Source organism: Cetorhinus maximus, chromosome 20, assembly GCF_964194155.1.
Source record: "Cetorhinus maximus chromosome 20, sCetMax3.hap1.1, whole genome shotgun sequence".
Taxonomy (NCBI): Eukaryota; Metazoa; Chordata; class Chondrichthyes; order Lamniformes; family Cetorhinidae; genus Cetorhinus; species Cetorhinus maximus.
In genome coordinates, this window is record NC_135898.1 from 25,404,632 (window position 1) to 25,536,403 (window position 131,772).

Sequence of the window (131,772 nt, forward strand, 5' to 3'; positions counted from 1 at the left end):
AGAGAGGGAGGGAGAGAGAGGGAGGGGGAGAGAGGGAAGGGGGAGATGGAGGGAGAGAGAGGGAGGGAGCGAGAGGGAAAGGGGGGAGGGAGAGAGAGGGGGAGGGAGAGAGGGAAAGGGGGGTAGGAGAGAGAGGGAAGGGGGAGGGAGAGAGAGGGGAGAGGGAGGGAGAGAGGGGAGGGTGGGAAAGGGATAGAGAGAGAGGGGAGGGGGAGGAAGAGTGAGGAGGGGGAGGGAGAGAAGGAGGGAGGGGGAGGAGGGGTGAGGGTGGGAGAGAGGGGGGGGCAGAGGGCGCTAGAGAGAGGAGAGGGTGGGAGAGAGAGAGGGGTGGGGGAGAGGGGAGGGGAGATGGTGGGGAGGGGGGAGGGGAGAGAGAGAGAGGGGGGCGATGGGAGGAGGGGGAGAGAGAGGGAGGGAGGAGGGAGAGAGAGAGGTAACGGGGGAGAGGGAGGTCGGGGGGTGGGAGAGTTGGGGAGGGCGGTGGAGAGGGATGGGGGAGGGGAGAGAGAGTGGAGGGGGAGAGAGGAGGGAGGGGAGGGGAAGGTGAGCAGGGGAGGGGGAGTGGAGGGGAGGGGGAGGGGAGGGGAGGGGGGAGATAGGGAGGAGGGAGGGAAGGAGAAGGGGAGGGCAGGGGAGAGAGAGCAGGGAAGGGGAGAGAGAGGAGGGAAGGGCGAGGGAGGGAAGGAAGTGGGGTGGGAAGGAAGCGGAGAGGGAGGGAGGGCGGGAAGGGGAGAGAGGGGGAGGGGGTAGAGGAGTGGGGAGGGCTGAGAGGGAGGGGAAGAGTGGGGGGGAGGAAGGGGGAGTGAGTGAGAGGCGGGGGGGGTTGTGGGGAGGAGGATGGGGGAGGGCTGAGAGGGAGGGGGGAGGGCTGAGAGGGAGGGGGAGTGAGATGGGGAGGGGGAGAGTGGGTGGGAGAGAGAGGGGGTAAGGGGAGAGAGGGAGGGGGGATGGAGAGACGGGGGGGGAGGGGGAGCGAGAGGTGAGGGGCGGGAGGGAGGGTGAAGGAGGTGGGAGAGGGAGGGAAGGAGGGGGGAGAGAAGGAGGGGAGGAGAGGGAGGGGGGAGGAAAGGGGGGAGAGGGGGAGGAAGGAGGAGAGAGAGAGGCGGGGGGAGTGTGGGGAGGAGGAGGGAGGGCTGAGGTGGAGAGTGGGTGGGAGAGAGATGGGGAGGGGGAGAGGGGGGGAAGGGGAGAGAGGGAGGGGAGGAAAAGAGGGGGAGGGAGGGAAGGTGAGAGAGGGGAGAGAGAGACTGGAGAAGAGGGAGCAAGGGTGGTGCAATGGGGGAGAGAGAGAGGGAAAAGGGAGAGAGGAGGGAGGGAGAAAGGGGAGATGGGGTGATGAGAAAGAGGGGGAAGGTGGGAGAGTGAGGGAAAGGAAGAGAGAACGGAAGTGGGGTTAGGAGGAGGAGGGATTGAGGGGGGCAAGGGAAGAGAGTGGGAGGGGAAGGGGAGAGAATGGGAGGGGAAGGGGAGAGAATGGGAGGGGGAGTGCGTGTGAACAAGAGCATCAGGTAGAGTGTGTGAGTGAGCGTGAAGGGGAAGGAGAGAGTGTGTGAGTGAGCGCGAAGGAGAGAGTGTGGGAGCGAGAGCGAAGGAGAGAGTATGGGAGCAAGAGCGAAGGAGAGAGTGTGGGAGCGAGCGCGAAGGAGAGAGTGTGGGAGCGAGCGCGAAGGAGAGAGTGTGGGAGCGAGCGCGAAGGAGAGAGTGTGGGAGCGAGCGCGAAGGAGAGAATGTGGGAGCGAGCGCGAAGGAGAGAGTGTGGGAGCGAGCGCGAAGGAGAGAGTGTGGGAGCGAGCGCGAAGGAGAGAGTGTGGGAGCGAGCGCGAAGGAGAGAGTGTGGGAGCGAGCGCGAAGGAGAGAGTGTGGGAGCGAGCGCGAAGGAGAGAGTGTGGGAGCGAGCGCGAAGGAGAGTGTGTGGGAGCGAGCGCGAAGGAGAGAGTGTGGGAGCGAGCGCGAAGGAGAGAGTTGGGCTAGGATAGGGTGGGGGTAGAAAGTGTGGGGCAAGGATAGAGGGGGAAGGAGATAGTGGGGAGGGTAGAGAGAGGGGCAAGGAGGCTGGTGGAGAGAGAGAAAAGGGGAGAGAGTGGGTGGAGGAGAGAGATATTTTACTGCAGTCACTTTGATCAGTGTTCCTAAACTGTCTCAGTTGCAGTAATGTAAGTGGATTGTAGATTGCTGTGAGTGTTAGACAATATTGCCTCTCCTCATTCTCCCCATTCTGCCACGCTCAGTTCCAGGCTGCCTGCTCCTGCAATGGTGTCATGGATTTCTGCGCAAGCGCGGTCTAGTGCACATGCTCGGTGGGGTATCGGCGGCCATCTTCTGTGGCCATATTGCGTTGGCGGGAAACATAGTGAAGTTTGCTTGCAATGCTACCACAATTTAATCATTGTTGCTCAGATTTTATTTCAATGAAAATGATGGAGGAGGCTTTCAAAAAAAAAAGTGTAAGTGACAATGTGGATCCAAAATAGGTTCAAGCAGGAAGCAATGGTCAATGGGTGTCTTTGTGACTGGAAGGCTGTTTCCAGTAGGGTTCTGCAGGACTCAGTTCCTTGCTTTTTGTGATATATTTGGATTTAAATGTAGGAGGCATGATTTGCAGATGGTATGAAAGTTGGCCGTGCGGTTGATAGCGAGGAAGAAAGCAGTAGACTGCAGAAAGATATCAATGGACAGGTCAGGTGGGTGGAAAATGGAGTCAAAACTAGGGAATTGTGAGGTTACGCATTTGGGGAAGGCTAACAAGGCAAGAAAATACACAATGAAACAAGAACACAAGAAATAGGAGCAGGAGTGGACCATACGGGCCTGTTCTGCCATCGAATATGATCGTGGCTGATCTTGGGCTTCAACTCCATTTTCCTGCCCATTCCCCATATCCCTATATCCCTTAATTCCCTAAGAGACCAAAAATCTGTCTATCCCAGCCTTAAATGTGTTCAACAATGGAATATCCACAACCCTCTGAGGTAGAGAATCCTAAAGATTCACAGCCCTCTAAGTGAAGAAATTTCACGTCGCCTCAGTCCTAAATGATCGGCCCCTTATCCCGAGACTGTGCTCCCGTGTTTTAGATTTCCTGACCAGCAGAAACAATCTCAGTGTCTACCGTATCAAGCCCCCTCAGAATTTTGTAGGTTTTCAAGGAGATCGCCTCTCACTCTTCTAAACTCCAGAGCCCAATTTACTCAACCTCTCATCATAGGACAAGTGCCCCATACCAATCGCAGGGGCCAATTTAGTGAACCTCTGCTGTACCGCCTCTAGTGTAAGTAAATCCATTCTTAGATGTGGAGACCAAAACTCCACACACTACTCCAGATGTGGTCTCCCCAAAACCTTGTACAAGTGTAGCAAGACTTCTTTATTCTTGTTTTGCAATAAAGACCAACTTGCCATTTTCTTTCCTAATTGCTCGCTGTATTTGCATGTTAATTTTGTGTTCCTTGTGCAAGCACAGAGCCTTTACAGTGCAGAAGGAGGCCATTCAGCCCATCCACTCTGCACTGGCTCTCTGAAAGAGCATTCCACTTAGTCCCACTCCCCTGCCTTGTCCCCGTAACCTTGCACATTCATTATTTTCAGACAGCAATCCAATTCACCTTTGAATACCTCGGTTGAACCTGCTTCCACCACCCTTTCAGGAAGTTCATTCCAGACTCCAACCACCCTCTGGGTGAAAAATCTTTTCCTCACATCAGGAGTTTACTCCTTTTGCCCATTATTTTGAAACCTGTGCCCTCTAGTTCTTGATGCTCTCTTAGTGGGAACAGTTTCTCACTATTTACCCTGTCCATACCCCTCAGGATCTTGAACCCCTCTATTAATTCTCCTCTTAGCCACCTTTTCTCAAGGAAAAGAGTCCCAACCTCTCAAACCTATCCTCATAGCTACAATCCTTTATCTCTGGAATCATTCTTCTGAATCTCCTCTGTACTGTCTCCAATGCCTTTGCATCCTTCCTCAAGTGTGGTACCCAGAACTGGACGCAGTACTCCAGATGAGGCCTATCTAGTGTCTTATACAAGTTTAACATGACCTCCTTACTCTTGTACTCAATGCCCCTATTAATAAAGCTTAGGATACCATATACTTTATTAACTGCTCTCTCAACATGCCCTGCTGTCTTCAATGGCCTATGTATGTGTACACTGAGGTCCCTCTGTTCCTGCACCTCCTTTAGAGTCTCTCCCTTTATTTTATACTGTCTCACCATATTCTTGCTGCCAAAATGGATCACCTCATACTTCTCTGCATTGAACTTCATCTGCCACTTGCCTGCCCAAGTCTCTCTCAATACCAACATTTACAAGTTTCACACCTTTTAGAAAATATTCTGCCTTTCTATTTGACCAAAGTGAATGCCTTCACACCTCCCTGCGTTATATCTGCCATCTTGTTTCCCACTCACTTAACCTGTTTTTATTTCTTTACAACCCCACAGCTTACCTCCCCACCCAGCTTGGTGCCATCAGCAAACTTTGATACATTACTCTCCATCTCTTCATCTAAGTCATTAATATAAATTGTAAGAACCTGAGGCCCTAATATAAAGGAGTGTAGAGGACCTTGGAGTGCATGTCCACAGATCCCTGAAAGTAGCAGGACCGGTAGATAGGGTAATTAAGAAGTCCTCTGCAATACGTAGCAATACAAAGTAAAATTTTAAAATTTGCCCAAACCTAGAGATATGGCAAACAGTGAGGATGATACCAGTCGACTGCAACAAGGCATAGATAGGCTAGCAGAATGGACAACATGTGGCAGATGGAATTTAATATGTAGAAGTGTGAGGTGATACATTTTGGCAGAAGGGATACACGAGCCAATATAGACTTAATGGCCCAGTTCTAAAGAGTGTACAGAGATGGAAGGATTAGGAGGTTCATCTGCATTAGTCTTTGAAGGTGTTGGGACATATTGAGAGTGTGGCTAGCAAAGCATATGGGATCTTGCGCTTCATAAATAGAGGCATTGAATACAAAAGCAGGGAAGTTATGCTGAGCCTTTATAAAACTCTGGTGAGGCCACAACTAGAGGATTGTGTCTAGTTCTGGTCATCCCACCTTAGGAAGGATGTGAGGGTCTTTGAGAGGGTGCGGAGGAGATTTACCAGAATGGTTCCAGGGATATGGGGTTTTAGCTACAAGGTTGGGTTGGAGAAGCTGGGGTTGTTCTACTTGGAGCAAAGGAGATTTAGGGGAGATTTGATAGAGGTGTACAAGATTCTGACAGGTTAAGATAAGGTAGACAAAAGCTGTTTTCCATTAGCAGATTGTACAAGGACTAGGGGGACATGGTTAAGATTTTGAGCAGGAGATATGGGGTGGATGTTGTGAGGAAGAACTTTTTTACATAGCGAGTGGCAATGAGCTGGAACTTACTGGGATGTGAGCATTGCTGGAAAGTGCAGAATTTATTGCCCATCCCTAATTGCCCTTGAGAAGGTGGTGGTGAACCACCTTCTTGAACAGCTGCAGCCCATGTGGGTGTAGGAACCCCCACAGTGCTGTATTCGTAAGGTGAAAATGCTTTGCCTGGTGTCTGGTTAAGTCTATAGGTTATTGTTGCCTTAGTGGAGAGTAATTTGGGAATTTGTTAAAAGTTATGATAGTAGTAATTTGTAGCCGTGTGTATATGTTTAATTTGTTGTAAATTAATAACTACCTTGTTTAGTTTGATATAAAAACCTCTCGAGAGCTGGTAGTCTTATTCCTGAATTTAGAGCTGCAACTCAAAACATACCAATTGAAAATATAGGTTATGACAGTTGTTTAAAGTTTCCCTCTGGGATTTTAAATAACTCAGCTTTACCAACTGCTGTGTCATAACACTGAGGTGCAGTTCCATGGGTCACCACTGATTTTTTTGCCTGACCAAATTGGAATTTCTTGGCTTGTACCCATGAGGTCAGAGGAGGTGTTACTGGCAAACCCGACTGTTGACCTTTGACCTGCCCGTCTTGGGTTGAACGGGCCACAAGTGGCCCTCAGGCTCAGTTCCATTTCCACCCATGCATTTGCAGACTGAGTTCAGGAATCTTTTTATCAAATCCAACCATTTAAAAAAGATTAATAAAGTTTCAATGGCTTTTTCTTGACCTTTTTGTTAAACACTTGTTTAACCAAGTCAGTCCTGGTGGTGTTATGGGGAGCACTTACCTGAGGAATTATCGATTCCAACTGAGTAATTGTCTCAACATCTACCCAGGTTGTTTGTTCCAGAAACTTGGCATTGTTCAGTGTCATTCGTTATTAATCATAATTTACTTCCTGTCTGCCAAGGGCTCATCATTTCCACTCCTGAATCTCTGCCAAAGGTCACACCAACATTCATTCTTTCCAGTAGGCTGAAACAGCCCAGGCACAGCAGTAGCACGGAATTCTTTTAAACTGGTTGATCATTACAATGAATACTTTTTGGTGAGTTGTGTTTAGCAAGGCTTTCGAGGGTGAGGATGTCTATATTTTGGATAGCAAGTGGTCCAGGAGTAACTGAAGGTGAACCACTCCTGTTTACTGTACGTTTAGCTTAAGGCAGAGCCAGGGGTCTGTGCACAGAATTAGGAACATAGGAAATAGGAGCAGGAGTAGGCCATTTGGCCCCTCGAGCATTCAACTGGATCATGGCTGATCTACCTCAACACTCTTGTCCCGGACTAAGCCCATAATCCCTTAATGTCTTTAATATCTAGAAACCTATCGAGCTCTGCTTTGAACATACTCGGTAACTGAGCCTGCACAGCCTTCTGGGGTAGAGAATTCCAAAGATTCGCCACACTCCGAGTGACAAAATCCCTCCTCATCTCAGTCCTAAATGGCCTGCCCCTTACTGAGGCTGGGACTCCTGGCCCTAGACCTGGAGCCAGGGGGGAACATCCTTCCTGCATCCACCCTGTCGAACTGCTTCCCCACAAGTTTAATTTGAAGGTGGAAGTGTTTACTGGATAAGGGAAGCAATTTAATCTGAAAAGAGTAACTCTTGCCCAGGTGCTGTGTAGGGCTCAACATAAATCTACATTGTGTTGTTGGGTTGGAGTAGTTTCAAGGATATCCCGGAGACTGTGAGCGATAAGCACTCTAACTCCGATTTTAACATACTTACAGATTATGGAGAACACCCTGACAAGCTTTGGATTATGTTTGCTTTCCTCTTACTTTCACTTTAGACTGTCCCAGATTCTCACGTGAGTGTACGTCACTCTCTTCTGTGGCATCACTGGCTGTTACAGTTAGGGGTTTACAGCTTGGAAGCAAAGACTCAGTTGTTGGACATGGGAATTCTGGCTTTGCCCTCAGGTTACAGAGTGCTGCACAAGTGCCCTCCTGGCTCAGTGCCATTCTCCCTTTCGTTCGCACAGTCAACCTGTTCTACCTGAGCTTCTCTTGGGTTCATTTCTTGCTGCGGTGCACTGTTGGTCCGGTCACTTCTACTCTAAGCAACAGCATTTTTGGGGCTGAGTTTCACTGCTGACCTTTGGATGATACCTGGTAAGGTCTAAATCTTTTCCGTGGTACCCTTCATGCCCTGGAGGCATCACACATCTTGCTGGTAGGTCGCCTTCAGAGCCATTGGCCTCCTGCGAGGATCATCTGCCTCTTCCATCATTCTAGACTTCATGCACTAAGAGGGGGTGACTTCCCCTGCCAACACCAGACAAAACTGATGGTGCCCTCAGCTTATCAGCTGAGGCGAGGTGCTAGGGCGTGCCCGCAGGTGTCCATTACCAGCTGCTTGGAGGCATAAATGAGAGCCCTGTGGGATGCCAATGAGCTTTGCTCACATTCAACACCAGCTGGCAAATGACCCTGAGGTGCCAGTCCCATCACAGAAATGCCCTGTTCGCCTACTCCAAGTTGTAAAGTAATGTCGCTGAAGTGTTGTTGCTATAATGTTAGCGGTGGCGACGCTTCCAAAGTACTTCATTGGCTGTAGAGAGCTCTGGGATGTTGTAAAAGGCGCTAGATAAATGCAACATTGATTTCCCTTTCCAGTAATTCATCTGAAAGCCTCTGTGTGCCGAGCTGGACCTTGGATGGTGCTGTTCAGTGATGCAACAGCAGATGTCCTCAGTGAGCTGCTGTTCATCGAACCACAAACCCGAAGAACTGAGCAAGAAAGGAGTTGTCACTGCAGATCCAGGGGAGCAAATACTTTGGGGGCAGCTTCTGTCAGGAGTTTAAAACAACCTTCACTTTCTTGCCATCTTATTGCTAATTAACAGGCAGTCTCAACAAGCAAGCAGATGAAATAATGAAGGTGCATTTTTAAAGTGTTTTGTGGGCAAGCGGAGGGGTAGGAGCCAAAGGGGTTACCCAGAAGGAAAAAAACTGTTTGAACCAGTATTCTTATTTCCCAGTTTTACTGGTGCTCCATTTTAAGGTGTATGAGACCAGTTTGGACCAGTACTCTTATTTCCCAGTTTTACTGGTGCTCCATTTTAAGGTGTACAAGACCAGTTCGGACCAGTACTCTTACTTCCCAGTTTTTGCTATTTTGTCCTTCTGTGTATTTTTTTGTGTGCTGGTTGCAGGCAAGGGGAAGGGTGCTGCCGGCCATAAAAAGCAGGACTTAACTTCTCTTTTAGAGACAGACAGAAACCCAGTAAAATTGTCTTACTCAAGCAGGAGCCCAGTTTAACATCTCAATGCACAACATCACAGTTTTGGCACTGCAGCAGCCTTGATAACACACTCGCATCCTGAATTGGGGCCTTGGACCTGCGGCCTGTTGCCTGAGATAAGAATACTCCAAATTCAGCCCAATCAACACTATGCAAGAAAACTGTAGTCACTGTTATAATGTAGGAAAACGCAGCAGCCAACTTGTGCATAGCAAGCTCCCACAAACAGCAATGTGATAATGACCAGACAAATTTTATTTTTGTGTGATGCTGATTTAGGGATGAATGTTGGCCAGGATGCCGGGGAGAACTCCCCTGCTTTTCTTCAAAATGGTACCATGGGATCTCTTACGTCCACCAAGCAGGCAAGTGCCTCATCTGAAAGATGGCACCTCTGACAATGCAGCACTCTGTCACGACCACAGAAAAGACGTTTCCTCAAAGTGATCCATGAGCTGAGAATTTGTGCGTGTGTGTATGTAGCCCCCTTTTAATTTGCGCGTTATTCAATTTAAAAATAACCCAGCAGTCAATTTTTATTCTTAAACAGGATAAAGGTTAGTTTATTATAAAACTACTGCTGAAAGTTGCTTAAGTAAAAGTGATGAAATGATTAACTGAAATACAGACACAAATATTAAAATGCAGATGAAGGAAAATAAGATACATAAAGATGAGATTTCAAATCGGTCTCTGAGATATTGTTGCAGGCCCATTGCTTGACTTCCTTCTTTCCAAAGTGAAGGAGTTAAAACTTTAAGGTTTGGTTTAGCAGCTGCAATGGCTTATGAAGTTAAATAGTTGGAGTGTCGCTTCTTAGGTAGACTCGATAGGTAGACCAGATGCTGGAAGAGAGTATAGACGCCTTTCCTTACTGGGGTCTGCAGGTACCGACACTTGAAGATTGCCCAGTTTCTTAGCAGCTCAGATATAATTTTCCTGGACATTTTACACTGTAACTTCCGATGGCAGGGCACCCCCAGCTCTCCCATGTGATTCACGTGTTTGTAGTGGGGTTCCCCTAGGGTTGTTATTGGGACCCTTGCTTTTCCTGATGTATATCAATGATCTGGATATTGCTGTGCAAGGGAAACTTACAAAGCCTGCGATGATAACGAAAGCTGGAAGCATTGTAAGCTGTGAGGAAGGCGGTGTAGAACTTCAAAAGGGCATGGACAAGTTGGTGGAACGGGCAGATAGGTGGCAGATGAAGTTCAATGCGGAGGCGTGTGAGGTGATGCATTTTGGTAGGAGGAACATGGAGAAACAATATAAAATAAGGGGTACAATTCTTAAGGGGGTGCAGGAGCAGCAGCACCTGGGTGTATATGTGCACAGAACGTTAAAGGTGGCAGGACAGCTGGAGAGAGCAGTTAATAAAGCATACAGTATCCTGGGTTTTATTAATAGGGACAGAGAGTACAAGAGCAAGGAGATTATGTTGAGCTTATATAAGACACTAGTTAGATCTCAGCTGGAGTGTTGTGTACAGTTCTGGGCACCACACTATAGGAAGGATGTGAACGCATTGGAGAGAGTTCAGAAGAGGTTTACGAGAATGGTTCTAGGGATGAGAAACTTCAGTTGTGAAGATAGATTGGAAAGGTTAGGACTGTTCTCCTTGAAGAGGAGAAGGTTAAGAGAAGATTTGATAGAGGTGTTCAAAATCATGAGGTGGCTGGATAGAGTAGATAGGGAGAAGCTGTTCCCACTCGTAAAAGGATCAAGAGCGAGAGGGCACAGATTTAAAGTGATTTGCAAAAGAAACAAATGCAATGTCAGAAAAAACTTTTTCACACAGCGAGTGGTTCAGGTCTGGAATGCACTGCCTAGAAGTGTGGTGGAGGCAGGTTCAATCGAGGCATTCAAGAAGGCATTAGATGATTATTTGAATAGAAACAAAGTGCAAGGGTATGGGGGAAAAAGGCAGGGCAATGGCACTAGGTCATAATGCTCATTTAGAGAGCCGGTGCAGACACGATGGGTCAAATGGCCTCCTTCTGCGCCACCATTACAATTCTGTGATTCATGGCTGCTTCAGCTGAGTGATTTGTGATGTTTTGTCCCTCACACTGCCATGCAAAATGGCTTCTTACAACCTCCTTTATACAGTTCAAGCACACAAAATGGCCATTATCCCAAACGGTCAAATCATGCTTCCATATTAGGCATTGGGTTAGTCCCTGTCTGGGGGGCATATTCCCAGCCGATGTCTTTTTAGCCGAGGTAATTAACTTTTTAAATGCCTCAGCCACTAACTTGACTGGTTCCCACTTTCTCAGCTTTGGAGCGATAGGAAAGAGCTATTCACCCTTCCAGGGGAGCCATTGTCAATGAGTTTCTGTTTACCCTTGTGGAAATGCACACTGATTTTCAAAAGTCTTCATGTGGCTGAATATGCATACATACAAACATATGAACATACAAACAAATGAGCATACAAACATATGAACAAGGAGCAGGAGTAGGCCATTTGGCCCCTCGAGCTTGCTCTGCCATTTAGTAAGATCATGGCTGATCTGATAGTAGCCTGAAATCTGCACCCTTCCTACCCCCGATAACCTTTCACCCCCTCGCTTACCAAGAATCTATCCATCTCTGCCTTAAAAATATTCAAAGACTCTGCTTCCACCACCTTTTCAGGAAGAGAGTTCCAAAGACTCATGACCCTCTGAGAGACAAAATTTGGCCTCATCTCTGTTTTAAATGGGTGACCCCTAGTTCTAGATGTCGCCCACAACAGGAAACATCTTTTCCACATCCACCCTGTCAAAATCCCTCAAGATCTTATATGTTTCAATCAAGTCACTTCTTACTTTTCTAAACTCCAGTGGATACAAGCCTAACCTGTCCAACCTTTCCTCATAAGACAACCTGCCCATTCTTGGTATTAACCTGGTAAACCTTTTCTGAACTGCTTCCAACGCATTTACATCCTTCCGTAAATAAGGTGACCAACGCTGCATGCTTGCAATCCACTTGGAACCTTCTAGAAGCTTGGCCCATTGCAGTTGTAAAAGGCCAGGGGACTTTTGGCAGCCATTTTTACAGCTTCTTGTGTCTATTTAAAAGGAAGATTAGCTTTTGTTACAAAATGGATAATATCACAACTGCATGCTAATGACAACTCTCTCAGCACTGAATTGGAGAGTCAACCTTGAATCCCGTGCCCAATTCCTGGTGTGGGGCCTTGTGAGTTAGAGGGTCGAAAGTTACCCATCAAGTCACAGCCAACGTTTCACTATCAATGGTGACAGAGCCTATCCAAACAGTGGACTCAGTTCAAAGCAGCCAGCTCAATTAGCACCCCATTCACAAACATTCACTCGCTCCACAGCCGACGCACAGTGGCAGCAGTGTGTATCATCTACAAGATGCACTAGAGGAATTCACCAAGGCTCCTTCGATAGCACCTTGAAAATCCACGACCACTACCACCTAGAAGGACAAGGGCAGCAGATAAATGGGAACACCACCACCTGCAAGTTCCCCTTCAAGCCACTCACCATCCTGACTTGGAAATATAGACCATAAGACGATAAGATGTAGGAGCAGAAATTAGGCCATTCAGCCCATCGAGTCTGCTCCGCCATTCAATCATGGCTGATAAGTTTCTCAACCCCATTCTCCCACCTTCTCCCCATAACCTTTGATCCCCTTACCAATCAAGAACCTATCTATCTCGGTCTTAAATACACTCAATGACCTGGCCTCCACAGCCTTCTGTGGCAATGAATTCCATAGATTCACCATTCTCTGGCTAAAGAAGTTTCTCCTCATCTCTGTACTAAAAGGTCTTCCCTTTATTCTGAGGCTGTGCCCTCGGGTCCTAGTCTCTCCTACTAATGGAAACATCTTCCCCACATCCACTGCTGCTTTGTTTCCCATTAGTCATACTTCTTGGAGTTTTACCCTTCCCTCCCCCCCCATTTTCTAGTTTAAAGTCCTGTTGACCACCCTATTTACCCTTTTTGCTAGAACATTGGTCCCAGATCGGTTCAGGTGGAGACCGTCCCAAAGGTACAGATCCCTTCTGTTCCAATACTGATGCCAGTGCCCCATGAAATGGAACCCCTCTTTCCCGCACTACTCCTTTAGCCACATGTTTACTTCCCTTTTTCTCGCATCCCTATGCCAATTTGCACGTGGCTCTGGTAGTAATCTGGAGATTATAACCCTTGAGGACCTATATCACCGTGCCTTCACTGTCGCTGGGTCACAATTCTGGAACGCTCTCCCTAATAGCACTGTGGGTGTACCTACACCACATGGACTGCAGCGGTTCAAGAAGGCGGCTCACCACCACCTTCACAAGGGAAATTAGGACTGGGCTATAAATGCTGGCCTGGCCAGTGACACCCACATCCCATAAATGAATAATAAAATAAACAGACTAACAGGTCTGGCATGACACATTAGAAACAGAAAGAATCACCCCACTGTTAAAGTTACAATAGTTGTTTAGAAATGAAGCTCGAAATCAAGACAGAGCTTATCATAAACTCTCCACTGACAGAACTGACCTCAGCTGTTATCACATTATTTAACAAATTAGTTTGTTAAATAATTAACAATTGAACTTCTTGAACTGGTTCCTCCCTTAACACCCACTGTAATAGATAGTATTAATATCATTATGCTTGTGTGACTCAGTGGTTAGCACTCTTGCCTGAGTCACAGAATTTAGGGTTCAAACTCTCCTCCAGGACTTGAACACAAAAGTCAAGACTTCATGCTCCAGTGCAGTACTGAGGGAGAGCCACACTGTCAGAGGTGCTGTCTTTTGGATGAGACGTTAAACTGAGGTTCTATCTGCTAGGTCAGATTCCATGCACTATCTTGAATATTAGGAACGAAGTTATTCCTGGTGTCCTGAATACTCCTTATCCCTCAGTTAGCATCACAGCAGTTTATTTAGTGATGATCATATTGCTGTTTGTGGGAGCTTGCTGTGTGAATATTGACTGTTGCATTGACTGCACTTCAAATGTATATCATTGGCCGTAAAATGCTTTGAGAGATCTTTCAGTCCTATAAAAATGCATGTCTTTCTTCAGGCTAGTAAATGGTGTGGCAGTGTGGACGTAGAGATGACATTTACCCTACAAGTCATAAATTAACCCAAGAGGAAATTCAGGAGAAACCTCTTTCACTATCATAGGAAGTGGCGTGGATGTTTTTAAGAGAAAGCTAGATGAACTGATGAGGGAGAAATGAACAGGTAGGTATGATGGTGGGGTGGCTGGAAGCTCGTGTGGAGCATGAACACCAGTACAGACCAGTTGGACTGAATGGCCTGTTTCTCTGCTGTACATTATATGTAACATTTGTAGGCAAAGCTAAGTTGGATTTTTCTGGGTCAAGATGGTATTGCCAGAATCCATGACTCCAATTTATTTTTGATGAAAAGGACGAACCACCCGTGGTTAAGAAAGGTGGTCAAGGAGAGCATCCAATCGCAAACTAAGGCATACAAAGCGGCAAGAACTAGTGGTAGACCAGAGGATGGGGATGATTTTAGGAGCCAGCAGCGGATGACAAAAAAGCTAATAAAGAGGGAGAAAATTGGTTATGAAAGTAAATTGGCAAGAAATATAAAAACAAACAACAAGAGCTTCTATGGGTATATAAAAAGAGAGTAGCTAAAGTAAGAATGGACCCTTGGAGGGTGCGACTGGAGAATTAATAAAGGGGACCTTTTAAGGCACAAGGGAATAACGCAAGGCTGGATTGTATCTATTTTAACACGAGAAGTCTTACAAGTAAGATAGATGAATGGAGGGCTTTAATTAACATGTGGGAATATGATATCATTGCTATCACAAAGACATGGTTGAGGGAAGGGCAGGACTGGCAGCTCAATATCCCAGGGTATAGAATCTTCAGGCATGACAAGTTGGGATGGGGGGAGGTGTAAATGAGGAGGTGGTATTGCACTACTGCATTAAGGAGGGATGGTATCTTAGAAGGTTCCTCAAATGAGGCCATATGGGTGGAACTTAAAAACAAAAAGGGGACAATCACTTTGCTGGGAGCATACTATAGTCCTCCAAACAGTCAGCAGGAGATAGAGGAGCAGATGTGTAGGCAAGTCTCCGAGAAGTGTAAAACTAATAGGCTTATAATAAGTAGGGGATTTCGACTTCCCCAATATTAACTGTGATAGTCTTAATGTGAAAGGCTTAGAGGGAGCAGAATTCTTAAAGTGCATCCAGAAGAGCTTTTTGAGCCAGCACCTAGAAAGTCCTACAAGAGAAGGGGCGGTACTGGACCTAATCTTAGGGAATGAAGCCAGGTAAGTGGTAGAAGTGTCAGTGGGGGAGCATTTTGGGGATGTTGACCATAACTCTAAGATTTAAGGTAGTTATGGAAAAGGACAAATATGTACCAGAAATAAAGGCCCTGAATTGAGGGAAGGGCGTTTTCAATATGATAAGGCAGGATCTGGTCAAAGTGGGCTGGGAACAGCTACTTGTCGGAAAGTCTACATCAGACCAGTAGAAGTCATAGATTTCAGGGCCAGCATGTTCCTGTAAAGGTGAAGGGTAGGACCAACAAGTCCAGGGAACCCTGGATGTCAAGGGATATTGAGGATTGCATAAGGAAAACAAAAGAAGGCTTATAGCAGGTACAGTGGGCTGAAAACAGCGGAAGCCCTAGAAAAGTATAGAAAGTGTAGGGGGGTTCTTAAAAAAGTCATTAGGAGAGCAAAGAGGGGGCATGAAAAAACACTGGTAAGCAAGATGAAGGAAAATCCCAAGGCATTTAATAAATATATTAAGGGCAAAATTGTTTTGGATTGGGGGAGAACGGATTTTAGTAAAATTAGGCAGGATCTGGCCAAGGTAGATTGGGACCATCTACTTGTGGGGAAATCTGCAGAACAGCAGTGGGGGGGCATTCAAAAAGGAAATGGGGAGGAAAAAGGCTCAAAATGTTCCCTCTAGGGTGATAGGAAGGAGTAACAAGCCTAGAGAACCATGGATGACCAGAGATATTCAGGATACGATGAGAAGGAAAAGAGGCTTTTAGCAGGTACAAGGGAAGCAAATCAGTGGAGGCATTAGTGGAGTACAAAAAGTGCAGGGTGGAGCTTAAGAAAGCAATTAGGAGAGCAAAGAGGGGACATGAGAACGCTCTGGCTGGTAAAAGTAGGGAAAATCCCAAGATATTCTATAAGTATATCAATAGGAAGAGGATAACCAGGGAAAGAGTAGGGCCCATTAGGGACCAAGGGGGCAATCTATGGGTGGAGCCAGAGGACATCTGTAGAGTGTTAAATGAATACTTCACATCCATCTTCACCCAAGAGAATGAGGATGAAGGTATGGAACTCGGGGAGAGAGACTGTGAGGTTCTTGAGCAAATTGATATAGGGAGTGACAAGGTATTGGAGGTGTTGGCAGGCTTAAAAGTGGACAAATCTCCAGGTCCGGATGATTTGTGTCCCAGACTGCTGAGGGAGGCAAGGGAGGAGATCGCAGGGGCTCTGACCCAAATTTTTAATTCCTCTCTGGCCACGGGGGAGGTGCAGAGGACTGGAGAACAGCTAATGTGGTTCCACTATTTAAGAAGGGTTGTAGAGATTAGCCAGGGCACTATAGGCCAGTGAGTCTCACATCAGTGATAAGGAAACTATAGGAGAAAATTCTGAAGGAGGGAATCTATCTCCACTTGGAGAGGCAAGGTTTGATCAGGGATAGTCAGCATGGCTTTGTCAGAGGGAGGTCATGCCTAGCAAATTTGATTGAATTTTTTGAGGAGGTGACCAGGTGTGTGGATGAGGGTAGTGCAGCTGATGTAGTTTATATGGATTTCAGCAAAGTCTTTGACAAGTCTCCCACATGGGAGACTTATAAAGAAGGCAAATGCACATGGGATACAGGATAATTTGATAAGGTGGAAATTTAAATTGGCTTAGTTGTAGGAGACAGAGGGTGATGACAGAAGGCTGCTTTAGGGACTGGAAACCAGTGTCCAGTGGCGTACCACAGGGATCTGTGCTGGGTCCTCTATTATTTATCATTTATATAAATGACATAGATGACTATGTGGGTGTTGGATTAGTAAGTTTGCGGATGACACAAAGATTGGCCGGGTGGTTAACAGTGAGGTTGAGTGTCTTGGGCTACAGGAAGATATAGACGGGATGGTCAAATGGGCAGATAAGTGCCAGATGGAATTTAACCCTGAAAAGTGAGAGGTGATACACTTTGGAAGGAGTAATTTGACAAGGAAGTATTCAATGAACGGCATGACACTAGGAAGTTCTGAGGAACAAAGGGACCTTGGTGTGTGTGTCCATAGATCTCTGAAGGCGGAGGGGCATGTTAGTGGGGTGGTGAAAAAAGCATATGGGACACTTGCCTTTATCAATCGAGGCATAGATTACAAAAGTAGGGAGGTCATGTTGGAGTTGTATCGAACCTTGGTGAGGCCACAGCTGGAGTACTGTGTGCAGTTCTGGTCACCACATTATAGGAAGGATGTGATTGCACTGGAGAGGGTGCAGAGGAGATTCACCAGGATGTTGCCTGGGATGAAACATTTAAGTTCTGAAGAGAGGTTGGATAGACTTGGGTTGTTTTCGTTGGAGCAGAGATGACTGAGGGGTGACCTGATCGAGGTGTACAAGATTATGAGGGGCATGGACAGGGTGGATAGGGAGCAGCTGTTCCCCTTAGTTGAAGGGTCAGTCACGAGGGGACACAAATTGAAGGTGAGGAGCAGGTAGTTTAGGAGGGGATGTGAGGAAAAACTTTTTTTACCCAGAGGGTGGTGATGGTCTGGAATGCACTGCCTGGGAGGGTGGTGGAAGTGGATTGCCTCACATCCTTTAAAAAGTACCTGGATGAGCACTTGGCACGTCATAACATTCAAGGCTATGGGCCAAGTGCTGGTAAATGGGATTAGGTAGGTAGGTCAGGTGTTTCTCACGTGTCGGTGCAGACTCAGTGGGCTGAAGGGCCTCTTCTGCACTGAGAGATTCTGTGATTCTATGGTAACCAGGAAAAGAGTTGGGGCAATTGGGGACCAAAGTGGCAATCTGTGTGTGGAGCTGGAGGACGTAGGTGAGGTTTTAAATGATTACTTTTTATCTGTGCTCACTATGGAGAAGGACGATGTAACTGTAGAGATCAGAGAGGGGACTGTGATATACTTAAACAAATTAGCATTAAAAAGGAGGTATTCGTGGTTTTAGAGGGCTTAAAAGTGGATAAATCCCCAGGCCCAGATGAGATGTATCCCAGGCTGGTATGTGTGGCAAGGAAGGAGATTGCAGGGGCTCTGAGGCTAATTTTCAAATCCTCTCTGGCCACAGGAGGGGTGCCAGAGGACTGGAGGACAGTGAATGTGGTACCATTATTCAAGAAGGGTAGTAGGGATAAACCAGGTAATTACAGGCCAGTTAGTCTAACATCAGTGGTAGGGAAACTATGGGAAAAAATTCTGAGGGACAGGATTAATCTCCACTTGGAGAGGCAGGGATTAATCAGGGATAGTCAGCATGGCTTTGTCAGGGGAAGATCATGTCCAACAAATCTGAATTTTTCGAGGAATTGACTAGTTGTGTAAATGAGGGTAGTCTAGTTGATGTAGTCTACATGGACTTCAGTAAGGCTTTTGACAAGGTCTCACATGGGAGAATGGTCAAGAAGGTAGGAGCCCATGGGATCCAGGGCAATTTGGCAAATTGGATCCAAAATTTGCTTAGTGGCAGGAGGCAGAGGGTGATAGTCGAAGGTTGTTTTTGCAATTGGAAGCCTGTGACGAGTGGTGTACCACAGGGATCGGTGCTGGGACCCTTGATGTTTGTAGTGTACATTAATGATTCAGACGTGAATATAGGGAGTATGATCAGTAAGTTCACAGGTGACACGAAAATTGGTATTGTCGTAAATAGTGAGGAGGAAAGCCTTAGATTACAGGACGATATAGATGGGCTGGTAAGATGGGCAGAGTAGTGGCAAATGGAATTTAATCCTGAGAAGTGTGAGGTGATGCATTTTGGGAGGACTAATATGGCAGGGGAATACACAATGAATGGTAGGACCCTGGGAAGTACAGAGGATCATTGGTATACATGTCCATAGATCCCTGAAGGCAGCAGCACAGGTAGAGAAGGCATATGGGATACTTGCCTTTATTAGCCGAAGCATAGAATATAAGAGCAGAGAGGTTATGTTGGAGCTGTATAAAACACTAGTTGGGCCACAGCTGGAGTACTGTGTGCAGTTCTGGTCGCCACACTACAGGAAGCATGTGATTGCACTGGAGAGGGTGCAGAGGAGATTCACCAGGATGTTGCCTGGGCTGGAGCGTTTCAGCTAAGAACACAGGCTGGATTGGCTAGGGCTATTTTCCTTAGAGCAGAAAAGGCTGAGGGGGGACCTGATAGAGGTATCCAAAATTATGAGGGGCATAAATAGGGTAGATAGGAAGAAACTTTTCCCCTTAGTGGAGGTGTCAATAGGGCATTGATTTAGGGTAAGGGGCAGGAGGTTTACAAGGGATTTGACGAAAAAAAATTTCACCCAGAGGGTGGTTGGAATCTGGAACACACTCTCTGAGGGGGTGGTAGTAGCTGAGTAATGGATATTGTAGAGGATAGCCATAATCTCCAAAACGATATAGATGTGTTGGTGGAGTGGGCGGTAAAGTGGCATATGGATTTTAACATAGAGAAGTGTGAGATCATACATTTAGGGAGGTCAAACAGTTACAGGGATTACACAATAAATGGGAATATAAGAGGTAGAGGTAAGAGGTAAGAGAGATAGATGAAGTGAGAGATCTTAGTGTACAAGTACAGAGGTCCCTGAAGGCAGCAGTTCAAGTAGACAAGGTTGTAAAGAAGGCATATGGAATGCTGTCCTTCACTGGCAGAGGTATAGAATATAAAAGTAAGGATATAATGTTGGAATTGTGTAAAACACTGGTGAGGCCAAAATTGGAGTATTGTGTGCAGCTCTGGTCACCACATTACAGGAAGGACATAATAGCTCTGGAGGGAGTGTAGAGGAGGTTTACAAGAATATTGCCAGGGTTAGAAAAGTGTAGCTACGAGGAGAGATTGGATAGGTTGGAGTTATTTTCCTTAGAACAAAAAAGGCTGAGAGGTGACTTGATTGAGGTGTACAAAATTATGAGGGGAATAGATAGAGTGGACATGGATAAAATTGTTTCCCTTGGTGGAGAATTCTAGAACCAGGGGACATAGATTCAAGATAAGTGGCAGAAGGTGTAGGGGGTACATGAGGAAGAACCTTTTTACGCAGAGGGTAGTGGGTGACTGGAATTCACTGCGCAAGTTGGTGGTAGAGGCAGAAACTCTAAACTCTTTTAAAAAGTACCTGGATCTGCACCTTAAGTGCTGTAAGCTGCAGGGCTATGGGCCAGGTGCAGGAAGGTGGGATTAGAAAGGGCACCTGGGTTCCTTGGGCTGGCATGGACAAAATGGGCCAAATGGCCTCCTTCTGTGCTGTAACTTTTCTATGGTTCTATGGTAGAGGCAGGAATGCTTACAACATTTAAGAAGAATTTAGATGAGCACTTGAAACGCCATAGCATACAGGGCTACGGGCTAAGAAAATGGGATTAGAATAGATAGGGGCTTGATGGCTGGCATGGAGACGATAGGCCAAAGGGCCTGTTTCTGCGCTGTATAACTCTATGACTGTATAACTCTATGAACAGGTAAATGGCAGATAATTTAAACCAATATTTTCCATTGGTCTTCATGGTGGAGGACACTATAAACATTCCAAAGATATCAGATAAGCAAGGAACTAATGGGAGGAAAGATCATGTAACAGTCTCTCTCACGAGGGACAGATATTTGACAAACTAATTGGACTAAAGGCAGACAAGTTGCCAGGACCTGATGGCCTGCATCCAAGGGTTTTAAAGGATGTGGCTGCAGAGATAATGGAGGCATTGGCTGAAAAATTCCAGAACTCACTGGATTCCGGGAGGGTCCCAGCTGATTGGAAAACCATTAATGTGACGCCCCTGATCATGAAGGGAGGGAGAGAAAAAGCAGGAAATTTTAGGCCAGCCAGCCAAAGATCTGTTGTTGGGAAAATGCTAGAGTCCATTATTAAGGAAGAAATAGCAGGACATTTAGAAAAGCTTAACGCAATCAGACAGAGTCAACATGGTTTTGTGAAAGGGAAATCATGTTTGACAAATTTGCTAGACTTCTTTGAGGATACAACAAGCAGAGCTGATAAAGGGGAACCGGTAGATGTAGTGTATTTTGTTTTCCAGAAGGTATTCGATAAGGTGCCACATCAAAGATTATTGCACAAGATAGGAGCTCACAGTATTGGGGGTAATGTATTAGCATGGATTGAGGATTGGTTAATACACAAAATACAGAGCATCGGGATTAATGTGTCTTTTTCAGGTTAGAAAGACGTAAGTGGTGGAGTGCCACAAGGATCAGTCCTAGGGCCTCAATTATTTACTATCTATATTAATGACTTGGAAGAGGGGGCAGAGTGTAAGGTATCCAAATTTGTTGATGATACAAAAATAGGTGGGAGGGCATGTTGTGATGAGGATATAAAGAATCTGCAAGGGGATATAGATAGGTTGAGTGAGTGGGCAAAAACTTGGCAGCTGGAGTTTAATATAGCAAAGTGTGAGGTCATGCACTTTGGTAGGAAAAAAATCAAAAGGCAGGCTATTATTTAAATGGAAAGAAACTCCAAAAAAGTGCAGCACAGAGGGATCTGGGTGTTCTTGTGCATGAAACACAAAAAGTTAGCATGCAGGTGCAGCAAGTAATTAAGAAGGCAAATGGGATTTTGGCCTGTATTGCTCGGGGGTTGGAGTTTAAAAATAGGGAAGTCTTGTTGCAACTGTACAGGGTGTTGGTGAGGCCTCTCCTGGAGTACTGTGTCCAATTTTGGTCCCTGTATTTAAGAAAGGATATACTGGCATTGGAGGCAGTTCAAAAGAGATTCACTAGGCTGATTCCTGGGATGAAGGGGTTGACTTATCAAGAATGGCTAAACAGGTTAGGCCTTTATTCATTAGAGTTTAGAAGAATGAGGGGCGATCTTATTGAAACATACAAGATTCTGAGGGGGCTTGACAGGGTAGACGTTAAGAAGATGTTTCCACTAGTGGGGGAATCTCAAACTAGGGGACATAGTTACAGAATAAGGGGGCACTCATTTAAGACTGAGATGCAAAGGAATTTCTCCTCTCAGAAGGTAGTGAATGTCTGGCATTCTCTACCTCAGAGAGTTGTGGAGGCTAGGTCACTGAAAGTATTTAAAGAGGAGGTAGATAGATTTTTGAAATATCGGGGAGTTGAGGGCTATGAGGAGCTGGCACGAAAGAGGAGTTGAGGCCTGGGGCAGATCAGCCATGATCTTATTGAATGGCGGGGCAGGTTTGAGGGGCCGAATGGTCTACTCCTGCACCTATTTCTTATGCCTTATGTTCTTTCTAGCTGGCAGAGGTTTGTTGGTGAATCCTAAAGATGAATCATTGGACAGTTCACTGCTTTATAATGAGCTGCTTGGAATCTCTCTGCAGTTGGCAATCCTCCCTGTTGCCGAGGCTACATATACTCCCCAGGTGAAGCAAGTGAGGTCATTGGAAGAGGTGTGCAGATGTGGTACCGATGTAATTTGAGTCCCCATTTTGCAGTCACTCATTTGACCTCTGGTGATATTGCTATTACATTGCTATGTTCCCGCTTCAATTCAGAGCTGCCTCTGTAAATTGATCACATTATAATTACAGTCTCCAACCAGTGGAAAATAATTGGAAGGAGCTTCATGGAAATTCTAATACATTCCATACATGGTAATATCCCTATAGTATAAGGTGTGAGTTTGCACCCGCCTCGCCACCGCACCTACCCCCCTCCGCCCTCACTGTTCAGTTGCACACCTTGTGTTGGGAGGTCCTCCTCTCCAAGAGGTTGCCCAAGATCATAATTGTGATTCAGTGGGTCAGCGGTTTTCAACCAGGGCTGGGTGCACAACGAGGTTTCAAGGGGTCTAAATGTTCTAGCTAACATTGCACCATAAATTAAACCTGTAAGGTAATGCATTTTGGTAGGAAGAACATGGAAAGACAATATAAAATCAGGGGTACAATTCTTGAGGGGGTGCAGGAGCAGAGGGACCTGCATAGATCAATGAAGGTGGCAGGACAGTTGGAGAGAGCTTTACTAAAGCATATAGTACCCTAGACTTTATTAATAGGGGCATAGAATACAAGAGCAGGAAGATTATGCTGAGCTTATATAGGACACTAGTTAGACCTCAGCTGGAGTATTGTGCACAGTTCTGGGCGCCACAATATAGGAAGGATGTGAACGCATTGGAGAGAGTGCAGAAGAGGTTTACGAGAATGGTTCCAGGGATGAGAAACTTCAGTCGTGAAGATAGTTTGGAGAGGTTGGGACTGTTCTCCTTGAAGAGGAGAAGGTTAAGAGGAGATTTGATAGAAGTGTTCAAAATCATGAGGAGGCTGGATGGGTAGATAAGGAGAAACCGTTCCCACTCATAAAAGGATCAAGAACGAGAGGGCACAGTTTTAAAGTGAATTGCAAAAGAAGCAAATGTGTGAGATAAAGCTTTTTCACACAACGAGTGGTTCGGGTCTGGAATGCACTGACTGGAAGTGTAGTGGAGGCAGGTTCAATTGAGGCATTCAAGAGGGCGTCAGATGATTATTTGAATAGAAACAATGTGCAGAGGTACGGGGAAAAGGCAGGGCAATGGCACTTGGTCATAATGCTCATTCGGAGAGCTGGTGCAGACACGATGGGCAGAATGGCCTCCTTCTGCACCGTAACATTCTGTGATTCTGTAACTACTGTCTTGAAGGTTAGGCAAAGATGTGGGCATGGAGAGTACTGAGATCAAAAATGATGTCCAGAGAAGATAACATTGGAATTTTTGATTCCCTTAAATTGAGGTTTTGGTGTTTAATAAGATACTTCATTGCAGAGGTCAAACATGGGCAAGGAAACCTCCTGCTGATTACCACCCACTGCCCTCCATCAGCTGATGAATCAGTACTCCTCCATGTTGAACATCACTTGGAGGAAGCACTGAGGGCGGCAAGGGAGCAGAATGTACTTTGGGTGGGGGACTTCAATATCCATCACCAAGGGTGGCTTTGTAGCATCACTAGTGACTGAGCTAGCCAAGTCCTAAATGACATAGAAGCTAGAGTGGGCCTGCGGCAGGTGGCGAGGGAACCAACAAGAGCGAAAAACCTACTTGACCTCATCCTCACCAGCCTACCTGTCATAGATGCATCTGTCCATGACAGTATCAGTCGGAATGACAACCGCACAGTCCTTGTGGAGACAAAGCCCCGCCTTCACATTGAGGATACTTTCCATCGTGTTATATGGCTAATTGGGATAGATTACAAACACATCTAGAAACTCAAAACTGGGCATCCATGAGGCGCTGTGGGCCATCAGCAGCAGCAGAATTGTACTCGAAGACAACCTGTAACCTCATGGCCCGGCATATCCCCCACTCTACCATTACCACCCAAGCCAGGGGATCAACCTTGGTTCAATGATGAGCATAGAACAGCATACTAAGAGCAGCACCAGCCATTTCTAAAAATGAGGTGACAACCTAGTAAAATTACAGCACAGGACTGGCTCCATGTTGAACAGCAGAAGCAGCGTGCTAAAGACAGAAGCGATCCCACAACCATTGGATCAGATCAATGTTCTGCAGTCCTGCCATATCCAGTCGTGAATGGTGGTAGATAATTGAACAATTAATCGGAGGACATGTACTCTCTTGCTCACATGTACCTCCTTGGCCGGCTGTAATGTTCCAGCAAAGCCCAACGCAAACTGGAGGAACAGCGCCTCATCTTCCAACTAGGCACTTTGCAGTCTTCCAGACTTAACATTGAGTTCAACGACTTCAGACCATGAACTCTCTCCTCCGTCTTGACCCCCTTTTTAATTGAATTTTTCTTTATTTTCTTTTATTGTATTCTTCTATTTATTTGTTCATTTTTAATCCTTTTTCTCCAACTCCCCCCCTCCCCCCACAGGGCCATCTGTCACTTGTTTCTATGTTATGCTTTCACAAAGCACTGACCCTTGATCTGCTGTTAACACATTCTCCTATTTACCATAAGACATAGGAGCAGAAATTAGGCCATTCGGCCCATCGAGTCTGCTCCACCATTCAATTATGGCTGATAAGTTTCTCAGCCCCATTCTCCTGCCTTCTCCCCGTAACCTTTGATCCCCTTACCAATCAAGAACCTATCTATCTCAGTCTTAAATACACTCAATGACCTGGCCTCCACCTTTTACCTTTATGCCGCTATCAGCACCTTCTTTAGTCTTTAACACTACCATTAACACTCCCTTTGTCTTGTGTCCATGACATCTTCGTCAATCTCACTTATCCCTGACCTTCTAGGTTACTCCACCCCCTCTTAAATAATAAAAAATCCATCACATCACATTTCTACTCTTTAGCTCTGAAGAAGGGTCATACGAACTTGAAACTTTAACTCTGTTTCTGTCTCCACAGATGCTGCCAGACCTGCTGGATTTTTCCAACATTTTCTGTTTTTATTTCAGATTTCCAGCACCTCCAGTATTTTGCTTTTAACTAATTGGAGAATAAGGATCCACAACGATCCCCATCCTCAATGAAGGGGGAGCCCAGTGCAAAAGACAAGGCTGAAGTGTTGGCAACTATCTATCTCGGCCTCCTCTGGAGGACCCCAGCGTCACAGATTCCAAACTGCAGCTAGTTAGATTGACTCCACTGGATATCTTATATTTGCTATATATAAATGACACAGAGAGAGAGATTGGGGCAAAGCAAGGATTCATTCTGTGCTCAACGACATATGGCCAGGCTTGACATTATCACGGAGTGACAGAACTAGGAAAACAAGGCCTCACTATCCACTAGGCCTGTGAACAGAAGCATCCCCGCAAAGCTTTGAAAGCTATGTTCAAACAGCCAGCACCAAATCTCGGTTACCATAACATTTATTTTTTATTCATTCACGGGACGTGGGCTTCGCTGGCTGGACCACCATTTATTGCCCATCCCTAGTTGCCCTTGGGAAGGTGGTGGTGAGTTGCCTTCTTGAACTGCTGCAGTCCATGTGGTGTAGGTACACCCACAGTGCTGTTAGGGAGGGAGTTCCAGGATTTTGACCCAGCGACAGTGAAGGAACGGCGATATATTCCCAAGTCAGGATGGTGAATGACTTGGAGGGGAATTTCCAGATGGTGGTGTTCCCATGTATCTGCTGCCCTTGTTCTTCTAGATGGTAGCGGTCATGGGTTTGGAAGGTGCTGTGGAAGGAGCCTTAATGAATTCCTGCAGTTCATCTTGTAGATGGTAAACACTGCTGCTACTGTTCATTGGTGGTGGAGGGAATGAATGTTTGTGGATGGGGTGCCAATCAAGCGGGCTGCTTTGTCCTGGATGGTGTCAAGCTTCTTTGGTATTGTTGGAGCTGCATTCATCCAGGCAAGTGGAGGGTATTCCATCACACTCCTGTCTTGTGCCTTGTAGATGGTGGACAGGCTTTGGGGAATCAGGAGGTGAGTTACTCACTGCAGGATTCCCAGCCTCTGACCTGCTCTTGTATTCACAGGATTTATATGGCTGGTCCAGTTCAGTTTCTGGTCAATGGTAACCCTCAAGACATTGATAGTGGGGGATTCAATGATGGTAATGCCATTGAATGTCAAGGAGAGAAGGTTAGATTCTCTCTTGTTGGAGATGGTCATTGCCTGGCACTTGTGTGGCACGAATGTTACTTACCACTTGTCAGCCCAAGTCTGGATATTGTCCAGGTCTTGCTGCAGTTGGACATGGACTAGTTCAGTATCTGAGGAGTTGCGAATGGTGCTGAACATTGTGCAATCATCAGGAATCTGAAGCTAGGGGAGGGCAGAGTTTCTGGTGGGAGCCGGTCCTGATGCCTTTGATCTTGCTGCGAGGTGAGGAAAATATTGACTTAATCGTGACTTTGATATTAAGCAAACACATAGCACTGTGGTGACTCTGAAGTGGAGGATGATGGCTGTACTGAGGGAGTGCTGCATTGTTGGAAGTGCCATCCTCCAGATGAAACGTTAAACTGAGGCTCCATCTGTAAGTGCGCGTGGACGTAAAATATCCCATTGCACCATCTCGAGGAAGAACAGGGTTAGTTATCCCCAGTGCCCTGGTCAATATTTATTCCTCAACTAACATCAGACAAACAGCATACCTGGTCATTGTCACACTGCTACTTCTGGGAGCTCACTGTGCACAAATTAGCTCCCTACTTTGCAATAGTGACCACACTTCAAATAGTATTCTGTCCTCCATTTTGATCTTTTTAAATTTATTTTTTGCCCATCCCGCTTATGTTTTGCTTTCGCACAGCGGTGGGTGGCCCTTGTTCTGCTGTTAACACATTCTGCTATCTTAACTTCCTGCCACTATCAGCACCTTCTTTAGTCTTTAACACTACCATTAACACTCTCTTTGTCTTGTGCCGATGATATCTTTGTCAAATCTCTCCTGGACTTCCACCTATCTTGACCTTCTATTTTGCTCCATCCCCCACCTCAAAAGTATAAAATCCATCATATTTCTACCACTCTTCAGCTCTGAAGAAAAGTCATACAGACTCGAAACACTAACTCTGTTTCTCTGTTTCCACAGATGCTGCCAGACCTGCTGAGCTCTTCCAACATTTTCTGTTTTTATTTCAAAATGTACTTTTTTGGCTGTAAGGCACTTTGAGATGCCCTGTGATCGTGAAAGCACTATAGAAATAAAAGTCTTTCCATTTTGCTCCCTTTCACCTCTCTCTTGTTCTCTCTCCCCATCACTCTACACCCCCTTCTCTCTCCTCTCCCCTTCACTCTTCGTCCCCCACTTTGTGTGTGCTCCCTCTGCCCCTTCACTGTCTCTCCCCCTCTCTTCTCTCACCCCTCCTCTCCATTCCACGCTCTCTCTTTTCTCTACCTCATTCTCTCTCAATCCTTACTCTTTCCCCCTGTTTCTTAGGCATTTCTGAAAAAAACAAGAGACAAGTTGTCAAAGATTTTCATCTTGCACTCATCAGGACAGAATCACAAGAATGCCAAATCTCAAAGGGAACCAAAAGCAGAGTCCCCTTGCCAAGCAATCAGCACTCTCTTCTCATGCAGTATAAATTGTTGTTCCCTGTGAGGCTTGGCATTCTTGTGAATCTGTCCTGATGAGTGCAATATGAAAAGTTTCGACAGGATGTCTCTTTTCTCAAGCTCTGAATGTACTAAGTGACTACCTTAGGTGATTGTATAAGTTGGATCTAGCTGATAAGGATGATGACAGTTAAGAGGGACTCTTGGACTTCTGATAGCTTTCTGTATCACTTCTAAGCAATTTCATTTGGGTGCAATGTACTCTGTAGATAGGAAACAAACAAGAGCAATCTAGTTGCACCAATAAAAACGGCCTGTGTAAACAGCCAGCTGCATTTAACAATGATGTTTCCTAAGATAAGTTTACATTGTGGATAACTCGAGCTTCAGGGTCAGATGGACAGCCTTCCAGCGTTTTGTGCTGCAGTCTGATGATCAGCCTGGCATTCTGCCAGGCTCAATAAAGCATCAGAGCTTGGCTGTTAACATTGCCCTCTGCCGCCAGGCATGTAACTGTAATTAATGTGCCCCTGAATGATTCTGAGAGTCACTTCATAAAGCACTTGGGCATTTTTGTTCAAATAAATAATGCAGCTCTTCTTTTCATGAAAAATGCTAACTGTGTTGCCAAGGTGCCCGGGGCCCTATGGGGATGTAAGACACATGCATAAGTAACTCGGTGTGTCCTAAATAAGCAACCATACCAACAGATGAATTAGGAGCAGGGGTAGGGCACTCAGTCCTCGAGCCTACTTTGCTGTTCAATAAGGTCATGGCTGATCTGATTGTAACCTCAATCCCACACTCCTGCCTACCTCGCGATAAATTCTTGATTAACAAAGTGGTGAAAGGTTATCACGCTCTGCCTTAAAAATATTCAGAGACTCTGCTTCCACCGTCTTTTGAAGAGAAGAGTTCCAAAGACTTACTAACCTCCAAGAGAAAAAAATTCTCCTCATCTCTGTCTTAAGTGAGCGTCCCCTTATTTTTAAACTGCATTCAAACAGAAGGTTAAAAATTAACATTAACGCGAAACAGAAAGGGCATACAACTCAGAGGCATATCAATTTGCTAAGGGTGGGAGAGAGCGTGTAATAGCCCAATAAGTATATTTTGAATAACTCAGACACAGATCTCACTGAGCATCCTTCATTGTGAACTATTGTGAAATTGGAACTATGGACTGAATAGTTAAAAAAAAATAGCCTTGGGACTTGCCCTTATTTCGAGACATCAGTGTCGAATCATTCTGGATCAGCTCTGGTGACTCACTTTCTTAAAATTTAATCGTCTCGCTTTATCCATCAGAACTTTTCCTGGAAATGAGAGGAATTGAATTTGTGCACCCAGGAGAGCTCGGAGAAAAATGGACCGGAGAGAACCCAAAATTAAATGTGTCTTTGGGTTAGGGTCATGTACTATAGATTCCTTTAAAGAACTGCAACCTCGCCCCTTCAAAGTGTCAATACTCCATGAATTCTTTCAGTCCGCAGTTCCACTTTCACAATAGCTCACAATGTTTCCAATGCTGACTGTTGACATACAGAATTAGGTGTAGGGGCCAATGTTGAAAATGAATTGGATCAATGGCTGACGAGAAAAGATAAAGCATCTAAACGATTACAGCAATATCTTTTTCGAATTGTGACACCATAGCTTGTCTTATTGGGAGCTGCTATGATTGCCTGCACTAAATTAAGAGGGATAGAAAGCAATACAGATGGAAGTGTGAAGGGAATGGGCGGAGCTGTGGCCAATGGCACTTGGTATGGGCCAGTGGACCCAAGATAAATGTGGGAAGACTGGAGCTACAGAGGAACAAAGAGATTTGGGGAGTCCAAGTGCACAAACCATGAAAATGCTCTCCGAGACGGTGGCAATCAATTGGCCTGGGTTGTCCAGTCAGCGGTACTGCTGAGGCGTACACCATGCCTCAGAGTGCACTCTTACCTTGGACTGCAGCCAGGACTTCCTGTCCCTCCTCCAGCACCGAGGGAGCAGAGAGGGCGTTCATAAGAGCTCAAGGTGAAACTATGGCCTCCTTGACCTTGTTGGAAGAGTTTACACCCCTTGAGGTCCAGTGGTATTCCGAGAAGCTTGCCCCCACCTTGCACCCCCTCAAAACCCCAGCTCATGTGAAACTCTGCTGCCCATATCCTAACTCAGAGCGAGTCCCGTTCACCCATCACCCCTATGCACATGGATCTATCTCAGTCCGTGCTTTAAGTTCAAAGTCCTCATCTTTGCACTTAAATCCCTCCATGCCTTGCCCATGCCGATCTTCATAACCTCCTCTAGCTCTATAATCTTCAGGGAATTATGCTTTCTCGGATTTCCTTCAGCCCACCATTTTCATCCATGTCTTCAGTTGCCTAGGCCCCAAATTCTGGCATTCCCTCCCTAATCCTTTCCTGCCTCTGTGCCCCTCTCCCCTCCTTTAAGACGCTCCTTAAAACTTATTTGTTTGACCACGAATTTGCTCGCCCGTCCTGATATCTTGCCTCATCATAAGTGAGCATTTAGTTTGAAAATGCCATTTGCTGCGTACTTGAGAGTAGCTCCCACCTTGTTGGGCCACTCTGGGACTGATGTAAGAGGATGCAGTTCATTCCGAGGCTTCCTGCCTCTGCGCAGCTGAAACCATTTCATCCAGCTGGCTGGTACTCTCTTTGTTCTGTGACAGCTGGCGCTCGCTCTTCTCAACTCCAAATACTTGTTCCCGGGCTGAGGCTGGCAAGCTCAACACTGAATGAGAATCGAACTTGCCTCACCCAAGTGGCCATTAATCACACGTGAGCTTGTCAGAGTTAAGGAGCGGCTGCTTCATCAAAGTGACACTGCAGCCGAGCCTCGCCATGTCTTTGTCACATACAGGTAGCAGGGGCTGCCACATTGGCGTTGGGAATGGGTATAGTTTTCAGCCTGGCTGAGTGGGTCGCACTCTCTTCTCCTAGTCAGAACACCGTGTGCACACATTCAACCACCAAACCCGAGCGCAAAATCCAGTCTGACATTCCCAGCGTGGGACGGAGGCAGTGCTGCACTGTCAGAGGCATGGTCTTTCAGGTGGGACATTCAACGTGAGGCCCTGTCTGCTCTCTCAGGTGGATGTAAAAGATCCCATGGCACTGTCTCAGAGAAGAACAGGGGGCGTCCTTCCCCGGTGTCCTGGTCAATACTTATCCCTCAAGTGACATCACAGAAACAGAATGGCCGGTCCTTGTCACACTGCTGTTCGTGGGAGCTTGCTGAGCGCAAATCAGGCTCTGCGTTTCCTATATTCCAGCCAGTGTAAAGCAGTTTTGAAAAGAGCTGTAGGGTATTCTGAGACTGTGGCAGGCCCAATGTAAATGCAAGTCTTACTTTCCTGGATGCTACAGCTCAGTTACACAGGAGCAACTCATCGAGCAATATGAGAGCTTCCAGTCTGACCCAGTTTCTATTGTTAATTGTCAGATTCCAGCCGTGAGGTAGGAAAGCTGGACAGATGCCTGCCAGTGACATGAAAAGCACTCTTGTATCGTCACAGAAAACATTTGTGCTTTCTACAATCGTTTCAACATGTGGGCAATCTGCTCCTATTGCGACCCAGTTAATAAAGACTGCAGTCTCTATCACCACGCAGATGTGTCTGTCTTTCGAGCCAGTCGCACAAGTATGTTAAGGCCGCTCGCAGATAGGACATGTGCTCTGATACTGATACTTTGCTGTGGGGCATGAACCTGAGAAGATACCCCTGACTGGAATTGGAATTGCAAACAAAGGGCAGACCCATCGAGAGGAAGGGTTAAGGTGTCACCTTTCACCGGGGTCGGCAGAGTTCACGTTAAGAAAATATGCATTTTAAACAACACAGGTACAGTTCAATGGTTTTGTGTTCTCTACCACTCCCTTATGTTGGATCTCATGTTCCACGCACCGTATCCAGGTGACCGAACCAGTAGGAATCTTAGAAACACAGAGCAGCCCAGAAGGAGGCCATTCAGCCCATCATGTCTGTACCAGCTCTCCGAATGATCATTTCCCCTTGTGCCATTCTCCTGCCTTCTCCCCATAACCCCACACATTCTCTCTTTTCAAATAATCATCCGATTCCCTCTTGAAGGCCTCGGTTGACCCTGCCTCTGCCACATTCTCAGGCAGCGCATTCCAGATCCCAACCACTCGCTGTGTGAGAAAGTTTCTCCTCATGTCTCCGTTGCTTCTTTTGCCAATCACCTTCAATCGCAGCCCTCTGGTTCTCGATAGGGAGCAATTTCTCCCTATCTACTCTGTCCAGACCCCCTCATGATTTTTAATCCCTCTATCAAATCTCTTCTGAACCTTCTTTCTTCCAAGGAGAACAGTCCCAACTTCTCCAATCTATCTTCATAACTGAAGTTTCTCATCCCTGGAACCATTCTCGGGAACCCAATCTGCATTCTCTCCAATGCCTTCACATCCTTCCTAAAGTGTGGCACCCAGAACTGGATGCAGTACTCCGGCTGAGGTCTAACTAGTCTCTTATACAAGTTCAACATGACCTCCTAGCTCATGTGAACTTGTTCCCAAGACTTTGGCAATTCCTCTGGGATAGGAGGAGGAATCTGACAGCTTGTCTGCCACTCGGCACAGGGTGAGGCGAGGTCTTCAATCCCAGCCACGAGCTTCACTCCCTAGTGACCAACGTCATCCCTCTCCCTGTCAGCTGCCCAGGAGGTGGGCTTGTGCTTAAAAATAGCGCCGCTGCTTGGAGTGACAGTCCTCCAACTCCATCCCACCGCCATTTTTCAGGAAGCGGGAGGGAGGGCGGGTGGTGAGAAGGCTAACTGCCTGAAAGCAGCAGACAGCCAATTGAACTGCTTAAGGGCATATTGAGGCCTAGTGTCAGAGGCTGACAGGGATCTTCCAGTTGTCCTGCTGGTCCTCCCAAGTGTTGGGGAACAGTGCATCTGCCTGGAGATGGCGTCCTTTTGGCCGCTTTGAAAGCCTGCCCACTCTCTTTAATCGGACGGCAAGCCTGTTCTCTAGCCCCTAATTGGCTAGTTCAGGGAAAATCGCTGATGAGGAACTGTCCCCCCCCCACAGCGCGGGCAGCTGACCCACATTCGAGCCCTGACAGCCAGGCCCTGAGCCCACCGAGAACATCCTGCCCTTGATGCCATTTTTGATCCTGAGAGAAGTTTTCCCCCACGGGTCCGCACCATTGTGAAGACCATCCATCTCCATCTCTATATCATTGGCCGGCTCCTTTTCTGTCTCAGTTCATGTGCTGCTGAAACCCTCTTTCATGCCCATTGGTACTTCTCGCCTTGACTACTAAGGCACCCCCTTGGCTCTGAACTCTGCATCCTGCCCTCCGTAAAGTTGAGGCCATCCAGAACTCTGCCTCCCATGCCCAAGCGAGCACCATGGCCCAGCCCTTCATCTCCGTGCTCACTCCCCCTCACTGGCTGCCACTGAAGCAGTGCCTCAGTTTGAAAACCCTCGCCCTTCTTTTCAAATCCCTCCATGGCCTGCACCCCTCCCCATCTCCGTAATCTCCTCCAACCTTGCAACCTGGCACAATATCCACCTTCCTCTCATTCTGACTCCTGGAACATTCCCGATTTTAATTGCTCCACTGTTAGTGGTCAGCTTCCCAAGCTCTGGAATTCCCTCCCTCATCCTGCCTTGGGAAATGTTATTGCATTAAAGATGCTCTATACATACAAGTTGTGCTGTTGTTGTGAGAACACTGCTTTCTTTCATTTAACCCTCCCTCTCCCCAGGAAAGTGTTTATTCTCCACTGGCTACTGAATCCAGTAAAAGCAATAAGCGCTGGAAATATTCCGATTTCACAGCATCCATGGAATGGGGAACATAGTCAACATTTCAAATCGATGACCTTTCCCCCAGTTACTGGGACCAAGGTTGAGGAGTTGCTTGGTGGGAAAACACACCCAGTGAGCTTTATGGCAGTGAGACACTGTGTTTTGACTAAATATTTAGGAGAGAAATTTGCTCTAATCACTCAACAACAACAGCTTGCATTTATATAGCACCTTTAAGGTTTAAAACTTCTAAAGTTGCATCACCAGAGCGTGCGCAGGCACAAATTGATGCAGAACCAAAGGAGGAGACGGGTGACCAAATGTTTGGTCAGTGAGATAGGTTGTAGGCCACATCTTAAAGGGGGAAAGAGCTAGAGAGGCAAAAAGGTTTCGGGAGGGAAGTCTGGAACCGTGGACAGCTTTGGGCAAAGGAAGTCGGGGATGGAGTCTGGATTTGGAGGAACATGGAATTCCAGGAGGTTGGAAGAGGTGACAGAGCGAGGGAGATAAATGTGCTGCCATTTTATGATCAGAAGGTCCCACACACAGTTACAGGGCTGAGTTTGCTGATCTCTGCTCAGATACTTCAGTTGGCCTGGATACGAGTTAGAGATAGGAAAAAATGAGGCAGATTCCATTCCTAATTATTATCCAGTGACCTCTCAAGAACACCTCAATTTATGGGGCTCCTTCAGATCAAAGTGTGCCAAAGTGCCAGCCCATTGAAAATGCAATGACTGTTGTAAACACCAATTCCTACATTTCAAAGTGAAGGAGCTGCGATAGATTTGCAAAGGTTTTGTATAAATCACTTTTCTCCTTTTTAAGCAGACACAGCAACGAGATGCATGATCAAATGATTTGTGTTTAGTCTAACGAAGGAATGTCTGAATGGGGAGCTGAAGCAGCTCCGCTGTGATGCCACTCACGGTGCAATGGCTGCAGGCTCCCAGGCAAAGTGCAACCTGACCGTAATGTGTAAGGAGACTTCAGGAAACCAGGGGGGAAACAATAATGAGGGAGTGAGAGATATGATGGGCTAGAAGTTTCTCCTTACTAACAAACTCGGGCTTCCAAACCCCACTGCTGTCTGCTTACAGGAACCATTTGACCCATTCAGTGGGTGGGGGGAGACAGTGGTGTCGTGACATTGTCACTGGACACAGGGTAATGCTCTGGGTTCAACTCTCACCCCAGCAAATAGTGAAATTTGAATTCAATTTTTAAAAAAAATCTGGAATTAAAAGTCTAATGATGACCATGAAACAATTATTGTAAAAATCCATCTGGTTCACTAGTGCCCTTTCCAGAAGGAAATCTGCTGCCCTTGTCTGGTCTGGTCTACATATGACTCCAGAGCCTCAGCAACATGGCCGACTCTTCAATGGCCGGGCTAGCCACTTAGTTCTCAAGGGGCAGATAGGGCGTGGGTTATAAGTGCTGGCCAGGCCAGCGATGCTCCCATCCCATGAATGATAAAAAAAATGTTGTGGTGATGTATTTCTTTTTGCCGATTTAAAGAGGGTTCAGTAAATGTATGAAGCTCATCTCCAGAAATAAAGGCTGTGCACGGATTATCTTTGTGTCGGTGTTTAGACAACACAGTGTTTCACACGGTACAATAACACCAGCAGATCTACTTGCAGCATGGGTTGTGCTTACACACACAGCTCACTCCACAGTGCAAATGAGGTCAGTCGCACAGAACTCAATAGTTAACTTCAAACAGAAAAGTTCGACTGTGCAGCCAAGCTAACCAGGATGCTGAGCTAAGTGCTATTCCAAGCACCTTAACCGGCTGGAGGAATCTGTTAGACGTGAGTTTGGCTTCACCCAGTTCATTTGATCCTTGGGGATGAGTGTAAACAAACTCCTGTACCATGTTGCCACGATGAATAAAGTGTGGTCATTGTTAACAGTTTTGCAGAATGCTTCCGTTATAAACATTGGATTTTCCGATTGGCGAACAGGGGTTAACCGTCTATGATCGAACAAGTCGCTAAGCAGAAAGATGCAGGGGTTTGAGGTGTTTGAACAGAGGGATTTCTGGACTGTCATTATTTATGGCTCTGGCATAGCTCGCTCTGCCTCCAAATACACGTTCTGCCGCCAGATGTGACAAAGGTAATGTTTGGCAGTCTTAAGCTTGCCAAGGATAAGAGAGTGCTTTTCAACCTGGACCGACACAGCTGGCTTTAACTGTTCAAATGCCAGGAAAGGCAGCCGCAGTCTGGTTCCGGACTTACCCTTCAAAGTTCGATAAGGAAGCGCAACTTTCTCGCCTGCCTATTTACCCTGCAGACCTGAACTCCTGTTAAAACAGACTTGCACTGATTGAGTGCATTGCTCCCTTCAGGACGACGTGCATTCGGGGTGGGGGAGTGAGGATTGGCTCTCAGTGAAATTCCCCCAAAATGTGCATGTTGCAGATCACGTACTCCAGAATCTAGGTCTTCCCAATGGGAACGCCTTTGGTCGTTGGTTGCCATAGCAAACGCCATGGCAACGGCCCAGAGGGCAGTTGATTGGCCCTGCTGCCTCCAGCTTTGCTGCCCAGGCATTCGTCAAGCATCTAGTATCTGGTAGTGGCCGACAGATGTTTCCCTGAATGGAGCATCCTCCTGGGTCAGTTTGCGCCCAGCTTCGCAATGGACATTATCGTCCCTCTGCAGCCAATGCGGGGCAGCTACAGAATGCAGACTTGTGCTCCATGAAACCAGTCCCAGCGAATTACCGCCGTGCCCGGCCGGGCAACTATTGAACCACTCTCTGTCCTGCCCAGGGTGTCACTGTACACAGCGCAAACACCACCGCCGTCTCCAACCCACTCACAGCATTTAAGAGGGTCTTTAACAAGGGCAGGGATATCTCAAGGCCCTGGGGCTACTTTGTTCAAACATTGTGGGCCAGCACCTGGGAACACGATTGCAGGAGTTTTTGACTGTAACGGAAATACGGAACGGGAGCAGAAGTAGGCTATTCGGTCCCTCGAGCCTGCTCCGCCATTCACGTAAATCATGGCTGATCTGGTGTGTTTTGATTTCCACATTCCCGACTACCCCCGATAACTTTTGATTCCCTTGCCTAACAAGAATCCATCTACCTCCACCTTAAAAAGATTCAGTGACCTCGCCTCCACCGCCTTCTGAGGCAGAGAGTTCCAAAGTCGCACAACCCTCAGAGAAAAAAAATTTCTCCTCATCTCTGCCCTAAAAGGGCGACCCCTAATTTTAAAACAGTGCCCCCTAGTTCTGGACTCACCCACAAGAGGAAACATCCTTTCCACATCCACCTTGTCAAGGCCGTTCAGGATCTTATATACTTCGATCAAATCATCCCTCACTCTTCTAAACTCCAGAGGAAACAAGCCCAGTCTGTCCAACCTTTCCTCATAAGACAACCTGCTCATTCCAGGTATCAATCCAGTAAACCTCCTCTGAACTGCCTCTAACGCATTTACATCCTTCCTCAAATAAGGAGACCAAAACTGTGCACAATTTTTGAGATGTGGTCTCGCCAATGCCCTGTATAACTGAAGCATTACTTTTATGTCCAATTCCTCTCGTAATAAAGGATAGCATTCCATTAGCTGCCTTAATTATTTGCTGTACCTGCAAACTAACTTTTAGTGACTCATGTACTAGGACACCTAGATCCCTCTGCAACTTGGAATTCAGCAGTCATTCTCTGTTTAAATAATACTCTGCTTTTTTATTCTCCCTGCCAAAGTGAACAACTTCACATTTTCACACATTAAACTCTATTTGCCGGATTTTTGCCCACTCACTCAACCTATCCATATCCATCCGCAAACTCCTTATGTCTTCTTCACAACATACTTTCCTACCTATCTTTGTGTCATCTGCAAATTTAGCTACCGTACCTTTGCTCCCCTTATCTAAGTCATTGATGTAAATTAAGCTGAGGTCCCAGCACAGACCCCTGCGGGACTCCACTAGTCACATCCTGCTAATCAGACAAAGACCCGTTTATACATACTCTGTTTGCTCCCAGCCAGCTAATCCTCTATCCATGCTAATATGTTACCCCATACACCATGAGATTTATTTTCTGTAATAACCTTTGATGTGGCACTTTATCAAAAGCCTTCTGGAAATCCAAGTACAGTGCATCTACAGACTCCTCTTTATCCACCGTGCGTTACTCCTTCAAAAAACTCCAATAAATTGATTAAACATGATTTCCCTTTCACAAAACCATGCTGACTCTTCTCAATTACCTTGTGTTTTTCTAAGTGCCCAGCTATAACCTCTTTAATGACCGACTCTAACACTTTCCCCATGACAGACATCATGCTAACTGGCCTATAGCTTCCCGTTTTCTGCCTCTCCCTCCCTTCTTGAATAGAAGGGTTATATTTGCCACTTTCCAGTTTGATGGAACCTTTCCAGAATCTAGGGAATTTTGGAAAATTAACAACAGCGCACCTACCAGCTCGTTAACCACCTATTTTAAGACACTAGGATGAAGTCCATCACTTGCCAGCCCGCAGCTCCATCAATTTGCTCAGTACCGTTTCCCTAGTGGTTGTAACTTCACCAAGTTTCCCCCTCCCTTCCACCTGATTTACAGCTATTACTGGAATGTTTTTTGTATCCTCTACAGTGAAGACAGAAGCAAAATATTCATTCATTACAACCGCCAAAATAGCACAAATATCATTCAAACACTGGTAATTGACAGACTAAAAGTTTTTATGTAGGATCAGAAGGAGGACATTTGGCCCATCATGTCCATGCCAGCTCTTCACTGGGCAACTTGGCTACTCCCACATTTTTCCCCTTAGCCCTGGAATTTTATTTTCCCTTCAGATAATTATCCAATTCCCTTTTGAAAGTCCCAGTTGAACCGGTCTCCACCTACTCCTAGATCCCAACCACTCACTGTTTTAAAAAACATTCTATGTGTCACCTTAATTTGCCAATCGCCATAACCCTGTGTCCCCTGGCTCTCGGTCCTTCCACCAATGGGAGCAGATTCTCCCGATGTGCTCAGTCGAGACACCTCATGATTTTGAATGCCTCTATCAAATCTCCTTTGAATCTTCTCTAAAGAGAATAGTCCCAGTTTCTCCAATCTCTCCACGTAACTGAAATCTGCCATCCCTCGGAGTCACGATGCACATCGTCACACTTCAAAGAGTCCATTTCTTTGAACAGGCTGAACTCTTCAATGCTGCATTCCTCTAATTCTGATCTCTTGCGCATCCCCAATTTTAAAGGGTCCACCATTATGGTCATAACTTCAGCTGCCTGGGCCCAAAGCAATGGAATTCACTCCCTTAATCTCTACCCACACACCCACACCTTGCCACCCCACCCATCTCCTTTAAGATGCTCCTAAAACTCTATTTCTCTGGCCAGGCTTTTGGCCACCTGTTCTAACATTTCCTCGTGTCAACTTTTTTGCTTCAGGCGCCGCTTAAATGCAAGTGTTGTCCCTTTCTTTTGAGTTGGAGTTGTGAATTCACAAGCTAACCTACAAACATCTATCACCAACAACAATGGACAAATTTGCCTTGGAAGGTGCTCGTTTGCTGTAATTTTCAATTTTGTAGTTTTCAGGGGACAGCCGACATTAACACAGCCCCACCTTAGCAGCAGGATAATGCATTCTCCAGTTGGACAGGCCACAGTAAGTAGTGGCAGTGTTACTGGACTAATAATCCAGAGAATTTGAGGCCAAATTCCACAATGGCAGTCTGAAAATTCAGACTCAGCCTTTAAAACAATCTGGGAATCCAAAGCTGGTAAGTGGTAAAGGTAGCCATGAATCTGTTTGAAATATTTAGTTGGCTTGCTGTTGACAATAGGGAAGAGAATCTGCCTTTTTACATGATTGACTCTCAGCTGTCCACCCCAGTGGCCTAACAAGTTGTGTTAAGGCATCATCAGTGATTCAAGAGAAGGGCCAGCACCTTCAGGCAACCTGAAATGGGCAATAAGTGCTCAGTGTACCTGTCCTGTAATGTCAATATACTGTGTACCTGTCCTGTAATGTCAATATACCATGTACCTGTCCTGTAATGTCAATATACTATGTACTTATCCTGTAATGTCAATATACCATGCACCTGCCCTGTAATGTCAATATACAGTGTACCTGTCCGGTAACATCAATATTCCATGTAGCTGTCCTGTAATGTCAATGCGCCGTGCACCTGTCCGATAATGTCAATACTCTGTGTACCTGTCCTGGAATGGCAATACTCCATGTAGCTGTCCTGTAATGTCAACACTACCCATACCTGTCCTGTAATGCCTATGCTCTGTGTACCTGCCCAGTAATGTCAATACACTGTATACCTGTCCAGTAATGTCAATAATCTGTGTACCTGTCCGGTAATGACAATAATCCATGTACCTGTCTGATAATGTCTTTCCAGTAATGTCTCCACTCTGTGTACCAGTCCAGTAATGTCAATATACATTGTACCAGTCCGGTAATGTCAATACACCGTGTACCTGTCCGGTAATGTCAATACTCTGTGTACCTGCCTGGTAATGTCAATACTCCGTGTGCCTGTCTGATAATGTCAATACACTGTGCACTTGTTCGGTAATGTCAATGCACCACGTACCTGTCCAGTACTGACAATAAACCATGTACCTGTCCTGTAATGTCAATATTCCATGTACCTGTCCAGTAATGTCAGTACACCATTTAACTGTCCGGTAATGTCAATACTCCATGTACCTGTCCGATAATGTCACAACACAGTGTACCTGTTCGGTAATGCCAGTACTCCGTGTACCTGTCTGATAATGTCAATACTCTGTGTACCTGCCCAATAATGTCAACACCCTCTGTACCTGTTCGATAATGTCAATACTCTGTGTACCTGTCTGATACTGTTAACACCCTCTGTACCTGTCCGGTAATGTCAATACGCCGTGTGCCTGTCCTGTAATATCAATGCTCCGTGTACCTGTCCTGGAATGTCAATGCACCTTGGTCCTGTCCTGGAATGTCAATGCTCCATGTACCTATCCGATACTGTCAATACTCCCTGTACCTGTCCGATAATGTCAACACCCCCTGTACCTGTTCGGTAATGTCAATACTCCGTGTACCTGTCTGATAATGTCAATACACCATTTACCTGTCCGATAATGTCAATACTCCGTGTACCTGCCCGGTAATGTCAATACTCCGTGTACCTATCCGATAATATCAATACTCATTGTACCTGTCTGATAATGTCAATATTCAGCGTACCTGTCCTGTACTGACAATACACTGTGTACCTGTTCAATAATATCAATACTCCGTGTACTGGTCCGGTAATGTCAATACTCCGTATACCTGGCCGGTAATGTCAATACACCATTTACCTGTCTGATAATGTTAATACACCGTTTACCTGTACGATAATGTCAATAATCCGTGTACCTGTCTGATAATGTCAATACACCGTTTACCCGTCTGATAATGTCAACACACCCTGTACCTGTCCGATAATGTCAATACTCCATGTACCCGTCTGATAATGTCAATACTCCATGTACCTGTCCGATAATATCAATACTCCGTGTACCCGTCTGATAACGTCAACACACCCTGTACCTGTCTGATAATGTCAATACACCGTTTACCCGTCTGATAATGTCAACACACCCTGTACCTGTCTGATAATGCCAATACACCGTTTACCCGTCTGATAATGTCAACACACCCTGTACCTGTCTGATAATGTCAATACACCGTTTACCCGTCTGATAATGTCAACACACCCTGTACCTGTCCGATAATGTCAATACTCCGTGTAACAGTCTGATAATGTCAACACACCCTGTACCTGTCTGATAATGTCAATACACCGTTTACCTGTCCAATAATGTCAATAATCCGTGTACCCGTCTGATAATGTCAATGCTCCATGTACCTTTCTGATAATGTCAATACTCCATGTACCTGTCCGATAATATCAATACTCCGTGTACCCATCTGATAATGTCAACACACCCTGTACCTGTCTGATAATGTCAATTCTCAGTGTACCCGTCTGATAATGTCAATACTCCATGTACCTGCCTGATAATGTGAATACTCCGTGTACCCATCTGATAATGTCAACACACCCTGTACCTGTCTGATAATGTCAATACTCCATGTACCCGTCTGATAATGTCAATACTCCATGTACCTACCTGATAATGTCAACACACCCTGTACCTGTCTGATAATGTCAATACTCCATGTACCCATCTGATAATGTCAATACTCCATGTACCTTTCTGATAATGTCAATACTCTGTGTACCTGTCCGATAATGTCAACACACCCTGTACCTGTCCGATAATGTCAACACACCCTGTACCTGTCCGATAATATCAATACTCCATGTACCTGTCTGATAACATCTGTCCAGTAATGTCGACACACTGTGAACCGATCCGATAATGTCAATACTCCGTGTGCCTGTCCGATAAAGTCAATACACCATGTACTTGTTCAGTAATGTCAATGCATTGTGTACCTGCCCAGTACTGACAATACACTGTGTACCTGTCCTGTAATATCAATACTCCATGCACCTATCCAATACTGTCAATACTCCGTGTACCTGTCTAATAATGTCAATACTCTGTGAACCTGTCCGATATTGTCAACATACCATGTGCCTGTCTGGTAATGTCAATACTCCGTGTACCTGTCCAATAATGTCACAACACCGTGTACCTGCTCGGTAATGTCAATACTCCATGTAACTGTCTGATAATGCCAATACTCTGTATACCTGTCCGATAATGTCAACATACCCTGTACCTATATGATAATGTCAATACACCGTTTACCTGTCCGATAATGTCAATACTCCGTGTACCTATCCAATAATGTCAATACTCCATGTACCTGTCAGGTAATGTCAATACTCCGTGTACCTGTCAGGTAATGTCAATGCTCTGTGTACCTGTCCGATACTGTCAATACCCCGTGTACCTGTCTGATAATGGCAATACTCTGTGTACCAGTCCGATAATGTTAACACACCCTGTACCTGTCCGATAATATCAATACTCCATGTACCTGTCCGATAATGTCTGTTCAGTTATGTCAACTCACTGTGTATCTGTCTGATATTGTCAATATGTCGTGTACCTGTCCGATACTGTCAATACTCTGTGTACCTGTCAGGTAATGTCAATACTCCATGTACCTGTCCGATAATGTCTGTCCAGTAATGTCAACACACTGTGTACCTGTCCAGTAATGTCAATACACCGTGTACCTGTCTGATAGCGTCACTACTCCGTTTACCTGTTACACGAGGTTCATATAAGCTGAACAAAATCTCTGAAGCTCCGTTGCTGTGCCTAATCCATTGCTGTGGTTTACCAACTGCAGATTTTGGCAGTGCCTAAGATGAATAGTAGCCCAATCTTATCTTGGTGGTAATGGCAGCCCACTTATTTCATGGCCATATATACCTAGCATCGCAGCCACCACCTCCCTCTGTCCAGTTGGCTTTCAGGAGACCAGCTGCCATCTTCATGGGTATAAAAGAATAGAGACACAGGGACGCCTTGCCCTTACTGACCTAGGACCACGCAGTGCATCAAGCTGCCTTGTAGAAATGCCTGCAAATGTTTAAGGACATTTGTGGCTTAATCCAACGGTTTTAATGCCATAGACCTGAATTTTTCTCAAGTCGGGTGGGCTCGGCGGGAGTCAGTGAGGGCGATCGCAGAGCCGACCGCTGCCTGTGATCGGCTCCACACCACCATTTTACGCAGCGGGCCCATTAAGGCCTGCCCAGCATAATATGCAAGCGGTAGCGCTGAGCGCTTCCTGTGCTGGCAGGGGGCGGAGGAGGGACTGCCCCAGGGAGATTGAAGCACTTTTGCAAAAAATAAACTAATGCAATAAAAATTTAGTGAAACATGTCCCCTCATGTGACTGTGTGGCATGAGATGGGACATGTTTTTATTTTTCCAAAAAAGTTTTTGTTCCATTTGTAAAAGCTTTAGGAAACCTCAACCCGCTTGTGGATGAGGTTTCCTAAAAAACGTAAAGGCCGCTTGTCCTTTTTGCCTGCCAATTACTGTTATGGCAGCATAAACGTGAAATTAATTAGTTCCTTAATGGCCTTAATGGGCCTTTCAATTATCAGCTAGCATGCAGCCGACTCTGGCGCGGGCCCACCAAATGAACCATCGCCAGACAGCGCGATGATGTCGGGACGCACGCCTGACGTCACCGTGCGTCATTTTATGCACCGGTGTGTCGGGCCCGCCCCCACCCACCGACTGTAAAACCCTGGTGATAGTTTGTGAAACGACCACATTGTAAACACTGTAGCTCTCTTGTTACCTTTGTTGTGTAACTTGGGGTGGGGCAGGGTTTGGTAGGAAGCAGGAAAAGAAAGCTTCCCAACATAGCCTGAGGGTTTGCCGTCAGTGGGAGTTGTGTTTTGGCTTAGCTATAATCCGTTTTACAAACATCAAACAACTGCAATGGTTTCGGGTGGATCATCATCAGTTACTGAGTTCAGCGATCTTCCTTTTACTGGAGGCCAGATCACCAATTTGTGTGTCTCACGTGTTGGTGCAGACTCGATGGGCCGAAGGGCCTCTTCTGCACTGTGATTCTGTGATTCTATGAATTTGAGGGAAGTATTGTGACATTAGTTTTGAGTTAACCTTAACATCTCCCAGCATAGGAAGGTTAAATTCAGCCAGTGCCCATCCAAAATGAACATGGCCCTCACTGGAAATCGAATTGATTGTGTGTCTGGGCCCACAGGAAACAAATACCACTTGCATGAGAGATCAGAAGACATTAGTCATCCACCATGACTTGTACTTTTGGGGTAAGGAGGTATAACGTCGGGTGAAAAAGTCAGTTTTCCATGAAGAAGGTCTGAATTGCTCCCTCTTTAGCACAGGGCCCCAAAATGCCGTGTGTTCCTGGCCCCTGACCTCTACTGCCCGCACAAATAATACGCGAATGAATTGCCCCTTCCGCATGCAGAGTCATTGCTCTGTTTGATTAAGAGTGATGGGTTAGTCAACTGAGAGATTTGTAGTTATTCGTTAGTGCTTTCATATGCTCCGTAAATACAAGGTAAGGGTTGCTGAATGTTACAACTTAATAATAACCTCACTACTGCCCCCCTGGACCCACTCTCGCCCCTCTATTTCTCATCCAGCTGATAGTTCATGGTGACATAATTTAAAATCATGGCATCAGTTTTCACATGTACACTGATGACATCCATCACTACCTCAACCCCACCTCTCTCGCCTCCTCCACTGTCTATAAATTGTCCGATTGCTCATTTGACATTCGGCGCTGGATGAGCAGTAATTTCCTCCAATTAGATATTGGGAAGGCTAAAGTTGTTGTCTTTGGTCCCAATCATAAACCCCCTCCCCACCTCCCAGGTCGCCGACTGCACCACTCTCACTGGCAACTGTCTAACCAGGCTGTTCACAACTTTGGTGTCATGTTTGTCCCTGAGATGAGCTGTCACCCACCTATCAGAGCCGTCACTAAGGCTTCCTGTTTCTATTTCTGTCTCTTCTATCGCAGAAACCTTCATGCCCCCCTTTCCCCCTTCCAGACTTGACTATTCGGTCCTGTTATGGCCCAGCAGTTGGTAAAGCTGAGTTATTTAAAAATCCCAGAGGGAAACTTTAAACAACTGTCATAACCTATATTTTTAAGTGGTATGTTTGAGATGCAGCTCTAAATTCAGGAATCAGACCGCCAGTTCTTGAAAAGTTTTTATATCAAACTACATGAGACATTTATTAATTTACACAAGTTAATGGTTACAAATTACTACTATCATAACTTTTAACAAATTCCCAAAATAATCTTCATTAAGACAACAGCAACCCATAGACTTTAAGCAGACACCAGACAAAGCACGTTCCCCTTACAATTCAAAATGAGGTTCCTTTCACTTTGGTTCCTTTGCAGACACAGTGGTAGGCTTACAGGCTTTGATCTTACATTGCCTCTGCCCTGCACACATGAAAATTCTATCGGTTATACCCAACATTGAATTCTCATTGTATCACCAGCCCCTTTGAACTCCACCTCTTCTAACAATAAAACCCCTTTCATAGTACCATTTGTATTAATAATATAAACATTACTTGGTCTCTGCTGAGTAGGTGCCAGATTTCACTCCCCTTCTTGAATGCTGTATTCAACAAAATGCAAATGCACTCTACCTCTCACATCTCAAAACTAGTACACATCAAAGCACCCAGACTAGCTGGCTTTAATCCAATTAAGACACACCCACAGACTAAACCTCTATTTTGAAAGATAATTTCCAATAATATACATTAATATTTTCATGACAGGTCCCATGCCTGACCAGTCTCTACCCTCCGTAAACTTGAGGGCATCCAAACTCTGCTGCCTATGCCCTAACTTGCCCCAGGTGCCGTTTGCCCATCACTCCCGTGCTTGCTGATATTAAGGCAGATGACCAAAAGCTTGGTCAAATAGGAAGATTTTAAGGTGTGTTTTGAAGGAGGATAGCAAGGTAGAGATTGCTTGGGGTCCAGTGGTGGAGCAGTTAAAATCGGGGATGCTTGAGAGGCCACATGCACTGCAGCAGTTCAAGAAGGCAACTCACCACCACCTTCTCAAGGGAAATTAGGGATGGGCAATAAATGCTGGCCCAGCCAACGATGCCCACATCCCGCGAATGAATAAAGGAAAAAAAGTTCCCCCACCGCCACATCATCCAGCCCAACTCCAAATACCTTCCTGTCCACTGATTCTGGGGTTTTATGTATATTCACTCCCTTTGCCCCATCATTGGTCAGATGTCCTCAACAGCCGTGCCCCTCCACTGTCTAGCTTGAAGATAGCATGAATTGAAGTATTGAAACCTAAGTGTTGGAACCAGGAATAGAGGCCAGCTGTGGGCGCCAGTGTGCTGTCACACTCTGATCTGTGATGGTTGTGTGCCAGGTTTCGCTGGCAATGCAGGGCTTCAAAAATGTCTTGCTCATTCTGCCAGCTGCAGTTCAGGGATTTGAGCATGTTGCTTGAAGCAGATAGAATGCAAGCCTTGATACATTTAACATTACCACATCTTCAAACCTTCAAACCCATCATGGAAGAGATTAATTAAAATTGTGACAATGTGGGGATGATCTGCTGGAGTAACATGGATCCATTCTAATTAATCTTGATTAATCTTCTCTCCATCCCTATGAGAGAAACCATACTGCTCTCGATGTTTTACGGAGATGATCTCCACAATGAGATGCCTGGTTTCTGTGCAGGTCACATCAATAATACGCACTCTGCCCAATTTCTGAACATGGTTACTCCTGCCATGCCCAGAGCAATTGAAGCAACTGAGAGGTTCAACGAATTCAAGCCAGTATGTACTGATAGAGCCCTACTGCATACAAGGTTCATGTCTTCCATGAGGTACTTAAACAATGAAATAAATATGTACCTCTGTGCTATAATGAAGAATGGTGTATTCTTTTGTCAGTTTAATATAATTCAACATTACCCTTCTTTTACTTTGCTCTCCATCACTCCCCAGTTCCCTGCTGAATTTCTTTGTCTATGTTTGTCTCTGCACGGTCATTATATGTTTTATTATTTATTTATTTATTTTTATTTATTTATTCATGGGATCTGGACATTGTTGGCCAGCATTTATTGCCCATCCCTAACTGCACTTGCAAGCTGCCTTCTTGAACTGCTGTCCCTGTGGTGTAGATATACGTGTTAAGGAGGGAGTTCCAGGGTTTTGACCCAGCGACAGTGAAGGAACGGTAATATATTTCCAAGTCAGGATGGTGAGTGATTTGGAGGTGAACATCCGGGTGGTGGTGTTCCCATCTATCTGCTGCCCTTGTCCTTCTAGATGATATTAGTCATGGGTTTGGAAGGTGCTGTCCAAGGAGGCTTGATGAATTCCTGCAGTGCACCTTGTAGATGGTACACCCTGCTGCTATGGTAGTGTACACACTGTGCGTCAGTGGTGGAGGCGTGAATGTTTGTGAATGTGCTGCCAATCAAGTGGGCTGCTTTGTCCTGTATGGTATCAAGCTACTTGAGTGTTGTTGGAACTTCACTCATTAAGCCAAGTGAAGAGTATTCCATCACACTCCTGACTTGTGCCTTGTAGATGATGCACTGGATTTGGGGAGTCAGGAGGTGAGTTACTCGCTGCAGGATTCCAAGCCTCTGACCTGCTCTTGTAGCCTCAGTATTTATAAGGCTGGCCCAGGATGTTGATTGTGGGGGATTCAGTGATGGTAATGCCATTGAATGTCAAGGGGTGACAATTAGATTTTCTTTATTGGAAATGGTCATTGCCTCGCACTTGTGTGGCGCGAATGTTACTTGCCACTTGTCAGCCCAAGCATGGATATTTTTCAGGTCTTGCTGCATTTGGACATGGACCACATGTTTGCAATTTTTTAACCCAATTACCTGGACTATATATAATTTTTTCAAAACAAAAACAGAAACAGGAACTGGAAAAACTCAGCAGGTCTGGCAGCATCGGCAGAGAAGAGCACAGTTGACGTTTCGAGTCCTCATGACCCTTCAACAGAACTAAGTAAAAATAGGAAAGGGGTGAAATATAAGCTGGTTTAAGGGTGGAGGGGTGTGTCGGGGGTGGGGGGGGGGGGGGGTGCGGGGAGGTTGTTGGGACAAGCAGCCAGTGATAGGAGGAGATGACCAAATGATGTCACAGACAAAAGAGCAAAGAGGTGTTAAAGGTGGTGATATTATCTAAAGGAATGTGCTAATTAAGAGTGGAGAGCAGGACAAGCAAGGTACAGATAGCTCTAGTAGGGGTGGGGTGAAATGAGACTAAAAGGGCAGAAAAGGTATAGATAAATGATGGGTGGAAATACATTTAAAAATAATGGAAATAGGTGGGAAAAGAAAAATCTATATAAATTATTGGTAAAAACAAAAAGGAGGGGGAAGAAATGGAAAGGGGGTGGGGATGGAGGAGGGAGTTCAAGATCTAAAATTGTTGAACTCAATATTCAGTCCGGAAGGCTGTAAAGTGCCTAGTCGGAAGATGAGGTGCTGTTCCTCCAGTTTGCGTTGAGCTTCACTGGAACAATGCAGCAAGCCAAGGACAGACATGTGGGCAAGAGAGCAGGGTGGCGTGTTGAAATGGCAAGCAACAGGGAGGTCTGGGTAATGCTTGCGGACAGCCCGAGGGTGTTCTGCAAAGCAGTCACCCTGTCTGCGTTTGGTCTCTCCAATGTAGAGGAAACCTCATTGGGAGCAACGAATGCAGTAGACTAAGTTGAGGGAAGTGCAAGTGAAATACTGCTTCACTTGAAAGGAGTGTTTGGGCCCTTGGACAGTGAGGAGAGAGGAAGTGAAGGGGCAGGTGTTGCATCTTCTGTGTTTGCATGGGGAGGTGCCGTGGGAGGGGATTGAGGAGTAGGGGGTGATGGAGGAGTGGACCAGGGTGTCATGGAGGGAACAATCCCTACGGAATGCCACCAGGGCGGGTGAAGGGAAGATGTGTTTGGTGGTGGCATCATGCTGGAGTTGGCGGAAATGGTGGAGGATGATCCTTTGAATGCGGAGGCTGGTGGGGTGATAAGTGAGGACAAGGGGGACCCTATCATGTTTCTGGGAGGGAGGAGAAGGCGTGAGGGTGGATGCGCGGGAGATGGGCCGGACACGGTTGAGGGCCCTGTCAACGACCGTGGGTGGAAAACCTCGGTTAAGGAAGAAGGAGGACATGTCAGAGGAACTGTTTTTGAAGGTAGCATCATCAGAACAGATGCGACGGAGTCGAAGGAACTGAGAGAATGGGATGGAGTCCTTACAGGAAGCGGGGTGTGAGGAGCTGTAGTCAAGGTAGCTGTGGGAGTTGGTAGGCTTGTAATGGATATTGGTGGACAGTCTATCACCAGAAATTGAGACAGAGAGGTGTAGAGGGATTGGACGTCCATGGTGAAGAGGAGGCAGTTGGGGCCAGGGAACTGGAAATTGTTGATGTGACGTAAGGTGCCAGAGGAATCACGGATGTAGGTGGGAAGGGATTGGACAAGGGGAGAGAGAAGGGAGTCAAGATAGCAAGAAATGAGTTCTGTGGGGCAGGAACAGGCTGACACGATCGGTCTGCCGGAGCAGTCCTGTTTGTGGATTTTGGGTAGGAGGTAGAAGCGGGCCGTCCGAGGTTGGGCGACTATCAGGTTGGAAGCTGTGAAAGGAAGATCTCCAGAGGAGATGAGGTCAGTGACAGTCCTGGAAACAATGGCTTGATGTTCAATGGTGGGGTCATGGTCCAGGGAGAGGTAGGAGGAAGTGTCTGCGAGTTGACGCTCAGCCTCCGCGAGGTAGAGGTCAGTGCGCCAGACAACAACAGCACCACCCTTGTCAGTGGGTTTGATGACAATGTTAGGGTTGGACCTGAGAGAACGGAGTGCAGTAAGTTCAGAGAGAGACAGGTTAGAATTTGTGAGAGGAGCAGAGAAATTGAGACGACTAATGTCACGCCGACAGTTCTCAATGAAAAGATCAAGAGAAGGTAAGAATCCAGAGGGAGGGTCCAGGTGGAGGGAGAATATTGGAGGTGGGTAAAAGGATCAGTTGAACGGGGAGAGGACTCCTGCCCAAAGAAGTGAGCACGGAGACGAAGGGGGCAGAAGAAGAGTTCAGCATCGTGCCGAGCCCGAAATTGATTGAGATGAGGGCGTAAGGGTATGAAACTAAGTCCTTTGCTGAGCACTGAACGTTCAGCGTTGGAGAGGGGAAGGTCAGGGGGTATAGTGAATACACGGCTGGGGCTGGGATTGGAAGATGGGGTGGGGATAGAGGGACAGGCAGGGGTGGAGGGTCCTGGATGGGTGTTGGTGTCGATGAGTTGTTGGAGCTTGCGTTCCTTAGCACTTGAGAGAAAGAGAAAAAGTTTCTTGTTGAGGCGTCGGATGAGACAAAGAATAAAATGAAACTGGGGGCACGCGCAGCTTTGAAAAAGGGTGCGGCAGTGCTGCTGGAGGGAGAGGTCGAGTGTGTTCATATGGCGGCGCATGGCACTGAGTGTGGATCTCAGAATGTGACGGGAACAGCAGTCTGAGGAATGTTGTATGTCCCGGAGATACCTGTAATCCTGGGTGGAATTTTTTCAATGTAAGTTACACTGTAATTTAGCCCCTGAGCTGCAGGTATGTTTCTTGAATAAAATACCATTATTGTCATTAATAAGGAAAAGTGGAAGCTAAGTAGTTCAACACAAGGAAAAAGACTCATACACTGAAGTGATACTTGACTTAGAGAGCTCAATGAGACTGTAAGCAGAGGTCTAATGAAGTGTCTTTCAGATTCATGGCTGGAGGTGTGATTTCCCCCACTCTGAACACAAGTTGTGCAGCAAATATGTTTTGGTTCATTCTTGGCATGTTGCAGGGCACTGCGATGGTTAAAGGACCCAACTGCATTTATTGCCCAACCCTAGTTACCATAGCGATTATTGTAAGAGCTGAGTAACGTGGCTCACTTGAGAGGCTATTAGAGCCAACCAGCTTGTGTTTATTTTTCATTTCATCTTGGGAAGTGGGCGTCGCTGGCTAGACCAGTATTTATTGCTAAACCCTAATTGCCCCTTGAGAAGGTGGTGGTGAGCTGCCTTCTTGAGCTGCTGCAGTCCATGTGGTGTAGGTACACCCACAGTGCTGTTGGGGAGGGAGTTCCAGGATTTTGACCCAGCGACAGTGAAGTAACGGTCATATATTTCCAAGTCAGGATGGTGAGTGACTTGGAGGGAAACTTCCAGGTGGTGGTGTTCCCATCTATCTGCTGCCCTTGTCCTTCTAGATGGCAGAGGCCATGGGTTTGGAAGGTGCTGCCGAAGGAGCTTTGGCGAGTTGCTGCAGTGCATCTTGTAGATGGTACACACTGCTGCCAAAGGGATCTGTGCTGGTGGAGGGAGTGAGCATTTAAGGTGGTTGGTGGGGTGACGATCAAGCGGGCTGCTTTGTTCTGGATAGTGTTGAAATGTTTGCGATGTTGGTGCTGCACTCATCCAGGCAAGCAGAGAGCACCCCTGGCTGGTAGATGGATGGTGGACAAGCTTTGGGGAGTCAGGAGTTGAGTTACCTACTGCAGCTTCTGAATTACTGTAGCAATATGGCATTCATGTAGCTGGTCCAGTTGATTTTCTGTTCAATTGTAATGCCATTGATGCTGGAGTGTGGGACTGGAGCCATATGTGGCCTGGGTCAATTAGGGATGACTGTTTCCACTCTGTGAAAGCCCTTTCTGACAATGCAGTCATTTATTTGCAGTGCTCACCTCCTGAATTCAGTTTGCCGTGGCGGGATTTAAATTCTGGGCTGTTAGTCCATTTCCTGCAATTTGTCTGCTATATGAGGCCAGAAGAGGTACACCAAAGAAATCCAAGACGGAATAAACCATGTTCCAACCAATCCACCAAAACTGACCATGTGTTGTATTACTGTCTGCGCTGTCTTGCTGGCTACAAATTGGCATTTCCTTACGTTGGTGGAATGATGGCACTTGGAGTTGAGGCCGAAATGAGATCAGCCATGGTCGTAATGAATGGCAGGGCAGGCTCGAGGAGCTGAATTTCCTACTCCTGCTCCTAGTTCTTATGTTCAATGTTGCTCATTGGCCATGAAAGGAGATATGTAAATGCAAGTGCCCCTCTCTCTCCTACCTCCATTGCTTCTAAAGATACCACATGCTCGAAGTACTCAACCTGCACTATTCATTGCAAGGAACACAATGTACCTCTGTGGTTTTTCCTTGAGAACAGAATGTATTTTAATTCAGATGACTGATTTCCTTTAATGGATAACGGTTTGCTGGCACTTTGTCGGGGTGTTATGTCCTTGGAACACACCAGTGGCCGACATGATGTTGATTTTTTCCCTTCTGAAAGTGTATACCCCAGCTGGCGTGTGTTGAGGCAGGAGCCAACATCCCCTGTGCCCTTGTCCATGGTTTGTGTGATGTTTCAGCTTGCTCTTGGGAACTGCTGCTAGCCTCTATGTTGCCTGGTTCCTCATGATGAACCCAGAGAATGTGATGTGGGCAAACCTGGTCCCGACCTTGCTCCTGACAGCTCTGTGCGTTTGCGTATTGCAACTTGGGTTCGTTCATCAGCAGTGAGATCCACAGCCAGGCTTTTCTTGTTGCAATTATTCCTCAGCACCACCCCACACACCGCGCCCCCTCTCCACCTCCTTACCCCATGTCCCTGGGCCTAATTGCAGTATGATTGCTAATTTAACTCCAGCTGGAGATGGATAAAACTAGTGCTTTGATGAAACACTGAAGGTGGACTCTGGCCCATCAATTCTTTTTCAATATAACGACCTTACAACCGTTCTTTACCAAAAGACTGCAATCCATTTGTGGTAAAAGCAAACTGCCACAGATGCTGGCAATCTGAAATAAAAACAGAAAATGCTCGAAAAACTCAGCAGGTCTGGTAGCATATGTGGAGAGAGAAACAGAGTTAACGTTTTGAGTCTGTGTGACTCTTCTTCAGAGCTCTGCAGAAGAGTTATATGGACTCGAAACGTTAACTTTGTTTTTCTCTCTCCACAGATGCTGCCAGACCTGCTGAGCTTTTCTAGCATTTTCTGTTTTAATGCATTTTTTTGTTTTGGGTGAGATGTCTTTATTGTGAAAGTCATGATGTAAACTCTGCCCTTGAACTGTGGCCCAATGTGTTGTCCTGTCAGTTCCTGTTGTCTGTATTTCGAAGGTCCTCAAAGTGACATTCATTGCACTTTCATTGACATGTCCTATATGGTAAAAGCAAAATATTGCGGATGCTGGAAATCTGAAACAAAAACAAAAATAGCTGGAAAAACTCAGCAGGTCTGACAGCATCTGCAGAGAGAAACACAGTTGACATTTTGAGTCCGTATGACTCTTCATAAGAACTGTTTTCCTCTCCGCAGATGCTGTCAGACCTGCTGAGTTTTCCCAGCTATTTTTGTTTTTATGTCCTATATGGCACCTGGGATGCAGTTGGCAGACTGTGGGTGTCAGCGGCTAACTGAAGGCCCATGCCCCTCTGGAGGGCATTTACTTGGTGAAGGTTGCCCCTCACCAGGTTTACCCACCCAAACACACTGGCACTTTCTGGAGGCGGCTTGGATACTTATCTGTCACTCGGTGCTGACCAGTCAGAGGTACCATTGTTTAATCTTGTTATGATAGCAGATTTTAATAGCTGGCTGGGCAAACGAGCTTAGCCTTCTCTCCCTTCGCGAATATAAACCAGAGTAAAAGCTGACATTGAGGTGGCAGCTTGTCGATTACCGTGACATCCCAAATTGTATCTTCCCAGCATGAGGAGTTGGAGCAGCCAATTTGCACACAACTTTTGACAAGCTGCAATGAGTTAAGTGGTCACATAATCAGTTCCCATGGTGCTGCTGGGAAATGAATATTGGTCTGAACATGAGGAGAGGCCCTTCTTTGAATAGTGGCATGGGTGCTGCTCTGCCAACCTGAGAAGGATCTAAGAGCCACCGTTCAATATCTTGCCCAAATGCCTCACCTCAATGATCCAGCACTCTACAGTCTCATGTCAGCCTGGATGGTGGGCTTAAGCACACTGGAGCACCCTAAGCTGGAACTCACAGGGTGGAATTTTACGTCCCCTGCCGCTGGCGGGATTTTCCGTTCCCACCAAAGGCAGTGAGTTTTGAATGGCTCGCAGCATTTTACGGCCCTGCCCCTGCCAAGACAGGCCCGCCCACAACCTCCGATTCAGAGGCGTGAGTAGCACTGGGCCAAGGCTGACATTTCATCCAACAATAGTTCCACTCATAGGCCCTTTCTGTGCCTGTTCTCACCTCCTCCAATCCCCACACCACCACATCCCGCAACTCCTCCCTCCTCCCCTCTGCCCTACCTCCTTCAGCGCCACCCCTCTTCCCCAGCTCCTAACCCTGCCCCTCCTCCTTATCCCAGTCCCTCCCCACTTTTGCCCAACCCATCCCTCCCCCTCCCTACCTCTCCCCGTCCATTCCCCGCCTCGCTCCCTTTCACTGCCTCACCTTGTTCCTCCTCTCCCCCATTGCTCGACCTCTGCCCCTCCTCTGCCCCACCCCTTCCTCTGTCTCACCTCTCCTTCCCACTACACTCCTGCCCCTGCCCCTACCCTTTCCCTCCACCCACACTCCCCCTCCCCTTCTGCTCTGTCCTCAAACTCTTAGCCTTTTCCCCTCTGCCCCTACCCCTGTGCAGGTGCAGCAGGTAATAAGGAAGGCAAATGGAATTTTGGCATTTATTGCTAAAGGAATAGAGTATAAAAATAGGGAAGTGTCGTTGCAACTGTACGAGGCATTGGTGAGATCGCACCTGGAGTACTGTGCACAGTTTTGGTCCCCTTACTTGAGGAAGGATGTAGTTGCACTGGAGGCAGTTCAGAGGCGGTTCACTAGATTGATTCCAGAGATGCGGGGCTTGTCTTATGAGGAAAGATTGAGCAGTTTAGGCCTATACTCGCTAGAGTTTGGAAGGATGAGAGGAGATCTAATTGAGGTATATAAGATGCTAAAGGGGACAGACAAAGTAGACGTGGAGCTGATGTTTCCCCTTGTGGGGCATTCTAGAATGAGAGGCCATAGTTTTAGTCTGAGGGGTGATAGATTTAAATCAGAGATGAGGAGAAATTACTTTTCTCAAAGATTCATGAATCTGTGGAATTCACTCAGAGTGCAGTGGATGCCGGACGCTGAATAAATTTAAGGAGGAGATAGACAGATTTTTAATTAGTAACAGGTTCAAAGGTTATGGGGAGAGGGCGGGAAATTGGAGTTGAGGATGAAATTAGATCAGCCATGATTGTATTGAATGGTAGGGCAGGCTCGAGGGACTGAATTGCCTACTCCTGTTCCTAGCTCTTATGTTCTTATGTACCCCTTTCCTCCTCTGCCCTCACCTCTTTCCATCTCCCTACCCTCTTCCCCTTCCCCTCTCTCTCCCCGCCCCATCTCCTGCTCCATACCCTCATCCCCCATCTCTCTGACTCTGTCTGTTGTAAAGATATCCCGGGCTGCCTGACTCTGTCTGTGTGCTGTAAAGATATCCTGGGCTGCCTGACTCTGTCTGTCTGCTGTAAAGATATCCTGGGCTGCCTGACTCTGTCTGTGTGCTTTAAAGATATCCTGGGCTGCCTGACTCTGTCTGTCTGCTGTAAAGATATCCTGGGCTGCCTGACTCTGTGTGTGTGCTGTAAAGATATCCCTGGCTGCCTGACTCTGTCTGTCTGCTGTAAAGATGTCCCGGGCTGCCTGACTCTGTCTGCTGTAAAGATATCCTGGGCTGCCTGACTCTGTCTGTCTGCTGTGAAGATATCCTGGGCTGCCCGACTCTGACTGTCTGCTGTAAAGATATATAGATTTTTATTTTCCCCCCTATTTCCATTATTTTTAAATGTATTTCCATCCATTGTTTTATCTCTACCTTTTAGCCTTTTTCGATTCCTTCACCCCACACCACCCCCACTGTACCTTGCTTCTCCTGCTTTCTACCCTTAATTAGCACATTCCTTAGATAATATCACCACCTTCAACACCTCTTTGTCCTTTTGTCTGTGACATCTTTTGGTTATCTCCACCTATCACTGGCCCTTTAACCAGCTCTACTTGTCCCACCCGACCTTAAACCAGCTTATATTTCACCTCTCTTCTATTTTTACTTAGTTCTGTTGAAGGGTCATTTGGACTCGAAACGTTAACTGTGCTCCTCTCCGCAGATGCTGTCAGACCTACTGAGTTTTTCCAGGTATTTTTGTTTTTGCTGTAAAGATATCCCGGGCTGCCTGACTCTGTCTGTGTGCTGTAAAGATGTCCCGGGCTGCCTGACTCTGTCTGTGTGCTGTAAAGATATCCCGGGCTGCCTGACTCTGTCTGTGTGCTGTAAAGATATCCCGGGCTGCCTGACTCCGGGCTCCTCCAGAAAAGTCTCTGTGCCTTTAAAAGCGGCTCTCTGTCTCAGGCATGCAGTGGGCTGGGATGTTCGAGGCGGCCCATCCCCCTCAGAGTCAAATAAGGAGCTGAGAAACGGGTTAGTCACAGGCACACCCACAGCATCCTGCCAATGGGCAGAGGGGAGGCCGAATAGGATGCTGTGACGTGACTCAAAGAGGCTTTCATCCTGCCAGCGGGAGAAAGATCCGTAGTGGTGAGGAGGCAGTTGTACAGGCGGCCCAGTTAGTGTCTGACTCACACTCATTCATCGTGAGAGAGCCTGTACAGTAATTCCGTACGGAACCGGCAACGGGGGAATTGTCCCAGTATTAACACGCTCCACCAATCGTTCTTGTTAACTTTAACCATCTTCCTTTAGCAGATAAAATGATAGCGTCGCACCTTTTGGCTTATTACTTTACAGAGCTGAAACATGACCAGGTACAGAAGGTAAGAAAGTGCTTCTTGTTGGGTAAGTTTTCTCCATTTGCTGTCGTACAATTTCAGCTTAAAATGAACTTTTGCCCTTATCACAGCTGACTTACTGTCATCTCCTTCTGCTTCTCCTAATTTGTTTCAGTGCTCTGAAATGACGATGTTTGGGGTAATTCCCCGCAATTGAGAAATCAAGATTTCTTGTGAAACGCAGCTGGAAATGCAGGGATGGCTTTTGGGGCGGGGGGAGGGAGGTGGGTAGGGAAGGTGGGATAATGCTGCTTCCTGTGGCTTCTTACAAAAGCTTTTAAGCACGTTGTCTGTCAGGACAATTGCAAAGGGGGCCTCTGAGGGCCTGATAATGCAGCAGAATGCAGAGCTTGTGTGTGGGATGTGATTCATTCTCGAAAAGTTGTGAGGGGAGATGCGATGAATGTGGGGCTGTACGTTTCGTTATTGGGCTTGCCATGTGCTGAGGTGTCTGTATTAAGCAGGACAATTTTTTATTATCACATCTTAGCAGGATTTTAACATTGAGAGGCTGAGGTGTCTGTATTAAGCAGGACAATTTTTTATTATCACATCTTAGCAGGATTTTAACATTGAGGGGCTAAGGTGTCTGTATTAAGCAGGACAATTTTTTGTTATCACATCTTATCAGGATTTTAACATTGAGAGGCTGAGGTGTCTGTATTAAACAGGACTTTTTTATTATCACATATTAGCAGGATTTTAACATTGAGGGGCAATGTTTCAAGGTCGAGCGGGGTTCTGATGGACACTGCGTATTGGGTCCTGTGACTGAATGCTCACTTAATGCTTTAGCCTTGTTTCTTCTGCACATGGGCACTGTGGCTCTCTTTCTCATGATCAGTTGGTCCAGGTTTTCCTTTTTTTTTGTTGCTGGTTGGTTGTCAAGAACAGAAAAAAAATCCTGAACACCTTTGCCCCCTCCCCCCTACCCCACCCCAAATCTTCAAATTCTTTATGAAGATTGAAGGACAGTTCCAATCGGAGACGTTTCTTCTCCATGGTTTCCAGGAAAAGGTTTCTTGATACAGTGAGCAGTAGGAATTGGGCATTTAAATTTCCTTGTTTAGGGGAAAAGGCAGGAGACTGGCACTAAGTTAAAATGCTCAGAGAGCCAGTGCTGACACGATGGGCTGAATGGCCCCCTTCTACACCGTTATAACTGTGATTCTATGTAGGCACCAGAATTTGAGAATTTCCAAAAAGGGTCTTTAAGGATAATTGAAGTACATGTGCTAGTTGCTTCTCCTTGTGGGAGCATCTGGGACCAGAGGGCATAATCTCAGAGTAAGGGGGTGTCCATTTAAGACAGAGATGAGGAGGGATTTCTTCTCTCAGAGAGTAGTGAATCTGGAATTCTTTACTGCAGAGGGCTGTAGAGGCTGGGTCGTTAAGTATATTCAAGCTGAGATAGACAGGTTTTTAATCAGTAAGGGACTCGAGGGTTATGGGGAAAAGGCAGGCAAGTGGAGTTGAGGATTATCAGATCAGTCATGATCACAATGAATGGGGAGCAGACAGCAGACTCGATGGGCCGAATGGCCTACTTCTGCTCCTACATCTTATGGCCCAGCTATTCCTTGGAAACACAGCAATCTAATAGAGGCAAGAAAGTTAATGGACAATAATGATTTACTATATGTGCAGCACCCAACAGCACTTTGCGTGCCTCTATAGTATTTGTGTCTGGAAACAAACAATTTCAATTCGTGGTTAATTCATTATCATTCCCCAAACTACTGACTGCTGATGCTACTTGGGATGAAAACTCAAAGAACAGCATTGATCACGGCTGAAGTATTTTATAATGAATTCCTTTCCCTATGATTTTCCTGGTCTGATTTTAAGGCTATTGTTCCTTGTTCTTAGTTGATTTCCAAAGGGCACATTTTTAGGTTTCTGCTGAACTACATGCTGTGGGATTGCCTCTTACCACCTGGAGGTACCTTACTGCCTTTTTAATCCATTGGCCATGGAACCTCAAACCAGGATGTTAAGTTCCCTCACAGTTTTGTCTGCCTTTTCTGTCAACACTGGCAGATGTTAAACCACTTGCAGACTGCACCCGATATCGCAATGTGAGCACTGCTGGGACACGACAGCACTTTTTTTCAGTGATAGCTACTCAGGTTCTGTTTGCATAACCAATTTCATTCATGCCAGATCAGACTACAAGATGTAGTCGCAAACTGATTAACGTCCAATGGCGCTTTCTCAAAATAACAGTTGTGTGAGTCATTCTGTCAATTTGGGAGATTTGTCTAATTTATCTTGGGTTGGTGTGTTGCTTGCTCACCTGACTGCCTGTGTTCCATGTGTACAGGCAAATTGGACAGGTTGGAGTGCTTGTCTGTAAAGGAATCGTCTCCCCTGACCCCACAACCCCTTTTGATTTTCTGGTGTTTGCTGTGCTTGAGTGTTTCAGAAAACCTTCCTTCGCGGCCTTTATCTTTTTAACTGCTCCAGTTCATTGCTAATTTTTTCCCTACTTCCTCGTTTTGCAACCTCTTTTAACTCTGCGTCACCTCTTCTCTGGCATTCATGGCTTCCTCATTTATCAGATAGGGCGGTGCGGTACAGTATGGGAGGCCGTTATTCGGCCCATCGAGTCCCTGATGGTCCTTTGGGAGGGCAGTCCTGTTAGTCCCGCTCCCCCGCTCTTTTCGCTACCCAGCAATGCTTGCCCTTTCAATCATGTATCCAATTCACCATCCTGTTAGATAGTGTCACAGAATCTTTACTGTGCAGGAGGAGGCCATTCGGCCCATCGAGTCTGCAGTGGCTCACCAAATGAGCATTCCACCTAGTCCCACTCCCCCTGCCTTATCTTTTCAGGTAGCAATCCAATTCGCTTTTGAATACCTCAGCTGAACCTGCCTCCTGCACCCTTTCAGGAAGCTCGTTCCAGACTCCAACCACCCTCTGGGTGAAACATTTTTCCCTCACATCACTTTTACTCCTTTTGCCAATTATTTTGAATATGTGCTCTCTAGTTCTCGATATTCTCTTGAGTGGGAACAGTTTCTCACTGTTTACTCTGTCCATACCCCTCAGGATCTTGAATCCCTCTATCAGGTCACCTCTCAGCCGCCTTTTCTCCAAGGAAAACAGTCCCAGCCTCTCCAATCTATCCTCATAGCTACAGTTCTTTATCCCAGGAATCATTCTTGTGAATCTCCTCTGTACTCCCTCCAATGCCTTCACACCCTTCCTCAAGTGTGGCACCCAGTAATAGGCGCAGTGCTCCAGATGAGGCCTAACTAGTGTCTTATACAAGTTTAACATGACCTCCTTACTCTTGTACTCAATGCCCCTATTAATAAAACCTAAGATACTATATGCTTTATTAACTGCCCTCTCAACCTGCCCTGCTATTTCCAATACCCTATGTATGTACACACCAAGGTCCCTCTGTTCCTGCACCTCCTTTGGAGTCTCTCCCTTTATTTTGTCCAGTCACTCCATATTCCTCCTGTCAAAATGAATCACCTCACACTTTATCTGCCAAATCCACCAACATGTCTGTCCTTTTGAAGTTCAAGACTATCCCCATCACAGTTGACAACATTTCCAATCTTCGTTATCATCTGCAAATTTTGAAATCAGGCCCTGCACACCACAGTCTAGGTCATTAATATACGTCAGGAAGAGCAAGAATCCCAACACTGCCCCCTGGAGTACTCCACTACAAACCTTCCTCCAATCTGAAAAACAATCATTTATCATGACGCTCATTGTTTCCTGGCACTCAGCCAATTTCTTATCCAAGTGCCTACTTTCCTTTTTATTCCATGACCTAGAATTTTGCTCACCAGTCTGCTGTGTAGTGGCAGTGCATCCCAAATCCTAAGCACTTGTGTAAAAAATCTTGTGCCGCCGCTGCTTTTTGCCAACTACCTTAAATCTGTACCCTGTGTTTGCCAAGCCTTCAGCCATTGGAAACGGTTTCTCCTCACGTACTCCTTGATTTTAAATGTCCCTGTCCAATTCCCTTTCAGCCTTCCCTGCTCGGAGGAGAATAACTCCAGCTGCTGTTCCCTATCTGCTTAACTATAATCCCTTATCCCTGGAACCATTCCAGGAAATCCTCTTGCACCTTCTTCAAAGTCTCCACGTCTTAAAGTGCGGTGCCCAGAACTGGACGCAATACTCTGGCTGGGGCTGAATCGGGGCAATAGTTCACCTTGACCTTTTTTGCTTTTGCACTCTTTCAGCTCTATTGATAAAGCCTAGGATCTTGTATACACCATTCACTGCTTTGCTAAGCTGCCCTGCCCCTTTCAAAGATATTTAGCATGAATACCCTCGTCTCCCTTTTTTCTTGCATCACCTTTAGAATTGTCTCCCTTCAATCTTTCCTGCGTTACTTTTAATTTACCTTGTGCCTGCCCATTCCAACAGCTTGTCTGTCTCTCTCTCTCACTAACTCCCCGACTGTTGTACTCCATTTCCAAGTTCCAGGTCACCTGCAACATTCCAGATTCTGCCCTGTTCTGCAAAACTAAAGTCGTTACTGCACATCTGAAATAATAGTGGCCCCTACACCTGAGCTCTGGAGAACGCCCCTGTGGTCCTGCCGTTGGCTTTTCGCTAGACTGGACAGCTACTCTTAATTGTCCCTGAGTCTGGCCAAATGAGGCTGAAATCGTGATAATCTAGGAGAATATTTTGTAAAATCTATCGCAAGGAAACAGATAAGGCAGATAAGACAGGGTGCTGTATAGCTCCAGAACAATGCCTCATATTTATAAAGCATGTTTAACGTACTAAAATAGTCAAAGGTTCTTCACAGGAGCACGATAAGACGTGAGAAGATATTAGGCTTGTTAAGAATTGGGATAATCCAGCATTAAGATCTATTATGAATATAGCTGTTCTAGGTTGATTATTCTAAGATCACCTCATGCTTTTTGTAAAGCAGGGGGTGGGGTGATGTTTTATCAAGATGGCTTGGATTTCTATTCAAAGCTGCCCCTTCCTCCAAGGTGTGCTGGGCCCACTCCCCAGGCAGCAGGCCCACTTGCTGGCCTGCACCTCCCAGGACCTGATAAGAGTGGCACTTGTTACAATCGACCAAGCCAGAAGCCTCGGCCCCGGTGTGATTGAAACCTGGGTTGAAGTGGTGTGGATTCAGTGGGGGCCAGCGCATGCAGCTGAGTGAAGAGTTTGAATGATGTGGAAGGGTACATTGTATCCCCCCACTTTCACATCCCTTTCCCCTCTGAGTGAAGTCTTTAGTGCTGTTCATTTGGGAAGGATGATGGTGCAGGCTGATGATAGCTTTTACCGGACCGCTTCATGTTTCTTTCATACCGAGATGGCCCAAGGCTGGATTCTGACCTACCACCGCCGTTGGCCTCTGAAGGGATTTAAGGGAAGTACTTTGTGGCGTTGGAGCAGCAGAGTAATACGTGTGATGCCTCAGCCATTACGAAACAGCACATTCTCCAACCCAGCAAGCATTTCCCAATCTGCACAGTTTTCTGACCAATTACATTGAGGCTCCATTTTTACAGAATCTCAGTGTGCAGAAGAGGCCATTCGGCCCATCGAGTCTGCACTGACATATGAGAAACACCTGACCTACCTACCTAATCCCATTTACCAGCACTTGGCCCATAGCCTTGAATGTTATGATGTGCCAAGTGCTCACCCAGGTACTTTTTAAAGGATGTGAGGCAACCCACTTCCATCACCCTCCCAGGCAGCGCATTTCAGACTGTCACCACCCTCTGAGTAAAAAAGATTTTCCTCACATACCCCCCCCAAAAACCTCCTGCCCCTCACCTTGAACTTATGTCTCCTTGTGACTGACCCTTCAACTAAGGGGAACAGCTGCTCTCTATCCACCCTGTCCATGCCCCTCATAATCTTGTACACCTCGATCAGGTCGCCCCTCAGTCATCTCTGCTCCAACAAAAACAACCCAAGTCTATCCAACCTCTCTTCATAACTTAAATGTTTCATCCCAGGCAACATCCTGGTAAATCTCCTCTGCACCTCCTGCAGTGCAATCACATCCTTCCTATAATGTGGCGACCAGAACTGCACACAGTACTCCAGCTGTGGCCTCACCACTGAACAGCCTTTTGATTTTGTGGCTTCGGGTAGCTCAGAGGTGGTCATGTCGTCCAGAGAACGTCACTTAAGTCCCTTCTGGCAGTTTGAGATAGTCTAATTCATTCTTATAAGTCACTGTGACCCGGTCGGATCACTATAAAAATCCAACTGTTTGCAAATGTCCTTTGTGGAAGGACATTTGTGGTCCTTACCTAATCCGGTTTATATGTTACTCTGGTCCCAGGCTACTTGTCTGACGTCCAGTACTGGATGAGGAGAAATTTCCTTCCCACTCGGAACACGGAAGCTGTGGTTTTTGGTCCCTGCTCCAAACTCTATTCCCTAGCCACCAACTCCATCCCTCTCCCTGGCAACAGTCTGAGATTGAACCAGAAACAAAAACAAAAATAGCTGGAAAAACTCAGCAGGTCTGACAGCATCTGCGGAGAGGAATACAGTTAACGTTTCGAGTCTGTATGACTCTTCATCTGAACTGTATTCCTCTCCACAGATGCTGTCAGACCTGCTGAGTTTTTCCAGCTATTTTTGTTTCTGTTTCAGATTTCCAGCATCTGCAGTATTTTGTTTTTATCTGAGATTGAACCAGTCTGTTCGCAACCTTGATGTCACATTTGACCCTGAGATGAGTTTCCGAACTCCTATCTATGCCATTAAGACTGCCTATTTCCACCTCTGTAACAACACCCGACTTCCTCCCTGACTCAGCTCGTCCGCTGCTGAAACCCTCATCCCTGCCTTCGTTACCTCCAGACTCGACTATTCCGACATACTCCTACCTGGTCTCCCACATTCTACCCTCTGTAAACTGGAGCTCATCCAAAACTCTTCTGCCCGTGTCTTAACTCTCACTGAGTCCCATTCTCTGATCAGCCCCTGTGCTCGCTGACCTACACTGGTTCTCAGTCAAGCAACGTCTTAAATTTTAAAATTCTCAGCCATGTTTTCAAATCCCTCCATGGCCTCTCCCGTCCCTATCTCTGTAATCACCTCCAGCTCCACAACCCTCCCGAGATATCTGCGCTCCTCTAATTCTGGCCTCTTGAGCATCCCTGATTTGAATCGCTCTATCATTGGCGGCCGTGCCTTCAGCTGCCTGGGCCCCAAGCTCTGAGATGCCCTCCCTACACCTCTTCCTCCTTTAAGACGCTCCATAAAACCTGCCTTTTTGACCAAGATTTTGGTCATCCAATTTAATACCTCCTCATATGGCTTAGGAGTCACACTTTGTTTTATAATGTTGCCATGAAGCACCTTGGGGTTGGCATTGAAGGTGCTTTTAAAATATAAGAGGAGATTTTCCAGGATGTTGCCTGGGCTGGAGAGTTTAGTTATGAGGAGAGATAGGATAGACTGGGGTTATTTTCCCTGGAGCAGAGGAGATTGAGGGGGGACATGATTGAGGTGTATAAAATTATGAGAGGCATAGATAGGGTAAACAGGAAGGAACTTTTCCCCTTGGTGGAGGGATCAATAACCAGGGGGCATAGATTTAAGGTAAGGGGCAGGAGGTTTAGAGGGGATGTGAGGAAGATTTTTTTCACTGAGAGGGTGGTGGGAATCTGGAACTCATTGCCTGAAAGGGTAGCAGAGGCAGAAACCCTCATAACATTTAAGAAGTATTTGGATGTGCACTTGTGATGCCATGGCATGCAAGGCTATGGGCCTAGTGCTGGAAAATGGGATTAGAATAGTTAGGTATTTGTTTGACTCGATGGGCCGAAGGGTCTTTTTTTGTGCTGTAGACCTCTATAACTAAGTTGTTGTTGTCCTGTGCCAACTTGGCTAACTCTTAGCTGCCCTCTGAAGTGACTGGGCAACCCTGACCATCACTTTGGTCAATTAGGAGTGGCAAATATTTGCTAGCTTTGTCCCAATGAGGGGAACAAAAGATTGCTTGGTATATTAAAGTATCACATGCACGGATCTTTCTCGAGAACATCAGCTGAGATGAATGCTAAAAATATAATGCACTTTTTGGGTTATGGTGACTCTGTAGGATGCCTTGTCACATGCCAGTCTGCATGTGTCCTCTCTAGTGGTACATACCAATCTGTGCCTAAAGAGTGTACAGCAGTGTAACATGGAGAAGTTGTTGTGTTGTTCCCTCCTATAGATCATTCAGATGCCCACAATTGAGATCGGTTCAGTTAGTTTCCAGGCTGTGACTATTTAATCATTTCAGTGCTAATTTAACATGATGTTGCCTATTCTTAGGTAATAAAGACTGACGCAGGTAGCCGAGTAGAAACATAAATGGCCATAATGGTTAATCAAGCCTTTAATTAGCGCATTCCAATTAAGTGAACACTGTTATTTCACACTTGGGATCAGTTTGACAATGGCTTGCCCATTATAGCCATCCTGCCTCTGTTCAAACACAGTATCTTTGGCGGATTAACATTGAATTGCCTTCTCTCCACCGCCTCCTGTAGATGATTGCTTCATGCCTTGTGTCACGTAGGCTATAAGCCCAGCATTTCATAACTTGCCTACAAGCAATTATTTCACGCTTAAAAAGCAGTCTTGAAGCAGAAGGTTAGGATTTATAATTTTCCCTGTAAGGGGGGGGGGGGGAGCTGCAATCACCAAACAGATCGACCCCCCCTGACATTTGCCAGCACTTTTTATTTCCAAAAGGTTTGCGGAACCTAACCTGTGGAGGAAGGTTTCAGTAGTTTTACCTCTCCGCTGAACAACGACTTGCCGGAAAAATGCTAGCCCAGTTTCCTCTGCTGAGTGCCTGGTGTGTATGAGGCGGACGACTCGTGTTGATTTTATTCAGAGAAGGGGGTTGAGAGAGAGGAAAGAGAACAATGCTTTTGCGAAACGTATGTTCCCCGTAACGTGGAAAGACTCTCACCTGAGCCATCGGTGAGGGCATCACCAGTGGAACTGCCGAACAGCCAAGTGGCACTCTATGGAGCAAGCGTTCCAGATTTGACTGGGCTCTACCCTGTGATCGGATTTCCCTCCTGACACCACCCAGGCCTGGCTGTGTACACGTCTACACAGCAATTTATTGGCTGTTGCTATGGGCTGCCTTTTCCAGCAATACCAATCAGGGAGTGGGGCGGGTAGTAAAGGGAGAAAGAGGCAAGAAAAAACCTGACAGTTCAGCCCAAAGTAGCTTCATATTTTTGTGTGTGTGATAGAGAGAGAGAGTGAGTGAATGTGTTCCTTTAACACTGTAACATTATTTTGCTCTAAACTGATTAACTGCTGCCCTAACCAGCCTTGGTAGAGTGATAGGGTTGGCAGGCTGATCGACTGGGACAGGCATCACCACCTATCTCAATCTGAGATTGCTGGCTGATTTCCTGCTGCCACGCTGTGGTTGAATGCAAGGAGGGCCGGCACCACCTACCTCCAGCTGAGAGGAGCCCGTGGCTCCAGGCAGGTATCTGTTCCAAAGGCTTTGATCAGTGTTACCCACTGGTGGCTTGTGTTATGGAAGGTTATCACGATTGGGAGATAATCTCTTTGGCACCTTAGCCACAATGAATTCATCCCCCCCCCCGCCAGCGCTGCCCCAGCAGCAACTCCAGTGTGTCTAGGCTGCCTTGCTCTGCATTGCCAACGGAAGGTGGTGAAAAGCAGGGCTCAGAAATAAAGGGAAGTGAGGCAGTGAGAGGATCTGAGCATGTTTGTCTCTGCATCTCTGTCTGTGTTTAACTGCCCCACTCTTCAGCCCCCATTTTCGAATCCCTCTCCCCTCCCCTTGCCCCTCATCTCCCCCTGATCTCTACCTCTCCCCTCTCCCTCCCTCCCCATCGCTCTCTCTCTCTCTCTCTCCCCCCCTCTCTCTCTCCCCCCCTCTCTCTCTCCCCCTCTCTCTCTCTCCCCCTCTCTCTCCCACCCCTCTCTCTCCCCCCCTCTCTCTCAGCCTGACCCCAGTGCAAGTTCAGCAGTATCTGTACCCACTCTGTCTCTGTGTAGCTAGAAACCGGCCTCTATTGGCCAGTATCTGTTCCTCAGTAGAAATCATTTTGATCAACAATGAGATAGGTGAAATTTCCCAAGCATTTTATGTTTGCTGCTTGTGGTTCATGCCAGTATCGAATTGAAATGTTTAAAAAGGAAAAGAATAGCCATCAATAAACACATGGGCTGTGAACTTCAATGCCACCCTGATAAATGTAGCAGCCATAATGCTGCTGCCCAGAGTGACAGGCATTGTAATTGTGTGTTGCATGAATGTATTCCCCACTCTGAGCTGATGTCCAACCACGTGAACTGGAAAGAGTCAAGCCAGGATTTGCAACAGGAGTTGCGAGAAACTTTGTGGTTCTTCTGTTCAGCAGCTCACCTCTGACTGACCCTGCTGATGTAATTTTAGAAATCATGAAAGAGGAACTGGGCTGAGAGAAATGGGTGACACACCCTGCTCAGCATCAACTTGGTCTGTGGAAAGTCCAGTGACTTTCCTGGAAATATTGACCTGCACGGCTCTACTTTAGCTATGGAATTTTCGCAAGCCCACTTTCCATTGCCAGGTTCAAAACTGGACAAGTTTGCTGAAATCTTTATGTTTCACTTGTAACCCTTAAACTGCTGGTGTTTCCCGGGAGCTCTGTACTTCCTGGAGTGGGCCCAGTTTGATTAATGTAAAATAAAAGCAAAATACTGAGGATGCTGGAAATCTGAAAGAAAAAGGGAAAATGATAGAAATACTCAGCAGGTCTGGCAGCATCTCTGGAGAGAGAGACAGAGTTGACGTTTCGAGTCCTTGTGGCTCTGCTGCAGAGCTTTGATTTAATGCCTATGGCTTGTGTCATGTGGCCTGATAACATTAGCAAGAGGAGCAGCAGTAGTTTGGGAAGACGGTGGCATTGTGGTAATGTCACTGGGCTAGTAATCCAGAGGCCTAGGCTCACATGCTGGGGACACAGGTTCGAATCCCACCATGGCAACTGGTGCAATTTAAATTCCAATTAATAAATCTGGAATTGAAAACTTAATTGTTGTTTTAAAAGAAAAAACCTCATCTGGTTCACTAATGTCCTTCAGGGAAGGAAATCTGCCCTCCTTACCTGGAGGCCAGACCGGGTACCTCCAGACCCACAGTAATATGGTTGACTCTTAACTGGCAAGCCACTCACTTCAAGGGCAATTAGGGAGGGGTTACAAATTCTGGCCTTCAGTGACAACCACATCCCATGAAGAATCAAAAAAAAAGACCATTTGACCCCTTCGAGGCTGCTCCACCATTCAACACAATCATATCTGGTCATCTAACCTCCATTTTGCTTCCCGCCCACTCCTCATGTCCCTTGGGCAGAATTTTATGGCCTTGATTCAGCGGGGGCGGGGCCGTAAAATGTGATGAGCCGTTCAAAAGCCCATTGACTTCGGCGGGACTGTAAAGTTCCGTCTGCGTAAAACTCCGCCCCTGAGCTCAACATACGACCTTGGCTTTGCCGACACCCGTGACTCAGAGTGAAGAAATTCCTCCTCACCTCAGTCTTTCAATGATCAATCCCCAGTTGTAGGTGTGCTAGCCAGCAGAAGCCACCTCTCAAGCCACTTCAGAATCTTATCAAATGATTACAGGACAAAAGGAGGCCATTCAGCCATTTGTCTCTGTGCCGGCCTTCAGCAGGACCAACTCGCCTAGGGCCAGCCCTCCTGCCTTTTCCCCGTAGGCCTGCAATTATGCTTCAGTATTGCTGAAAAAAGAGACATGTCGAAGCTTTTCACCTTGCACTCATCAGGACACTCCAAGAATACCAATCAGAGGGAAAATATTCTCTGACTCATTCGTCAGGGCAATGCCTTGACCAATCCGGGTCAAGCTGCCTGGTTTAAATTTCAAACTATGCTTGGCAGTTAACTACCAGTCACCATCACTGGTACATTCTCCATGGCAACACCTTTACCAATCAGAGTCCACTTGCCAACCAATCAGCACTCTCTTCACATACAGTATAAATTGTTGTTTTTCCCTTATACTGGTATTCTTGCAAAGTGTCCGAAATAGTGCAAGATGGAAAACTTCAACATGCCTCTCTTGTCAGCAATACTCAAGTTCTGTAACACCAAATGTATAATTATGATTCAATGAGGTGATCTCTCATTCTTCTAAGCTCCAGAGAATAAAGGCCCAAGCTACTCAGCCTCTCATTATAGGGCACCCCTGCCACCCTAGAAATTGATTTATGGTGACTCTGTGTTGCCTTCAAGGTAGGAATATCCTTCCTTAGATGAAGAAACCAAAATTGTGTACAATGAATGACTCCAGGTCTCACCAGCTACTATTGCAGTCAAAACCTTCCTAATTGCTTGTTGTACCTGCATACTAACTTTGTGTGTTTTTTCTGGCATGGAATGATGGAACTGGCCCAACTGGCCTGGTTTTTATGTTCCACATACCCCTCTTCCCCTCATTCTTTCACATCTCGGCCTTTTCAGCACACCTTTCTATGTTATTTTCCCACATGCCAGCACATTCCTTCAACAGCACCTTCCAAACCCACGACTGCTACTATCTAGAAGGACAAGGGCAGCAGATACATGGGAACACCACCGCCTGGAAGTTCCCCTCCCAGGTTACACACCATCTTGACTTGGAAATAGATCCTCGTCCCTTCACTGTCACTGGGTCAAAATCCTGGAAGTCCCTCCCTAATAGCACTGTGGGTGTACCTACACCACATGGACTGCAGCGGTTCAAGAAGGCAGTGCAATTAGGGATGGGTAATAAATGCTGGCCTAGCCAGTGATGGCCATCAATGAATAGAAAAAAAATGTCCTTTATTGACCAGGACACTGGGATACGTCCCTGCTCCTCTTTTTGAAGTTGTTATTTGGGATTTTTTTCTGCCACCAGACATGCCCATAGTTTGACATTCCATTTGAAAGGTAGCACCTTCGACAGTGCAGCACTCCCTCAGGACTGCACTGAGTTGTCAGCTTGGCGTACAAGCCTCAAGTGGGGTTTATAAAGCGTTCCCATTGGGCCAGGCAGGAACCGTCCACTAAAATGACAAGTAAAAGTGAGTCAACAGTAAACGTGTGCAGTTTTGTTGCCCCTTCACTGGAACTACTCATTTGTTTTTGTGACATCTCTCTATGTGCTTCAACTGTGCATACGGGGAGCTTAACAAGCTTTATTTGTCACTGACTTACAGTAAGAGGACTGTTGAACTGACACACTGCTACAACTTTAGAATAAGGAAGTAATTGACAAACCATTCCGTTCATTCCATTCTGTTATGTTTGAGGATGCACTCTCGATGACAGTGCTCCAAGATTAATGAGCCCTCTCTTTAGATGGATCTCGGGGTCCCCAGCAAAGGCAAAGCTAACAGATGCCGGCTTGCCTCTGTCGCACACTCACCCTGTGAGTTAGAAGCTTGTGGGTTCAAGCCCCATTCGAGGGACCCGAGTGTGTAGTTTAGGCTACACTTACTGCCCGGTCCTGAGGGACTGCCGCATTGTCAGAGGGGCCTTTATTTTGTGGGTGAGGTGAACGTACAAGATACCATTGCATTTTAGAGGAAGAGCAGGGAAGTTATCCAATGCCCGCCCCACCACTGACACGACAGTTTATGGGAGGGTGATGGTATTGTCAATGGACTAGTCACCCAGGGATCCAGGTTCAAATCCCACCACGGCAGATGGTGAAATCTAAATTCAATAAAAATCTGCAATTAAAAGTTTTAATGATGACAGTGAAACAATTGCTGTTAAAAACCCATCTGGTTCACTAATGTCCTTTAGGGAGGGAAATCTGCTGTCCTTACCCGGTCTGGCCTACATGTGACTCCAGACCCACAGCCATGTGTTTGACTCTGAACTGCCCTTTGAAATGGCTGAGCAAGCTGCTCAGTTGTAACCTACACCACATGGGGTGCAGTGGTTCAAGAAGGCAGCTCACTACCACCTTCTCAAGGTCAATTAGGGATGGGTAATAAATGCTGGCCCAGCCAGCGATGCCCACATCCTGTGAATTAATAAAATACAAGTTGCTCCTTTTCTTTCTTAGCCTATGCAATTTGTGGCACTCAATCATCTACTTTGACAATCTTGAAGAGAAATACACTTGTATTGGAAGCAGTTCAGCGAAGGTTCACTAGGCTGATTCCTGGGATGAAGGGGTTGTTTTATGAAGAAAGGTTGGGCCTATACTCATTGGAGTTTGGAAGAATGAGAGATGATCTTGTTGAAACATATACGATTCTGAGGGGGCAAGTGACAGGGTAGATGCTGAAATGATGTTTCTCTTTGTGGGGGAATCCAGAACAAGGGAGCACAGTTTTAAAAATGAGTCACCCATTGAAGACAGAGATGAGGAGGAATTTCCTCTCTTGGGCTTGTTAATCTGTGGAATTCTCTTCCACAGAGAGCGGTGGGGGCTGGGTCATTGAATGTATTTAAGGCTAAATTCGACAGATTTTTGATCGACGGGGGGGTCAAGGGTTATGGGAGGACAGACAGGAAAGTGAGTTAAGGCCACATCCAATTAGTCAAGATCTTATTGAATGGCGGAGCAGGCTGAATGACCTACGCCTGCTTCTAATGCTTATGCTCTTATCACTGGACATTGCCCATCTTGAGAATGTACCAATTAATGAGGAGATGGGCTAAATTCTAAATCTATGTTACATGGCAGCCGCCACGTGAGGAAATGAATGCTGGGCCTGGCTTCGACTGGGTAGTTAGTCGGCCCACCTTTTGTTGGGAAATGACACCGCTCCATGACCTTTCAGCCGGTATTCACACACGTGCAAGAGGAGGGAGGGGAGGGGTGAACAATGATTGGAAAGTGAATCTTACCAGAGCTCCTCCCCCTCTCTAGGTGAAGCATATGAAAACCAGTCAGGTTCTAGTCCGCCACCCCCCACTCCACAACTCAACCTTCCGACTCGGGCAACCTGACTCCTGTGTCTTTTTACTCCAGGTGGACAAGTACCTCTATCACCTGAGGTTGTCTGATGAAACATTGCACGATGTATCCAATCGTTTCCTGATCAAGATGGAGCAAGGCCTCCGGAGAGATACCAACCCAACCTCATCTGTCAAGATGTTGCCGACGTTCGTCAGGTCAACTCCCGACGGAACAGGTAAGGGGAAGTTTTGGGGATAAAAACAAAAATAGCTGGAAAAACTCAGCAGGCCTGACAGGATCTGCAGAGAGGAATACAGCTAACGTTTCGAGTCCGAATGACTCTTCATCAGAACTAAGGAAATAGAGAAATGAAGTGAAATATAAGCTGGTTGAGGGGGTGGGACAGGTAGAGCTGGATAGAGGGCCAGTGATAGGTGGAGGCAAAGAAGAGATTGCTAAAGATGTCATACACAAAAGGACAAAGGGGTGTTGACGGCGTGATATTAGCTGAGGAATGTGCTAATGATGAGTTTTGGGAATGCCTTTCCTTTGGACAAGCACGCTCTTTCTTGTGCGATTCGTTTTGACTTCAGGTTCGAATTGCTGTGGCCCTACATGGCTGAGCACAGGACTAGTGCTCGAGAATGTTGCTGCTAAGAGAGACATATGCTGAAGCTTTTCGTCTTACACTCATGACCTTAGTAAACGGCTGACTGTCATCGATTGGAGAACTCAGTCTGAAGAGTAAAAGGAAATGGTTTAACTGCAATAGTTGCTTCAAATGGAGATTCACATGCCTAAATCTTTGAAAGTGGCAGGGTATGGAGAGGGAATAATGAGATAAAGACGGAAAATACTGGGCAAAACTCAGCAGGTCTGGCGGAGAGAGAGGCAGAGTTAATGTTTTGAGTCAGAGTTCTGAAGAAGAGTCATACGGACTCGAAACATTAACTCTGTTTCTCTCTCAGTAGAAGCTGCCTGATTTTTTTTTTCCCAGCATTTTCTGTTTTTATTTCAGATTTCCAGCATCTACAGTATTTTGCTTTTATCTTAGAGAGTAATGGGATCTTGGGCTTAATAAATAGAGGTACTGAGTACAAAAGCAGGGACGTTATACTGAACCTTTATAAAGCTCTGGTTAGGCCACACCTGGAGCATTGTGTCCAGTTCTGGTCACCACACTTTAGGAAGGTTATGAGGGTCCTTGAGAGGGCGCGGAGGAGACTTACCAGAATGGTTCCAGGGATGGGGGGTTGTGGCTACAAGGTTGGGTCGGAGAAGCTGGGGTTGTTCTCCTTGGAGCAAAGGGGATTGAGGGGAGATTTGATAGAGGTGTACAAGATTCTGACAGGTTTGGATAAGGTAGACAAAGAAAAGCTGTTCCCATTGGCTGATGGTGCAAGGACTAGGGGGACACAGATTTACGTTTGTAATCAATCACGTATAACTTTATAAAGTCATAAGAAATTCATTGAATATTATAAGAATAGCTCTGTCTCATAGAAAGAAAGCCTCCATCGCAATTTCTTGACCTGATAAACGCAAGACGGAGAAGGCCGTTAACTTAGCCAAAGACATGTTTCAGTGCTTGTGCTAGAGACACAAGAATCCTGATAAGAGGGTGGGAGGTGACCTCATGGCCCATACGTAATCCTACTACCTAATGGTTAAACAGGACACCCTAACAAGCAATGAGCCACAAGATGGACAAGAGATGTGGGGGACGGGGGTGCAATATGAGGAAGAACTGTGGTAATGAGCTGGAACTCACTGCCTATTAGAGGGGTGGAAGTGGAGACGAATGATTTCAAAAGGAAATTGGATGGACACTTGAGGGAAATAAACTTGCAGGGCTACGGGGATAGAGCAGGGAATGGGACTGACTGGATTGTTCTATGCCAAGCCAGCACAGACTTGATGGGCCGAATGGCCTCTTGCACCTTCGTGACTCAGAGGGGAACTCCTATTGCTTTGTATTTGTGAGCTGCACACACTCTTGCGCAGAGCACACTCATACTCGAATTCTACTGCATTATGTTCCATTGTAGCATGGTGCATTTAAGGGAAGCTAGATAAACACACAAGTGAAAAAGGAATAGGAAGCTATGCTGATTGGATGAGATGAAGAGGGATGAGAGGAGGATCATGAAGCATTATAACCAACAATTCCCCTGCCTGGACCGCAATACTTGGCCGAGCGCGTCTCAAGACTTGTGATGGTCTGCTCCATGTTGCACAACCTCACTCCCTCGAGGAAACAACCTTCACCACCACTTATCAGGTGAGAAGCTGAGGACCAGGTCCGAGGAGGAGGTGGTAGAAGAAGAGGAAGAGAAAAGGAAGATGCAAGCTAGATAGCCTTTCTGCCTGGTCTGTACATGAAGTATTAAATCAGTAGCGCAACCAGTATACTCCCTTTGAATTCTCCATTCGCCAAACAGTCCCACAGTCCTCAGCGTTCCACTATCACTGCCCAGCACCGCATCCTGTTTACCAAAGATAAAAGCCAGCACCAAACACACATTTCCCAATGCTAATTTATAAATTAAATCACATCCTAGTGCCTGCATAAACATCCTTTTACGTTCCCCTTAGAGCATATACTCCACATTCCTCATGCTCCGATGCAGTGCTACCCCAGCGTGGCTGGTGGAAGGCGTATTTTGGTGGAGGGGGCTGCAGAAAGGCCGACCGTGAGCAGCCCTGGGCCGTAAAGGCCCCGCTTTGGACTGAAGGCCGTTGGGGGAAGTGGGAGCATGAATGCTGCCACTCTGAGGGAGGGCAGCAGGTTTGTGCTGCATGGAGCGGCCGCTGCCACTCCCCTGGGGCAGCGCCTCAGCAACCCGGGGAACCCGCTGAGAGAGGAGGCAGCTGGGCTGCTGCGGGAGCCTGGAAACCTCGACAAGCATTGGTCCCTGGCACCATGATGGTAACATCCTGCACCGCCACATTGAGACGTTGGGCAGCTGCTGCTTATGCTACCACAGAAGCTGAGCCATTGGCACTGCCCCACATTGGCTTTCAAAGGTGCAATGATGGAAGGAACCACTCCTTCCATGCTGGAGAGGATGGGGCCCAAGCTCTGTGCACAGGTTGGTGCGGATGTGTGTAGTCGATAAACCGCACTGGGAGCACTTAGCGGCATGCAGCAACTATTAGAATGAGCAGACAGCATGAAGCTGGCACCATTGCACACAATGGGCATGGGTTAATCACGCGTGGTGATGCCCCTTTCCGTAATCAGCTGTTCTCCAATTTAACACACGTGAGCTTAAGAAATAGGAACAGGAGTAGGCCATTCAGCCCCTTGAGCCTGCTCCACCATTCATTAAGGTCATGGCTGATCGTCTTATGTTTCGATTTCCACATTCCCATCTACCCCCGATAACCTTAGATTCTTGTTAGGCAAGGGAATCAATCTACCTCTGCCTTAAAAAGATTCAGTGACCCCGCCTTCACCACCTTCTAAGGCAGAGAGTTCCAAAGTTGCAGAACCCTGTGAGAGAAAAACATTTCTCCTCATCTCTGTCCTAAAAGGGTGACCCCTAATTTTAAAACAGTGCCCCTTGGCGTATTTATTGTTGCGATCCCTTCCGCTCCAGGAACCCAAGTCCCTGTGAGGGCCAAGATGGTCAAACCCCATTTCTGATTTTTGAATGAAGCAATCTTAATTTGTTAGTGATTTATTTATTTTTTTAAAAGTGCTGAATGTTGGGGCCAGAGGCGGGAGCATTTGTAGGTGTACTTAACCACATGGACTGCAGCGGCTCAAGAAGGCAGCTCACCACCACCTTCTCAAGGGCAATTAGGGGTGGGTAATAAATGCTGGCCCAGCCAGCAACCCCTTGAAAGAATATTGTATGTATTTAAAAAGAACTTTCCCTGCTTGGTCAGTAGTTAAATGTAAAGCGGGGATGAGACACAGAACAGGTTAGATGCAGAGTAAGCTTCTTGTACTGATAGAAATACGAGCGATTACAAAGGGAGAGGTGCTAAATCAGTCATCGACCTTTAGAATCGTCTGCTGTGCACGGCAGTGACCCTGTTGGGCGTGAAGTGGATTATTTTAGCTCTAAATCCCTTAACAACTCAGTGTCTGGGTTCGCTCATGCAGTGCGGCAACGAGAGTAGAGTACAGGAGACCTCCGAGGGGCTGGTAAAGTGATTTCTTATCACAAGCTGGCAATTTCAGAAAAGAAAGCTAGGGGTGAAAATAGTATAGATTAAAGAAACTATTGACAAGCATTCACCACACAGTAAATTCAGCTGATTTGAATTGGACGGACTCGTGACTCCTTTTATTCCAATTAAAACTAAGCCCATAATAGAAGCTTCAAAGGTGTTTGTGGAATGTTTGCTTCTAGTGTAGGATAATACCAGTAAAAACTAGCTTGGAGCAGTTGTGGGGCCTGAGGGGGATGCACCTCACACAGATGGCTGCAGATACCATGTGAACTATTTCGGGGATTTTTTTTTGAGACTCTTGTCTCTTTTCCCTCAGGCCTGGTAAGTTAGAGAATACAAACATATGAAAATGAGGGCCACAGGAGACTAGCCCAGCCCATCAGGCCTTCCAACTAAACCAGTATGCATTTGTATAAAAGACACAGCAAATAAAGATCCCAGGACAACTACTGGCAAAGCCAGCATTTGTTGCCCATCCCTCATTGCTCCTTGAACTGACTTGGGAGGCCATTTCAGAGGGCAGTTAAGAGTCAACCGCATTGCTGTGGGCCTGGAGTCACATGTAGGCCAGACCGGGTAAGGACGGCAGATTTCCTTCCCTAAAGGACATTCGTGACCGGATGGGGTGTTTATAACAATCAGCAGTGGTTTCATTGTCACCATTACTGAGACTAGCTGTTAATTTAAACTCCACCAGCCGCCCTGGTGGGATTTGAACCCGTGTCCCCAGAGCATTAGCCTGGGCCTCTGGATTACTAGGCCAGTGAGATCACTGCTACGTCACCGTCTCCCCTCTTGCACAGGCTGCCGGCTGTTCAACCGGGACAGCCACATCACCCAGGCACTTTGCTGCACGTTCACTAGCTTACCTCGGTCTCTCTTGCAGGGCCATGGAGGTGCACAACTGGAGGCAACAGGATCTAACTGGAGGGGGCGCAGGAGCCTCCATGTTCTAACTCCCATACAGGGGATGGTGTTGGGGCTTGTTGCGATGCCATTGCTGAGGCTGTAAAATGTCTCGGAGATGAGACCATTGAAGATGATGATGTGCCCAAAGCTAATCCTCCTCTTCCTCACATCCCACCTCCCCCTCATCCCACACACGCTCTTCCGATTTACCGGTTGTAGACGGTGGAAGGATGCACCCTCTTACATTGTCACTGCTCCCTGCACCACAGCCTTGCCCTTGTGTCTTTCCACTTTCAGATAAATGGAGCGCAATCTGCCCAGGCAGTGGTGCAAGAAATGAACAGGAAGAAGACAGTGACGATGAAGGCACATTGGGTGGTATTTAATGGAGACACCACGGGCCTTGCCCGTCACTGGAGAACCAGCGAGTGCCCTTTAAGGGGAGGGCTGCTGTATTTACTACCACTGGGCACTTAACTGGACAGCCCTGGGCCTTCCCTGCGGGATCAAGGCCCTTGAAGCTGGTGGCTCTACTGAACGCAGCACCGCTGGGCAGGCGGTGGCTGTCGCTGGTACTACACCCACCCGAGGCCTTGTCTCATTGCTGAATCCCGGGCCACCAGTGAATGATGGCAAGTGGGGAATTGCGGGATGGGGTGTCATGGGGAGGGCAGCAGGCTGGGAGCTGACTCTTAGCAGAGCCGCCTGCCCCTCCCCACCCACCCAACCATGCCGGACCCCTTAGTCAGGCACTGAGTGCATTTGAATGAGGACCTCCCCCAACCAATGAGGAGCCTGCAAGCAACGCTGCACTGATTTGCTTATCATGCTCCTGCATGGCAAGCCCCTCACCCGCTGCTGGGTTAATACCAGCGTAGGTGGCAAGAGGCATTTAAGTGGGCCATTAATTGCCCAATTAAAGACTAAATTGGCAGTGGGGTGGGAAGGCCATCTACGAACCTTCCTTCCACAGGCCTAATCGGGGCAGAGGTGGGAAGGTGGTGGGGCCCCAACCTGCCATCCTCTTGCCTGATTAAATGCCAACCCCACACCTCGGCCACCAAACCTGCCAGGGGGCAGGGCATTAAATTGCGCCCACTGTCCCTCGCTTTCACACTCTCTGCCTCTAGCCCAGGTACTGACACTGCACGTGCTTTCGAGGGCCGCGGAGGGTCGCTGAATGTGTGAGGCTCTGAGCATGGGTGGGCTGCAGCCTGGACAGGGGGTAAGGATATAATGGAGGTGCCAGCTCACCAGAGGGTTCGCTGTACCAAACCTCTTAAATTTCCTCTTGGGTCCACTTGATGTCTGATATTTGTGTGTTGTATATAAGTGCCTCGAGGAGGTGGGGCTGGCAGTTACAAACTTCGTGTTCCAAAACATAAATTTCTACCCATGACTGAGACACAAAGCAGCAAACACCGAACGCACTGTAGAAACTCTTTCAGTACTGAGGGTGCAGCTATGGAGATTGCCGATTGTTTCATCTGTTGCTGCCCCCGTATCATTAGAAATTCTAACATTGTGTTATGAAAGTAAGCTGAACTCCCAAGCTGAGTTTCCATCTGTACTCTGAATGTATCCAGTCTTGTACTGGATTGCTCAGATTTCAAATTCAAATTGCCCTTGTGTCTTTCCACTTTTAGATAAATGGAGCGCAATCTGCCCAGGCAGTGGTGCAAGGACTGAACAGCAAGAAGACAGTGACGATGAAGGCATATTGGGTGGTATTTAATGGAGACGACACTGGTCTTGCCCGTCGCTGGAGAGCCAGCGAGTGCCCTTTAAGGGGAGGGCCGCTGTATTTACTACCACTGGGCACTTAACTGGACAGCCCTGGGCCTTCCCTGCGGGAGCAAGGCCCTTGAAGCCGGCGGCTCTACTGAATGCAGCGCCACTGGGCAGGCGGTGGCTTCCGTTGGTACTACACCCACCCGAGGCCTTGTCTCATCGCTGAATCCCGGGCCACCGGTGAATGATGGTGGGCGGGGGATTGCAGGATGGGGTGGGCAATTAATGGCCCACTTAACTGCCTCTTGCCAAGCCTAGTAATCGTTTGCTATCGTTGAAGGGGACAACTGACTCTGCTCTTGATCATCAGCAAAGTGACAGGAGGTGTTGTCGACAGTGCTGTCGAGTGGCACTTACCCATTAACCTGCTCACTGATGCCCAGTTTGGGTTCCGCCAAGGCTGCTTGGCTCCTGACCTCATTGCAGCCTTGGTTCAAACATGGATAAAAGAGCTGAACTCCCAAGTTGAGGTGAGAGTGACTGCCCATGACATCGAGGCAGCATTTGACCGAGTGTGGCATTAAGGAAAACTAGAGTCAATGGGAATCAGGGGGAATGCTCTCCGCTGGTTGGAGTCATACACAGCACAAAGGAAGATGGTTGTGGTTGTTGGAGGTCAGTCATCCCAGCTCCAGGACATCACTGCAGGAGTTCCTCAGGGTCCTCAGCCCAACCATCATCAGCTGCTTCATCAATGACCTTCCTTCTATCATAGGGTCAGAAGTGGGGATGTTTGCTGATGATTGCACAATGCTCAGCACCATTCGCGACTCCTCAGACACTGAAGCAGTCCATGTCCAAATGCAGCAAGACCTGGACAACATTCAGGCTTGGGCTGATGAGTAGCAAGTAACATTTGTACTGCACAAATGCCAACAATGGCCATCTCTAACAAGGGAGGGTCTGAAGATGTCAGGGCACCGCCCCCGCTGACCTGGTAAGTGCAGATTGTGAGAGATGAAAAGCATCCGACAGCTTCGCCTCATCCTGATCTAACCTAAACAGAACTGCTGTCCATCAGGGGCTTCGGGAGGGAGTCGGGAGCTGCAGACTGCGCTGATAGTTAGTCAGAGTGTGGCTTTACCTCTGCTTGACCCTCGTCTCCTGAAGCCATTGACACTTTGACCCTGCTCCATGATGGCAACGCTGCCAGAATGAAGCAGGAATTCTTGCAATAGGAAGCTGGGCATTGGCACAGGTTGTTTTAACCTGAACCCCTGTTGCCCAGCGTTGGCACGCATTCCAGCAATGTAAATGTTAATTGGGTTTGGTCATACCTCAGGCTGATGGAATGTGCTTTTTGATTATGTGATTTAACAGCAATCTCTTTGTGTGGCCGTCAGTGTCACTGGGAAAGTAATTGTCACAGCTCCGTCTGACCCAGCACTTTTCCCCACTGTATTCAGTGTCCGCACTGCTGAAGGAGCATTTCTGCACTCTGGCACCAAAGGCCCTTTCTGCTGGTGTTGGACTTGCAGGGCCATCAGCTGAATGTCAGATGAGCAGAGTGCAGAGGATTGCCATTGCCAGCACGATACGTAGTGTGAGCAGGTGAACGTCCTACACTGAGGGCTTCACTTTGCCAACTGATGTTGATTTGATATTGAAACATCAGTTTTTAATCTGCCCCGTGTTTGTTCTCATTGTAAACCCTCCTGACCTCTTGTGCGTTGCTGCGTTTCTCTTGCTGTCATGCAGCTGTCAGGTACTTGCTCCCTGATCGCTGTGAAAGCTTCCTCTGTTTACTCAAAGATAAGAGGCTGATAATGAGGATACCATTTGTTTGCAAAATTTATCAACTTTCCTTTCAGTGGCTTCTGAGAAACCGGTTCCCAAGGTTGTGCTGTGAAAGAATATTTTTTCTTATTCCTCACAGGATGTGGGTGTCAGGCCAGCATTTATTGCCCATCCCTAATTGCCCTTGAGAAACTGGGGTGGCTTCCTAGGCTATTTAAGAGGCAACCACATTGCTGTGGGTCTGGAGTCACATGTAGGCCAGACCGGGTAAGGACGGCAGATTTCCTTCCCTAAAGAATATTAGTGAACCAGATAGGTTTTTACAATCAACAATGCCAGATTTTTTTATTGAATTCAAATTCCACCATCTGCCCTGGTGGGATTTGAGCCCAGGTGCATTACCCTGGGCCTCTGGTATACTAGCCCAGTGACAATGCCACTAGGCCACTGCCTCCCCCTGCAGAATAGTTTGTGGCCCCTTTTTTCGTGTGTGTGTGCGCACAGGAAGTTAGTTTTCCGCTTGTTCCCCCAGGGTGCAATGTGGAAATCCTTCTCCGAAGTTACCGCTGAAAGGAGGGAGAGCAGCAAATCTTAAACCCCCGCCTCTCCCTCTGCTGAGTTGTCCTTGTCACTTAAAGGTGCTCAGGTCTGTGTCCACCCCCCTCCCCCCACCAACCAGACTGACCATCTCTCATGTGTGAGCAGAGCTGGTGAGCACTTGATGATGGGAGCTCGGCCAAAGCAGATCAGAACGATACCCATCCAAATGCCACCAATATTCATGAGAAAGTAATTGAGAACAGGAAACCAAACTGGTTTCTTTTCCTGCCCCTTAATCTATGCTTTCGTAGAATCGTAGAATGTTTATGGCACAGAAAAAAGCCACTCGGCCCATTGTGTCTGTGCCGGCTGAGAAACGAGGCCCCCCCCCACCCCCCCCCAACCCCCTCGCCCCCAAGCTTAATCCCACTTTCCAGCGTTTGGTCCATAGCCCTGCAGGTTGTGGTACTTGAGGTGCATATCCAGGCAGCTTTTAAATGAGTTGAGGGTTTCTGCCTCTCCCACCCTTGTAGGCAGTGAGCTCCAGACCCCCACAAGCCTCTGGGTGAAAACATTTTTGCTCACCTCCCCTCTAATGTTTCGACTAATCATTTTAAGTCTATGCCCCCTATGCAAACTATGTTTCAAAGACCCATTACAGGTCTGATCCAGATCTTGGGATCAACTGTAGAATGATGCCTGAGGTCTTCCTTTAAGCTTTCAATCCTTCATTATTTCCCTGAGTAAGATTGTCAGTGAATGCGAAAAAAGCCCTGTGTCAGTATGTCACAAAGGCCCTGCAGGTAATAGGGAAGGCAACTGGAATATTGGCCTTTATTCCAAAGGGAATGGCGTATAAAAATAGGGAAGTCTTGCTAAAACTATTCAAGGCACTAGTTAGACCACACCTAGAATACTGTGAATAGTTTTGGTCCCCTTATCTAAGGAAAGATATACTGGCATTGGAGGCAGTCCAGATAAGGTTCACGAGGGTACGGCAGGATTTTCTTATGTGGAGAGGTGAGTAGGTTGGGCCTGTACTCATTGGAGTTTAGAAGAATGAGAGGCGACCATATTGAAACATATAAGGTTCTTAGGGGGCTTGACAGGGTAGATGCTGAGAGGTTGTTTCCCCTTGTGGGAGAGTCTAGGACCAGAGGGCATAATCTCAGAAGAAGGGGTTGCCCATATAAGACAGAGATGAAGAGGAATTTCTTCTCTGAGGGTAGTGAATCTGGAATTCTTTACCGCAGAGGGCTGTAGAGGCTGGGTCATTAAGTATATTCAAGGCTGAGATAGATAGATTTTTAATCAGTAAGGGCATCAAGGGTTATGGGGAAAAGGCAGGAAAGTGGAGTTGAGGATTATCAGATCAGCCATGATCTCATTGACGGTGGAGCAGATTCGATGGGCCGAATGGCCTACTTCTGCTCCTACATCTTATGGTCTGTGCAAAGTAGCACTTAAAGGATCAAAGTCGTACATTTTCCATGTGCTCTTGGTTACAAAGTTCCAGCCTGTAACTCCTCCAGAGCACCTTACGGAGTCAGAGCGACCATACACCACCATTGAGTGAGAGTAATTGCTCGACTGTAACAACAATTGCAACAAGCGTGCTGAAGTATGGCCAGTTTTGATTTTTAAAAAATTTGTTTTATTCTTCAAGGGATGTGGACTTCGCTAGCTAGGCCACCATTTATTGCCCATCCCTAAATGCCCCTTGAGAAGGTGGTGGTGAGCTGCCTCCTTGAACTGCTGCAGTCCATGTGGTTTAGGTACACCCACAGTGCTGTTAGGAAGGGAGTTCCAGGATTTTGACCCAGCGACAGTGAAGGAACAGTGATATATTTCCAAGCCAGGATGGTGAGTGACTTGGAGGGGAACTTCCAGGTGGTGGTGTTCCCATATGTCTGCTCTCCTTGTCCTTTTAGATGGTAGTGGTCGTGGGTTTGCTCGTTGGCCTTTTGTTTGTTAACTTCTAGTACCAGTAGCTCCCTATCTCTGCCCTTTTACGATATTATTTAAGCAGATTAGTGCCAGGGATTACTGTTGTGTTTGCAGATATGAACCATTAGTATGTTCACAAAAAAATGTTACATCCAGTCGGACTCTGGTCAAAGAGAGTGCAAATGTCTGGGTTACACGGCTCGTCAACCTGTGCCATTGGTGGCTGATTGAATTTAGTTTGCGTGAATCCAGTGTTGTGCTCCATCAGTACACCCCTTCACTTGCGGGCATGGACTCATTTGGAGGTACTATTCGAAGCAGGCAATCTGCCTGCCCATCTCTCTCCCCAGTGTGTGTGAGCTCAGTCGGTGAATGTTGGTAAGCTGCCTGACTTACGCACATGTCACAGTTGAGCTGAGTGTCACACACAAGTGCAATCCCTGGCAGGAATCATTGCAAAGCGTTGGCAAAGGTAGGCTAGCACACTGACCCTCCTCTACCCCAGCTGTGGGGCATTGAAGTCAATCCAAGCAACCTCCAGTTCCTGTCTAAGTGTGATTGGCTGACTCGCTAAAGACTGGGATTGAGCTATCCTCCATTTTATGAGCCTGTTATTTGGTGTATTTTGTTGAGGCGTTGTTCACGGTAGCTGGTGCTGAACATGGACCAAAAAAACCCAGATGCAATCATGCCCACTATTTGAGCTCTGTGTTGACTTTTGACAGTTTGCTGAGACTTAATTAGCTATTGTGGTGACAGGCAGTCGATTGAAGCTTTGCTCGAGAGCAGCCGCAGGAGTTGATAGCCTCTGCCAAGCTGGCTGCCTGCCTGGAAACAAGGCCAGGCTCCCTTCTCAGTGGCTGAGCTGGGAGGCACAGTGAGCTTGGCAGGAGCAGAGAGTCACAAAGGGGCATAGGCAGGCCAAGCAAGTCTCTGGTGGATGAAATTCGATGTCGTATTGGAGTTTAATCGAAGATTGACAGGCTGAAATGGGTGTTTTTTTGAGGCTGAAATTGAGGCACATTTCATGAAAGGCTAGGAATTGAGGACTTGTGTGTCTCTTTTTAAAAAATTCCATCAAAACAATATAGTCCATCGCAAAACTACAACCAGAAGGCCCATTGCAAGTTTGAACGTACACTTCAATCAAGTCACCCCTCGCTCTCCTAAACCCCAATGAAAGTAGATTAGGAGTTGAATTGGAGGGAACAGTGTGCAGATGTGTGGCCAAGGGACACATCCAATTATGCTCAGAAAATTAAAATCTTTTCGAGTAGGCCCCACAGTCATGAAACTCTCCTATACAGCTGTGGATGAGGGTGGGCTCTCTTGCTTGTTGCCTTAGGAACGCAGAATCTTTAAGGGCATAGCGATTATTGAACCAGGCAGAAAGGGTATTTGATGAGCAGATCTCCCTCGACGGAATCTGCTCTCGAAGAATTTTTACAAAGGGGAAGAGTGGCGACGTGAGAAATGCAGGTCCCTTTAAGAGTGAACCATGATAATCTTCGGAGTGAGTTGAGGGCAGGTGATGCTCATTGAAGCTTGAGAGCTGAGTTTCTCCCCCCAGCCGGGGAGTTTGCTTCTGGACAGGGAGAGAATGCAGAAGGGATGAGTGTGAACTGGTATTTGGTACAGGACTATCGTTCATCAATAAAATGGTTGTGATTCACAGAACGTCTCTGGCTGCCTGATTTGGTCAATGGATATCCACCTATTAAACACACAGCCTCATGAACAATAAGAATCGCCCCTTGTCTCAGCATTCACTCTTGGATGCATTCGGGGAAAAGGCTACAATCCCTCACATGCAAGACAAATCGGTTCTCCAATGTGTTTGTGCTAGAACTTTAGTGTCTGATATATGGATAAGGATATACACAGGGTGGGACTTGCTGACTGGTTATTTAAACACATTGGAATAGTTTTTAATACACAATTAAAAGTGAGATCTCTGTGAGATTTTATCTTTTATTATTATTCATTTATATGTATTTTTAATGAACGTGCAAAGTCCCCAAAATTAATTTCCATCTGAACGTATAGATAATAAAGTAGAATTGAAAATAATCTAGGCTGCCCCTTCACTTCAGCTGCATCAGGTGGATGTCAAAGATCCCCTGATCCTATATGGAAGAGCTGGTGAGTTCTCCCTGGTGTCCTGGCCAGTGTTTATCCCTCAATCAACATGATAAGGGCAGATGGAGAGAAGCAATCTCCTGGCGGTTGTAGTGGGGGAAGCCCAGAACCAAAAGGCCTTGCTTTAAAAGGAGAGCCAGGCTGTTCAGGGGTAATGCCGGGAAGCACCACTTCACACCAAGGGGAGCGCAAATCTGGAACTCTCTTTTCCTCCCCAAAGAAGGTGCTGAGGCGGAGGGTCGATTGAAAATAAGTACTGAGGTTGCTAGGTTTTTGTTGGGTGAGGGTGTATCGTGGGGCAAGTTGGGTGGATGGAGTTGAGATATATAAAAAAAATCGGCCGCGACCTAACAGAACGAATGGCGAGACAGGCTCAGGCTGCTGAATGACGTAGATTTGTTCCTTTAGAACAAAACGCTAGCCAGTGACTCGGGGCCCTCTTCCAAATAGTGGAATATTGTTGCCTCGGCTCCCATTCTCGACCATGCCTGGAATTTTCTGGTCTGCCATCAGTCCATCTTCCCAATGTGAAGAGCTCTAGCTGCACTGAGGGGCCTACAATTCCGCACTGAACCTGTACAAAATGGCCAACCTCAAAACCGAGACTTTGTGGTTATTGGAAATTGAAATGCTGAGGTCGTGAGTGTATTTTTTTTTTAGTTGGTTCGGGCACAGGAATTCAATGAGCTACATGAGGCTCATCCTGGTAATCTTTGGTACTGATGGTGAATGCCAGAGTTAAAACCAAATGCTCGGTCTCCTCAGCACTGATGGCTGTACCCTTCAGTGCAGAAAATCTCCAATGTAAGATGGCTTCCATGTGAGCATACAAAACAGGATCTAAACTGTCTGTGGTGGCGATCGGCAAGTGCCTAGAAAATTGACTCCAGCTTTGTTGTCCCGGCAGAGAGCGGGGATTTTCTGGCCCTTGACTTGGGAGGAACCAACTTCCGTGTTTTACGAGTCAAAGTTTCAGACAACGGCAAGCAGAAGGTGGAGATTGAGAATCGGATCTGTGCCATTCCCCAGGATATCATGCTTGGCACTGGTGCTCAGGTGGGAGCCCCTGAAACCCTTCTCTCCCCCGCACCCCCACCCCGGTCTTTGCCAGCTGTGCAGACTCAACTACTTCACTGCTCCCCCCCGACTGACTCCACCCCCCCCCCCCCCCCCCCGGCCCCCACACACACACCACACCACCCAACATCTTCCACCCTGTAGCAACATCAGCCTCACCGAAATCTCTGCTGCCCTTGTACCAGCTTCCACTCGATCATCACCAGTGTCCTTTCTGAACTGTGCTGGTGGATGGTCTCCAAACATCTTTAATTTAAACTTCTCACACTTATATTTAAATCCTTCTGAGGGCTAAACTGTCCCTACATCTATAACCCTCTATCTCCACTGTCTCCTCAACTCTGTTCCTCTGACCTTTATTGCAATCCCCCTTCCCTTCACTCCAGAGGCTTCCCCGCCACCCCCCACCATTGCGTTTGTCCCACCATTGGTGGTCATCCTTCAGCCTTCTCGAACCAAAGCTTTTGAATAAACTTCCTCAACTCCTCCGCTTTAAGACCCTCCTCAAAACCTGCCTCTTTTGACCACACTCCTGATCACCTCCCCGACCTTTGCCTCCATTTTAACAGCTATTGTATGGTCGTACCCTCATGGAGTGCCTTGGGATGGTTTTTCTATGCTCAAGGTATTATCTAAATCAAAGTTGTTCTTATTTGACAAATTCACGTATGTTACACTCAAACTATTCGGCCTGTCGGTACCACAAACTACAAAAAAAAAGCCTAGTTAAACTAACACGTGGTAATATTGTTCCAATGATATTCATAATTCCCTACCTGAAGTTGGTAGCCTATCTTGCCATGTGCTTTTAGGCTGTTTATAGTTCTTAGCTCTTTCTCTTGAGGTTTCAAAGTTAGAAGATAGTAACATAGAAACGAGGAGCAGGAGTAGGCCATTTTGCCCTTCGAGCTCCGCCATTCATTATGATCATGGCTGATCATCCAACTCAATAGCCTGCTCCTGCTTTCTCTCCATATCCTTCAATCCCTTTTGCCCCAAGAGCTATATCCAACTCCTTCTTCTTGAAAACATAAAATGTTTTGGCCTCAACTACTTTCTGTGGTAGCGAATTCCACAGGCTCACCACTCCCTGGGTGAAGAAAGTTCTCCTCATCTCAGTCCTAAATGGTCTACCCCGTATCCTCAGACTGTGACCCTTGGTTCTGGACTCCCCCACCATCGGGAACATCCTTCCTGCATCTTCCCTGTCTAGTCCTGTTAGAATTATATAGGTTTCTATGAGATCTCCCTTCATTCTTCTGAATCCAGCGAATATAATCCTAACCGACTCAATCTCTCCTCATGTGTCAGTCCCGCCATCCCAGGAATCAGTCTGGTGAACCTTCGCTTCACTCCCTCTATAGCAAGAACATCCTTCCTCAGATAAGGAGACCAAAACTGCACAATATATTCCAGGTGTGGTCTCATCAAGGCCCTGTATAATTGCAGCAAGACATCCCTGTTCCTGTACTCGAATCCCCTCGCTATGAAGGTCAACATACCTTTGGGTCAAGATACATGATACATGGGAACACCCACCAACTGGAAGTTCCCCTCCAAGCCCCTCACTATCCTAACTTGGTACTATATTGTCACAGGAAGCTGAGTTTTTGAGGAGAATCGCCAGGTCCTCCAGTTAAATAGGGGGGATTGTGAATGCAGAGTAGACGATGTGTGAATGGAAATTACTGCTGGTGCCAATGGGCCTAAACCAAGGTTGTAGGACGTGGCATTGAAGGGAACTCAGTTGAGAGAACTGGCCTCCTTTCTTCCTAAGATAAAAGCAAAATACTGCGGATGCTGGAAGTCTGAAATAAAAACAGGGAATGCTGGAAAAACTCAGCAGGTGTGATAGCATCTGTGGCGAGAGAAACAGTTGATGTTTCGAGTATGTATGACACTTCTTCAGAGAGCTAAACGGAAGTCAAAATCTAAAGTAGAAATTCTACTTCTCTTGAGATCTGAAGAAGAGTCATACGGACGTGAAATGCTAACTCTGTTTCTCTCCACACAGATGCTGTCAGACCTGCTGAGTTCTTCCAGCATTTCCTGTTTTGATCTCCTTTCTTCCTAACCTGTCAAGGAGGCAGCTCACCTTCTCGAGGGCAGTTAGAGATGTGTGAACAAATGATGGCCAAAGAGGCTTGCATCCCATGAATGAATAATGGAAAGGAAAGATCCCTGCTAAAGATGAGCATGTGTGAATGTCCGGGACATCATTCTGCTGACCATAGTGCCTTTCACACTTGATTCGGCCACCGGGAGCATAGGGGTATAGTAACAGGGGTAGGACATTTAGTTCCTCAATGAAATCTTGACTGACCTCCAACCGAATGGTGGCCATGTAGAGGAACCGTTACCTCATATCCCTGAGTATTCTTTGGCTAAAAAAAAAATCAGTCAAATTTCGGCTTTAAAATGAACGTTTGACCTAGCATTAATTTTCATTTGCAGAAGAGAACTCCGAACTTCTCTCTCCCTTTGTGTGTGTGTGTGTGTGTAGAAGTGTTTCCTCTTTCCGCTCTTCAAAGGCCTGGCCCTAATTTTCAGTCTATGCCTTCTAGCCCCAGTCAGCAGAAAGAGTTTCTCTCCATCTACTCTGTTTGACATCCCACTCCCTTAATATCTTGAACAATTTGTTCAAATCACCCCCGAATTTTTGAAATTCTAGAAAATGCACCCCTAGATTGTGTTATCCCCCTTCATAATTTAGCCTTTGGTCTCCATGGTATTGTTCTGGTTAACCTATATTGCACTCCCTTGAAGCACAATATACCCTCCCTGAAGGTCCAGAACTGCTCACAGTGACTCAAAGTGTGGTCTAACCAGGGCTTTGTATAGCTGAAGCATGACTTCACCCCACAACGCCCACCACACCCGCACTCCACCCCCGCCCCGGTCCATTCTCGTCCTCTCACTATAAAGGGCAACATTCCATTAGTTGTTTTGATTACTTTCCTGTTCATGACACTTGAATGAGCTATGTAGCTGGGGCCACCTTTGGACCACTGTTTCCAGCTACTCCCCATTTCGAAAGCACCCTGTTCTCTCCTTCCTGGGTCCAAAATGGATGACCTCACACTTGCCTGCATTGAAACCCATTTGCCACAGTTTTGTCAATTCAATTCATCGATCAACATCTCTTTTAGTAATTTTCTGCTTCCATCTACACTGTTTGCAATGTTGCCCACTTTTCTGTCATTAGCGATGGTGGTGTAGTTGTAATATGACTGGATTACTAACCCAGAGGCCCAGGCTAATGCTGTGGGGACATGAGTTCAAATCCCACCATAGCAGCTCAATTAATAAATCTGGATTATAAAATTGGTCTCAGTAATGGTGACCATGAAACTACCATTGATTGTTGTAAAAACCCCATCTGCCTTTAGGAAAAGAAATCTGCCATCCTTACCTGGTCTGGCCCACATGTGACTCCAAAGTTAACTCCTAACTTCCCTCTGAAATGGCCACTCAGTTCAAAGGGCAATTAGGGATGGGCAACAACACACATCCCACATGCCCCACATCCCATGAAAGAATAAAGAAAAAAAAAACATGGCTTTCTCTCCCATGATCTAATCTGTTAATAGACATGATGAGGAGTTGAAGGCCCAACATGGATTCTTGCTGGAAGTAGAGTGCCTGTCCATTGGCTCCAGCTGCTCAGACAGTCTCTGAATCAAGTCAATCATTTGCCTTCAATTATCAGAGCTCCTCTTAGGACTGCTTCCTGCCATATAAATATGGTTAACTACTTTCCGGCCATCGCTTCAAAAGATTCAGTCAGCTTGGTCGGGTATGACCTCCCCTTTACAAATCCATTCCATGATCTCTCTGACCACGGCTAAGGTGTTCAGTCACCCTATCTCTAATCATAGACTCCAGTAATTTCCTGACGGTCAATGCTAGGCTCACCACTCTACAATTCCCTGTCACCTTTTTTTTTTAAACAGCTGAGTGACGTGAGCAATTTTGCAATCTTCCCGGATTGAGGGGACTTTGGAAGGTTATGGCTTGGGGTATGTGAAATCTTCTGACTCATTGAAAACCCTGGGTCAAAATCCTGGAACTCCCTCCCTAACAGCACTGTGGGTGTACCTACACCACAGGGAGTGCAGTGATTCAAGAAGGCAGCTCACCACCACCTTCTCAAGGGTAACTAGGGATGGGCAACAAGTGCTGGCCCAGCCAGTGAAGCCCACATCCCAAGAAGGAATTTAAAAAAAATTATTTTCTTTATTACTGTTGACTCTGGCGTGTCCCCGGCTCTGATTTAATATTTAGTTTCCTTGCTGACCTCTTCCCCTACGTGTCCACCATTCCTTTCATTTCCCCAAACAATATCACTTATCAGTTTTTAAGGGGCCCACATTGCTGGTGACCACCATCGTTTTTTCCTGATATAATTGTAAAAATATATGCATCAGTTTAGAAACCCCTTTCACACTCCCATTTGCAGCTCCCACCATCTGTTTGGTCACCCATTGTTACTCTTTGCACCTTCCCCAGTTGCCAGGATATATTTTTATTTCTGCCTTTGTTTCTCTTTTTGCTGTTTTCCCTCACCTCTTTTTGGCTCTTGTTTCCGGTAGGTGGAGCTCTTGCCCCTGACTGGATCTCTATCATGTCCAGTTCCTTTTTGAAACTCTCTCGTTTGACCCGTTGACCTATTTTGTTCCCTGGATCAGCTTGTGCTGGAATAATTGTTGGGTCAGGTACCTGAAAGTGAGCAATTCTCATGGAATCAAAGGCTTCTGGGGTGGTGGGCGGGGGCGGGGGTGGGGGGTGCGGGGGCAGTGGTTGTGGCAAGGGAAGTGCAAGACGAAAATTAGTGAGCAATTAGTTCATTAAGGTGCAGCTCCCCTCCCTCTCTCCCCACCAACCCTCGCTCCCACCCCATTCCCTCCTCCTTTCCTCTCTCCCCATCCCACCCCTCACCCTCCCTTTCTCCCCATCCCTCCCTCTCTCTCTATTCCCCATCCCTCCTTCCCTCTCTCTCCATCCCAGTCTTCCCCCTGTCCCTTACTCCCCATTTCCCCTCCCTCCCTCATCCCCTCTTCCCATCTCCCTCCCTTCCCCATCCCACCCTTCCCCAATCCATTTCTCCTCATCCCCTCCCTCCCTCTCTCTCCATCCCACTCCTCTCCCATCCCTTTCTCCCCATCCTCCCCTCCCTCTCCCTTTCTCCCCATCCCTCTCCCTCCTCATTTTTCATCCCATCACCCATCCTCCTCCCTTTCTCCCCATCCCACCCCTCCCCCTGTCCTTTTCTCCCTTCCCTCCCTCCCCTCCACCCTCCCTCTCTCCCCATCCTCCCTCCTATCCCCCTTCCCTCCCTTTCTCCCCATACCATCCCTGCCTCCTTCCTTTTCCCCCCTTATCTCACTCGAACAGGTGCACATTAGGTAGCTACCTACCGCCCTCTACTGTTCCCCTCATGGCAGTGCATATTGAACCTGTTATTTTTTTCCCTTAAGCTGTTCGATCACATTGCGGACTGCTTGGGCAATGTCATGGAGGAATTAGACATCAAGGATAAGAAGCTTCCCCTTGGTTTCACCTTCTCCTTTCCCTGTCAGCAAACGAAGCTTGATGAGGTGAGCGAGCACTCTCAGCTGCTGCGAATAAGTAGCAGTTGAACAGTGAATATAGATGGAGCAGCGGCGAATGTCATTCTGTGCTCTTCACATTCTGGGCCCTCCTGAGTTTCCATGAATAATTCTGGGGCTAAATTGATGTGTCAGTGATTGCTTAACTCGATGCTCGTGACAAATCTTAGCTGCTTTTTGTTTCCAGTGATCCAAAATTTAGGGTGGCAATGGGACTGATAAATGCTAAAAGATTTGTGGGGGTGGAGTGGGGAGATGGGGGGAGGCTGTGTAGATTAGTTGTACATACTCGGTGATTTCCCTATCTCAGCCTGGTTGCCATGTGGAAAAGGGAGCCGCTCTGTCATTTAGGGCGGAGATGGTGGCGGGGTGGTAATGTCACCGGCTGAGTAAAGTAGAGGCCCAGACCCTGAGGCAAGGGTTCAAATCCCACCAGGGCAGCTGGTGGAATTTAAGTTCTATTAATTAATAAATTCAATTCATTAATTAAAAAAAAAATCTGGAATTGAAAACTATTCTCAGTATTGGTGACCAGGAAACTATTGATTGTTGTAAAAACCCATCTGGCTCACTAATGTCATTTAGGGAAGGAAATCTGCCGACCTTACCTGGTCTGGCCGACATGTGACTCCAGATCCACAGCAATGTGGTTGCCTCTTAAATGGCTGAGCAAGCCACTCAGTTGATGGACAATCAGGGATGGGCACCAAATGCTGGCCTTGCCAGTGACGTCCAAATCCCATGAAAAATTTAAAAGAAAAATATTTTCCAATAATATTATATACATTAATAGCTTCATGACAGATGGAAATGTGCAAGAAGGATTCATTCTTGGCGTTATGCACACAACCCACTGTGAGTCAGGAATCCCGTTTCTACGTAATAATTCCCGTCCCATTGAATTCCTGGCTGAGCAGTTTGGTTACCTGTCCTAACGTGTAGCTCATGGACAAATCCTTTTTGATGAACTCTCCTGACTTGGGAATATATCACCATTCCTTCGCTGTCGCCGGGTCCAAATCCTGGAAATCCCTCCCTAACAGCACTGTGGGTGTACCTACACCACATGGACTGCAGCGGTTCAAGAAAGTGGCTCGCCACCACCCTCTCAAGGGCAATTAGGGATGGGCAGTAAATGCTGGCCCAACCAGTGACTCCCACATCCTGTAAATTAATAGAACGAAAGTGCCTTGCTTTCTATTCAAACCTATTACTAATTCCATAATCCATTGTTTTGGTGTTTTGTTTAACTCAATTTCTGTTTATGTGCCGCAGAGTCTATTAGTTAATTGGACGAAAGGATTCAAGGCAAGTGGTGTGGAGGGACGAGACGTGGTTAACCTTCTGCGGCAAGCCATAAAGAGGAGAGGGGTAGGTGCCAGTCAATGTTGAAGCAACAATTGCTTTTGAGATCTGTGGAGAAATGTAGTTAGCCGGACATACCTGAGATTGAGTCTCTTTTTTGAGAAAGTATTGACCTGTTTGTATTATCTTTTTGTGTGCCTTGGGCAGGATTTTGAGATTGACGTTGTTGCAGTGGTGAACGACACTGTAGGCACCATGATGTCTTGTGGGTATGATGACCACAACTGCGAGATAGGGCTGATTGTTGGTAGGTCGGCTTGCATTTTTTTGTTGTTGTTTCTTGGTTGCATCAGTGCTTGGCTGTGGCAGGCTGTATCTCTGCATTCCCAGGGGTTTGGAAGGAGGTTGCCCTGCAACACGTGGTAAAGACCAGCTCCATTTCCTATCCTCGTGTTGGTGTTTGAGAGCAAAACCAGTTCATATACAAACATGTGAATTGGGAGCAGGAGTAGGCCACTCAGCTCCTCGAGCCTGCTCCCCCATTCAATAAGATCATGGCTGATCTGATTGTAACCTCAGCCCCACATACCTGCCTACCCTGATAACCTTTCACCCCCTTGTTAATCAAGAATCTATCTAGCTCTGCCTTAAAAATATTCAAAGACTGCGCTTCTACTGCCTTTTCAGGAAGAGAGATCCAAAGATTCACAACCCTCTGAGAGAAAAAAATTCTCCTCATCTCTGTCTTAAATAGGTGATCTCTTATTTTTAAACCGTGAGACCTAGTTCTAGACTCTCCCACAAGAGGAAATATCCTCTCCACATCCACCCTGTCAAGACCCCTCAGGATCTTAAAGGTTTCAATTAAGTCGCCTCTTATTCTTCTAAACTCCAGCGGATATGAGCCTAACCTGTCCTACCTTTCCTCATAAGACAACCCACCCATTCCTGGTATTAGTCAGGTAAACCTTCCCTGAACTGCTTCCAACACAAATCTGTCTGAGATGTTGAGACAGTTCGACCCCCTTGCTGCCCTGCCTGGAATGATACCACACCGAAGAAGGCCATTCGGCTCAGTGTGCCTGTTCCGGCTCTGTGAAAGAGCTATCCAATTAGCCCCCCCCCCTCCCCTGGGCTTTGCCTGTAGCCCTGCAAACAATTTCTCTTCACGTTTTTCCACTTTAGAAAGATAATCTGCTTCCACCACCTTTTCAGGCCAAGCTTTTTAGTGCCTAACAACTTTCTGCCCATATATTTTAAAAAAACTTCTCCTTATCTCCTCCGGTTCTCTCTTTTATTCCTCTCTCATTTCTCTTCCTTGTTTGTCTGGAAGCTTTCGTGAGTTGGTGCTGGACAAAATGTCCTTATTAGCCTTCTCCTCAGCTTGATTGTTTTCTGTATCCTGATAGCTCGGATAAGGGATAGTCCTGTGCCCGCAATCGGATGAGGGACAGAGTGGTAGTGGGGCACGATAGAGCTGCTTTGAGTTGTGTTACGGAGCTGTACGCCATTCGTAATTTCTCATGCCAAAGCCTGGCACTCAGTGGAAGAGCAGGGTGAACGAACTTCTGTTATGAAGACGCAAGAGACCCTCAAGGTTAAAGAGCTGGAGAGAGAGAAGCCAAGAGGGTGAATTGGATAGACTAATTCATCTTACATACATACATTCATATCAATTAGGAGCAGGAGTGGGCCACTCGGCTCCTCGAGCCTTTACCGTCATTCAATAAGATCATGGCTGATCTGATTGTAACCTCCTGCCCAGCCCCCCGCTCCCCCCCCGATGACCTTTCACCCTCTTGTTCATCAAGGATCTATCTAGCTCAGCCTTAAAAATATTCAGGGACTCTGCTTCCATTGTCTTTTGAGGAAGAGAGTTCCAGAGACTCTCTATTCTCTGAGAGAGAAGATTCCTCCTCATCTCCATCTTAAATGAGCGACCCCTTATTTTTAAACAGTGAAACTTGGCCTCTTCACTGAAAAACAAACGAGTGGGGATAATATTACGTAAATTGAAACACACCGGTCAAAACCAAATGCTTCTTTGGAGCACTGTTAAGCCGGGCTTACAACTGTAAAATATATCTCGGTGTCCGACTCCTTGTGGTAACTCAGCTGCTTGTTCTTTTTCAGGTACAGGCACCAATGCTTGTTACATGGAAGAAATGCAGCACATTGATTTGGTCGAAGGTGATGAAGGGAGAATGTGTATCAACATGGAATGGGGGGCGTTTGGTGACCTGGAAGAGCTGGATGACGTTCGAACTGAATTTGACCGCGAGATTGACAGAGGCTCCATCAACCCAGGGAAACAGCTGTAAGTCTGGAACCGGGGCGGGTAGCATTGTGGTAATGTTACTGGGTGAGTTGATCCAGAGGCCTCAGTTCAAGTAATTCACTCAACAGAACCGTAGAAAAGTTACGGTGCAGAAAGAGGCCATTCAGCCCATCGTCTCTGCACCGGGCAAAAAGAGAAAGAAACTGGCCGCTCATTTTAACCCCACTTTCCAGCCCCTGGTCCGCAGCCTTGCATGTTACAGCACTTCAGATGCAGATCCAGGTACTGTTTAAATGAGTTGATCGTTTCAGCCTCAACCATCAATTCAGGCAGTGAATTCCAGACACCCACCACCCTCTTGGTGAAAATATTTTTCCTCATGCCCCCCCTAATCCTTCTACCGATCACCTTAAATCTGTGCCCCCTAGTAATTGACCCCTCAGGGGAAACAGGTCTTTCCTGTCTTCCCTAATTTGGCCTCTCATAATTTTGTCCACCTCAATTAGGTCACCCCCTCAGCCTTCATTGTTCTAAGGAAGACAACACCAGCCTATCCAATGTCTCCTCATAGCTGCAATTTTCAAGCCCTGGCAACATTCTGGAATAACACATTACTCTCATTAATAAGGGGTATGATTGTCATTAAAACCCATCTAGTTCACTCGCTTCCTTCAGGGGAGGGACTCTGCTGTCCTTAACTGGCAGGGCAAGGGCATAGCAAGCCACTCAGTTGTGTCCACACACTACAGAAAAACAAACCATAGCAGGTTTCTCTAAAGCAGAAAACCAAACCATACGCCACATGGACTGCAGCGGCTCAAGGAGGCGGCTCACCACCTTAGCACGAGCTGCAAATAAGGGTCAGCCTGCTTACCTAAGGCCTGACACGTGTCCTTTCCTCCAATGACCACAAACGTTCTTTCGAAGTGGAAGGGAACCTTTGGTCTGGACTGAGTTCCCTGTCAGTAGGGTCTGTTTCATTGTGCCTCTGAATGAGATGATAATCTGTTAGAGTTCCTCATGCAGTGCCACCTCCCTGGGAAATGTGAATGCATGCACGGGCTTGACTGTGATGCCTTCACAGCTGAATAGTCACCCGCACCCACTGCCTAGGCTGACGCTTGAACAAAAACCACCTCGGCGAGGGCCAAGAGTGCCTGCCGAGGAAAATCTGAAGAGCACACGTGAGAAAATGGGGCTGGGCGGGTTGGGGAAATTCAAACAGAAGCTCGCAATTTGCAAGCAGTGTGTCAGCACTTGAGCTCTGGAGGGGCTCACAGGGAATTTAGGTGGCCAACGCTCCAGGACTGGCCTGGAGCCTCCAGGAATTGAAGATCACGCTCCAGGACACTATTTCCATTATTTTTAAATGTATTTCCATCCATTGTTTTATCTCTACCTTTTAGCCTATTTCGATCCCTTCCCTTCACCCCACCCCCACTAGGGCTATCTGTACCTTGCTTGTCCTGCTTTCTACCCTTAATTAGCACATTCCTTAGATAATATCACCACCTTCAACACCTCTTTGCCCTTTTGTCTATGACATCTTTTGGTTATCTCCACCTATCACTGGCCCTCTATCCAGCTCTACCTGTCCCACCCCACCCCTTAAACCAGCTTATATTTCGCCTCTTTTCCATTTTTACTTAGTTCTGTTGAAGAGTCATACGGACTTGAAACGTTAACTGTGTTCCTCTCCGCAGATGCTGCCAGACCTGCTGAGTTTTTCCAGGTATTTTTATTTTTGTTTTGGATTTCCAGCATCTGCAGTTTTTTGCTTTTATCTTAGAGAAATACCATCGGGACATGAAAAAGGATAAGCTTTTTTTTCATCTCCTTTGAACGTTTCTCTTGGCTGGATATGAAAATATCAAAAATGGGCGGGGTGGAAAGGCTGACGGTCAAGTATCATCCAGTTGGGTAGTGAGTCTTTTTGCTTTCCAATTGGCGTAGGAAGGCAGTACATCACAAGGCTGGATGTGTTGGCCGGCTAAGAGCTGGAATGTGGGGGCAAGTCATGTGATGAAACCTCCAGGAATACATTGAATCACAGTTGGCAACCCGACGTGGAATATCTACAAACCAAAAAAAATGCACAAATTAGAGAACTTAGCAGTGAAATTGAAGTTGACTTTGGAGTAACCCTGGTCAGTGGACTGGTTTCATTCCTGGTAGGCTGAAAAAGAATTGAAGCAGTTTGTGTTTTCCCCTTTTTGGTCCCAGGTTTCTGTTTTTTTTTGTTTGCTTTTCCAGGACATGATTGGGAATCGGGATGGAGTCAGGGTGGTGGGGGGGAACAGCATGGATGGAGGGAGGATGGACATGCCTGGTCATGATATTGTCAGGCATCATGTTTGTGAGCCATGCCTGATGGGCCAACATGTCTTTTTCTCACTTTCATGTGTTTGTGTTGGCAATGCTGCATGAGTGGACATTGCTGGTGGATTCCTTTTCTTTATTCGTTTACGGATGTGGCCTTTGCTGGCTGGGCCAGCATTTATTGCCCATCCCAAGTTGCCCTTGAGAAGGTGGTGGTGGGCTGCCTTCTTGAACCGCTGCAGTTCATGTGGTATAGGTACACCCACAGTGCTGTTAGGGAGAGAGTTCCAGGATTTTGACCCAGCGACAGTGAAGGAACGGCAATATATTTTCAAGCCAGGATGGTGAGTGACTTGGAGGGGAACTTCCAGGTGGTGGTGTTCCTATCAATCTGCTGCCCTTGTCCTTCTAGATGGTAGTGGTCGTGGGTTTGGAAGTTGCTGTCGAAGGAGCTTTGTTGAGTTGCTGCAGTGCATCTTGTAGATGGGACACACTGCTGCCACTGTGTGTCAGTGGTGGAGGAAGTGAATGATTAAGGTGGTGAATGTGGTGCCAGTCAAGTGGGCTGCTTTGTCCCGGATGGTGTCGAGCTTCTTGAGTGTTGTGGGAGCTGCATTCATCCAGGCGAGTGGGGAGTATTCCATCACATTTCTGACTTGTGCCTTGTAGATGGTGGACAGGCTTTAGGGAGTCAGGAGGTGAGTTACTCACTGGAGAATTCCCAGTCTCTGACCTGCTCTTGTAGCCACAGTATTTATATGGCTAGTCCAGTTCAGTTTCAGGTCAATGATAACCCCCAGGATGTTGATAGTGGGGGATTCAGTGATGGTAATGCCATTGAACATCAAGGGGCGATGGTTGGATTCTCTCTTGTTGGAGAAGGTCATTGCCTGACACTTGTGTGGCGCGAATGTTACTTGCCATTTGTCAGCCCAAGCCTGGAATATTGTCCAGGTCTTGCTGCATTTGGATATGGACTGCTTCAGTATCTGAGGAATCGCAAATGGTGCTGAACTTTGTGCAATCATCAGTGAACATCTCCACTTCTGACCTTATGATGGAAGGAAGGTCAATCTGTCAACGAATCAGGCCACAACAAACACAGCAGAGCCAATTAACCCTTTCCTTTCCGTCCTATAGGTTTGAGAAGATGATCAGTGGAATGTACATGGGCGAGCTTGTTCGAATTATCCTCGTGAAGATGGCTAAGGATGGATTGCTGTTTGGTGGAAACATTTCACCAGAACTGCTCATCAAGGGGCACTTTGAGACAAGATATGTCTCAGCAATAGAGAAGTAAGTATAAAGTTCCACCCAGTCCAATATCTCTCTTGTTCTCTGGATCACTTTTGCGAGCACTGCACTACTGTACTCAGTTTAAGAGGTGGGGGAGAGAGATTGGAGATGTGGTGAGATGGCAAAGATGGGCCTGTTTCCAAAACATCTTATAAGGGCCATGATTCACAGAGGAATCGAATCTCTAGTGTAAGAGAGCAATTGGGAATCAAGATATTGGGCGTAAGGAGAATGAAATTGTTTCTTTTCTACTTCAGAGACAGCGATGGATTGCAGAAGGCACAAGAGATTCTAACCAAACTGGGTCTGCAGCCAACCCCCGATGACTGTGTAGCAACCCAGCGGATTTGCACTATTGTATCGACTCGATCGTCGAACCTCTGTGCTGCCACACTCGCGGCTGTCCTGAGACGTATCAAGGAGAACAAAGGTGTCCAAAGACTGCGGACCACCATTGGCGTGGATGGATCTGTCTACAAGAAGCATCCACAGTAAGAAATGAGTAGCTGGAGTTTTTCTTTAGGTCACGTCATGAACTTGCTGTTAATGCTAAAAGGATGGGGATGGTTTCAAACGCTTACAACTCTAAACATTCACGTTTACTTATCCTCCTGTAAAGAGAGCAAATAGTTATTTGGTAGCAGAGAGCTTGAGCATTGCTGAAGAAAGAGACATATTGAAGCTTTTCATCTTGGACTCATCACGATGCTCCGCAAGAATACATATGTAAGGGAAAAACAATAATTTATACTGTATGAGAAGAGTGCTGATTGGTTAGTAAGTGGACTCTGGTGGAGTTGTTGCCTTGGAGAATGTGCTACCGGTGGTAACTGACGCTTAACTGCCAAGCATTGTTTGAAATTTAAACCACACTGATTGGCCAAGGCAATGCCCTGAGGAATGAGTCAGCGAATGGCTGTCATTTATTTTGTTTAGCTGGAACAGGCAAACAGAACATGTAAACATATTGCGCCTGTTCCAGCTAAACAAAATAAATGACAGCCTTTCGCTGACTCATTCCTCAGGGTAATGCCTTGACCAATCAGGGTCCAGCTGCCTGGTTTAAATTTCAAACAATGCTTGGAAGTTAACTGTCAGTCATCATCATTGGTGCATTCTCCATGGCAACAACTCCACCAGAGTCTGCTTGCCAACCAATCAGCACTCTCTTCTCATACAGTATAAATTGTTGTTTTTGCCTTACATTGGTATTCTTGCAGAGTGTCCTGATGAGTGCAAGACAAAAAACTTCAACATGTCTTTTCTTTTTCAGCAATATTCAAGTAATGACAGCAATGGCCTGACTGAATCTTCGCTCCCTTTCAATAGGTTTGCCCGGCGGCTGCACAAGGCTTTGCGACGGCTGGTCCCGACCTGCGAAGTGCGGTTCATGCCCTCCGAAGATGGGAGCGGAAAGGGTGCTGCCATGGTGACAGCGGTGGCCTACAGACTGGCCAAGCAGCAAAAGATGAGGGAGGAGATTTTGTCTGCCTTTCTCTTGAGGGATGAGCAGCTTCTGGAGGTGAAGAAAAGGATGAGGATGCAAATGGAACGGGGGTTGAAGAAGGAAACCCATTCCGCGGCGGCTGTGAAGATGTTAGCGACTTATGTTCGCTCCACCCCAGACGGAACAGGTATTGAAATGATCAGGGCTGAATCCTGGAGTGGGTTAATCCACTGTTGGTTCAGATTTTGACCTGAGTCTCAACCTAGTCTGACTGTCGTTTGGGAGTACAGAACTCGAGTATTGCTGAAAAAGGACATTTTGTTGAAGCTTTTCCTCTTACACTCATCAGGATGATCGCAAGAAAGCCAATGTCAGGGGGAGCAACAACTTTCTACTGTCTGCGAGTCCACTTGCCAACCAGTCAGCACTCTCTTCCCATTCAGTATAAAGTTGTTGCTTCCCCCGACATTGCTATTCTTGCGAATGCCCTGATGAGTGCAAGATGAAAAGCTTCGACATGTCTCTTTTTCCCTTCTGCAATACTCAAGTCTGAGGCATTGGTTAATGTTCTTTTCTCTTTGGCTATAAGTGCCCTGATTTTGATAACATGAATTCAACACGAGTTAGAGCTAAATTGAGAATCTTGGTTAAAGTGGTTTGACGAATTAGATCACGTATTGTGTTGAGCCTGCAGCACAGACACAGGCCACTTCACATTCAGCGACTCCCACATTCCTGCCACTCTATGGCTGGGATTTTCCAGCCTCACCACGGCGGGACCCGCCGCAGGAGATTCGGCAGCCCAGCCGTAAATCCATTGACATTTCAGCAGGACTGGACGATCCCGGAAGCGGCCAGGGCTGGACAATCGCACTCTTTGGCTGAAGACATTTCTCCTGGGTTCTTTATCTGATTTATTGGTGACTATCTTGAATCTGTCATCCCAGGTTTTGGACGACTCGATCAAACGGCTTCAGAACTTGAGCGACCTCCATAAGGTCACCCCTCAGCCTCCTGTTTTGTTGAGAATGGACCCCAGTTTGGAAATAGAAATGGTGCTTAAAGAGTAATTTTCCTGAGGTTGTGAGGGAATTGTGATTTTAATCGAGACATGAGAGGAATCTGTATCCCGGCTGTGGTGCACCTAATTTAGGGTGATATGGGGATAGTTTTTACTGTGAATTTTATCTGTGCCCTGGGATGAGAATGTTTGGGTTAGTGCACAGAGAGCTTTACCCCATACTGGTTTATTTTTAAACATGCCCTGGGTTGTATTTACTTCAGATAAAGCTGATTGTTTTTTCTTTTTCCCTATCCCAGAAAAGGGAGATTTCCTGGCGCTGGATCTCGGTGGGACAAATTTCCGAGTGTTGATGGTGAAGATTCGGAGTGGGAAGCGTCGAGCTGTTGAGATGCATAATAAGATCTATGCTATCCCCATGGACGCCATGGAAGGAACAGGAGAGGAGGTGAGCACAAGGCTGCTGGCCAGGTCAATGTGGACATCGGCCTTTCTCTAGATTCACCAGAAAGGAGGATTTAGCATCATCACAGCCAACTCCTGGACCTGGGTTTTGTTGAGAATTCCATGGGTGTATCATTTACTGTCTCCTCTTATAAGCAAACACACTCTCACCCCTCCTCCCTGTCACCCCCTTCCCACTCCGCCCTCACCCTCCCCTTTCCTGCTCTGCCCTTGTCCTCCCCTTCCCGCTCTCCCCTTCATCTCTCTTTCTTCTGGTGACCATGAGGTGCTGTGGGCCATCAGCAGAATTGCATTCAATCACAACCTGTAGCCCCTTGGCTTGGCATATCCCCCACTCTACCCTTCCCGTCAAATCAGGGGATCAATCCTGGTTCAATGAAGAGTGCAGGAGGGCATGCCAGGAGCAGCACAAGGCCTACTTTAAAATGAGGTGTTAACCTGGTGACGCTACAGCACAGGATGACATGCATGCCAAACAGTGAAGCAGCATGGGATAGATGGTTCCAGAATCCTTCCACCCACAAAAGATGATGGACACGCAGCAAGGAAATCTATTTCAGATGGCGTGTCTCCAAATGGTGCACCTTTACTGATGGCTGAAGAGGCCAATCCTCGAGAGGCAGCTTCTGTCATGGGTGCCACACACAAAGCTGCCAAGTGTCATGGTGGATTGTTATTTTCAGTGATGCCAAGCTGCTGAAGTGGTCATCATGGTGGCGCGTGCCAACCACAGGAGGTGTCGCCAGAATGGAATAGCCCCAAAACCAACGGATCAGAGCTAAGCTCTACAGTCCTGCCACATCCAGTCGGGAATGGCGGTGGACAACTAAACAACTCACTAGTGGAGGAGGCTCCACAGATATCCCCAGCCTCAATGATAGAGGAGCCCAGCACAGCAGTGCAAAAGATAAGGCTGAAGCATTTGCTACAGTCTTCAGCCAGAAGTGACGAGTGGATGATCCATCTCAGCCTCCTCTGGAGGTCCCCAGCATCACAGATGCCAGTCTTCAGCCAATTCGGTTCACTCCGCATGATATCAAGAAACGGCTGAAGACACTGGATACTGCAAAGGCTATGGGCCCTGACAATATTCCAGCAAGAGTACTGAAGACTTGTACTCCAGAACTTGCTGCACCCTTAGTCAAGCTGTTCCAGTACAGCTACAACATTGGCATCTATCCGGCTATGTGGAAAATTGCCCAGGTATGTCCTGTACACAAAAAGCAGGCAAATCCAACCTGGCCAATTACTGCCCCATCAGTCTACTCTTGATCATCAGTAAAGTGATGGAAGGGGTCATCAACAGTGTTATCAAGAGGCAGTTACTCAGCAATAACCTGCTCACTGATGTTCAGTTTGGGTTCTTCCAGGGTCACTCAGTTCCTGACCTCATTACAGCCTTGGTTCAAACATGGACAGAAGAGCTGAACTCCCGAGCTGAGGTGAGAATGACTGCCCTTGACATCAAGGCAGCATTTGACTTACCGTATTTCCTCAGGGAAGCCATATAAATACTGTGGCTACAACAGCAGGTCAGAGGCTAGGAATCCTGCAACAAGTAACTCACCTCCTGACTCCCCAATGCCTATCCACCAACTACATGGCACAAGTCAGGAGTGTGATGGAATATTCCCCACTTGCCTGAATGAGTGCAGCTCCAACAACACTCTAGAAGCTTGACACCATCCAGGACAAAGCAGACCACATAATTGGCACCCCATCCACAAATATTCACTCCCTTCACCACCGACGCACAGTAGCATCAGTGTGTACCATCTACAAGATGCACTGCAGCGACTCACCAAGGCTCCTTAGACAGCACTTTCCAAACCCATGACCGCTACCATCTAGAAGGACAAGGGCAGCAGATAGATGGGAACACCAGCACCTGGAGGTTCCCCTCCAAGCCACTCGCCATCCTGACTTGGAAATATATCACCGCTCCTTCACTGTCGCTGGGTCAAAATCCTGGAACTCCCTCCCTAACAGCACTGTGGGTGTACCTACACCACGTGGACTGCAGCGGTTCAAGAAGGCAGCTCACCACCACCTTCTCAAGAGGCAATTAGGGATGGGCAATAAGTCATAGTCATAGAGGTCTACAGCACAGAAAAAGGCCCTTTGGCCCATCGAGTCTGCGCTGGTCAAACAAGTAGCGAACTATTCTAATCCCAGCCCAGCCAGCAGCACTTGCATCCCACGAGCAAATGCAAAAAAAAGTTACTCACAGTGACCTAACCAATATTTATTCCTCACCTAACATTATTAGAAGCAATTATCTGGTCTTTATGCCATTGCTGTTAGTGCTGTGTGAAACTTGCCTGTAGTAGTTTCCGACATTACAAGCCTGACTGCACTTCACTGGGTGCGGAGCGCTTTTTGGTGGGCCCCCAGGCAGTGTAAAGCGCATCGCAGGTATAAATCGTGCTGGGTGTAGGTTCAGGCAGTTTACTGGGGATCGGACGGGTTGCAATATGTCACGTTTCTGTTTGTCTTGCAGCTATTTGACCACATTGTCCACTGCATCTCCGATTTTCTGGAATATATGGGGATGAAGGACTGTGTCCTCCCACTGGGCTTCACTTTCTCCTTCCCCTGTGAGCAGAGGAAGCTCGATCAGGTCAGTCATACACATCAATCCTCATTCAATACCGAGTAGGGGAGATGGGGCTGAGAACCACTTAGGATAACTAGTTGGTGCTGTAGTCCCAGAGGCAGTGGGATGTGAGGGAGCCTTACACAGCTTCTGCTTCAGTTGTGTCGGGGTCACAGACTAACATCCGCACACCATCAATGTTTACGTGGGTTACACCTGTCGAACCTGTCAATGGAAACTTTCAAATGGAAATAGTGTGTGTTGGCTCGATATGTTTTTAAAACATTTGGCTCAGATATAAACTAATAAGGTTAACCTTTCCTCTTCTCGTCTCATCCTTAAACCCACAGAGGGCTGGCATGAAGTTGATGTGCCAGATGCTCTCCTTCTGAGCCCCTAGTGGCTCTAACTGAAATGAGCTTGGTCATTCGTGGCCCTGTCCAATTGGGATAAATTGCGCGTGGAAAACTCGCCAGAGTTTAGCGATTGGTGAAGTGACTCGAGGGAATATTGTGGAAAAATCCTGCCCTTGCGGGAGAGGGAGAAGTGAAACTGTGTGCATTTCTGGCGTATTTTTTGTCATATCATTGAGGAAGGGTGAAACTTTATTCTGCGTTATTCTCCAATAGTTTTCACCCAACAGTGCTGGGTGCAGGCAACAATTGAAAACACTTCTTTGTTTCTTAGTTTTGTTCCTCCCTGTCTTAAGATCAACAGGAATAAAGTGTTAAAGATCTGCAGAACCTCTTAACCCAAGTTGTTACCTTTTTTAAGTACATCTGATTAGATTTAAAAAGATCACTTTAAGGCAGTCAAGCTTGTTGGTGATCGGGGAAGCCCTCGGAGGTGGGAGGGCGGAGTTGAGGGGCCAGTCACCTCCCGGTGGAGACTGAGAGAAGATAGTTGACCTGGTGTTAGGGTCTATAAGGGAGAGGGCCCAGGTGGGCAAGTGAGCAACGCAGGGGCATCCACGGGTCATGGCAGCTCTGTCACTGACCTTTGTCTTTTTTATCCTCTCCAGGGCATTCTTTTAAAGTGGACCAAAGGGTTCAAAGCGACGGGCTGTGAGGGAGAGGATGTTGTCGACCTCCTCCGGGAAGCCATCAGGAGGAGAGAGGTAAGCAAGGGTTGGCCCATCAACAGGCCTGCTGCGCCCACATCCCCATCTGGTGGCAGTACATGGGAACAGGAGGAGGCCATTCATCTTCTGCCCCGCCATTCAGTCAGACGGTGGCTGATCTGTACCTTGATTCGATATCCCTGCACACTCCTAACACCCAACAAAGGTCTATCAGTTTTGAAATTTGGAATTGACTCGCGAGCATCCACAGCTTTTGATGGGAAAGAGCTCCAGTACCCTCTGTGTGAAGAAGCTGTTTCTGACTTCCCATCCTAAGTGAGGAGGGTTTAATTTTAGGGCTATAACATCTTGTTCTGGATTCCCCTACTAGAGGAAACAGTCTCTCTCTCTCTCTGTCTCTCTTTCTCTCTCACTCTCTCTCTGTCTCTCTCTCTCTGTCTCTCTCTCGCTGTCAGTCTCTCTCTCTCTCTCTTTCTGTCTCTTTCTCTCTCTCTCTGCCTCTCTCAATTCCTGTAATCATCCCTACACCTCAATTAAATCATCATTTAATCTTCAATAATCAAAGGAGTTAAGCTGAACAATGCTGTCCCCGTAATTTAACCCTTTTCACGCAGATGTCATTCTGGTTCATCTGTGCTATGCTCACTCCCACCTGAGTTTCAGTGCCCAGAATGCAGTTACTCCAGTAGGTTTTGATACACTGTGTAAATTCTTGGTAATATTCTGAAATACTCTGTAATAACCGGTGTTCAGCTGAAGTCTGAGCTTCAGTTTCAAGGTCGTATTAGGCCGAAGCTGAATGGTCTCTTGATTTCCAGAAAGCTGTTTTGTTTTCTTGCGGTGATAAATGAGTGATGGGGCCAGAGGCATTCAAAACTCTTCTTTCAACACCTTCGCTCAGTCCGCAAGCATGACCCAGGCCTCCCTGTCGCTTGTCATTTCAACTCACCACCCTGCTCTCATGCCCACATGTCCATCCTCAGCCTGCTGCAATGTTCCAATGAAGCTCAACACAAACTGGCGGAACAACACCTCATCTTCCGATTAGACACTTTATAGCCTTTCAACAACTTCAGACCGTAAACTCTCTCCTCCATTGTTACCCTTTTTAATTCAATTTTTCTCCCTCACTCCATCCATCTCCACAGGGCCATCTGTCACTTGTTTCTATGTTGTGCTTTCATGGAGCGCTGACCCTTGTTCTGCTATTTACACATTCTGCTATTTACCTTTATGCCGCCATCAGCACCTTCTTTAGTCTTTAACACTACCATTAACACTCCCTTTGTCTTGTGTCCATGACATCTTTGTCAATCTCTCCTGAGCTCCCACCTATCCCTGACCTTCTATTTTGCTCCAACGGCTCCACCCCCTCTTAAACAGTATAAAATGCATCATATTTCTACTTCTCTTTAGCTCTGAAGAAGAGTCATACGGACTCGAAACGTTAACCCTGTTTCTCTCTCCACAGATGCTGCCAGACCTGCTGAGATTTTCCAGTATTTTTTGTTTGATTTCTCCAGTTTCTGCTCCTGTCTCGAATGTTAACATCAGAGGATGTCAGACATTCTGGACACTGGGCCTGTGAACTGGAATGTGGATTTGTTAACTGATTCTGTCTCATGACCTCTACCTTTCAGGAGTTTGAATTGGATGTTGTGGCAATCGTTAATGACACGGTCGGAACAATGATGTCCTGTGGCTATGACGATCCTTTTTGTGAAGTTGGCCTCATAGTCGGTGAGTACACAAATGAAACCCCCTGTTCCAAGTCTCAACAAGGCTCTCTCGGGTTAAACTAGGGAAGCGAGAACCCGCTTTTCAAAGTTTGAATCCAGTTGATGTTTGCTTTTGATTTGAAGCCCCTTGTTCACTATTCCCTAATGAATATGTGACTCTGCTCCAAGGACGAGGGCACCTCGAGCTGTTTAAAGCGTTTGGTTTTATCTTGTCCTTTAGTTGGCTCTCTATTCTTTTGTTCTGTTGAGAAATGGGGAACATTTCAGGGGAATCAGCCTGAGTTTTACCATTGCAGGACAAGTGAATGAGAGCTAGAGAAACATGCTGGGGTCAGTGAACAAGGTCACTGGAGGTGAGAATAAAAGTAAATGGAGCATCTGGACAAGGATCTCTCAATTACTATTGTACAATTCTGATCACTCAGCTCATCCATTCTGAGCACTCGACTTGTGCAAGCATGACTCAGGCCTTCCTGTCGCTTGGCATTTCAACTCACCATCCTGCACTCATGCCCACATGCCCGTCCTTGGTCTGCTTTAATGTTCCAGTGAAGCCCAATGCAAACTGGAGGAGCAGCACCTCATCTTCCGATTAGGCACTTTACAGCCTTCCAGAATTAACATTGAGTTCAACAACTTCAGACCATGAACTATCTGTCCCCTCAATTTCTCCATTTCCATGTGAAATTTTCTCAGCCGGGAATTAACATTCTGATCTTGAGTGTTGCTGATGAAAAGAGACATGCTGTTGAAACTTTTTGTCTTGCACTCATCAGGACAGATGCAAGAATGCCAAATTTCAAAGGGAACAGCGATTTATACTGCGTGAGGAAAGGTGCTTATTGGTTGGCAAGTGGACATTGTTGGAGGCGTTGGCATGGAGAATGCACTGGGGAGCAGTTATCCCATAAGATTTTGTTTCAATTCAAAAAAGGCAAGTCAACTCTGGTCGTGGCATTGCCGTGAGGAATGCACCAGGCAACAGTTGCCCCCATGCTTTTGTTTAATTGAAAAAGGCACAATGCCTGGACATGTTCTTTCTGCTTGCAGGGGATAGGACCCTGCCTATGATATATGTAGCTCCCAGTGAGTGTGAATGAGCCAACCTTGCGAGCCTGACTGATAATTTTAAATTGATTCTTAGCACATTTTGGATTGTTCAGAAAGTGCTGTCCAATTTCAGAAATGTATCTAATCTTGGACACTATGTTCTGAGTTCTGAAAGAACAGGCTGGTTGAGTACAGTCAGTACTGTCCCTGTTGTGAACAGCCGAAGGGATGTGCTGTTTGTTACGATCAGCCAGTCATTGGGACGAATGGCCTACATACCTGGCATCACACTGGCACTGAAATGTATTTACCACGTTACTCACTAGTGTGGTAGGCATAATGTCTAGCACCTTCAGAATTGTACAGTAAGTGCTGTCCAATCACGGAATCACATTTAATATTAGGCAATACATTCTGAGTTTTCAGAATGTCTGTTTGGCGTGATGGCAGAATCCAGTTAGTGGACAATACCACTCATGTTGCAACTGCATAGTTGCAGCCTGAAATGGCCAGCTTCACCTGTTGCTCAAATGTACCCCTTCCAGGGCAATTTGAGGTAGACTGGGCACTTTTTAGGGCCATGAGTGCTGGCCTAAGGGCCACTCGTGAGTATGTGCAATACACAGTGAGCAATGATCTGATCAGGGTTGCCATTTCCCTGCAGGATAGCTTTGATATGTCCTATTTCGGTATGTCCCAATGGCTGTCGGATTATATCAAACAGTATGTCCCTTTGGCTGTTCACAATAAGTAGCGTATTGACCATACTCAACCAGCCCGTGCTCGCAAACTCAGAACGCAGTGTCTAACGTTAAATGTGATTCCATGATTGGACAGCATTTAATGAACAATTCTGAACGCGCTAAGAATTACTCAAACAACCTAAGTTAAAATTATCAGTCAGGCTCTAAACATTGGCTCACTTACACTTGCTGACAGCTACATATATTCATAGGCACGGCCCTGTCCTCAGCAAACAGAAAGAACATGTCCAGGCATTGCGCCTTTTTCAATTAAACAAAAAGATGGGGGCATTTTTCCATGGCAACACCTCAACCAATTAGCATCCGGTTGCCAACCAATCAGCACCCTTTTCTCGTGCAGTATAAATTGTTGTTTACTTTACAGTTTGGTATTCTTGTGTCTGTCCTGATGAGTGCAAGATGAAAAGCTTGCACAGTATGTCTCTTTTTTTCTGCAATAATCAATATTCTCCTGGCTTCTGGATCCAGTATTAAGATCGCTATTCCTTTCACTTCACTGGCAGTTCCCTCGGGAGTTTCTTTCTCCTGCAACTTGAGCCTTGGCCATCAGCTGCCATCTTGTGGTCTTTCTCTCCACCCCCCCCCCACCCACCCGAAGCTCCTCTTTAAGTTCTCCTGACTCTAATAGTGGGTGCATTTTAACCTAACTACGGGTTGACACCAAGTTTAGAGTTACCTGGGCATCCTGGCCATTCCTGCTGTTTGTCTTCATCAGCGAATGCTGGATCTTTGCTTGAATTTGGCTTCCAACTCCTGTTGAGCCCCCACCACTCCACTGGCCTACACACTGCTGTGTCTCTGACCTGCTATTCAGTTGCCTACAGTTTGAAGTAACTTTGTCTAGCCTTCAGTTTGTCACCACTGCTGCTGTTGCCCACTGAGCTAATGGCTGCCCGACAGATGTCTTGGTCCCAAATGCTGATCAGGAATTAATTGACCTGGGATGAAGCCCATTCTCTGCCATCTCTGCTTCCTGTGCCACTGTTTTCCTGTCTGCCAATCAATCCTGCACATCTCTTGGGTCTTTGTTGCCATGGGAGCCCTTCCTGCAAGCGTGTCCATCCATACTCTACCCTTCTAAGCTCACTGGCCCTAGCTGCCAATCAACCTGGACAACACTCTGTCCATGTTCTAAACTGACTCCCCTCCTCCCAACGTCAACCTTATGTCCCCGTGATTCTCCGACATGATTTTTAAAGAAAAAATAAAATTCCTCCCTTGTTTTCATATCCCTCCATGGCCTTGTCCCGCTCCCGTCTAACTCCAGCCTCACAATCTTGTGAAATGCCCGGAATCTGGGGCCTTTTGAGCATCTCTGATTTTTAATCACTCCCCACCATTTGTAGCGGAGGCCCTAAGCTTTAGAAGCCCTTCCTTAAATCTCCCCACTTCACCACTTTAACTCCTGTAAACTACCTCTTCCACCAAGGCTTTGTGCAGCTGTCTTAGAATCTCCTCGTGTGATACCAGTGTCAAATGTTGCTGATAACTGATATCACGCCTGTGAGAAGCCTTGGGATGTGTTACCATGTTAATGGCGCTTTGCAAAGATTTGCTGCTGTTGCCCCTTCTGTGGTTCCAAGAAGCTGCTTCACCTTGAGTGGCTTCCTGTCTGCAGGAACTGGCTGTAATGCCTGTTACATGGAAGAGATGAAGAATGTGGAGATGGTGGAAGGCGATGAGGGACGGATGTGCATTAACATGGAGTGGGGAGCGTTTGGGGACGATGGCTGCCTGGACGACGTCAGGACAGAGTTTGACCGCGACGTGGACCAACTTTCATTGAATCCTGGCAAGCAGAGGTATGGTGACTCCGGGGAGCATTCCCAAACTCCCGACCACATCCGATCCCGCTCGGCGCTACTCACTGTCATTCTGGTCGGTGGTGACATTACGGAAGCTGCAGCATTGCTGCACCAGGGAAGTGAAACCAGTTGGAAGTGCCCAGGACTCTTGCCTGGTGTCCTCCCACTGGGAGGTGTGGAATGTCAGCTGGTTGGGTTCAGTTCATATATAAGCGATGGTCGGATGTCCTGTTGCCAATGTAGAAATTGCCTACATTTTGAAGTAATTATTTTACATAAATATATAAATTGCTTATATTTTGAAGTAACTCTATATAAACAATAGTTGCTTGGGATAAGGCGTTAGAAAGTCACCAGGGTCCAAGCAGCAGCAAGATTCAGAGAGTTCAGGAAAGGAGGGGAGATTATGAGGGGCATGGACAGGGTGGATAGGGAGCAGCTGTTCCCCTTAGTTGAAGGGTCAGTCACGAGGGGACATAAGTTCAAGGTGAGGGGCAGGAGGTTTAGGGGGGATGTGAGGAAATCCTTTTTTACCCAGAGGGTGGTGACGGTCTGGCATGCACTGCCTGGGAGGGTGGTGGAGGTGGGTTGCCTCACATCCTTTAAAAAGTACCTGGATGAGCATTTGGCACATCATAACATTCAAGGCTATGGGCCAAGTGCTGGTAAATGGGATTAGGTAGGTAGGTCAGGTGTTTCTCACATGTCGGTGCAGACTCGATGGGCCAAAGGTCCTCTTCTGTACTGTGCGATTCTGTCTGTTAAACGCACTGACCTCCCAACATGGCTGGCTGTTCAGGCCACATTTCTCATTCATTTCCTAACTAGAATGGAAGGCCTTGCATTATTGAATAGGGACAGGAGTTGACCGTTAGAAGGATTGAAGCATAAAACAGGTTTACAGTGGTGACGGGGGTGCTGTTATAGGCAGTTTGTCTGGTATTTGCTTACAGCGCTTCTGCCCAGAGAAACGGTATTGACATCTGTCCCTTTCTGACTGACGCTGCAGATACGAGAAGATGATCAGCGGCATGTACCTGGGAGAGATTGTGCGTAACATTCTTATCAGCTTCACCAAGCGAGGGCTGCTGTTCCGAGGGAAAATCTCTGAAAGACTTAAGTCACGGGGGATTTTTGAAACCAAATTCCTGTCTCACATTGAGAGGTGAGTGACCGTGTCTGACCAAAAAAGCGTTGAGGTTTTAGGCAAGAGATTCGGGGCGGTGCGGGGAAGGAGATGTGAGGAAGAAGATTTTTACACAGCCATTTGTAATGAGCTGCAACTCTGTCCCATGAGGGTTGTGGAAGTGGAGGAGATCAGTGATTTCAAAAGGAGATTGGTGTAGAGCGGGGGGAGAATCGGACTGACTGGATTACTCCACAGGGAGCCAGCATGGACTGGAGGGGACGAATAGCCACTTCCTGTCCCCTAATGACTCTGTGACTTGCAGCCCTGTAAGTGTTTATTTAGGTTCCCAAGGATCATCCTTTCTGGGTGTTCATGTGAGTCCGAGGCACAGGGGTTTGTGGGGTCTCTTGGCCAGGTCTAGCCCTACTCACTCCCACCATGACACAGGGTCACTCCCAATTGGCCTCCCACACATCTCTGGCTCACTCTAAAGCTGCCCTTCGCCGTCCCTTTCCCACAATCTGCGTGAGATGAGGTAACTTGATAGAGATTAGGGATTAAACTCCGGACCTCTCAGCACCCACGGTGCAGTGCACCATTAGCCAACAGGAGACTTCAAAGAGTTGAGGTGCGTCTTTTGCTCTTCAGATTCCTTCGAAGTTTTGCTGTACATTCCATTGGGCCTCACAATCTCTCCATGTGGCCTTTTCATTCAGGATGTGAGGTTGCATTGCATGAGGTGGTGAGGTGAGTGACTGCCCTTGACATCAAGGCCGCATTTGACCGAGTGTGGCATCAAGGAGTCCTAGCAAAACTGGAGTCAATGGGAATCGGGGAAAACTCTCCACTCTTTGGAGTCGTACACAGCACACAGGAAGAAGGTTGTGGTTGTTGGAGGTCAGTCATCTCAGCTCCAGGACATCACTGCAGGAGTTCCTCAGGGTAGTGCCTTCAGCCCAACCATCCTCAGCTGCTTCATCAATGACTTTCCTTCCATCATAAGGTCAGAAGTGGGGATGTTCGCTGATGATTCGCTGATGATTGCACAATGTTTAGCACCATTCGCGACTCCTCAGATACTGAAACAGTCCATGTCCAAATGCAGCAAAATATGGACAATATCCAGGCTTGGGCAGACAAGTGGCAAGCAACATTCATGCCACACAAGTGTCAAACAATGACCATCTCCAACAAGAGAGAATCTAACCATCGCCCCTTGATGTTCAATGGCATTACCATCGCTGAATCCCCCACGATCAACATCCTGGCGGTAACCATTGACCGAAAACTGAACTGGACCAGCCATATAAATACTGTGGATACAAGAGCAGGTCAGAGGCTGGGAATCCTGCAGTGAGTAACTCACCTCCTGACTCCCCACAGCCTGTCCACCATCTACAAGGCACAAGTCAGGATTGTGATGGAATACTCCCCACTTGCCTGGATGAGTACAGCTCCCACAACACTCAAGAAGCTTGACACCATCCAGGAAAAAGTAGTCTGTTTGATTGACACCACATACACAAACATTCACTCCCTCCACCACCGATGCACAGTAGCAGCAGTGTGTTCCATCCACAAGATGCACTGCAGAATTCACCAAGGCTCCTTCGACAGCACCTTCCAAACCTGTGACCCCTACCATCTAGAAGGACAAGGGCAGGTGATTCATGGGAACACCACAGCCTGGAAGTTCCTCTCCAAGTCACTCACCATCCTGACTTCGAAATATGTCGCCGTCCCTTCACTGTCGCTGGGTCAAAATCCTGGAACTCCCTCCCTAACAGCACTGTGGGTGTACCTACACCGCATGGACTGCAGCAGTTCAAGAAGGCAACTCACCACCACATTCTCAAGGGTAACTAGGGATGGGCAATAAATGGTGGTCCAGCCAGCGAAGCCCACATCCTGTGAATGAATAAAAAATAAATGTTATGGAAACTGAGATTTGGTGCCGGCTGTTTGAACATATCTTTCAAAGCTTTGCGGGGATTCTTCTGTTCACAGCCCTAGTGGACAGTGAGGCCTTGTTTTCCTAGTTCTGTCACTCCGTGATAATGTCAAGCTTGGCCACATGTCATTGAGCACAGAATGAATCCTCGCTTTGCCCCAATCTCTCTGTCTCTCTCTCTGTCTCTCTCTCTCTCTGTCTCTCTCTCTCTGTCTCTCTCTCTCTCTGTCTCTCTCTCTCTGTCTCTCTCTCTCTCTCTCTGTCTCTCTCTAGTATGCCCTGTCACACTGGTGTGGTCACTTTTCACTTTTTCTTTGCAAAAATAGACTTTAAATTTACGATCCTATAAATTAATAGTGCCAGACTGTTCTCACTCAAGGGAGCACCAAGAACAAGAGGGCACAGGATCAAAATAATTGGCAGAAGGAGTAGAAGTGATGTGAGGGAATATTTGGTCACCCAGAGGGTTTGAGTCTGGAATGAACTTCCTGAAAGGCTGGTGCAGGTTCAATCGAGGTATTCAAAAGGGAATTGGATTGCTACCTGAAAAACAAGAATGTGCAAGGTTACGGGGATAAGGCACAGGAGTGGGACTAGATGGAATGCTTGTTCAGAGAGCCAGTGCAGGCTCAAGGGCTGAATGGCCTCCTTCTGTGCTGTAAGGCTTCTGAAAACACCTCAAAATGGCCGTCAAAGAGGGTGCAATGATATTCAACTTTTTGACATAGATCATGTTGCACTCTGAGGTGCTTCAGTACAATTGTGACCCGTGTAATATTTGCTGTACACATTCAATGTGAACCATACAGCCCAAGGGGTCTAAACAATTCCTAGCCCCTCGATGCACTATGGCTGAAAGGTCTTAGCGACCTTTTCCCCACTGCGCCTCTCTCTGCGGCTGCCCCAAGCTTTAGTGTGTTCCTCAGCACGTAGCCCTGGACCTTGGAGTGTGCAGTCACTTCCCACTTCTCAATTCTCACTTCCCGCTTCAACCATTGCCAAAGAAAGGAAGGCCCCACATTGACGTAGCGTCATTCACAACCTCAGGATGTCATGAAAGCACTTTGCAGCCAGTGTCACTATTGTAACATAGGAAACGCAGCAGCCAATACAAAGCAAGCTCCCACAAACATCAATGTGATAATGACCTAGATAATCTGTTTTTGTGATGTTGGTTGAGGGGCAAATGCTGGGCAGGCTTCACATGAACTGCCTCTTACCCCCCATCATCGAATTCAATCGGCATCATGTGTTAATCCAGATTCCCCTTCCACGCATTTCTGCATTTCGCTCTAACCACTCCCTGTGGTAGCGAGTTCCACATTCTCCCTACCCTCTGGATAAGGACCTTTCTCCTGAATTCCCTGTTGGATTTATCAGTGACTGTTTCATAATTGTGGCCCCTAGTCCTGTATAAGTGAAAATATCGACCCCTTCTCTATCTACCCGATCAAACCCCTTCGTGATTTGAAGACCACTGTAAAGTCACCCCTCAGCCTCCTTTTTTGTAGAAGTCAATCCCAGCCTGTTGGGCCTGAAAATAGTGCTCAGTGAGTACGCCCCCGAGATTGTGTTGATAAGATGATTTGATTACTTAATGTTAAGAGATCACCTCCACAAGAGAGGATTCTGCGCCTTGGTTGTGGTTTGGCCTGAGCTCCCTATTCGATTTATTAGTGACTATCTTCTATTTAAGGCCCCCAGTTTTGGATTTCATAGGAACATAGAAAATAGAAGCAGGAGGAGGCCATTCGGCCCTTTAAGCCTGCTCCGCCATTCAATATCATCATGGCTGATCCTCTATCTCAACGACGTACTCCCCTCCCTCCCCATACCCCTTGATGCCTTTAGAGTCTAGAAATCTATCTATTTCCTTCTTAAATATATTCAATGACTTGGTCTTTTATGGTAGAGAATTCCACAGGTTCACCACCCTCTGACTGAAGACCTTCCTCCTCGTCACAGCCCTAAATGGCCTACCCCGTATCCTGAGACTGTGACCCCTTATTCCAGACCCACCCCCAGCCAGAGGAAAGATCAGCCCTGTCAGAATTTTATACATTTCAATGAAATGAAATGAGATTTCCGACGAATCTTTTCTATATGTCTATCCCATCGACACCTTTCACAATATCTATTCGGTCCCTCAGCCCTCCGGCCTGTACAATCTTTGTGCTAGGTATAACCACTCCGTTCCGGTATTATTGTAGTAAATCCTTTTTTGCATCTGCCTCAATATTCTTTTTATAATATGGAAACCAGAACTGCAGTATTCTAGGGGTGAACCAGCCCTGTTCTATGTCAGTTTAACATAACTTTGCTTTTCGGTTCGATCCCTCTAGGGGTGAGTGGCAGTGTTTATGTTCCCTCTTTATTAACTTGAATTGCTGCTTTTAGCGGTTTGTGTGTTAACTGTAAGCCCTGGCTCTGTTTGCTGTTGTACCCCATTGAGATTCTTCTTATCCAAGGATTATGTGATATTTATAGTCTTCCTACCAAAATCCACCAGCCCACATTTGTCTCTCTTGAAGTTTCTTTGGTATTTGTGTACCCAAGCTTGGGAGTGCCCTCATTCTGCCTTTCTGCTTGTTCCAGTGATCGGCTGGCATTGCTTCAGGTTCGTGCCATCCTCCAGCAGCTGGGATTGCAAAGCACCTGTGACGACAGCATCATTGTCAAGGAGGTGTGCGGAGTGGTCTCCCGCCGAGCGGCCCAGCTCTGCGGCGCAGGAATGGCGGCTGTTGTTGACAAGATCAGGGAGAACCGCAACCTGGAGCACCTCAAGGTCACTGTTGGGATGGACGGAACGCTGTACAAACTGCACCCACAGTAAGTCAGCCGAGGGAAGAGGGCTCTTGCCAGGGGTCAATCTCAGAAGGCCAGGCTCAGCGACCTCATACATAACGGTGGCATGGTGGTCATGTCACTGGACTAGTAACCCCAGAGACCCAGGCTAATGCCCTGGGAGCGTGGGTTCAAGTCCCGCCACAGTAGCTGGTTAAATTAGTATTCAATTAGTTAATAAACTGGTATATAAAGCTAGTCTGATTAATGGTGACCATGAAACGATCATCGATTGTGGTAAAACCCCATCTGGTTCACTCGTCCCCTTTAGGGAGGGAAATCTGCCACTGCCGCCCGGCCTGGTCTACATGTGACTCCAGGCCCACAGGAATGTGGTTGACTCTTAACTGCCCTCTGAAAGGGCGGAGCAAGCCGCTCAGTTGTACCAATCCAGTACAGAAAGACTGCGTTGCTTTAGGAAGGCGGCTCACCACCACCTTCATGAGGGCAATTAGGGGTGGGCAACAAATGCTGGCCTCACCAGCGATGCCCACATCCCATCCAAAATTAAAAAAAAACACAGGTACCCTCTCCGCCCAACAGGGCAGACGTTCTGCATTTGGATTTTAAAGATGATCTTTCAATTGGAGGTTCATTATTGTGTTGGCTCTGGTGTCATTTGAATCCAATTGGCTAAGTGATGGGAATTGAAATTTTTGAGAGTGGTAGGGAGGTGTAGCTTTAAATAAATGGCCTTTGGCAAAAGATGGCCAACAAATTAAAGAAAGCCCATCGTTTGCATTTATGTCATGTTTTCCCACAACCTCAGGGAGCCCAAAGTGCTTCCTAGCCAATCAGCTACTTCGGAGCGTAGCCACTGGTTCAGGAATCACAGAAAGATCCCGTTACCAACAATGAGACAGATGACCGGGTAACTTTATTTTTGGTGAGGGCTAAATATTGGCCAGAGCACCGGAGGGAGCCCCCAGTGCCCTTTTGAAGAGTGCCCTGGAGTTTGTCATGCCTGAAATGCTGAAAAGCCGCATTCCTCCAGTGCCAGCCTGGATTGTGGGCCCCAAGTCTCTGCACCTCTCAACCCGCTTGACTTGCAGATGGGACTCCGAGGCAAAGCTGAATTTGTAGAAGGCATTGGTCAGGGAACATTTGGAGAAAGCTATTCCGTCCGGGGGGGGTCTTCTCATTATAGGAAAATATTCCAGCCAGGGAAAGACTATATAGAGAAGATTCCCTGGAATGATGCCAGGAATGTGAGGTCCGTGGGGGTGTGAAGGGTGGAGCTGATCAATATTTCCAAAATCTCCTGAGAGGATGAACAGGGAAAAATTGTCCCCATTGGTGAATGGGTCATTTTGAAAAATTATTCGTTCTTGGGGTGATGGTGTTGCTGGCTGGGCCAGCATTTATTGCCCATCCCTAATTGCCCCTTGAGAAGGTGGTGGTGAGCTGCCTTCTTGAACCGCTGCAGTCTGTGTGGTGTAGGGAGATAATAAAGACATGGACAGGATTATCACTGTAGGGAGTTTTTTTTCACAGGTGTTTCGGAATATAAATTTTGGTACAAACATTGAGGCAGTTGTTTAGAATACTGTTTTGAATGGAATTGGATAAATATGTGAAGAGGGAGGATTTATTTTTTTAAAAATGCAAGGAAGTGAGATTAGAATTGATGGATCCAATTGAAGATCTGGGATAGTTCTAGAATCTGAATGGCTGCTTCCTTTGTGGCACATTTTATGATTGAATTGATGTGATATATCACTGTGTCCCCGGGTTTGTTTAGCTTCCAGAAAGAAAGAATTGAGATTTGGGTGCCTCCTCTTATCTTCCGAGAGCAGGCAGGCTGTGTGCAGATTGGACACGCTTATCATTTGAGTGATACGTGTTTAATTCGGTTACACTGTTGTGCCTACTTCCTGGTACAGAGCAGTCACCAATGTGTAGGCATGTGTTTACCATTGTAGCTCTAGGCAGTGACCCTGTGGGGAAAAAGTAGAGCGAGCTCCAGTCAGCGCACTCTCCCTGTTTAATGTGGATCATTGGACGATGGACAGCTTGATGTAGACTTCCTACTCGTTCTTTTATAAGTAAAAAGAATCTACACCCGCTGAGTTTAGGAGAATGAGAAGTGATTGGATTGAAGCATCGGAGAATCACAGGATTGTTACGACACAGAAGGAGGCCATTCAGCCCATCGTGTCTGCACCGGCTCTCCGAATGAGCGTTATACAGCTCAGAGCCATTCTCCTGACTTTTCCCCCCGTGACCCTGCACATTGTTTCCATTTAAACCATCACCTCGAATGCCTCGGTTTGAGGCGATTTTCACAGGTTGTGTGCTGAAGAGGTTGAGTTGTCTGGCCGGAGAGGCTCAATCTGAGGGTCGCAGCCTCATTGAAGGCTGAGGCGAGGAGACATTTTCTTCACTCAAGAGGGTTGTGAATCGGCCCCGGAGAGCTGTGGGTGCCCAGTATATTCAGGACTGATCTTTGGAGTGTAAGGAAGTTAAGGGAGATGGAGATTGGGCAGGAACATGTGGCTGAGGTAGATCAGCCATGATGGTAGCGAATGAAGGGACAGGTTAGAGAGGAGATATGGCTGAGCTCTGCTCCCTATTTCCACCTGCTTTTTGATCATTTGTATTTTGCTTTGGATCCTTGTTTAATGGAAGCTTTCTCTCTCCCTCCTTTACAGCTTCTCTACAGTCATGCATCAGACAGTCGAGCGCCTGGCACCCAAATGCCTGGTGTCCTTCGTGCAGTCGGAAGATGGGAGCGGCAAGGGAGCAGCGCTGATTACTGCAGTCGCCTGTCGCTTCCGAGAGGCTGGGCAGCACTAGGGGGCAAACTGGCAGCGAGCTTCCTGTGCCAGCTGCAGTGAACGCATCCCTCTTTTCCCCCTCCAACCAGCACCCACCCCAAAACCACCCGCCCCTCCCCCAACCCACACACCACCCGCCCATCCCCCCTCCCACCCCCATACCACCTGACCCTCCCCAACACCCCCACCACCCGCCCCTCCCCCAACACACACACCACCCGCCCATCCCCCCTCCCACCCCCACACCACCTGCCCCTCCCAGCCCCACATCACACGCCCCAACCTCCTCCCTCCCCTCAACCCCTTCCAACTCCCCACTGCCCCACCCCCACTCCCACACCACCCGCCCCCACCCCACTTCTGCATCTCCATACCACCTCTCAACATCCCCCCCCCGACCCCCTCCCATGCCTCCCTCCCACCCTTCCCCCCACCCACAAACCTTCCCACTCCTCCTCCCCCACCTCCACACCACCCACCCCTCCCCTAACCCCTCCCACCCGGTGTGGAGAAATGACAGGAATAAGGAGGAGCTGAGCCCCCCCACCCCACAGACACAGGCGGGTTGAGAAATGCTGTCCCTTTGGAAAGGATGTGAGCCGCAGACTGAGAGCAGATGTTGAGTCACTCGTGTTGCTCGCTGTCCCCCCCGCACCCACTCTTGTGCTGTCCAGCCTCGCTTGTTGCCCGCTCAGGGGGCGGTGTTAATGGGCCGGCTCTGAATCTGCCCCTCTGCCCGCAAACTGAGTGTCCGATCGGAGCCTGTCTCCCCCTGGGAGCTGCAACTGGGGCCGCTCGGAGCCTTTTACCCCACAGCGGCTTCGCTCCATTGATGCTGGGGGCCTGAGTGCTGGCAGTTGCGGGGGGAAGGCGGGCTTCCAGGCAGAGCTCACCTGTCTGTACCAAGTGAGAGACCCTCGCCCTTTCTCATAGTGCCGCCCCGCAGCTATCTTTCTGCTTCTAGAGCAGGTCCTCGGGCAAGGCTGGAAGCTTCCTTTGGTTTCCAGTCTGAGCCACATTTACACATCAGGTACGAACCCGGGAAATGAAGGGAGGCTGAATTCACCAGCGATCTTTTCAAGCTATTATTTATTGTCTCTTTTACAAAGTGCGGGAGCAAACAATGGTGTGGGTGCAGCGGGGGGTGGGGTGGTCAGTGAGTGACTTCTCACCTCACTCACTGAGTTGGAGCCGTGCACCTTTCTCACCCTGAGGAGGGGGCTGGGCTGGATGAATTGAGGGGAATCCTAGGGGCTGTGAGGCTCGTGTCTGCAATTTATCCCTCGCACTCTCATTCCTGCTGCTGCCGGCTGCTTTGGAGATATTTGTGGCAAAGCACAGAAAACATGTCCGGAACTTTGAGCTCTCAATTTAAGAAAGGAAAAGAAAATATATAGATATATATTTTTATACCAAAGTAATTTTGTTGTCAATTACTTGAATGGGATCTGGGTGGAGGATTCACTGGAAAGCTTATCACTGTGGCTGCCCTATATTAGGCTCAGAGCAGTCGATGCCTGGTTCATATATTAGACATGTCCATTGATAGGAATGATATTTGCTTCCTGACATGGTGGGGGTGGGGTGGGGGTATGGGTTTCTTTGGGAGGGCTGGACTAAAGCAGGAAATTGTAGCCATTGGGTTAGCCTCAGGATGCCTCTTGTTGTAACTCCCTTTAGAATTATATTCCAGGGCACTGAAGGATGTGGACTTTTGGGAGGGCAATATACCTGAACCTCAGGTTAGCAAGGTTAAGGAGCACAATAATTCCCTGAGCTAATACTGCTCCATGTGGAAGGCAATGATCGTTCAGTTTCCCTGTTTTTACTTGCTGTGACTGCACGCCGGGGAAGGATGATTTTGCAGAGTGCATGGGTCTCGACTGAACGCTTCAAGCACCTTCACGTCAAGAGCCTCTTTGAGGTGAAGCAGGCGAAACCCAGCGCATGGACTCACTAAGGCCAAGAAGGAATATCTGAGGATGCTTTGTGCTGTCAAAAGCAGGACATAATACAGAGCAAATTTGTTTGGTTTGAGAAGAGGCGTGAGCTTGAAATAAGCAAGGGATCCTTTTGGCTTGCCTGTTGCATTGGTTTGATTGTCCTCGAGTTTTGCATAGTTTATTTATTCTTGTGTTTTGTTGAAACAAATTTTGCTTGATAAGGGACGTTTTATTTTGGGGGTTGGGGGGTGCAGTGTGGGGGTAGGGGTTTGGGGAGGTGTAGGTTTCGTGAGAATCGTGGCGGTAATTCCTCCTTCCCAACCTTCCCTTGTACATTTTCTCAAGCTTTGCCAAAATGTAACATTGGCCTTCTGTCATTGGAAAGATTCGCCCTTTATGATTTGGAACTAATGTATTAAATCACTCTTTATCCTCCTCTCCTTTTAGCACTCCCAGCTTCTCTAAACTCTCCACATAATTAAGCTCCCTCATCCCTGGTACCATTCCAGTAAATCTCCTTTTGCAGTCTGCCCAGAGGCCTTGCCATCCTTCCTAAAGTGCGGTGCCCAGAATTGGAAGCAATGCACCAGCTCTGGGGCAAACCAGTGGTTGAGAAAGATTTACAATAACTTCCATGCAGTCTGCACAGGCGCTGCCTTAACCTGCCGCCCATTTCTGGTGTTTTTTGTTGGTAAAATTAGGGCCCGGTGGGTTGCCATGCAACTTAAAAACCAGCAGGTGATCAATTTGGCAAATTTCTCTCCTCGTGGTTGGTGCTCAGTCACTCAGCTTAGTTTGGGGTGTGAAGGAAGCCCGGCTTTCTGTAGTTAGTTCTGTAGTTTTTGTATTTTTGAGAGCAGGGTGCATAATGTAACCGTATGTATCTGTAGATAGTTCCCTCATGAGCACAACGTGCCCTTGAGCACCAAGCAACAGACCAATTCTTGTAGCCACTGCTGTGAGGACTTGGGGGTCAGGAGATGGTGAATGGTGCTGCTGTTTAATGAAGAAAGCGGGAAAAGAATTGATGCTTACCTCATCTTTTCATCTGACAGAGGCCATATTTGCATAGGGACAAAACTCCTTTTGAAGGATAGTAAAGCGATAGAGAAAGTAATAGTTGATAATCAGTTCTGCTTGTACATGCAGCACATTTAGGTCATTGGGAATTATTTCCTGTTGGAAAGTTCCACGGCATTTTGGTAGGAAATCTGTTGTTCCACCGGATTTGTCCCCATTTCTGGTCCCGTACGACCATTTGGAGGAATTCTGGGTGGAGGCATTTGGAATAATGTGAGTATTCTGGGCTGTCAGGGAGCCGAATGATTGATTGTGTAACTCACTGGCTTCTGGAACGGTTGTGGTTCAGCAGCAATGTCACTTTCCAACCAGAATTTGATTTGTTTCCCTTTGGTTCACTGTTCCCTGCTTGGTGCTAATTGGTAACTTAGGAAAGTTGAGCATTTAGTTTGAGGTTTAGTTCCCTCGTGACATGGCAAGAGAGCATCTGGTCTGCTGGATAAGAGAGGAGAACCTGTTCCTCAATCTCCCGATTGGAAGCAGAGGGTTAGCTTAGCTTTGTTTGAATACGAGCAACTTTGAGCTGCAGCATTGCAATAATAGATGCAATGGGAGGGAGTGTTGCGGCGAATTGGGGATAGGTACTGCGCCCTGCTATGAGTGAACTGAGCTCGGGCCAGGCTCTAACCAGTATGAGCCCTGCGCACAAAGCAGCTCCAATGGACACTGCTGGGCAATTTCACTCAGAAGTGGCCACAAGTGTGGGGAAGTGAAGTAGGTTGGTCCTTGAAGTTGGAGCTGAGGTCACCCTCTGCTTCTAATCCATGCTATACCTCAACTGGGGGCGTACTTAGTGCAGGCTTTAGATACAAAATGGGGACCATAATTTTGTTTCTCAGCATCTCGAAGAGTAGGGAGTCTTAAGATGACTTCGTTTAAAGGTCTCTAAGTTTAGATTGGGCAGAGCGCATTTGTACAAGGCCTTCGGAGCCAAGATCCCAGCGGGATACAGGGCAGCTTTTGGCTATTTGTGTCCAGTTATGTGCACACACAGAGAAAAGCTGTTCCCAGTTCTAATCCTCTATTATGAAGCACAGGGGCTTTAAAGCAATGATTTTTAGATAGCATGCAATGATTTTTCAGAATTAACAGGGCAGGTTTGAGTGTTCCCTCTCTGCAGTCGGTTCTAAGAAACAGGCCCGTCTTAAATCAGCAAACAGTTGATGCGATATATGAAGAGTTCCATTGCCTCCAGTTGCAGCTGACTTCTGTTTGTGTGATTTTAGCTGGAAAGCGGGTTGTGTTTTGGAAACGTGCTTAGTGAAGGGAGGGAGCGCAGTGAGTTCTGGTGTTGGGACTTGCACAGGGAGGGGAGACAGGCTGTAACCAGTGGTCCATGGCAGCACTGTGACTGCACGCTCTGATATGAGGACCCTGCCCTCAGCTGTCAGCTCAGGTACTCAGGTGGGCACTCGGGTCAGTCCAGGCGATGCAGCCTCAGGCGAGCCTCTGACCGTTTCCCTCCAAGTTCCCTGCGAATCCTTTTGGCCGAGAGCACGAGCAGTTTCCCTGCTGCAGCTCATCTTGGCTGAGCACTGGTGTGGGGAGACACTCTGCCCTCTTTAAGGTTTGGCTGGGGGAGGGGATGGGGTGGGGTCCTTTACAAGGTTTTGTGAATTTCTACAGAAATAACAGCTTCCCAAGAAGTTGCCTGCTATTGTCCTTTTCATGTGAATCAGACCCAGGTGAAAAAAGAAACTCCTGATATGGTAAAATTGCAACATTTCCCTTCAACTAAAAAGTAAATCTTCGTTATACTTCATAGCTAATGATGTTTGTGGTCACAGTAAAACTGCTCCGGCCCAAGTGAATCTGTATGCATTGAGTAACCTTCCCAAAAACCGAGGAATCCGTGTGATTCCGCTCCCGGATGGAAATGTGCGAGGTCAGTAACTGGGTCATCGGTACAGAGAATCAGGTTGTAAACTCCTGAGAAATAGGTTATTGGAAGCTGCTGGTCTGGGCGGAGATTGTGCAATAGTTGTGAGCCTTGCCATTACAGACCTGGAAATGTGGGGCAGCAGCTCTGTTATTTATTCATATTTATTTGAATGGTTAAGTGTCATGGAGCAGGTCTGTTATTTTTCTATAATGTCTGGGCTGTTTATAAGGCTGCTATCACTGTTCCATTTCACTGTTTAGTCCTCCTTTTCACATTCAGTGGGTTAAATTAAAGAATAGATTTTCCCAATTAAAAAGCATCGTCGTTATTTTGCCTCTGGTTCGACGTTTCTCGAAGTGAGGGAGACTTGTCCAGGAGAATGTCCGACAGGATCCACCATCTCCACAAGGCCGTGAGGATGTTACGTGCACTGCCTGACGGACTTGCGGTCAAGGGCGTTTCCCTGCACAAATTTGTCCGTGAGGGGCCAGTGGCGCTGCGCTGCCCGACCCAATGGACGGCCGCGAGGTCAGAACGCAGCAACGTGGCCAGACTCTTTGCTTGCAACGTGGGGGTGGGAGGAGGGGCAGGTAGAACCTCAGCATTTGATGACACTTTGCGTACCGAGGGTCTATGTGCAGCTTGCTGTAGCCACCCCCAAAGGCGGCCATCGGGATGAGGGCGATGGTAGCGGGGTGGGTGTGTTTTATCGCACCCGCTGACCAAGCTCTTGCCCGCAACGGAGAAAGAGCATCACTCCCGCATCGCCAGTTTCTACTTTGCCATGGTTACATGATCCTTCAGCGCAATCCCTGGTCCTCCCCAACCATATCCACAGCACCGTTAGGTGTCTGACATGATGGTGAAGGGGATCAAGTAATGTTTATACTTTATTCATTTGCATATCTTCACACTAATTACACACCAGCCCACATTATGTTCATCGTTAACGTTTTTCACACGTTTTTTTCCCTTTGGTGACATTTTCACATACTTTTCTGCAGACCTAATTCATTTTCACATTTTGCTTCACACTCACCCGCTTTCACACTTTGTTGCATTTATCCACACGTCTCACACTTCCTCAGCCTTGCACACTTTTTAGACAATTTTTCAGTCCACTTTCACTCTGCATTTTCCAGGTATTTCTTCGCATTTTTGGCATTTTCACGCATTTTGATGACTTGTCTGCATATTTGAAGTGTTTTCCATGTGTTACACATTTTTCACTCTTGTACATTTACACAACTGTTCACACACATTTTTACACACTATTTCCTCCTTAAAGCTTGCCCGCATTTTACTCACATTTTTGAAGTGATTGACATTTTCACATATTTTACGACTGCGCATATTTCATGCAAAGTTTTTTACACTTTTCATGTAAATAGTGTGAAAAATTTGTGCAAAACATGAAAAACTTAGAACAATGTAAAACACAGGGAAAATGCTTCAAAGATGCAAAAAGATATGGGACGGAATTTGAAACTGGCAGGATATGCAAGAAACATGCGTGGAGACCTTTACGTTGAAATTGGTGTGAAAAGTTGTGTATAGTATGTGAAAACATACAAGATTGAGAATCATGCAAAGCAAGTTGCAGGGACATGGGAGCCTGAAGATAATATCAAAGGAATAACTCGTGGCACAGAATACTGGGAGGAATGGATAGCAATGGAAAATTGATTAGTAAGTTAATGGTTGGAGTCAGAATAAGCAGTAAGTAGTTTACTGTGCATGTATGTGAAAGCACAGAATGTGCTAAATAAGATTGGTGAATTACAAGTGTGGATTGCCTTGTGTGTAATCTGATGTTGTGGCTATAAATGACATGGGTCAATGAAGGCCAGCAATGAGTATTCAATATCTCTGGATACAAGTTGTTCAGGAAAGTTAGGAAAGGAAGAAAAGGTGGAGGGGTACTGATACTGATTCAGGAGGGCATTGCAGTGCTGGAGAGAAAGGATGCCCAATAGGGGTCAAGGACAGAACCCCTTTGGCTAGAGCTAAAGTACAAAAACGGTGTGATTACAATGTTTGGAGTAGTCTATAGGTCACTTGTGGACGATGATGGGAGGAGTGTGCTAGCCCCACTTCTCCACAGGCCAAAACAATAGTTCAAATGTTTAATTCACCCACAAAACTGGCCAATTGTTACCCTTTGACAGTGTTATTCCAAGCATAAAAAGACTCTAACCAGGCTTCTTTTATAACACAAGAAAATTGATGTATTTTAAAACAAACTACTTTTTAAATTAAAAACAAGTTAATAAACTAGTTAACATACAAGTTGTAGTTTAGAAGTGTAACCATTTTACGTCTTTTAAAAAAAAGATATCCGAACCTCCATACAGTCAACATACAAACACAAAACAGGACAAAACAAATACAGTCCCCTGCAGAGGCTGGATAATGGGAACGTTTTATAAGGAGAAAATTCAAAGAGATCTCGACGGTGTTGATCTTAAGGAATCCTGGACACTAGATCTGGAAGTTCCTTCAGGCGCATTTATTTGGTGAAACAGTCCTTGATGACTCTCGCTTATCATAACTTTGTGAACTCTCAAAAAAAAAGCAGATGAGTCACCCTGATCGGACATTTCTGAGGAATGTTTAAGTGGAGCAGAGAGAGCGAAAGAGAGAGAGAGTCTTTTCCTTGCAGCTTGTTTCTAAGGCACCTACCCACACTTTCCAAGAGTTTTAAAGACAAACAATTTTAAAAAATACTTCTCTTGGACCAGGTGTTTTAACCAATCAGTAAGAGTCTTTAGCCTAGCAACAGCAGTTCTTTGCTGACTTAGATACACAAAGTATGTCTTCCCTCCCCAGGTGTTCCCTGCCAGACATCTATCTTGACCCATGGCTTCTTGAAGAATGGCATATCCACAGCTCCAAATTAATATTGCAAACTTTTAAAAATAGCTCAGGTGGAAAAATGTCCAAAATTCAATGTCCTTCAAATTTTCCAAAAACGTGTTCCTCACAGTCACGAAAAAGTGGGAAGGATATCAAACTTCCATGATTTTGCACTTTTTACAAAACTTTCCTGAGGAGCAAATGAGCAAGGAAATTGCTGCAAAAATTATAGGCTAGTTATAGTGCGGGACTTGAATTGCCCAAATATAGACTGGGATAGTGGTAGTGTAAAGGGCGGACAGAGGCAAGAGCTCCTAGAATGTTTTCAAGAGAATTTTCTGCAGTATATTCCAGTCCAATAAATAAGGAGGTATTGCTAGACCTAGTTCTTGGGAATGAGGTGGGCTCAGTGGATCAAGTCTCAGCAGGACACCATTTAGGGGACATTGATCATTGTACTATCAGGTTTAGGCTGATGATAGAAAAGTGCAAAGAACAATCCAAAGTAACAATAATTAACTGGGAGAAAGCCAACATCAATGTGGTAAGAACAGATCTGGGTCGAATCAATTGAAGTCAAAGGTTGGTGGGAAAAGCTGCAGCTGAACGATGGATGGGCTACCTTCAAAGAAGAGATAGTTTGGCACACTCAATGTATATTCCCTTGGAAGGGAAAGGTAGGGCAGGCAAAACTAAAGCTCTATGGATGATTAATAGGATGATTAAAGTGATAGTAAGATCAATAAGATAAAATGTGCTTATGACAGATGTCAGCTAGAAAATTCATTTGACAATCAGGCTGAATGTAGAAGGTCCAGAGGAGAGGTGAAAGAGCAAATAAGAGAATCAAACAGAGAGTATGGGGTGCCTGATCCAGGGGCATCCGAACACAGGGGGCGTCATAACCGGGAGGGGATCTGATGCTGTAGGGTATCCGCTCCTGGTGTAGGTCCGACTGAGTTGCATTTAAGTCCTGGGAGGAGTTTCCTATCCTGAGATGTACCCCTTCAAATGTTGGTGGGGGGGGGGGGGGGGTGTTTGAACGACCCCGAAGGACAATTTCTTGTATCTTGGTGTGGGTTTTGGGGTTTAATGGGGAATTGGCTGGCCAGCGAAAAAACTGCAAAACACATTAATTCAGAGATGTGCAGCCTCATAATATATTTAAATTGCCAACCCGGCTCCTGTGAGTGATATCTGCCCTATTGCCTCTCCCAAAACCGTTAAATACGGAGGTTGGAGGTGGTTGATGTTGGGATTGATTTTTAAATAAATATTAGTCTTCGAAATGTTCCTAATCCATGTTTTTAATGGCAAAACTTTGTCTTTCCTGTCTCGGTTACGGACGGAGAATGTTTCATCATTGATTTTTCCCTCCATAATTTTCTCCCTTATAGTTAACCTAGTGGCGATTATGAACCTGTCCTGGGAAAAGTGTGGTCTCTCCATCTGTACCACTCGCTACCTCGTGGCCATGGCAACAGCGGATCTCCTGGTCATTATCACTGATATCATACTGTTCAGGATCAGTTCTTATCGTTTCCCGGGATCATTCCTGGGCATCACTCCTGTGTGCAATGTTATCACTTTCTTTAGCCATGTAGACACAGACTGTTCTGTCTGCTTCACCGTCGCTTTCTCCTTTGATTGTTTTGTAGCCATTTGCTGCCAAAAGCTGAAAATTAAATATTACACCGAGAGAACTGCGGCTGTGGTTCTAGTAACAGCCACCATTGTTCTCTGTTTAAAAAAAGTCCCTTTCTGCTCTTACCATGTAGTGCTCCATCTTTATGCTATTCAGCAACTGTGGGCTGCACGTTCCTGTCCCCGCTCTTAACATGTAGTGCCCCATCTTTATGCTATTCGGCAGCTCTGGGCTGCAAGTTCCTGTCCTCGCTCTTACCATGTAGTGCTCCATCTTCATGCTATTCGGCAGCTGTGGGCTGCATGTTTCTGCCCCTGCTTTTACCATGTAGCGCTCCATTTTTATGCTATTCAGCAGCTGTGGGCTGCACGTTCCTTCCCCTGCTCTTACCATGTAGTGCTCCATCTTTATGCTATTCAGCAGCGGTGGGCTGCATGTTTCTGTCTCTGCTCTTACCACATAGTGCTCCATCTTTACGCTATTCAGCAGCTGTGGGCTGCACGTTCCTGTCCCTGCCCTTACCATGTAGTGCCCTACCTTTATGCTATTCAGCAGCTGTGGGCTGCACATTACTGTCCCCTCTCTTACCAAGTAGTGCCCCATCTTTATGCTATTCAGCAGCTGTGGGCTGCACATTCCTGTCTCCTCTCTTACTATTCCCTGCTTTTTATTCTCCTTATTTAAGGAAGGATGTAAGTGCATTGGAGGTGGTTCAAAGGTGGTTTACTAGATTGATACCTGGAATGAGTGGGTTGTCTTATGAGGAAAGGTTGGACAGGCTGGGCTTGTTCCCACTAGAGTTTAGAAGAGTGAGGGGTGATTTGTTTGAAGTATACAAGATCCTGAACGGCCTTGACAAGGTGGATGTGGAAAGGATGTTTCCTCTTGTGGGTGAGTCCAGAACTAGGGGTAACTGATTTAAAATTAGGGGTTGCCGTTTTAGGACAGAGATGAGAATTCTTTTCTCTGAGGGTTGTGTGACTTTGGAACTCTCTGCCTCAGAAGGCGTTGGAGGCGGGGTCATTGAATATTTTTATGGCAGAGGTAGGTAGATTCTCGTTAGGCAAGGGAATCACAGGTTATCGGGGTTAGATGGGAATGTGGAAATCAAAACACAAGAAGATCAGCCATGATCTCATTGAATGACGGATTATAGAGCTCAAGTCCTAGAGCATATACATCTACTGGACACTGTCAGAATCACGCACACACACCTTTACTGATCTAACCCTCTGCTTGACATTGTCAGAATTACACACACACACCTTTACTGATCTAACCCTCTGCTTGACATTGTCAGAATTACACACACACACCTTTACTGATCGAACCCTCTGCTTGACATTGTCAGAATCACACATACTCACTTAAACTGATCTCATTCTCTATTGGACAGTGTCAGAATCACAGACACACACCCTTACTGATCGAACCCTCTACTGGACACTGTCAGATTCACACACATACACTTAAACAGATCTAACCCTCTGTTGGATATTGTCAGAATTACACACACACCCTGATAAAAACAAAAACTGCGGATGCTGGAAATCCAAAACAAAAACAGAAATACCTGGAAAAACTCAGCAGGTCAGGCAGCATCGGCGGAGAAGAGCAAAGTTGACGTTTCGAGTCCTCATGAACCTTCAACAGAACTGTTCTGTTGAAGGGTCATGAGGTTCTCGAAACATCAACTTTGCTCTTCTCCACCGATGCTGCCAGACCTGCTGAGTTTTTCCAGGTATTTCTGTTTTTGTTTTACACAAACACCTTTATTGATCTAACCCTCTGCTGGACAGTGTCAGAATCATACACACATACACCTTTAGTTAATCTGTGTTTGTATCTCTGAACGGTTAGAACACAGAAGGAAGCCATTCAGCCCATCAAACTACTGTCAACACTCTGCAAGTAAAGTTTCATTGGTCTCACATGTCCGCCCTTTCCAGCAGAACCAGCAGAAATGGTTGCTCTTTATCGACTCTCTCCATTTCCATTATTATGTTGAAGCATTTGATCAAATCACCCCTTAACCTAAATTCCAGTGTTTTAGTGTGAAGCTTTGACTACACTGTTCATCAAACACTCCCAACCCAAATACAGTATGGGGTTCGATACAGAGTAAAATCCCCTCTACTCTGTCCAGGGATTTTTTGATTGTAGCTTTTTATTATTAATTTTAGGAGAAACAGAATTCAATTTGCACAGCATCCCAGTGTGAGATTTGAACTCATCTTTATTTCAATCACTAGCTCAGGACTTCACATTAAACATGCAGAGAATTATAACCTTCTTCATACAGTTGCCTGTATGTTTCAGTGTTTGTGAATTCTCTCTTTCTCTTGCTTTTTCACGTGTCTGAAGAATTTGAATTGCTGACTTTGGTTAGTTGTTCCTGTCTCCTGAAAATATAAACTCCTGTGAAACTGCAGCAGACACAATCTCATGCAATGAACAAAAAAACTGCACCTTTATTCATCAATCCCATTTCCTATTTCTGAAAAGATCTCACACATTTCCAAAATGCAGGAATGTCAGAAACTGACTGTAGAAAGTCCATTCCACGGACAGATTCTGAGCTCCAAACTGAATCTTGAAAACTACCACAGGAAAGTGACTGCTTATTTTAAACAGTGAAGCTGAGCAATTGAAGTTATGA

The 131,772-nt window shown here is 46.7% G+C and overlaps 1 protein-coding gene across 2 annotated transcripts; it reads left to right on the forward strand.

Annotated features, from left to right (window-relative positions):
• Positions 1-56,723: 56,723 nt before the first annotated feature.
• On the forward strand, positions 56,724-119,815 carry LOC144694979 (hexokinase-2-like). 2 transcript variants are annotated; one of them, XM_078565800.1, is made up of 18 exons: positions 56,724-56,983; positions 71,979-72,141; positions 86,062-86,210; positions 91,709-91,828; positions 93,116-93,211; positions 93,353-93,452; positions 95,279-95,462; positions 98,883-99,038; positions 99,296-99,529; positions 100,368-100,672; positions 101,806-101,954; positions 104,472-104,591; positions 105,589-105,684; positions 107,289-107,388; positions 110,820-111,003; positions 112,016-112,171; positions 116,682-116,915; positions 119,582-119,815. In XM_078565800.1, exons 1-18 carry the CDS (start codon positions 56,921-56,923, stop codon positions 119,724-119,726), a joined length of 2,754 nt encoding a protein of 917 aa, XP_078421926.1. In that variant the 5' UTR covers positions 56,724-56,920; the 3' UTR covers positions 119,727-119,815. The 2 variants fall into 2 exon arrangements, with proteins under 2 accessions (XP_078421926.1, XP_078421927.1); XM_078565801.1 differs by lacking the exons at positions 56,724-56,983; positions 86,062-86,210 and having other exon boundaries at positions 72,032-72,141.
• Positions 119,816-131,772: the final 11,957 nt, after the last annotated feature.

Excerpts from the sequence above, each read along its gene's own strand:
- LOC144694979 (XM_078565800.1), top strand. The coding sequence starts at position 56,921 with ATGATAGCGTCGCACCTTTTGGCTTATTACTTTACAGAGCTGAAACAT. Across the intron at positions 104,592-105,588 it reads AGCAGAGGAAGCTCGATCAG|GGCATTCTTTTAAAGTGGAC; the intron begins GTCAGTCATACA and ends TATCCTCTCCAG. Across the intron at positions 107,389-110,819 it reads TGAAGTTGGCCTCATAGTCG|GAACTGGCTGTAATGCCTGT; the intron begins GTGAGTACACAA and ends TCCTGTCTGCAG.